This window comes from Papio anubis, chromosome 7, assembly GCF_008728515.1.
Source record: "Papio anubis isolate 15944 chromosome 7, Panubis1.0, whole genome shotgun sequence".
NCBI lineage: Eukaryota > Metazoa > Chordata > Mammalia > Primates > Cercopithecidae > Papio > Papio anubis.
The window spans coordinates 53,531,070-53,675,248 of record NC_044982.1 but is presented as its reverse complement, the minus strand read 5'-3'; the positions used below and the strand labels follow the sequence as shown (position 1 = coordinate 53,675,248).

General features: G+C 40.6%; 1 protein-coding gene and 1 pseudogene across 7 annotated transcripts; one reads left to right on the top strand and one right to left on the bottom strand.

Annotated features, from left to right (window-relative positions):
- Window positions 1-33,843: 33,843 nt before the first annotated feature.
- Window positions 33,844-129,184, bottom strand: FERMT2 (fermitin family member 2). 6 transcript variants are annotated; one of them, XM_031668096.1, is made up of 18 exons: window positions 128,962-129,184; window positions 128,450-128,615; window positions 97,959-98,192; window positions 71,360-71,494; window positions 58,871-58,903; window positions 58,316-58,541; window positions 58,108-58,210; window positions 55,375-55,482; window positions 52,044-52,178; window positions 51,014-51,063; window positions 49,678-49,802; window positions 41,017-41,123; window positions 40,663-40,884; window positions 37,833-37,856; window positions 37,279-37,299; window positions 36,609-36,733; window positions 36,153-36,294; window positions 33,844-35,109 (listed from the first exon to the last, which is right to left on the bottom strand). In XM_031668096.1, the coding sequence occupies exons 2-18, from the start codon at window positions 128,604-128,606 to the stop codon at window positions 34,936-34,938; spliced, it is 2,121 nt and encodes a 706-aa protein (XP_031523956.1). In that variant the 5' UTR covers window positions 128,607-128,615; window positions 128,962-129,184; the 3' UTR covers window positions 33,844-34,935. The 6 variants fall into 6 exon arrangements, with proteins under 6 accessions (XP_031523956.1, XP_031523959.1, XP_031523960.1 ...); XM_031668097.1 differs by lacking the exon at window positions 37,833-37,856 and having other exon boundaries at window positions 34,839-35,109; XM_031668098.1 differs by lacking the exon at window positions 58,871-58,903 and having other exon boundaries at window positions 34,839-35,109.
- Window positions 81,023-81,726, top strand: LOC101017739 (annotated as a pseudogene). Its single transcript, XR_649733.3, has one exon. The product of XR_649733.3 is annotated as a 60S ribosomal protein L9 pseudogene (transcript).
- Window positions 129,185-144,179: the final 14,995 nt, after the last annotated feature.

The following is a 144,179-nucleotide window of genomic DNA, read 5'->3' as shown; positions in this document are numbered from 1 at the left end:
AACTATGACATTCATTCTAAAAGTTTTATCCGATGTGATAGACCTATTACAATTCTCATACATTTACCCAGGCACTTTCTGCAGGCATAAAATATATTGACTTAATATTGTGCTTTTAAGGCTAAAAAATCATTTTTTAATACATGAAAAATGCACAGAAGTATTCCTTTCCACCTCTAGATGGTGCTGTGTATTGTGTTTTGTAAGCACAAGTTGCCTAGTTTTTAAATTGGATGGACTCAAAGATTAACCATCTTATTTTACAGATAAACTAAGATTCATTGAAATTTTGTTTCAAGATAAAAATTCTGGTTTGAGGCAGAGCCAGGGCTAAAGCCTGTTTTAGTTAAAGTGTTTAACGTACGAATCATTTTACAGAAAGTATTGTTATTCCAAAGTTATTGCAACGGTATTATACAATTGTGACAAGTTTAAATTTTTATTTTATTGATTTATGAAATTTTCCGCCAGGCGCGGTGGCTCACGCCTGTAATCCCAGCACTTTGGGAGGCCGAGGCAGGCAGATCACAAGGTTAGGAGATCGAGACCACGGTGAAACCCTGTCTTTACTAAAAATACAAAAAATTAGCCGGGCGTGGTGGCCCGCGCCTGTAGTCCCAGCTTCTAGGGAGGCTGAGGCAGGAGAATGGCGTGAACCCGGGAGACGGAGCTTGCAGTGAGCCGAGATCACACCACTGCACTCCAGCCTGGGTGACAGAGCGAGACTCCACCTCAAAAAAAAAAAAAAATTTTTTTTTCTTAGAAAGTTCTAAAAGAGGCCAGGCACGGTGGCTCACCCCTGTAATCCCAGCACTTTGGGAGGCTGAGGTGGGCGGATCAGGAGGTAAGGAGATCGAGACCATCCCGGCTAACACGGTGAAACCCCGTCTCTACTAAAAATACAAAAAAAATTAGCTGGGTGTGGGGTGGGCGCCTGTAGTCCCAGCTACTCGGGAGGCTGAGGCAGGAGAATGGCGTAAACCCAGAAGGCGGAGCTTGCAGTGAGCCGAGATCGCGCCACTGCACTCCAGCCTGGGCAACAGAGCAAGACACCGTCTCAAAAAAAAAAAGAAAGTTCTAAAAGAAAATGATTCTCCAAATTAAGATGAAAATAGATAGTAATGACAGATAATAGACTATCATTATGTGTACATCTAAATTACTATATCAAAGAACTCCCAATGGTTAAAGAACACAGATAACTTGCTGAAAAGAAAATATAAATTGGTAATAATTACATGAAAATATATTTAAACTCACTAAGAATTAACTAAAATAGCAACATGATATCCCCTTGTCCCTTTCAGATGAGCAAAAAAGTCCATAAAGTGATCATATTTCAGAGACGCTGAGTGAGTGGTAAGACAGGCATTTCACCCTCAGGCAGTAGGAGCATAAATTAGTACAATATTCTGAAAGTTAATCTGACAGATGTTATCAAGAACCTTAAATTGTTCAGACTCTGACCTAGTGGTCCAACTTCTAGTCTGCTTTCTGTAGGAAATAAACAGAAATATGGACAACTTATGTGCAAAGATATTGACTACATCATTACATATGGTACTTGTAAATAAGAAAATCATTACATAAATTAGGATATGGTTATGCTATCTCACAGCCATTTACAAACTTTTTGCAAATAATTCTAAATGACATTAATAATACTATCCTAAATTAGAGAGGAGACTAAAATCTATTAACATGGTATTAGCTTTATAAAAATATTATAGTATTTGGAGAAAAAGAATGAAAAACATTCAAATATTAACAAAGGTTATCTAAATATGAAGAGTATGAGTTATTCTTTTTTTTTTGAGACTGAGTCTGGCTCTGTCACCCAGGCTGGAGTGCAGTGGCCGGATCTCAGCTCACTGCAAGCTCCGCCTCCCAGGTTTACGCCATTCTCCTGCCTCAGCCTCCCGAGTAGCTGGGACCACAGGCGCCCGCCACTTCGCCCGGCTAGTTTTTTGTATTTTTTTGTAGAGATGGGGTTTCACTGTGTTAGCCAGGATGGTCTCGATCTCCTGACCTCGTGATCCGCCCGTCTCGGCCTCCCAAAGTGCTGGGATTACAGGCTTGAGCCACCGCGCCCGGCCTGAGTATGAGTTATTCTTTCAACTTTCTTCTATTTTTCAAGTTTTCTATGAAGTATAAATAGTACTTCTATAGACAGAAAAAATGTTATTTTCAAAATGAAATAAGTAGCCTTTGAAGTGATTTTGAAACCTGTCATTCTGAAACTTGACATTGATATCTGAGGCTGAGAGCGTTTCAGCTTTCCCATTCTCCTCCCTTAGACTGGCAGTGAGAATGAGGAGGAAATGCTACATGTAGCTTCATTTCCTAGAGTCAGAATCATTGTGTCTCACTGGCTTTCCCTTTTCACTCTTTGATTATGATTGAGAAAACTTTGAAACTCTAAAATCTAGAGTTTATTTTAGACAGCAGTGAATAATCATGTCTAAACAAATCTCCCTGAACATATATATATATTATCCACTTTTCTTCTTCAGGGTTTTCCCTCTCCCTCATTCATTGTATTCTATGGATTTTTTTTTTTTTTTTTTTTTTCTGAGACAGGGTCTTACTCTGTTGCCCAGGCTGGAGTGCAGTGGTGCAATCTCAGCTCACTGCAGCCTCAGTCTCCCCGGTTCAAGCGATCTTCTCACTTCAGCCTCCCCAGTAGCTGGGAATACAGGTGAGTGCTGCCGTGCCCAGCTAATTTTTGTAGAGACGGGGTTTTGCCATGTTGCCCATGCTGGTCTCAAACTCCTGGGCTCAAGCAACCCACCTGCCTTGGCCTCCCTAAGTGCATGAGTCACTGTGCCTGGCCTTGTTTTATGATTTTTTTATTGACTCCATTATTACAACTTAATTGTATGCATTATAACTCATCAAGCGTTCTAATGTCAAGCTCACACATTCAGATGTCTTGTGAGCTTCTCCTTAGTTTATCCTAAAACCAGTGACTAAAAAGGCTCTTGACTTAAAATAGACTGTTGCTAGCTCTCAATACTGAAAACATTCATTCATTTTTGGAGGAGAAAATATTGGTTCCTCTGAAACTTCCTTTTAAAATTCAGATTGTCTTCTTAATGATGAAAATCATAAAAGGCATATTCAGTGTAAGTAGTGAAAAAGTCTAGAATTACACAGCAAGAGACCTTCACATGTGTCCTGGAGATTGGTTAGAAAGACAGTTAGGAAGTAACAGTTTAGCATTTCCATCTGCCACTAACTACTTGTGTGATATTTGACAATTTTTTTTTTTAATTTTTGTTTTAATTTATTTTTCTTTCACCATCTGCATTTCCACAGTGGCAAATTATTTATGCTCAGTTTATTTGCCTATAAAATTAAGATGGGACTGGGCGCAGTGGCTCATGCCTGTAATCTCAGCACTTTCGGAGGCTGAGGCAGATGGATCACTTGAGGTCAGAAGTTTAAGAGCTGGCCAACATGGTGAAACCCTGTCTCCACTAAAAATACAAAAGTTGGCCGGGCACAGTGGCTCACGTCTGTAATCCCAGCACTTTGGGAGGCCGAGGTGGGTGGATCATGAGGTCAGGAGTTCAAGACCAGCCTGGCCAAGGGAGTGAAACTCCATCTCTACTAAACAAAACAAAACAAAACAAAACAAAAACCAAAAAATTAGCCAGGTACGGTGACAGGCACCTGTAATCCCAGCTACTCGGGAGGCTGAGGCAGGAGAATTGCTTGAACCCGAGCGACAGAGGTGGCAGTGAGCTGAGATCATGCCACTGCACTCCAGCCTGGGTGACAGACTGAGACTCCGTCTCAAAAACAAACATACAAAGAAAAAACAAAAATTAGCTGGGCATGGTGGTGTACGCCTGTAGCCCCAGCTACTCGGGAGGCTGAGGCAGGAGAATCACTTGAACCTGGGAGGCAGAGGTTGCAGTGAGCTGAGATCGTGCCATTGCACTCTGCACTCTAGCCTGGGTGACAGAGTGAGACTTCATCTCAAAAAATAATAATAAAATTAAATTAAGATGGTAGCCCAGGTGACCTGTGACTCATGGTCTGATGGAGGGGAGGAATATTTGGAATTGTGCTTGCAGTGGAAAATCTGGGTCACATGACTTCCATATGTTTAAGATCCCTTCTGGCCAGGCATGGTGGCTCACGCCTGTAATCCCAGCACTTTAGGAGGCCAAAGTGGAAGGACTGCTTAAGGCCAGGAGTTTGAAACCAACCTAGGCAACAGAGTGAAACCCCATCACTACAAAACATTTAAAAATTAGCCGGGTGTGGTAGCATTGCCTCCATAGCCACAGCTACTCAGGAGGCTGAGGTGGGAGGATTGCTTGAGCCCTGGAGATTGAGGCTGCAGTGAGCCATCATCATGCCACTGCACTCCAGCCTGGGTGAGAGAGTGAGACCCTGTCAAAAAAAAAAAAAAAAAAAAAAAAAAAATCTCTTCCGATTCTGAAATGCTTTTCTGCTGTGTCCCTTCATGACGATGTCTACAACAGGAACCGCCTGGGCCCTTGTCTTACAAGCTTGCACCCAGATCCCAGCAGTTTAGAAGCCACTGTTTGCTTCTGTTTTTTTAGTGATAGGATCTGAATGTTTGTGCCCCACCCCACCTATATTCACATGTTGAAAACTTAATCCCCAAGGTTTAGGAGGTGGGACATTTGGGAGGTGATTAGGTCATGAAAGTGCTGCCCTTTTAATGGGATTAGTGCCCTAATAAGAGAGACACAGAGAACTCATTTTATTCCTTCCACCATGAGGCCACAACTAGAAAATGCCATCTATGAACCAGAAAGCAGGCCCTCAGCAGACACGGAATCTGCCAGCACCTTGATCTTAGACTTCCCAGCCTTCAGAACTGTGAGAAATCAATGTTTGTTGTTTATCAGCCACCCAGTTGATGGTGTTTTGTGTTAGCAGCCAAAGACTAACACAGTTGCTCAGAGAAAACACTGCTTAAGTGTTAGATCTAGGGGCAGAGAAACTGCTGCTGAACCCCTAAAATAATGTCTTGTATCAGTCATAAACACCTCTGGATGGGTGCAGCAGTCATGTATTGGGAATTGTTAGCGAAACTCTAGTGTCCAAATTCCTGCATTGTCTCCCTATTCCTCCCTATCCGGGGCCTACCTTTTGAGATAGAGTACACAGATGGCTACCTACGTGATGTGATTTGAGGGGACACAAGACAGGGTTCTTCATCTAGATAGAAATACCTACCACACGGCCTGCTAGTCCAACATGACTATATTTAACTTTGGCTCTTGAAGGCTACTGCAGATTATAAAGACATTCTTCAAAAAGTGGAGAAAATCCAACCCAAGGAGAACAGGAATATTCATAGTGTAGAGAGGATGAAGTTCAAACAAAAACGCTGGTGAGGCTACCATGAGATTTTATAAAAACAGATTTAAGGCCAGGAGCGTTGGCTGACGCCTGTAATTCCAGCACTTTGGGAGGCTGAGGTGGGCAGATCACGAGGTCAGGGGATCGAGACCATCCTGGCTAACATGGTGAAACCTGTCTCTACTAAAAATACAAAAAATTAACCAGGTATGGTGGTGTGCGCCTCTAGTCCCAGCTACTCAGGAGGCTGAGGCAGGAGAATTGCTTGAACCTGGGAGGCGGAGGTTGCAGTGAGCCAAGATTGCGCCACTGCACTCCAGGCTGGGCGACAGAGCGAGACACTGTCTCAAAAACAAAAAACAAAACAAACAAAAATCAGATTTAAGAAATAGTAGACTGTGACAGTGCCTCAGACAGCAGCCAAGGGCATTTACTTTTAACACCATGAGCATCTATCTTTACGTCTCTGTTCATTCCAGTATTATCAACATACCGTGCTTTGATGGTAAATCACAAAGTCATCATTTAGTTTGCCTATTATGTTTGAGTAGCTGTTGAAGAATAGATTTCAAGTTAAAATTTCCTTCGTGGCTGTTTTTAAAATGATTTCTTTGGTCTGAGTTGTATTCCATTTTTGGCCATCAGTGTGTTTATAGGCAAACTTCTTATGTTTATCTCTGGGTGCTTTGTTTTGTAACTATATTTAAAGGCATTAATAGTGAAACAATTCACCTTTAAACAAGATATTGTAAACGTGTGTTAAATAAAGGGGAAATTTTCTATGCCTTAGCCTTGTAAATTGTAAACAATGAATAGGTTTTATTTTCTCTCAAAGTTCTTAGAGCTACTCACAGTTTATAAACACAGTGAAATGATAAACTTACCAGTTTATCATTTTAAATGTAGCTTAATTAGAGATGAAGACAAAAGCAGATTATGAGAAAACAGAATTCTGGGCATCTCAGGTAAATATTATAGTGTAACTTCTTTGGCCTAGGGAAATCTACAATTTACTTGACGTTTTGGTTGATTTTTCTGTGATTCCTCTTCTCCTATATTTTAAAAATATTCTTAGATGTTGTAGATATGTATCCATTTGTTCAACAAATTATCTGTTTGAACACAGACACCCACTGTGTTCTGAGAATTATGTTTGTGCTTGAAGCTACTAAGTGGAATGAGACAAAGTCCCTCTCAGTGTCAATAGGAGACAGAGATAACTACAGAGTCTTGTTACACACACAGAAATATGCTCGAGGTTCCAAGAGAACCTGGTTCTCTTGGAAGGAGCCCCTGGTTCTGTCTGGAAATGTCAGGGGAGACCTGCCCAAGGAGGGAACACTTACGGGAGGGAGTGCCACCTGTCCTCGTGATCTAGATGGGGAGAAAAGCAGCTCTGTGACAAGTGCTCGGCTTGAGGGAGCCCTGGTGCTCTCCACAGCCTAAGAGGTTCTGGGGAGGAGCTTAGAGGTTCTGGGGAGGTGCTCAAAGAAGGACCACTAAGAGTTAGAGGAAAAATACCAAGTAAGAGGCATGCAGAGCCGAGGGCCAGGGCACAAACGTGTTCACATAGCTTACTCAGAGAAAGACAAGCAGTTCAGAAAGCCTGGGAGGCAGAATCTGTCAGGGGAGCTGATGCAGGAGGGTGTGGTGGGATATACATTTGAGATTTGAACTCAGGTATTCAAACTCCATAGTCTGTGCATCTAAATGCTATACTATCCTGCCTTGAAAAGGCCTCAGGGGCCTTCTCTGGAGATCCAGTGCTTATGTCACATGGACACACTTACAACACACATTATCTTTTATGTATATACATATAAATACTTAATTTGCCAGTGATAGGGAACCACTGAAAGCAACTGAATTTTAGTAGTATTATTATTTTTGAGACAAGGTCTCACTCTGTCACCCAGGCTGCAGTGCACTGGCACGATCATGGCTGACTGCAAGTGTTGACCTCCTGGGCTCAAGTGAGCCTTCTGCTTCAGGCTTCCAAGTAACTGAGACCACAGTTGGACACCACCATAACCTGCTAATTTTTTTTCTTTTTTTTGAGATGGAGTTTTGCTCTTATCTCCCAGGCTGGAGTGCAATGGCATGATCTCTACTCACTGCAACCTCTGCCTCCCGAGTTCAAGCTATTCTCTTGCCTCAGCCTCTGGAGTAGCTGCGATTACAGGCGCCTGTCACCACGCCCAGCTAATTTTTGCAATTAGACGGTGTTTCACCGTGTTAGCCAGGCTGGTCTTGGACTCCTGACTTCAGGTGATCCGCTCACCTCAGCCTCCCAAAGTGCTAGGATTACAGGTGTGAGCCACCGTGCCCGGCCAATTTTTTTTTTTTTTTTTTTTTTTAGTAGAGATGGGGTGTGGGGCTGGCAGGGTGAAGTTCTCAGTGTGTTGGCCAGGCTGGTCTCGAACTCCTGGGCTCAAGTGATGCTCCTGCCTTGGCTTCCCAAAGTGCTGAGATTACAGGCGTGAGTCATTGCGCCCCGCCCTAGAGTCCTGATTTTAAGGGGCTGTAACAGAAATGAGGAAGAACAGCGTCAGGTGATGAAAGTAATCCAGACAGGCATATAATAAATGATTGTTGAATAAGTAAATACTTAATATGGGCAAGACATGGGGTAGTGCAAGGTTTTCTCTATTTGTAGATGAAAAAGTAATTTAAGAAGACTTCTCAATACTCCCATTGACTTGTGTGAAGTTGCTCCAGATTTTAAAGGGTGTTTGTCTTCTGTAGAGGCACATATTTTTTTTTAATTTTTCTTGTGGAAGAACTATTGTTGATCAAAAAAAAGAAAAAAGAAAGAAAAAAAGAAAAAGAAAAGAAAAGAAAAAAAGCAGTGAAAGGCCTAGGATTCCAAAATTTTCCTGATATTTTTAAACTGAATTGACAAATGCAATTGGAAAGTTAACACAGATTAAGTTGAGATTTTAAAGAGGGCTTCTGTAATGGCAGAAGCATCTTTCAACTCCAGCTGTTCTAACAGCAGCTTCCTGTCCATCTGTGAGTCATTATTTTAAAAAGTTGTATTTAAGTTAAATAATGTCACTACTTAGCATTTTTTGTAATTAGATATAGTGATTAGACTCTTAAAATTATGCTTGAGTTTTCAATTAAGAAAACCACGACAAAGTAATAAAATAACAAGTTTCAAAGATCTGAAAACATCTATTGAGTAAAAAATACTGAATTAGAAAATTGAATTATATGGCATTCCTATTAAAGACAAACAAAAGGCTTCTAAAATTTTACATATTTAAGTAATTAAGACAATCGGAAAATTATGAATCAGGCTCTCAATTCTGTAGTCCCTTACAGTATGAAACTCCATGATAAATCTGCTGGATTTATGAACTGAGGATGCTGATTTAGGAGGGCGTAAAACCCTGTAACATAATGCTACTTGCTGAGGGTTATATTTCTTTGCTTGTTTAATTCTTTGAGAAAGTAAAAAGAATAGAGTAAGGGGTTGATTGAGTTCATCTGGAAGAACCCATGGCCCCATGCCCAACACGAAGCCTTCTCTTCCTTAAATCTTGCCTACTCGTTTGTCTGTGAGCCCTCTCCCTTTCCCGACCCTTCTCACCTGTTGTGAATCCCTGTGCTCCGCACCTTGGCATTGAGGGTTTCGTTCTGTCATTTTAAATTGTCATAGTTGTTTCGTGTGTACATGGTAGAGGCTTGTCCCTAGAGTTTCCTTTTCTTGAAGGCAGGGAGCATGCTAGGTTTTATTGCCATTTTCCTACAAGGGCTTAACTCACTCTGATCCCTGAATACCCTGTTTCCAGTAGTCTGATCGTTAATTTTCTGTGTCAGCTTAGCTAAGTTATAGTGCCCAGTTGTTTGGTCAAACACCAGTCAAGATGTTGCTGTGAGGGTATGTTTTAGATGATTAACATTTAAATCAATAGGCAGGGCGTACAGCAGATGACCCTCTGCATTATGGGTGGGCCTCATTCAATTAGTTGAAAACCTTGCGAGCAAAGACTGAGGCTCCTTAAAGTATAAGGAATTCTCAAGACTGCCACACAGAAACCCTGCCCAAGCTTCCAGCCTGCTGCCCTGTGGAATTCAGCCTCTGGACTGCAACAGCCTCTCTTATCTGCATTTCTAGCCTGCTGGTCTGCTCTTCAGTTTTCAGACTTGCCAGCCCCCACAGTCACGTGAGTCAATTCCTTAAAGTCAATCTGTGTGTGTATGTGTGTGTGTGTGTGTGTGTCTCCCCTATTGGTTCTGTTTCTCTACAGAACCCTGGCTAAGAAGTATGAGAAATCTACAATAGCAGGGCACGGTGGCTCACACCTGTAATCCCAGCACTTTGGGAGGCTGAGACAGGCTTATCATGAGATTAGGAGATCGAGACCATCCTGGCTAACACGGTGAAACCCCGTCTCTACTAAAAAATACAAAAAAATTAGCCAGGTATGGTGGTGGGTGCCTTGTAGTCCCAGCTACTCAGGGGGCTGAGGCAGGAGAATGGCATGAACCTGGGAGGCAGAGCTTGCAGTGAACTGAGATCATGCCACTGCACTTCAGCCTGGGCAACAGAGCAAGACTCCGTCAAAAAAAAAAAAAAAAGAGAAATCTACAATAAAGGATAACAAGACTATAAGACATTTCAATGAGCTATATCATTTTTATAGTAACCTCTGAGGAAACTACTATCTGGTTATCAATTTGAAAAAGTGACAGATCTTAAAGGAGAAATAACTTAGCCAGTCAACCACTGTACTTATCTCCTAAGCAGACTATACTCAGCTGTCATTGATTTATTTTTTTACTTTTTATTGGGAAATACTTTTACATAAAAGTTGCAAGAATAATACAAAGAAAACCTGTATACTCTACCCAGCTTCACCTAGTTTACCCATTAACTTGATCATTGTGCACATACTCATGTATGCAACTTACAATATTTCTTTTTCTGAATTATTTGAAAGTCAGTTGCATATACTTCAACTCTTTTCCTCTAAATGCTTCAGTGTATATTTCTTAAGACTAGGGATAGTCTCTTGCTAATCCAATATAGTTAACAACTAAAGTAATTTTAACATTGACATAATCTGTATTCCAATAGTATCTATTAGTCTAATATTACCCTTTAAAGCATTTTCCCCCCTTTATTTGGTATGAGATCAAGTTACCATGTCTTTCTAATCTGGAACATTTCTACATCCTTCCCTTGCCTTGTATAACATAGGTGTCATCAATTTTTTTTTCTTTCTTTTCTTTTCTTTTTTTTTTTTTTTGAGATGGCGTTTTGCTCTTGTTGCCCAGGCTGAAGTGCAGTGGCACAATCTTGGCTCACTGCAACCTCCACCTCCTGGGTTCAAGTGATTCTCCTGCCTCAAGCCTCCCGAGTAGCTGGAATTACAGGCATGCACCACCACGGCCAGCTAATTCTTGTATTTTTAGTAGAGATGGGGGTTTCTCCATGTTGGCCAGGTTGGTCTCGAACTCTTGGCCTCAGGTGATCCACCTGCCTCGGCCTCCCAAAGTGCTGGGATTACAGGTGTGAGCCCCCCCCAACCCCCCCAACCCCCACCCCTGCCACTCCCTCCCCTGCGCCTGGCTCCATGTGCCATCAATTTTGATGCAAAATTTCTAGGGAAATTGTTCAGTTAAAGGCAGTTTTCACAAAACTCAGAGTCAAGGATAAATCAATGTCAGATGTAATTTCCCCACTAGAACTTCATTAGGATTCCACAGAATCCTCGGTATGAAACATATACCCTACAGAGGCCTGACTAAATGAATCTCGTGGCCCCATGGTTCTCTACTATGCTTTCCTCATCTAGGTTTTCCTCTTTGCCTTGGGCACAGTCAGTGGGTACGACAGACTTTTGTCTGAAGTTTAGTGACTAAAGAGCTCATTCTGAATTAGAGCTGGACTTGGGAATTAGAACCAGATCTGTTCTTCAGCTCATTAGTTCATAACATAAGACAAAACTAAGGGCTTCAGTTTTTCAAAAATTAATGAGAAGACATTGAAGTCACTGGCAACAGGCTTTTCCAAAATATGTTCTCTTAAGCCTTATCTAATGTATTTTATAAACAACTAAATATAATTAAGCTACATTTAGCCCATAGCAAGCTCTGGCTTTTTTTTTTTTTTTTTTTTTAACAGAGGGGAACATTTGATTAAATTACTATTCATCTGAAAACGTTTGATGGGGGAAAAATCCATTAGATGCGTAAAGACAGATAACATTGAATAGTTAATTGGAAACAAAGAATCACATGATGTAATACAGATAACTAAGGAAAGGGGTTGCGCATCTGAAATACATTTTTATGTGCTGGTTGAAATATATTTTATAGTCCAGTTGAAATTGCTGTCATGGAACTCTTTGGTCCAAAAATGGAAGTCATCTAGTGTATCACATTACATCTTCATTTTGGCTGACTCATTGTGTTGGCATGTTTTTGCTACAGATGAATGTAGAGATGGTTCACATCATACTTTAGAAAATATGTCTTTGGATAACAGAACAGAACATGATTAAGGAGAATTCTGAATTATTAGGCATTCAAAAAAAAAAAAAAAAAAAAAACTAAAAGCATTTTCTTTTGGCCTGTGAAAATAGCTTAGTGTTTTTGTTTTGTTTTGTTTTGTTTTTTTGAGACGGAGTCTTGCTCTGTCGCCCAGGCTGGAGTGCAGTGGCGTGATCTCCGCTCACTGCAAGCTCCGCCGCCTCCCGGGTTAACGCCATTCTCCTGCCTCAGCCTCCCTAGAAGCTGGGACTACAGGCGCCCGCCACCATGCCCAGCTAATTTTTTTGTATTTTCAGTAGAGACGGGGTTTCACCGTGTTCGCCAGGATGGTCTCGATCTCCTGACCTCGTGATCTGCTGGCCTCGGCCTCCCAAAGTGCTGGGATTACAGGCGTGAGCCACGGCGCCCGGCCGTATTTTTTTTTTTTTTTTTTAAAGAAAAAACAACAGGAAAAATATTAAAATTTGATGAGATGGGTACATATTTAGGTGATTACCAGTTAGCTAATTACCAGGCAGAAATCCCCAGGTAGCAGATGTTATTTTTGTGAAAAAGAAAGCTTTTCTGTGTTACTTAGAAAACTTAATGAATAAAACAATTGCCATTGAAAACCCTAAATATGATTCTCACTTAGAAACAAACTAATTGTGGGGCCTATAACCAGAGTCAGGAAGTTAGTAATAAAGTTAATGAAGACAAATGACCTAGTTACCTAATCCCATCAATGCCTCTTCCCTGGAAACCCAAATGGCCTGGGGCCAAAGAGAGATCTGCTAATACTACATGCAGAGAAGCATCTTTGATGAAATAGGGGTTTCCAAGCACTTTTCTAAAGTACTTTCCATTATTTACCATACGGGAGATTAGGTGTGATGTGAATGCAAAACAGTTGTTTTCATTAATGAGAGCCACCCATGAGTCCCTGGACACCTTGACAGAGGACAAAGGCATGCTTCTTTCTCATGGTTTGAAGGAAATAAATTGTTTCCATCTGAATGAATCTGTACTGGCCAAATGTAGAAAGCAGTTGCATGTCCAGGGATAAATTCTGGCCTTTGCCTTCCTACTTCAAGTGGTTTTCCACCCCTTAATTTACCTAAATGAAATTTAGAGAGGCTGCTCCACACTTCCTCCCGAGGAGACAGCTTCTCCAATGAGTCATGCACACAGACACCCTCCAGCCACCGGGGTGTGTTCTCTTTTAAGCACAGACAGGGTGGCGTCCAGCAATGCCCTCCCACGTCACCGACAGTGACGGCAGCCCCCTCCAATTTCTTGGAGTGGGTTGCAGACTCTGCCAGGTGCCACAGCCCTGAGAAACCAAGGAACATGTCTAAGGAGCCTACAGAGTGGGAAGGAAATGCGGGTCACTGAGGACTGTTGTGCGTCACCTAACAAGAGCAGCACGTGTGCCCGTATGTGGGGGCGAGGGCTGAAAGTGTGCTGGGTCAGGGGTGGGGTAGACAGGTGGTGACAGTAAATGGGTGTAGGGTTTAGACTGCCTGCAACAGGATTTCAAGCCTTAGGCATTGTTTTTTAAATCCCTGATTTAATTAATGTATGTATGTATTGAGACAGAATCTCTCTGTGTCGGCCAGACTGGAGTGCAATAGTGCAATTTCGGCTCACTGCAACCTCCACCTCTTGGGTTCAAGCGATTGTCTTCTCTCAGGCTCCCGAGTAGCTGGGATTACAGGCGCCTGCCACCACGCCCAGCTAATTTTTGTATTTTTAGCAGAGACAAGGTTGGCCATGTTGGCCAGGCTGGTCTCGAACTCCTGACCTCAGGTGATCCGTCTTCCTCAGCCTCCAAAGTGCTGGGATTACAGGTGTGAGTCATTGTGCCCAGCCTGAATAATTTTTTTTCTATTCTCCCAAGAGGGCTTGGATATAACCACTAAATTTTCTAGCTTTTAGAAGGTCATGAACCTATGGGCTCATAGGACAAATACTGTTGGATTTTATTTACCAGAATGCAATTAGATGATCAGATAAATTATTGGTTACTTTGACAGTAACTATGATTCCCATGGGACTATTGCTTTTGAAATGCCAACACTTTTAAGCCTTCCAAGGTTCCTGCTATGTGTTAAAGAAAAAACTAATGTGATACACTTGTTAAAATAGTAAGGCGGACTCTGTTCAGGACAATTGCAGTAAGAGCTTTGAAACAGAGAGACTGAGCTCAACTCTGAATATAATCAAGACAGCTGAGGTTTGATGGCCAGCAAGCAGAGTGAGGGAGTCAGTGGATAGAAATTATGAGACATCAAGGATAGGGGGCTTCTTGCTAAACTGATAACACAGGATTCTTGCTGAAGACAGGTCAAGGACTTACATGTCAAAGGTCCCGGGGGATGAGGAACTTGATCAGATATTGAGGGGTGGGGATTCTCTCTGTATGGACTCGGCAGGATTCTTGCTAAAACTGGATTTATGGAGACCCAGCAAGGGCAGTGAGGCAGGAGAATAGGGTCTGGGGCAGGGAACCTAAGGATTTCCTAGAGCTAAATCCAACAGAAAAACCCCAGCTTTCTAAGACCAAGTAAATAACTTTGTAACTCTACTTCAGCTATGACAGGAAACATCCTCTTCATTTGTATAGGAGGTACACCAACTAAATAACTTTGTAACCTCACTTCACCTTCTTCATTTGCATAGGGGGTACAACAAGTAAACAACTTTGTAACTTCACTTCCGCCTCTTCAATTACATACGCATACACCGAGTAACCAGTGGGAAACCTCTAGGGGGTATTTAAACCCCACAGAATTCTGTAACCCCCCCCTTGAGCCCCTTGCTCAGGAAGCTCCCATCCTGTGGAGTGTGCTTTTGTTTCATTAAATCTGTGCTTTTGTGGCTTCATTCTTTCCTTTGTGCGTTTTGTCCAATTCTTTTTTCAAACCAGCAGGAGGCTGGACACCCTCAACTGGTAACAACAGGGGCCAAGGTCCAGGCCTGTTGAGAAGAGGACTCAGAGGAGGCTGACCAAAGCTTGGCGAAGGAGAAGGCTGTTGTCATATGTACTAAATATGATTGTCCACTGCAGAAGTGGGGAGTGAAGGCCCTGGTGCAGTTCATCTGAGAGGCGGAAAAGCCTTTCTCAGGCTTGCGCTTGGGAGGTAATAAACACAGGGCTTCTATGCGAGGGCCGTGATGTCTCTTCTGAAAGGTAGATACCAGTGCTGCTGGGGCCAGCAGGGTCAACCATTGGGCCAGTTATTCTCAGGTGTCAGCCAGAGCTTCCGGGCCTTCTACCAGCCCAGCCAAACAATTTGCTGTTAAACTGGATCCAGAGAGACTTGGAAGTCTTGATTTATATTCTAGGGTCAAAATGGACTAATCAAATCCCCTTGTATTAGTTTTAGCTATTAAAAAGTTGAAAATGCATTTTAGGTTATAAACCTGACCTTGTGGGGTGAGATAATTATCTTAAAAGCTCATGTAGGGTTTTGTGTGTGTGTTAAAATATACAAAACATAAAATTTACAATTTTCACCCTGAGTGTACAATTCAGTGCCATTAATTGCAATCACATTTACCACTATCTCCAGAACTTTCCCGTCACCCCAAACTGAAACTCTATACCCCTTAAATAGTTACCCCTCATTCTCTCCTCCCCAGTTCCTGGTATTCACCATTCTAGGTTCTGACTCTGAGAATCTGATTACTCTAGGCACGTCATATAAGTGAAATAATATAATTTTTGTCCTTTTGTGACTAGCTTATTTCTTTTAGCCTAATGTCTTCAAGATTCATCCACATTGTAGCATATGTTAGAATTTCCTTTATTTTGTTTTACTTCATTTTTGAGATAGCGTCTCACTCTGTCACCCAGGCTGGAGTGTAGCGATGCAATCTTGGCTCACTGCAGCCTCCAACTCCTGGGCTCAAACAATCCTCCTACCTCAGCCTCCTGAGTAGCAGGGACTACAGGTGAGTGCCACCACACCTGGCTAACTTTTGTATTTTTTGTAGAGGCGGGGTTTCACCATATTGCCCAGGCTGGTCTCAAACTCCTGAGCTCAAGTGATCCCCCCATCTCAGCCTCCAAAGTGCTGAGATTACAGGTGTGAGCCACCATATCCAGCCTAGGGGTTCTCTGGATATTAATCCTTTATCACATATGATTTGCAAATATTTTCTTTTTTTACTTTTTTTTTTTTTTTCTCCATAGAGATGAGGTCTCACTATATTACCTAGGATGGTCTCAAACTCCTGGGCTCACCGATCCTCCCACCTCAGCCTCCCAAAGTGCTGGGATTACAGGTGTCAGCCACCATGCCCAGCGAATTTGTAAATATTTTCTTGCATTCTGTGGGTTGCCTTTTCACTCTGTTGATAGTTTCCTTTAGAAGGTTTAAATTTTGATGAAATTCAGTTTAGCTATTTTTCTCTTTTGTTGCCCATGCTATTGGTGCCATATCCAATAAATTATTGCCAAATCCAATAGCATGAAGTTTTACTCCTATATTTTCTCTCTTTTTTTTTTTTTTTCCAGATAGGATCTTGCTCTATCACTCAGGCTGGAGGGTAGTGGTGTGATCAGAGGTCATTGCAGCCTCAATCTCCGGGGCTCCAGCAATTCTACCGCCTTAAATGGCCCCCTGAGAGAATCATACAATATTAGAGGCCTGCTACTTAGGCACAAGATGGCTTTTGGGGATGCCGGACCCCCATTTACATGATCAACCAAATCATACGGTTACAAGCTATCTTAAAAACAATCACTAATAAAACCGGCAGAACCTTGACTATTCTGGCCCCGCAAGAAACTCAGATGAGAAATGCTATCTATCAGAATGGATTAGCTCTAGACTACTTGCTAGCAGCTGAAGGAGAGATCTGTAGGAAATTCAACCTTGCTAATTGCTGCCTACACATGGATGGTACTACAGGTGTGCACCACTGTGCCTGGCTAACTTTTTTCTTCTGTAGCGATGGTATCTTCCTACGTTGCCCAGACTGGTCTTGAATTCCTGGCCTCAAGAAATCCTCCTGCCTCAGCCTCTAAAAGTGCTGGGATTATAGGTGTGAGCCACTGTGCCTGGCCTATTCCTATGTTTTCTTCCAAGAGTTGTATAGTTTTCACTCTTACACTTGAGTCTTTGATCCATTTTGAGTTAATTTGCATATGAGGTGTAAGATAACGCTCCAGTTGTATTCTTTTGCATGTGAATATCCAGTTTTCCCACCACCATTTGTTGGAAAAGATTGTCCTTTTCTCCGTTGAATGGTCTTCATATCCTTGTTAATCATTCTGTTTTATTTAATATCCTTGTTAATCGTTCTGTTTTATTTGACATTGAGAAAAGAAAACTGTTCGAATTAAATCTAACCTTTTAGATTTATATTTCACTTTTTAATACATTTTCAAAATCCATGCATTTGCCACAGTTTTTCACCAGCCGTTTGCCCAAGAGTCAATGTGGGTCATGAACTTGTCTGCAGTAGGGGTGAGGAGACCTGGTCTAGGGAATGACTCTATTGGCTCCATGGCCTTTGGATGGTTTGAGGAAACTCAGGCCTCCCCAGTTTTCCTTGCTGGGCATCCTACAGATTGAGTTTTCCTTCTAAAGGAAACATTCCTTTAACTTAACAAACTTTTTGTTTGTTTGTTTTTGAGACAGTCTTGCTCTGTCTCCAGGCTGGAATGCAGTGGCGTGATCTCGGCTCACTGCCACCTCTGCCTCCCAGGTTCAAGCAGTTCTCCTGCCTCAGCCTCCTGAGTAGCTGGGACTACAGGCGCCCACCACCACACCCAGCTAATTTTTGTATTTTTAGTAGAGATGGTGTTTCACCATGTTGGCCAGGATGGTCTCGATCTCTTGACCTCATGATCCACCTGCCTTGGCCCCCTAAAGTGCTGGGATTACAAGTGTGAGCCACCGTGCCTGGCCCTGTCTTAAGAAACTTTTAAAATGCCAGTACACATGGGAGGAATAAAAAATATTAGTGACTCACATACCGGTATGAATTCATTTACATTGCTTTCCTCCCAGGCAGTTAGCTGAGAGGAGGAGAATTTTAACTTTAACTTTAGTGGAGGGTTGGGGAGAAGGAGAGGGAGAGGAAGAAACTTTGCTTTGGGGACAAGGTCACCTTCCAAGGAGGAATGTGGGTGCCTGGGTGTGGTGCTACCCTGGACAGCACGAGGCATTGAGTAGCTCGGATGGAACCAGGAGAGAGGACCAAGACCCAGAAGGGGAAGTAGGAGAGTCTAAAGATAAATTTTGCCTACTTCACAGCTGCGCCAGGGAGAGGCCCTGGGAGTGAGCATGAGTAATCCAGAGATGTGCATGCATGGGGCCCGGCCCTCTTTTGTTTATTCTAATGCTGTCCTGGCAGCAGCAGACACTTCCCCAGGCCTGGCAACATTTCTTTCAGATATTGTCTGGCCAGTCCATCTTTGGAGGAAAAATGAAAAGATGGTAGTGCTGAAAAACCTCTAACTAGAGAATTTTCTTCCTGTGACCCTCACCTCCATCTCCAACACATTCACACACACAATTATCTCCTTGTGGGATTTGTCATGATTTTATAATGATTCTAATTTGAATTGCTTGCACTTGTTTAAATACCAGATATTTAAAATGTAGAGTGTGTTATTGATGCTGGGATACCTCTGGTGAGTACTGGATGGCTTGTGGTTTGTTTTGAGACAGGTCTTGCTCTGTCACCCAGAGTGCACTGGGTGACACTGGAGTGCAGTGGCAGTCACAGCTCGCTGCAGCCTTGACCTCTCAGGCTCAACAGATTCTCCTACCTCAGCCTTCCAAATAGCTGGAACCTCAGGCACATGCCACCATGCCCAGCTAATTTATTTTTATTGATTGATTGATTGAGATAGTCTCACTCTGTTGCCCAGGCTGGAGTGCAGTGGCATGATCTCGGCTCCCTGCAACCTCTGCCTCCTGAATTCCCAGCACTTTGGGAGGCTCAAATGATTCTCCTCGCTCAGCCTCCAGGCACAAGCCACCACACCCAGCTAATTTTTGTATTTTTAGTAAAGACAGGGTTTCCCCATGTTGGCCAGGATGGTCTCGAACTCCTGACCTCAAGTGATCCACCCGCCTTGGCCTTTCAAACTTCTGGGATTGCAGGTGTGAGCCATAGCGCTTGGCCAATTTTTTATATTTTATATATTTTTAAATATTTTAATATTTTTATATTTTTTGTTGAGATGAGGTCTTGCCATGATGCCCAGGCTGGTCTGAAAGTCTGGACTCAAACCATTCTCCCTCTTCAGCCTCCCAGAGTGCTGGGATTACAGGTGTGAGCCACCACGCCTGGCTGGAGTACTGGATATGTTAATAGTTCCATTCATACATTTCAAGAATTCAGATGTTTTTTAAATTACTAAAGGCTGACTTTTTATCCTGTAAACTTCTAGCCCAAATCATCTCTACTACACAGTAGAGAAAAATACTTTTAGAATTTGGTTTAGTTATCCCTAAAGCACCTTTTATTCACAAAGGGAAAGATGTATCTGGATCACATTCAAAATGTGTCTCATTAATGCCTCCTTAATCTAATGAATTTGGCCATGGGGAAGTTAACCATTGCTGAATGTTAATCTCATAAAAAGTACCAAAAGCATAGTCTTTTTGTTCTCTGATAAGGATTTTCCCTTTTCTATTTCAGAATGAATTCTCTCTCTCCTTAGTCTTTGTACAGTTGCAAGAATTGACATGTGAAACTATACAAGATATCACAGGCTGGGCGAGGTGGCTCACGCCTGTAATCCCAGCACTTTGGGAGGCCGAGGTGGGTGGATTGCCTGAGGTCAGGAGTTCAGGACCAACCTGGCCAACATGGTGAAACCCTATCTCTACTAAAAAATACAAAAATTAGCTGGGCATGGTGGTGGGCACCTGTAATCCCAGCTACTCGGGAGGCTGATAGAGGAGAATTGCTTGAACCCGGGAGGCAGTGTCTGCTGTCAGCTGAAATCGTGCCATTGCACTCCAGCCTGGGCGACAGGGGAGACTGTCTCAAAAAAAAAAAAAAAAAATCACAAATCACTCTAGCAAATGATTTTCTCTATGACAAATCACACAACTCTCTTTAAGAAGTTAATGAGAGAGGCCGCCCTGTGTTATCACTAGGAAACTGGAGTTTCTACTTTCCATTATCTTTCATTCAGCATCTACTTTTTTTTTTTTTTGAGACAGAGCCTAACTCTGTTGCCCAGGATGGAGTGCAGTGGCATGATCTCGGCTCACTGCAACCTCTGCCTCCTGGATTCAAATAATTCTCCTGCCTCAGCCTCCCAAGTAGCTGGAATTACAGACGTGTGCCACCATGCCCAGCTAATTTTTGTATTATTAGTAGAGATGGGGTTTTACCATGTTGGCCAGGCTGATCTCGAACTCCTGACCTCAAGTGATCTGCCCGCCTTGGCCTCCCAAAGTACTGGGATTACAGGTGTGAGCCACCACACCTGGCCTAGGAATAAGATATTTCTAATAATAGTTTTTCTCTTAAAGATTCCAATAAATGGAAAGAAATACCATACCTGTGAATTGAAACACTCAATATTAAAATGTCAGTTCTCCCCAAAGTAAAATAGAGATTCAGTACAATCGCAAGCATAATCCCAGCAGTCTTTAATGTATTAATAGGAGCTGAAAAGATGATTTAAAAATCTATGCAGGCCATGCGTGTTTCATTATATACTGTATTTTCTTTGCATATATTTGAATGTTTTCATAATAAAAAGTTTTTAAAAGCATGAAATATAAAAACCAACTGATTGGATAGATCATAGTTGGCTGCCATCTCTATACTTTTCCTGGGCAATGTTCAATTATCCATATAAAGGGGACAGAACACATTGTACTATTACAAGCTTTGGAGCCATTTTGCAGCTATGTGGCTTTGAGAAAATTTCTTGACTTCTCCGTAGTCTGGTTCCCTCTTCAGGCTTGTAACATTCATGTGAGATCACACGCCTCTGGTGTAAAGTGCATTGCCAAGCCCCTGTGATGCACTACTTGTTCAATAAGTGTTCATTACCGCTCATGGAGGGAAAGTGGGGCAGAGATTACCTTTAGGAAAATGTATTCTTGGCCAGGTGCAGTGGCTCATGCTTGTAATCTCAGCACTTTGGAAGGGCGAGGCTGCCAGATCGCCTGAGGTCAGGAGTTAGAGACCAGCCTGGCCAACATGGTGAAACCCCGTCTCTACTAATAATACAAAAATCAGTCGGGCAGGGTGGCAGGCGCCTGTAATTCAAGGTACTCGGGAGAGTGAGGCAGGCAAATCGCTTGAACTCAGGAGGCGAGGTTGCAGTGAGCTGAGATCGCACCACTGCACTCCAGCCTGGGTGACAGAGTAACACTCTGTCTCAAAAACAAAACAAAACAAAACAACAACAACAAAAAAACCCAAAACAAAAAACTATTCTTATTTGGTTTTGGAAAAGTCCTTTTGTGTTTATTTTGAATGTGACTGACATTTGGGAACTGGCATGATAGGGACACACTGCAGGAGATTTGGGTAAGAATAAATGAGAGAGGACTCTGCCCTTGCAGTAGACTCTTCACCTTCACACTTAACTTGAGAATTAACTTCTGAACTTTGTCTCCACGACACTATCTCCACCTTCCTGACAAATAGCACATAAAGGGATAATGCAGACGACCCTGACTTTTTTTTTCTTGTTTGCCTTTTGAATTTGAGGGCACCTATCTCTGGATTGTTTTGATTGGGTCAATATTTAAATTGGCTCTATTTCCTGTCTTTACAACAGCTAGTAATAGAGAAGGCTAAGATTTTAGACCCAAAAATAGCAGAAAAAAGGAAAAAAAAAATATCTCCAGCTAATCAGCTAAGCATATAATCATATCAACCCCGGGCCTGGAATACCGTTCTGAGTTTCTTTTATTAGCAACTTTCACTTCCGTGTTCTCACATTGTTATGGGCTAATCTTTTCCTTTGGCTGGAGTTCTTTTCTTCTTTCAGGCAAGGAATTAGTTTTAAGCACCTTCTCTATGCCAGGCCCTGTGAGGCACTGGGGATGTGCGGACGAGGGCAGCCTCCCAGTTCTCAGCTTAGGAGACAGACGCTGAGGACATAATAAGAACCTTGTGGGGACACTTTAGAGAGGGTTGTCAGGGAAGGTCCCCTCAAGATGTCTTTGAGTGCAGAGCTGTGGGATGAGAAGGGCTCTGCTGGTCTCTCTTGCTTTGCATAGTATCGGTTACCGGTGTCATTTTTTTCTCTAGAGGACCTAGATGGAATTTACCAGAAAGAGCTGTCTTTGACGATTTATTTAGGGTCACGGGCTTTCCAAATCCCTTCACAGAAGTTGCTCTGAGCACCACAACATGTTTTGTTTTAGAAAAGCAGATTTAAGCACATCTGCCCTGGGTCTAAGGTCTCCGTGCACTCCTAGCCGTGTCACAAAAAGATTCCCACGCTTCAGCTCTCTTGCTGGTTATCTGTGATCTCGTTCCTTCCCTTTTGTCCTCCCCTGAGGATGTGCTCACGTGCTGCTGTCTGTTTCTGGCCCATCTCTCTCTCCTCATCCTAAATGTAAGGAGTGTCTTTAATGGACATTGGGCTTCCCACGGGTCTTCTCCATGACATCCTGTTTGGGAAGCTTCAGTGTGTTATACCCCTTTATCTTAGAGTTCTTTAAAACTTTTTTTTGTTGCTTTCTCATTTTTGTTCCTCCAGTGCTTTTTTAAAAATACAAGCATTTAGCTGGACGCGGTGACTCATGCCTGTAATCCCAGCACTTTGGGAGGTGGAGGCGGGTGGATCACCCGAGGTCAGGAGTTTGAGACCAGCCTGACCAACATGGTGAAACCCCATCTCTACTAAAAATATGAAAATTAACTGGGCATGGTGGCGCATGCCTGTAATCCCAGCTACTCGGGAGACTGAGGCAGGAGAATCACTTGAACCCGGGAGGCAAAGGTGCGCTGAGATCATGCCATTGCACTCCAGCCTTGGCAACAGAGTGAGACTCCGTCTCAAAACAAACAAACAATACAAGCATTTAAACTAATTTAGGTTACAACTGATGCTTCACATGCATGTATTTTTAAAAAGTTATTATTTATTTTAGAGATAGGGTCTCCCTCTGTCGCCCAGGCTGGAGTGCAGTGGTGTAATCATGGCTCACTGTGGCCTTGAGGTCCTGGACTCAAGTGATCCTCCTGCCTCTGCCTTCCAAGTAGCTGGGACTACAGGTGTGCACCACCATACCTGGCTAATTCTTTGTTTTTGTTTTTTTTTTTTTTTTTTTGAGACAGAGTCTTGCTCTGCCGCCCAGGCTGGAGTACAGTGGCCGGATCTCAGCTCACTGCAAGCTCCGCCTCCCGGGTTCACGCCATTCTCCTGCCTCAGCCCCCCGAGTAGCTGGGACTACAGGCGCCGCCACCTCGCCCGGCTAGTTTTTTGTATTTTTAGTAGAGACGGGGTTTCACCGTGTTAGCCAGGATGGTCTCGATCTCCTGACCTCGTGCAATCCGCCCATCTCGGCCTCCCAAAGTGCTGGGATTACAGGCTATGAGCCACTGCGCCTGGCCTTTTGCACATTTTTGTTTGTTTGTTTGTTTCTTCTGGATGATTTTATTTGAGACGGAGTCTTGCTCGTGTTCTGGTTTTCCCATCTGCACTTGGGAAGTGCAGTTGGCACGAGTCTCTCAGCTTCATCTGCATACCTCTGACTCCTGGGTTCAAGCTATTCTTCTGCCTCATGCCTCCTGAGTAACTGTGGACTACAGGCAATTGCTTTTTTTACCACCATGCCTTTTGGCTAGATTTTCATGTATTTTTAGTAGAGACAGGGTGACCAGGGTTTCACCATATTGGCCAGGGTCTGGATCTCAAACTCACTGACCTGGAACCTTGCTTCCCCGCCTTGTGCCTGTGCCTTCCTGCCTTCTCCCCTGGGCCAGGTCGCTGTGGCCCACGGCCTCTCTTTGCCTGCTGAACACTTATCCCTGCCATCATGCACCCAGCAGCTTTTCATAATCAGCTGGCCGTGTGATATGTATCAAACTGCTTGTGTGCTGTCTTCCAAGAGTCTTTTCATCCCTGGGCCCTCCCTCACTGAATATAGTATTCTCTTCCTTCTGGACACTAAAAGTACCCAATTTGTTAAAAGGATAATGGCCCTTTGCGCTCTACCTCTCCCTACTCAACTTAAGTAACCTGCTGTGGTCTTCAGCTCTCCAAGGGAAGTTTCTTCCCTTTCTCAAAAGAATATGTTGACCAAACAGCTTTACTTGCTTCCTTGGGGTCAGTGCAGGCTGAGGAACAGCTCTGAATTTGTAGATCTCTTGGAACAAAATGAACTCACTGGCCTCCGTGATTTGTGACCTCTTATATAGAGACATCACTCAATTATGTAATAAACATTTAGTTATTAAAACCCCCACCCCCTTTTTAAAGAATAGTTGCCTTAACAGATTGCAAAAGACTATGCCCCAGGCTTTTATGGAATACAGACAGCTTCTTAGCTTAATTTCTCAGGATATAAATTAAGAACAAGTTTTTTTTTTTTTTTTTTTGAGATGGAGTCTTGCTCTGTTGCCCAGACTGGAGTGCAGTGGCATGACCTCTGCTCACTGCAACTTCTGCCTCCCTGGTTCAAGCGATTCTCTTGCCTCAGCCTCCTGAGTAGCTGGGATTATAGGCACACGCTACCACGCCTGGCTAATTTTTGTATTTTTAGAAGAGATGGGGTTTCACCATGTTGGTCAGGCTGGTCTCAACCTCCTGACCTAATGATCCACCCACCTCGGCCGCCCAAAGTGCTGGGATTACAGGCGTGAGCCACCACAACCAGCATTGTTTTTTTTTTTTTCGAGATGAAGTTTTGCTCTTGTTGCCCAGGCTGGGGTGCAATGGCACAATCTCGGCTCACCGCAACTTCTGCCTCCCGGGTTCAGACGATTCTCCCACCTCAGACTCCCGAGTAGCTGGGATTACAGGCATGTACCACCACGCTTGGCTAATTTTGTATTTTTAGTAGAGATGGGGTTTCACCATGTTGGTCAGGCTGATCTTGAATTCCTGACCTCAGGTGACCCACCTTCCTTGTCCTCCCAAAGTGCTGGGATTACAGGCGTGAGCTACCATGCCCGGCCTTTTTTTTTTGGACAGAGTTTTGCTCTTTCTCCCAGGCTGGAATGAAGTGGCGAGACCTTGGGTCACTGCAGCCTCTGCCTCCTGGGTTCAAGAGATCCTCCTGCACTCAGCCTCCCAAGTAGCTGGGATTACAGGCGCCCACTACCATGCCTGGCTAACTTTTGTATTTTTAGTAGAGATGGGGTTTCACCATGTTGTCCAGGCTGGTCTCGAACTCCTGACCTCAAATGATCCACCCGCCTTGGCCTCCCAAAGTGCTGGGATTACAGGCGTGAGCCACCGCATCCGGCCTCAAGAGCAAGTTTTACAATCAAATCTTACAGGTTTAGAAATCGTTTTATATTTTGTTTTTTTTTTTGAGACGGAGTCTCCCGCTGTGTCACCCAGGCTGGAGTGCAGTGGCACGATCTCGGCTCACTGCAAGCTCCGCCTCCCAGGTTCAGGCCATTCTCCTGCCTCAGCCTCCGAGTAGCTGGGACTACAGGCGCCCGCCACCACGCCCGGCTAGTTTTTTGTATTTTTAGTAGAGACGGGGTTTCACCATGTTAGCCAGGATGGTCTCGATCTCCTGACCTCGTGATCCGCCCGCCTCGGCCTCCCAAAGTGCTGGGATTACAGGCTTGAGCCACCGCGCCCGGCCTAGAAATCGTTTTTAAGGATCAACATAATTTGCTCTCAAGCAGTTCTTGGAAGTAGAGGAGACATTTTTCATTCATGTTGTTTGCCTCAAGAACAAAAAACAAAAACCCTCTAGAAGTTCTACATTGCATGAATTTGTCTTAACCAGAGAAGATTAAAGAAAACATCTGTCCAGTTTCCTCTTTAAAGATCTTCATAGGAGGAATTCTGGGCATGTGAAAGAGGTCAAGGTCACAGTGTAGGCTCCATCTGTAGCACCGCAAGGTCTGGAATGGGGCCTTGCGAGGAACTTAGTTCCGGCTTCCTGCTAAGAATAAGCAGAAGACATTTACTTTTCATTATGTGGTTGCTTTCCGCAGAATCTATGAGAAAGTAGAAGGAAATGTCTAAAGTACTGCCAGATGGCGAGTACTTGGAGCCCAGAAGCTAGAGACTAAAGCCCAATCAGAAAGAAAAGTGACACATAGGACAAGACAGGCTCTTTTGAGAATACCTGAAACTAAAGTATGATAAACCTTCCATGAAGACATTTAGGCTGATCATACAAAGATATTCCTTGGGTATGAGGTTTAGAAACAAAAGTCATATCTAAGTGACAAGGAGAATCTCAACATTAGCCTCCTATTAGCTACCGATTTGTTCTTGGCAAGTAAGTTTCTTCCTTGTTGAGGCTGTGTTTGAAGAGTTAGGGCTCCCTTTCCCCATCTTTGGTACAGATCAATTGGTATTGCCACTGCTGGTAAAAATTATGGCTTTTCATTCAAAATAAACCCTCGTAGACAAAGCTCAGGTGTGTCTCCTTTAGTCTATGATCCTCCTCTGCCTTTTCCATTTTCACTGAAGCTGCCCTGAGCTAGTTTTACTGAATATATGTGTATATCTTTAAGTGTCCTAATGGTTTTACGTACCTGTAATGACTGCTTCTGCTGGTCCGCTCTATATGAACCACGACCTTTTTTTTTTTTTTTTTTTTTTTTTTGTTGAGGCGGAGTCTTTTTTTGAGACAGAGACTTGCCTTTTACTCTCTATAGCAGCTTCATAGTTCTCACAGTTCCACTGGTGTGCAGTGGCACAATCTTGGTTCACCGCAACCTCTGCCTCCCAGGTTCAAGCGATTCTCCTGCCTTAGCCTCCCAAATAGCTAGGATTACAGGCGCCTGCCACCACGCCCAGCTAATTTTTTTTTTCATTGTATTTTTAGTAGAGAAGAAGTTTCGCTATGTTGGCCAGGCAGGTCTTGAATTCTTGACCTCATGATCCACCTGCCTTGCCCCCGCCAGCGTGCTGGGATTACAGGCATGAGCCACCGCACCCGGCCAAACCAGGGGCATTTGAAAAGCAAAACAAAATAGATTCTAGGTGTTTTCAAGATTCTTTGCTATACGGCAGCAGTCTTTAACTTTCCTATACTGTTGTCTTCATGTTTATACATCTATAAAGCACTTTCAAATAGTGAAAGTGTAGGATGATTTCTTGCGAATCAACATCATTTTTAGAATTCCTATTTGATAAAGTTAGCATTTATGGAAGGCCTGGGTCTAGAGTACAGGAATGCCTTTAATATCCAGGCTGCAAGAGAAGGTGTCTGGTAAGCTCCTTGACTCCTCAGCCATGACTTGGGTCATTTAGTAACATTCGTGTTGACCTTTTCTTTTCTTTTCTTTTTTTTTTTTTTTTTTTAGACGGAGTCTCGCTCTGTTGCCCAGGCTGGAGTGCAGTGGCATGATCTCGACTCACTGCAAGCTCCGCCTCCCGGGTTCACGCCATTCTCCTGCCTCAGCCTCCTGTGTAGCTGGGACTACAGGCGCCCGCCACCATGCCCGGCTAATTTTTTTTTGTATTTTAGTGGAGACGGGGTTTCACCGTGTTAGTCAGGATGGTCTCGATCTCCTGACCTCATGATCCGCCCGTCTCGGCCTCCCAAAGTGCTGGGATTACGGGCGTGAGCCACCGCGCCCGGCCGACCTTTTCATACAATGCATGACAATGCTGTGATCCGTAACTGACCAGATCTTTGAGCTTAGAGTTGATTTTCTAATAGAGCTGATAGGTCTGTTCTTGTCTATTGTCTCTTATGGGATTTACAGGATAGTGGTACAGCCTGTGAGTATGAAACAGAGAACAAAGCCAACTGGACCACAAGGGGACCGAACCCCTGACCCTGGGCTCATTACTCCATTCTTAAACCACGGCAGCTAAATAGTCAATAGAGGTTCACTTGGCAGCAGAGGCCAGAGCCATGTGCTGATCTTATCCAGGCTCAGGAAAGCACATCAAAAGAGCAGAGTGGCAGCTGTCAAGAGCAAGACTCACGTCCATTAGGCTGCAGTGACTTTTAAAAGACACTAAGAATCTTTTAAAATTACAGAACCACCAAGAGTCTTTTAAAAATACAGTAGTTTTCTACATAATATAAAAAAATGTTTTTTTAAAGAAAAAATTTAAGAATCTTGGACATTAAAATAGTTTAATCATATTATGTATCTTCTGCATCTAGATGTTTTCGTTCAGCATCAGATTGAGATTCATCCGTGTTGTTTTGTGCATTGGCATTTTATTCATTGCTGTTTTGATTCCATCTTAGGACTGGATTATAATTTAGTCTATTGTTGAGACATTTGATTGTTCCTAGTTTCTTCCTGTTATAACTTGTGTGCTTTGCATATTCTTGTGCTTGTCTCCTGGTGTATATGGGCAGGAGTTTCCCCAGGGTGTTTGTAAACCTTGCAGTGGAATTTCATGGGGGTTGGATAAATAGAATTTTACCAGATGATGTCAAAGTGTTTCTGAAGTGCTCTGTTCCAATTTATACTCCCACCAACAATATGTATTCCAATGATTCCATACTTGATAGTCAGATTTAAAATATTTTACTAATATGGGTAGATCTGAAACTGTACTTTAATTGTACTTAAAATTTATTTCTCCCATATTTTCCAGAATACTAGTGAAGTTGAACAGGTTTTCATGTATTTATTGGCCATTTCAGGTTTCCTGTCTTGTGAAATAGCGAATGTTTTGTACATTTCTCGTTTGATTGATCTGTGTGCGGGTTCATTTTCTGGATACCAATTCTTTGTCAATTATGTGTTGCAAATATCCTCTCAATTGGACTTGCCTTTTACTCTCTACAGCAGCTTCATAGTTCTCATTAATGTAATCAGTTTGTACTATTTGTGCCTCAACACAAAATATCTTTCCCCAATGTCATATAAATGATCTGTCATCTTTTAAAAGTTGTGTGGTTTTGCCGTTCACATCCAAGACTTTGACCCATTTGGAATCGATTTGGACTTCTACATACAGGTATGAGGTTGTAGTCCAAATTCTTGCTTCGTAAAGATAAGCACCAGCACCATTCACTGGGAAGCCCTTTTGTTTTGTCCCAATCTGCATGGCCAGCTCTGAGAAACCAAGTGTCTGTATGTGCGCAGATATATTCTGGAGTTTCTGTTTGAATTCTCTAGTTGTTTTATTGATCTCTGTGCCAACGCTACACTTGCAATATATTTTACACTACTTGTTATCTAGTAAGGCGAGTCCCCTCACCTATTGTTTAGGAATGTTTTGGCTATCCTGGCCCCTTGCTCTTCTGTTTTCCCAGTGTTCCTTCTAATTGGATTTATAATATGGCCAGCAAGACATAAACAAGGTTGTTTAAATACACCGACCCGTAAACCTGACAGTAAATGTGTTCACTTGAATCTCACTTGTCATAAAGGTCACAAAATTGAGATCTGAGATGAGAATTTTATGCTCAGACCTCCTCTTTATCATGCAGTATCTGCAAACCGTATTAATACAGATACGATTTTAAACTTGTTTGGTTGGCTGTGCTGTTTTTAATCACAAATTTAATTAACATTGAACTTGGACCACTTCCCTGAGCAGTAAGACAGATAATGCCTGGCCAGTGAAGCCACATGAGGCTATAATTAGATTTCATGAAACAATGGTCTCAAATTATTTTAAGCGCTTGTAATTTTTACTAATATGCAGGCCCATGAACAAACATCAAAAGGGAAACCCAATTGAGTGTGTGTGTGTGTGTGTGTGTGTGTGTGTCTGCTGATAACTGTTTCTTTAGGGAATTTTAATGTACACATTCAGCCTGGGAAACTTTGTACTGTTTATTAAATGAAGCAGAGAAAACAAGAGAGGATCAACACAGCAGGAAATAAGGTCACCAGATAAGGCTTTTTGGCTACTGCTTCCTGTTCTGGGTAGCTCTGCAATTCACTCTGAGAATTTTACTCCCTTTACCCAGATTGCAAATTTCCCATTTCCTGTCACTTATCTCTGCCACCTCCCTCATTCTTGAGCTGCCAGACCAAAACAGTTCAAACAGATAAAGGCACAGTTAATTTGTTGAAGAGAACAGAGCTCTCTAGTAAACAACTTTTTCCTGGATCTTACTTTGTAGAGATGACTGGAAATATATCAGCAGAGTAAGAGTTGGATCAGCTTATTGTACTATGTTCATTAGGTCTACACCAATGTAGCAAGTCAACTCATCCTTGCCTTTCTTCCACCATTTATAGGACAAAAAGAGGTGACGATGCAATAGCTCCAAAAACATTTTGTGAGTGATGGATTTTTAACTCAGTGTCTATGTTTTTAGAATTAAGGAGAGAGAAGATGGCAGCTGTGCAGGGTTATCCATTCAGTATCAGTGATGTGGTATGTCACAAAGGGATGGATTTCAGAAAGCCTTATGCTCAGACTTTCTGAATTATTGAAGTGATGAGTGAAGACGTTAACATGTTTTAACTGATGAGTGTAAAACAGCTGTGTCATTGATCAAACTTAGTTATAAGGGAGGCTGTGCACAGTGGCTCATGCCTGTAATCCCAGTGCTTTGGGAGGCTGAAGAGGGAGGATCATCTGAGGTCAGGAGTTTGAGACCAGCCTGGCCAACAAGGCGAAACCCTGTCTCTACTAAAAATACAAAAATTAGCCAGGCGTGGTGGTGGGTGCCTGTAATCCCATGTACTCAGGAGGCTGAAGCAGGAGAACTGCTTGAACCCAGGAGGTGGAGGTTGCAGTGAGCTGAGATTGCACCACTGCACTCCAACCTGGGCGAGAGTGACACTCTGTTTCAAAAACAAGCCCAAAATGAAAAAACTTAGTTTTAAGGAATAGATATTATGATCTCACTACATCACTAACTGATCATTAAAAGCATCTTAAATAAGATTCAACATTTTTTTAAAAAGTAGAAATACAGTATACAGAATAACAGTATAGTCTGTGACATACTTGCTTTTTGTCCTCTGTAAGAGTAGAGGGTCAAGAATGGCAAGTGGCTTTTCCTTGATAAAGTTCATGTCTCTAGCTCCTTGATTTCGAAAGTTCAAGGCATGTAAAATATAATTTGTACTGAGTTGAGATTACTGATTAACTACATCACCATCAGGGGCTTCCAGCAGGTTTTTTTTTTTTTAGATTTTTTTTTTTAGATTTTTTTTTTTTTGCACTACTGCACTCCAGCAGCGCAATCTCAGTTCACTGCAACCTCCACCTCCTGGGTTCAAGCCATTCTCTTGCCTCAGCCTCCTGAGTAGTTGGGGCTAATTTTTGTATTTTTAGTAGAGACGGGGTTTCACCATGTTGGCCAGGATGGTCTCAATCTCTTGACCTCGGCCTCCCAAAGTGCTGGGATTACAGGCGTGAGCCACCGCGCCCAGCCAGGGGCTTCCAGCAGGTTTCTAACCTGCTGATTTAAGGTAAAAAGTTGGATGGGAGCTAGGTTGGGGTCCTGTCACCAGTGCTTTCATATCCACATGAGCTTGAGTCACATGGAGCAGAAAGCTGAACCTAGGTCTCTGAGTCCCAGCTGGTGTTCTCACAGACCTGTTCTTTCTAGAGGTCACTACTAATGGTGTTCTCAGAATTCATGTAAGGTTTGTTTTTACTACTACTAGATAGGGAGATGATTGGCCTTGGCAGTAATCATAGATGTCTGACTTTAAACAGGTCAGTTGGCCTCCTCTAGCCTCATCTATAAAATGATGAGGCTGGACTGTATGCATCCTTGAGAGAATATGAGTACTTAGCATGCTTCCTATTGCATAGTTGGTGTCCAAAAAAAAGAGGTAGTTTGCTCTGTATTAAACTATACTGAGGCTACACAAACTCTTAGTTCTAATAATAATTCCTTTGGTTATTTGGTTTGGTTAATAATTTTGTTATTTCCAAAATAACTATCATTATATTCAATAAACCCATGTGTAAGTGATCCTAAGTAGGAACCATAGCACTGAGATCCAGTCCTCAAGGATGTAATGATTTGGATACTCTAGTTCCACAGAAGAACCAAATTCAACCAAATCCTCAAACATGTAATAATTTGTTAGGGGCGACATGATATACTCAACCATAATAAGGATGATCACTCTTTAGTTCCACAGAAGGACCAAATTCAATGGCAGTTCAGAAGAGGAAGAGAGTTTTTTGGCTGCAAGGAAACTTGAAAGTGTTTGTAGAAGAAAGAACACTTGAGTTTTTTTGTTTTTTTTTGGGGGGGGATGGAGTCTCACTTTGTCACCCAGGCTGGAGTGCAGTGGTGAAATCTTGGCTCACTGTAACCTCCGCCTCCTGGGTTCAAGCGATACTCCTGCCTTAGCCTCCCAAGTAGCTGGGACTACAGGTGTGCACTACCATGCCCGACTAATTTTTCTATTTTTAGTAGAGACGGGGTTTCATCATGTTGGCCAGGATGGTCTCGATCTCTTGACCTCTTGATCCTCCTGCCTCAGCCTCCCAAAGTGTTGGGATTACAGGCATAAGCCACTGTGCCTGGCTTTTTTTTTTTTTTTTTTTTTGAGATGGAGTGTTGCTCTGTTGCCCAGACTGGAGTGCAGTGGCACAGTATCAACTCGCTGCAACCTCCACCTCCCAGGTTCAAGCAATTCTCCTGCCTCAGACTCCCCAGTAGCTGGGATTACAAGTGTGTGCTACCATGCCCAACTAATTTTTGTATTTCTAGTAGAGATGGGGTTTCACCATCTTGACCAGGATGGTCTTGAACTCCTGACCTCGTGACCCACCCACCTCAGGCTCCCAAAATGCTGGGATTACAGGTGTGAGCCACTGCGCCAGGCCCACTTGACCTTTTTCTAAAATGCTAGACAGATGAGGTGTAGACAGGTACAAACTGGACGAAGGTCCAGGACTAGACATTCCAGACTTGGTCCAGGACTAGACATTCCAGATAGGGAGATGGGATGAGTGCAAAGTGGAGAATGTGAGCTGCCCAGCTGGACTGCAATGCAGATTGTTGGGAGATAAGGATGAAAATGTGGGCTGGGAAACCATACAAAACCTCTGAGCACTTTACTTTGGCTTTTATCCTGTAGGCAATAAGAAGTCATTAGAGCTGAAATGCAGTCAGTGCTATGTTGGGGCTGGATTAATCTCAAAATCACTGGGAGGGCAGCAGGGCAAACTAGAGGTGGGGCAATCAGCACAGAGGCTATTCTCACTTGCGTGGAAGCCATGGGACTAGAAAGCACTTGAATAGGTGTGGTTTCAATGAATGTTTTGGGGCTTTCGGTAAGTGACATGCAAGTTGCTAAATATTCAAGTTGGTGACTTGCACAGTCACTTACTAAAGATGAGGAAAGGGAGTATATTTTAAAACGTTTAGTGGAAAGGTGCTCTTAAATTTTGGAGCAAGGCCTGTTATGGCTTTAGAGTGCAAAGAAAAGTCATGGAGAATGTGATCTCAGCCTTGTCTTAAGATGGTGCCACACTACAGCAGGCACAGGACAAAGAACTGAATTTGGATGATGGTGGCAGCAATGACAAGAGAAAAGATGCAAGGCTGTGTGAGGGGAAAATCAGGAATTGGTCTACATGCAAAGGGTAAAGGACTAAAAAGTCTTGAGTCTTGAATGATGACAGCAGTAATGACTGGCAGTAAATTCGTAAATGTATTTTTTTTTTGTAAAACAAGAATAATTTTGTTATTTAAAACAAACTCTGCCACAGCCAACTTCTATTTATAAGTACATTTCTAACATTTAGGTATTACACATTCATTTTTAAGTGTTAAGAAAATGAGGGCTTTTCAATTGAGGGGAAAGACTATCTTTGAGATAAAGTGTGTCTATCTGGCGATGATGTGGAATACTAACCAGTTGTTCTCACAAAATAACAACATGTAGGCAAAGCATTTCCAAAAGGCAGAAGTTCATTTCTACTAAATTGATACTATGTAAACATTAAAAACAAGTACAAAAATAACTATTAAATAAAAGTTTTGCTTTTATTTAAAATAAAATGCATTTATACAGTCTTTGAACCATGGATTATTGAACAATACTGGTAACCCACCTCTCCCTCGCACCCTTTTGGGCTATGTGAGCTAGGAATTTTCTGACTAGCACCAATACAGATTGTAACAGCGCAACAGACTAGAACATGGCCAGTCCAGGCATTAGAGTTAAGGACATTGTGGCAAATCATCATAATGAAGTCATTCTTAATTTAGTAGATATTAAAACTGCACATTAATTATATCTCTTAAAGGCATTTAATTAATGCAGAGATGCTACATTTAAGCCATTTGCTAGTTGTGAGTAGTTTTTAAAAAACTGTACAATTTTATAAAATTTGTGTTTGTACATTAGTTACACAAAATGCATACTTCATAGAACTTTACTTCATATTGTAATGCAAAGAGTTGCATATTTTAGGCAGACAGTGATTATGCTGGTGAATACTAAAAGTGTAATACAATATGGTGTAAAAATAAAAACACAAGACAATATACATAACATGCTTATTCAAGGACAAAAACAAATCAAGCACGACAGACTAATAGCATTTTCCTTCAAGGTCAAACACAATGACATTATTAAACATCAGGCCTCCTGCAAGCCTGATTTATTTGGGGGTGGGGGGAAGGAATTAAATGGCTACCAGAAGTAGGATATTTTAAAACATGATATCAAATTAAACATACATTAAAACACATGCATTAGACATGATAAATAGAGTTCATATAGGTTAAGGCCTGGATAGCTTTAAAATAGATGGCTTGTTTCTTACAGTTTGGCTAGCTTAAATCAGTGATGGTCTGTTCCTGATTTGTCCACTATTTCAGTTTTAAATTCATGGCCCTAAGGAATGTGTGCCAAATTCAAGTTTATTATATCCTGATAGATTAATAGTCGTGCTTGTTTAGTGCACATATTAACTGGTCTGGTAAGGCAAAGAAGTTTTCATGATAAAATGATAAATTTCAAGCTTACTTTATTAAGCAGCATATAACAAACAGCTTTTAAAGTTAAATATTGTTATGGCCGTGGAGTTTCATTAAACAGTATTTCTATTCACACCCAACCACTGGTAAGTTTGTAGAACATCTCTTCATCTAAACTCTCATTTTGGTCTTTTGCACGTGTTGAGAGAAATATGTAGCCACCAATGAATTCATGAACCACTTTGCAATCTACTTCAGTACAAATGAAGGACAATCGTACTTCATCTGCAAACTCTACGGTGACCTGGAACAAAAACAAGAATCATCAGTGCTGTCCCAAATGCCAGGTGGCGGGGTCCACACAAAACGACTCACACAACTACTGCGCTACTTAAAGCCTATCCCATCACAAAACACTTGTTGATCCTCAAATAATTAGTCTGTTTAAAACCTAAACTAGTAATGCCTTTAAGTCCCAAAGAAGAAGTTAAGTTTATTGCCCTTCCCCTACCCTTTTTTAAGTTTTCATGTTCTGAAAAGGAAGACTAGGAATGCAAGGGTTTTAGGTCATTCAGTTCTCAAATGGTCTCTGGCGATTCAATTAACGAGAATGCCTCTCTTCAAGTCCTGGAGGAAAGCCTCCTTCCTGTGTTTTAATATTTGCTTCAGATATTTAAACTTTAGGTATCACGTTTGAGTATTTCAGAAATATAAGATTCTTTGAAGCAACATGAATTGATACAATAAATCCAATATGATCCTAAACCAAATGACTTATTAGTAAAAGACTGTTCAATTTAAATGATATTCGTGTACTCCAAGACCAGGGGCAACATGACGTACAGTGGTAAATGTGCCAGGTTTTTAAGCCTAAAGCATCTGAGTTTGAAATGACTCTGTAGTTACTTTGTGCGTGGTCACAGACAATGGTGGCCCTCAAGCCTCTATATTGCAGTGTCTTCATTTGTAACGTACGGTAATCCAACTACCTTAAAAGGCTGTAATGAGGCTTTGAGACGGGGTACTAATGTAAGCCTCCAGTATCATGTCTGGCACAGGGTAGGCATTCAACAAATAGTAGTTGCTATTTCGGAGTAGAAGGGCTTTATCCATTACAGAAAGACAAAAAGGGCAACATTCTAAGCAAATTATATGCTTAGAATTTTAGTAACTGGGTTAATTATGAAATAGGCAAATTTAAGTGAGAAATGAATAGTCAACTATGGTCTGTCTGTACTTTAAGAGGTGGTGGTACAAACAATCATCAGAATTTATAGGCCTTTTTATTTCTAATGTGCTAATTTGTATCAGAAGAACTATATTCAAGTAACATTGTGACGAGTTTACCATTTTGATTTCCCAGTTGACATTCCACTGTTTCATGTTGCTGAAGCGCCATGTTTTAATTGCATCTCCGGTGCTGGCATCCATCCGAATCAGTCTGTTGTATGCAATTCCAATAAGTTCTTCTTTTTTGCCCCCTTGGAACCTATAATATTTAAGAAAAGAACAGTTACAACATGTCGTGGGGGAACATGTTGGACTGCTTTTCTTCAAGGTAAGTGTTCTCTAACCCTAAAAGAGTGCTATTCCCTTAGTAGTAAAACAAACACAATTATCTTGAATTTTTAATGTAGAAATTAAAAGCTTACAAAATACATTCTAACAGTCTTTGAATTCTACTGTAATATGAGTTAATGGGTCTACATAGGTATGCTTTAAATGTTTAATATCTAATTACATGACATAGATGAAGCAAAAATGCAGATTAAGGTTTACACATAGATGCTTAGAACCACTGACCTTGCAATGAAGTGTGTGATGCCAAATTCAGGTAATGACTGCCAAGCTTGAATAAATCTCATCTTGGCTTCAATTAGACTCATCTGAGCTACATTCTGATGGGCCTCCAAGATTCTCGCTGTTATCTAAACATGATTAAACATCACCTTTACCATTGAACATTATTCTCTCATGGGACAATCGAGACAAAAGATCAAAAGATTGAATTACGTACCCCGTACCCCAAAATCACATTGTAAGAGTTGAAATCAAAATATCTGAAGCTACATTTGGAAATTTTAATAATGTATTATATAATGATTTTTCAAAATAAGTCTTCATTTCAGTTTTCATATATCAACAAAAAGTACTATTAGGAGTACACAGTTGCCACACTTGAGACATATTTCAAATGCATACAGATAACGGTACTACTATTATAGAACAGCACATTCGAATCCACATATAGATGAGTTTTAATTAAATTTAGCACTATGTCTATAATCAGAATGAATACCTGGAATACAAGTTTCTAGCAGGATTATCTGTTAGCAGCTTTAAGGTACTTGAAATCACCGTAATCATTTTTATTTTAAATTTCACTACGGGAGTAAATTTCATGAGGGAAGGTTGTGGCTATGAATTTTTTTTTATTCTTCTTTTTCTTTTTTGGTAAATATGGAGAACTTACCAAATCTCTTACATAGCCTGGCTGTAGATGGCAATGCGAGGAAAGAAAAAGGAAGCAGAAAGAAAAAAAAAGGCAATCAGAAAAAATGGCAATGAAGCAAAGAAAAAGTTGCGGTCACCTGCAAACCAAAATTCCAGCCAAAAGTCATGCAAAAAACTACTTTAGGTAGAAACCAAGCAAAGTAAATGCAAGAATGAAAAATGAAAATGAGGAAGCAGCAATTACTTTCCATTTAGAACACTGAGAAACACTCCACATTATTTTAGAATGTTAAATGTTACTAAAGAACCTAAGGGTAGAAATTTGTAGGGAGAAAATAAAAAGAACAAATATTTCTTTCCCCCTACATCATATACCCAGTTCTCACTGGTTAGGATAAAGCCAATTATTTTAGTAGCAAAATAAAAGTATTCAAAAGCCTTTAAAGTTTTCTCAGATTTAGTCAGATAATGATCCATGCACTGCTTTTCAGAAATAAGAATTTGAAGGCATAAAATAAGTGCAGTGCCCATCTGTTTCTTTTCTTACACAAGAAAAACAAACCCCTCAGTTACCATGTGTTTTTTGCATCCTTTTTCCTGGAAGGGAAAATAAAGAGATGCCGTATACTACATGAGGAATTTCGGCTTTATGGCATTAGTCATTTCCATTTAGATTAACATAAATCAACATATAGAATAATTCTTCAAAATTTAAAAAGCCAGTTTGAGAGTCATATTTGTTTAAAAATACCCATAGAGTATTTAGTTAATATATGTATAATTGAAGGGAATTAAAGTAGGTTAAATACAACAGGTTATTTTGATGGACCCAAAAGAAAACTACCAGTCGATATGCCCTGGAAGGGAAGAATGTCCTTGTGGCCTGCACATCTTCCTACAGACTCCAGAATGCAACTGGATATAGCTTAATAATTACTGAGCACTACGTCCAGAGTGACTAGTGTGGTGCCTGACACACAGTAGCAACTAAGCTTCTGAGGATCACTACTTACTAGGCGCCAGGGCAGTAATATCTGGAAACAATTTTCTTTTTTTCCTGAGACAGAGTTTCACTCTTATTGCCCAGGCTGGAGTGTGATGGCTCACTGCAACCTCTGCCTCCCAGGTACAGGCGATTCTCCTGCCTCAGCCTCCCCAGTAGCTGGCATTATAGGCATGCACACCACCATGCCTGGCTAATTTTTGTATTTTTAGTAAAGATGGGGTTTCACCATGTTGGCCAGGCTGGTCTCAAACTCTTGACCTCAAGTGATCCGCCTGCCTCGGCCTCTCAAAAAGTGCTGGGATTACAGGCGTGAGCCACTGTGCCTGGCCAACAATTTGTAAGTCTATTCCAGCAAAGTGTGGTGGCTCACGCCTGTAATCCCAGTGCTTTGGGAGGCCAAGGCAGGCGGATCACTTGAGCTCAAGAGTTTGAGACCAGCCTAAGCAACACAGCGAGAGCTCGTCTCTACAAAAAACACAAAAATTAGCCTGGAGTGGCAGTGTGTGCCTGTGGTTCTAGTTACTAGGGAGGCTGAGGTAGGAGGATTGCTTGAGCCTGGGAGATGGAGGCTGCAGTGAGCTTGAGCTATGATGGTGCCACCGCACTCCAGCCTGGGAGACAGAGCAAGACTCTGCCTCAAAAATAACAAAATACACACCAAAAACCTAACCTATCACTCTGGTGAGAGAAAGTAGGGTTAAAAATGTGCATTTGATTAGATGGCAACATGAAAGGCAAGGCCAGAAGGATCTTTAACCATGGACCACACACAAACTGTCCTCCTGTCAGTTAAAAGATGAATCCTCATCTTTGTTCTCAGGAGAATTTTCAGTTGATAGTTTCTAGTCAAGAACTATCATTTAAAAGGCTTCTGAGAAAACAAATAGTTGACAGTGAAAACAATGTGTGGCAGTTCTCGTTTAAGCTCGTCTATCTCCCTGATACCTTACTGTGAAATGATAAAACTCGTCAGGTTTGAAATTACTTATTGCCTTTGAAGGCAAATATATTCACTTTTAGAAACAAGATTCTGTATAAATAATTTTAAAATGAAATAACTACGAATATGAAAAATGAAATTAGCACTTGCTTTACTTTCCCTTTTTAACTTACAATCTACATTCCACACAGTTCCCCAGGGCAGCATTTCCTCCATTCCTTACTACTCCCACATCATATGACCGTGGGATAAACAATTTCTAGGCTTACACAACCTCTGAGACTTAAAGACAAATACTCTGTGATTAAAACCTCTGAACATTCAGGTAGAAATAATTTCAGACCCATATAATCAATATTATATTTAAAGTTAAGGAATTAGTAAGTGTTCTGGGCATTTCATTGAGCCTTTTCAGTATGTTTTAAAATTACTCCTTAACAAAGATTAAAGTACAATTAGATAAAAACAAAATATTTATTTTAAAGGTCTTCATCCCCCCCCACCCCCAAATTGAAGCCTTTTCCTTTTATGGCATGATGTTCGGTGCAGAGAATACCAGGGCCTATCCCAAGTGAAATTCCCCTGTAAAGGACTTTTATGTTGTACCAAAGAACCGTTTTCCTAAGTAGCAACCCTTTTATGGTATTAATTTCCAAAGAAAAGAATTCTAAACAGAGTGGACAAAAGCAAATTTCAATGAAAATTTACCAAACTGTGTGACTATGTATAAAATTTTGGTTAGGTTCTGACTGATAATGTTAAGAAAAGACACGGCTAAAAATGTACTCTTGTAAAGTTTCATTCTAAAGTTGGAAAAGCCCATTTCAACAATAGTTGGTATTATGAATTTTGTTGGGAAATGCTGGCTGCACTTTACGTCACATTTACTTAATTATATAAGGAATAAAATTAAATAAATTAAGGAACACAAAGCATTGAGACCATATTCAATTCCTTAAAATGTCTGAAAGAACATCATCATGTTAACAGAATGATTTCTGCAAGTTGTTTAGAGTAAGTTCTCAACTATCCTGCCTCCTTATTAAAATGATAAAGATTTGTTTTAAATGACCAATTTAAACTTGACTAAAGGTTACTTTATTTCCTACAGGTTGAGTATCCATTATCCAAAATTTTTGGGACCAGAAGTGTTTTGGGTTTCAGATATTTTTGGATTTTGGAATATTTGCATTACACTTACCGGCTGAGGATCCCAAATCTGAAATCCAAAATGTGCCAATGAGCATTTGAGAGTCATGTTGGCACTCAAAAAGTTTCAGATTTTGTAGGATTTCAGAAGTTCCGATTAGGGATACTCTTATCTGTATTTTATATTCTAACCATCTGACATAATATTAAGACTAAAAAGTTTTGTTTAAGAGGGGAAAAACAAGGTCATGTATAAAATTATAAGAACCGACCAGCAGAAAACAGATGAAGTAAAATGAAGCAAGTACCTGCTTGTTCTTATACTTTTTTAGATAGCGGGGAGACACCAAACATTCAGGATTTATATCAGTCGTGATCTGCTCTGGTATTAACTGAGGATCTGGGTTTAAATGCTGCATCTTCAGAAAGGAAAGAATATTTTGAACTTCTAAGTTGTAAGAACTGTCCGCCATGGTCTTGCCTTTGGAGGCTAATCTGCAGGCTGCCATCCAATGTGCATACTGTTTTTCCTGGAGAAAAGAAATAGTGATGTGTGCAATGTATCACGAGACAGGTCTTTCAAGTATAAAATATAAGGATGACTGGTCAACTCATTTAGAAATCCAAGAAAATTGAAGTGTATTTTTAACTGAAAGACTTACATTGTCACAACGAAGCCAGATTTCATTCATGCCCTCTGCAACTGGAATCAGGAGTTTAATGTTAAATTTTTGGCCCGAAATGTTTACATCTGGGGTAACTTCACATCCTGTAACAAAAAATTTTTAATTATCAAAATGGCTAAATTTACTTTTAAGAAATCTCAAGTCAATATAAGCAGCTCTCATTTTGTGGCATCTTAACATGTTGGATTTTGCCATAGTATTTTATGAAGGCATCTGCTGCAGAAGATAATATATACATTTACTTGGGAAGCTGGAATGAAAATAAGCCGGGCATGGTGGCTCACGCCTGTAATCCCAGCCCTTTGGGAGGCCAAGGTGGGTGGATCACCTGAGGTCAGGAGTTTGAGACCAGCTGACCAAATGGTGAAACCATGTCTCCACTGAGTACAAAAAATGACTGAGGTCAGGAGATGGAGACCATCCTGGCTAACACACGATGAAACACCATCTTTACTAAAACTACAAAAAACTTAGCGGGCACCTGTAGTCCCAGCTACTTGGGAGGCTGAGGCAGAATGGCGTGAACCTGGGAGGGGGAGCCTGCAGTGAGCGGAGATGCGCCACTGCACTCCAGCCTGGGCGACAGAGCGAGACTGCGTCTCAAACAAAACAATACAAAAACAAACAAAAAATTAGCCAGGCATGACGGTGGACACCTGTAATCTCAGCTACTTGGGAGGCTGAAGCAGGAGAATCGCTTGAACCCGGCAGGTGGAGGTTGCAGTGAGCTGAGATCGTGCCGTTGCACTCCAGCCTGGGCAACAAAAGCAAAACTGTGTCTCTTAAACAAACAAACAAACAAACAAAAACTCTATTCAGAATTTCACTTTGTAGGAGGCTTTACGGAAGGCAGTGCAGATTTACTGAACTAGGTGTTAGATGATGGCATAACAGCTGGCATAAACAAGTAGTAACAGTATAATAAATACAGCAACGTAGAGCTCTGCAGAGAGACGTGGGTTCCAGGCTTTTCTTTGTCACTTATTAATAATTACGGGCCATTTAACTTACTTAAGTCTACATTTCCTGACCTTGAACTCTACCTCACAGGGATGATTTAAGGATAAATAACACACATGTCGAAGCTTCCTAAAGCTTATTCCAATTGTCTGAGAATGACATGAACAAAGCACAGTGTCATACGATCATGCAATAGGCTCGATGAGGAAAATTTTAAACTGTTAGTAGGGCTTGCCTTTTCAATTGCTCTTGGCACAGAACATAAGATCATACACACTCCATATCCAGAAGAACAAATGTTAAAATTGTCATTTTCCCCCTCTACATAAATACTTTAGTATTAAATAAAAACACTTTAAATAAAGGAGAGGCCCTCTTTATTCTCCTCCCTAGCAACTCGTACCATGAATTTGGTAGATTCCCCTCTGCCCTTTGTTTTCTTTTTAAAATATTTACTACACACAAATGTCTTCTTTTATATCTCCTTTTATACAGGCTTTAGAACGATGAGAATGTGTGTGACAAACTGTTAAACATGCAAAGTTGAAACAGTTGTTTGAAAGTACACAATCTTTTGCACAAGTATCATTAATTCAAGAGGATTTACAGTATACAATTCCATAATAATTAGGCCTCTTTTAAGAAAACTAAACAGGGAGAGACAAAGTGGGTAGTAACTCAGGCACTAGTGTAGGCTCAGAGGCCTACACTGGGCCACATCTCAAACACCCATTCCATGCCACCTCAGCTACCTACTTCCACAGCAACCACTGGACTTCCTCAGTTACCCAATTAGTGTACTTCTGAAAGGTGAAATGCAAACAGCCGATTCTGATCACAATCTCTAATCCTAACTCTCATCAAACTCCTTCAGGAACCCTATCCTGCAACCCCTCCACTTTCTCCCCAACAGCAACAGAAGGAAGCAACAGCTCCCTCCTTCCCAATCCAGCCTGGACCACATTCACTGGACATCAACTCCAACGGCCGAGACTCACTGTATTCACATTATACATTCTCCTAGTAAAATCTGCCCCCTAGGTAAATAAATCCCTCTATCTTTTCCTTGCCTATACTCAGGCTGCTTAGCACTGCAAGATGGGAAGGAGCAAGTAAAAAAGGTTTCACTAGAGATTCATGGATACCAACCTCAACTGGGCCCTTTATGCTTGCATCCTTCTGTGCTTATACAGACATTTTCAACAATGCCTACTTCAAATCTTCTCAGACATCCTACAATGTCACTTAGTCTCAAGGGACAACTCCACCTCTTATGTCTCCAAGAAAATGAAAGCCACCAGAAGTTAAGTCCATCCATTTCCTGCCACCCTAGAAGATAAACTGAGCTGTCCTTGCTTCCACACAGTGCGAGAGGCATCCCTCATCCTCCAGCTTTCCTATCCAAGTGGGCTGAGTTCATTACCATCCCAGGAACCCTGCTCCACCACCGAGATCCTCTCTCTCAGACACCAGATTTCCTTCTTCCTACTGCCACATTTCCATCAGCATTTAATTTCCTCGAATCTCTCCCATCTTATACCACAACATACCTCCCTTTTCTGTTACCTCTTTCCCCCTTCCTTGTCATAGATAAGGTTCATTAAAAAGCTTTGTCTCCTCTGTCTCTCTCTCTTTTTTTTAATAGAGACAGGGTTTCACCATGTTGCCCAGGCTGTTCTCAAACTCCTGGTCTCAAGCAATCCACCACCGGCCTTGGTCTCCCAAAATGTTGAGATTACCAGCATGAGCCACCGTGCCATCTCTTATCTACTTCTCAATGATTGTACTTTGGCTCCATATTCAATAAACCACTGAAGTCTACTCAGTTTGTTCTTATCAAGGTCACGAACCACATGGCTAGATACTATGCTGGCCTAACTACCTTACTTTACTACAGTATTGGACACTGTTGACTACTCTGTCCTTTTAAAATGACTTTTATGTTAGCTTTCATCATACCTCATTGCCACAGTCTTCCTATGCATTTTTTTTTGTTTCCTTTGCAAGGTCCCGTTCTTCTAACCTGCCCTGTCTCTTAAACATGGGTGATCTGCAGGGTTCTGTTCTTCATCTTGTCTTCTCACATTTACAGACCACCATTCCAGTGGCTGCACTTAGCATTACTGCTAACTGCTATCCTATCAGCATCTGGAGCATGTGCATCTTTCCCCAACCCAATGTCTACAGGCTACCTCCAAACAGATATCCCATAGGCACCTTAAATTCAAAATATCCCCACATTAAACTCATGTTTTCCCCCAAACCCAGCTCGCTCTTCTACATTCTTATCTCAGTATCACACTATCCACTCAATGCACAAGTCAGAAAAATGACCCCACTTCGACCTCCTCCCAAATAAATCACCCAGACTATTGACCAAACTTCCTCAGTATCTATTCAGTCTGCCCCTTTTCTCATCTCATGTTGATTCTCTTAATTTGGATTACTATCATCTCTCTAAAATGACTCCTCTGCACCGTAACTGGTATAAATATGGATCTTGTCATTTTTGTGTTAATATTCTTTCAGTGACATGTCACTGCTGCCAGTTCAAAAAACAATCTCCTTACCATTTTTATCATCTAATGTCTGCCAGTTTCTTCTGCGACTATCTCTCATGTTAGCAGGAATCACATTCAATAGCTATTAAGGAAGTACTCATCCTTTCCCTTAAATTCTATATTCCAGCAGCACAAAACTCTCTGCAGTTGCTGGTGCTTTTCTTTAGGCTTTTTTTTTTTTTTTTTTTGAGATGGGGTCTGGCTATGTTGCCCAGGTTGGTCTTTAACTCTTGGGCTCAAGTGATGCTCCCATCTCAGCCTCCTGAGTAGCTGGAATTACAGGCATGTACCACTGTGCCTGGCTCTCTATCCCCAATGAAGTCTCTCCATCCTCACTGAAGGTTAAGCTATAGAGCACCCTTACCCCTTGCTCCTTTCCTTACTTTCCAAAGTACTATTTATTACGCCAATTGCAATTTTATCTCCCCAACATGCTCTAAACCACCTTGAGGATTGGGACTGTAAGTGGTTCTCCCTTGTATCTCTAGTACCCAGTAGTTTGTGGCACAGAAGTTCACTTAGTATTAGCTGAAACGAATTTTTAGAACTTTGCATTTTAGATCTCTATGAAGCCTTGGCATCCAGTCTAACACTCTCATTTCTCAGAAGAAGATATTATAGGCCCAGATATGCTATCTTTCCAAAATCACAGATCTAAACCAGGTGTAGTGGTGTACACCTCCAGTGTCAGCTACTCGGGAGGCTGAGGTGGAAGGATCACTTGAGCCCAAGAGTTGGAGATAAGCATGTACAACACAGTTTCAAAAAATGAAACAACAAAAATCACAGGGCTTGTTTAGTGGAAGAGCAGCATCTAGGCCATTTGATTATTGGTCAAGGTGTTATCAGTGTGGTGGTGCCCGTGATGAGTGTGATGATCAGTGTGATGAGTCCTTTCAGAGGACTTGGGAACAGCGGGATGAAAACTGAGAACAACTTATAAACTTATTATTTCCATGCCAGGACTTGACCTCTCAGTTATACAGAAAGAAGGTTAAGATGTAACAGGGACAGTGAGAACAGGGGCCAGAAGACAGATCTAGTCTCAAAGTCAACAGTGATCATTTATGCTGGTCCTGGGCCGCTGAAGAGGGAAGCAGGACAAGGCTGCGGTGGATCCTGAGGGCAGCAAAGAATGACTGACACCCAAAAGTGAAATGCCCGTGACTGAGGGAGGAAGGCAGTGAGCCTAATTAAGAGTTTCAGGTAAATTACAGAATTCCAACATGGGGGAACAGCAATTCTCTACCCAGGACTGAGTTTTTCTATTTTTTTTTTTTTAATTTGTGTAACTTTAAAAGCAACAATTTAAGTGACTACTAGGCAGAGCTCACGTACTAGGGTACAGATTTCAACACTGTGTTGAAATACAGTAAATCTATCCTAATGTACGATATACAGTCATACACTGCATAAAAGCATTTCAGTAAACAACAAACTGCATATATGACAGCGACAGTGCCTTCATAAGACTATAATGGAACTGAAAAATTCCTACTGCCTAGTGACACTGTAGCTGTCATAGTATCATAGCTCACATCTGTGTAAAAACTATTCTGCTGCCAGTCACAGAAAAACACAGCATGTACAATTACAAATAGTACATAATACCTGATAATGATAAATGTGTTACTGGTTTATGTATTTACTATGCTATTCTTTTTATCATTATTTTACAATGTACTTCTACTTAAATAAAAAAGTTAACTGTAAAACAGCCTCAGACAGGTCTTCAGGGGGATTCCAGAAGAAGGCATTGTTACCAGAGGAAATGATAGCTCCATGCTTGTTACTCCCCCTGAAGACCTTCCAGTGAGACAGGATGCAGAGGTGAAAGACAGTGATAATGATGAACCGGATCTCGTGGAGGTCTAGGCTAATGTGTGTGCCTGTGATTTAAGCTAACAAAAGGTTAAAAAAAAATTAAAAATCTAAATATAAGGCCGGGCGCAGTGGCTCAAGCCTGTAATCCCAGCACTTTGGGAGGCCGAGACGGGCGGATCACGAGGTCAGGAGATCGAGACCATCCTGGCTGACATGGTGAAACCCCGTCTCTACTAAAAAATACAAAAACTTAGCCGGGCGAGGTGGCGGGCGCCTGTAGTCCCAGCTACTCGGGAGGCTGAGGCAGGAGAATGGCGTAAACCCAGGAGGTGGAGCTTGCAGTGAGCTGAGATCCGGCCACTGCACTCCAGCCTCGGCGACAGAGCGAGACTCCGTCTCAAAAAAAAAAAAAAAAAAAATCTAAATATAAAAAAAGCATATAGAATAAGAATATAAAGAAAATATTTTTGTGTAGCTGTACAATGTTTAAGCTAAGTGTCATGAGAAAAGGGTCACGATGTTAAAAGTTGTTTCTAAAGTTACAGTAAGCAAAGGTTTGAAGAAAGAAAATTACTGAAGTTTTAAAATAAATTTCATGCAGCCTAAGAATACAGTATTTATAAAGTCTACAGTAATGTATAGTAATGTCCTAGGCCTTCACATTCACTCACCACCCACTCACACCCAGAGCAGCTTCCAGTCCTGCAAGCTCCATTCATGGAAACTGCTTTATACAAGTGTACCTTTTTTTTTTTTTTTTGAGACAGAATTTCACTCTTGTTGCCTAGGCTGGAGTGCAATGGCGTGATCTCGGCTCACTGCAACCTCTGCCTCCCAGGTTCAAGCGATTCTCCTGCCTCAGCCTCCCAAGTAGCTGGGATTACTGGCACGTGCCACCATGCCCGGCTAATTTTGTATTTTTAGTAGAGACGGGTTGGTCAGGTTGGTCTCCAACTTCCGACCTCAGGTGATCGCCAGCCTCGGCCTCCCAAAGTGCTGGGATTACAGGCATGAGCCACCATGCTCACCCAAGTTGTACCTTTTCTAGATTTAAATATGTTCAGATAACAAATACTACTGTGTTACCGTTGTCTACAGTATTCAGCACAGTAAAATGCTATACAGGTTGTAGCCTAGGAACAATCAGCTAAACCATACGCCTAGGGTGCAGTCGGCTATACCCTACAGCCTAGGTGTGCAGTCAGCTATACCATCTTGGTTTGTGTAAGTACACATACTCCATAATACTCACACAATGACAAGATTGCCTGGTGACACATTTCTCAGAATGTATCGCTACTGTTAAATGATACACGACGGTACCAAGTACAATTTAGAAATATGAATCAGGAAAAACACCTTTGTGTTTTAAGTGTTAAATGAAATTGTTTTGGTAGTCATTTTTGTGAAATCAGTCTGAAGCCCTTTTCCTTGGTGCTGTTGTCCACATCTGAGTACTTCGAGTTAGGCATATACTGCCTTACCTACAAAAATATGTGTACGTACAATGTACCCAAAGAAGAGATGGGCTGGGCCACTAGAAATAACTCTGGACTGGCTTGCCAAGGGTGGTGCAACCTTTGCTATTATCAAGCTGGTGGGAAACCAGGAGGCTATGGCTGCAGGCGTTAGCTCCAGTGCCGAGAAACACCTCCTTCCTTTCATTTTCTGTGTCTTAACTCTATTCCGAATTCAAGTCTCCCATGAATGCATCTGACTAGGATCTCAGTCTCACTGGAAATGAGTCTAGAAAGTGTATTTTAGTTTTTTAGTCTTTGCTCTAAGGGAAGATACAGTAAGAGGACTATGGAACAGACAGTGAGGAGCCAGCCGATTGACTGCATCATCCAAAAGGCATGCCAGGTGCCAAGGGTGTGTGCTCACGGGAGAGTGGTCCTCAGGGGATATAGCTTTCTGGAGGAAGTGGTATCTAAACTGAAAGCGAACCAGGTGATTTTATTGAAAAGTATTACCCCAAGTGAGAGGCTCATTAACGCTCTGCAAAGAAATCACAGCAGCAGAATGCCATCTATCTGCAGAAGAACCAGACTAATCTGGAGAGGAAATTCGCCTACCATCTGAGCCAGGCCATCATCAGATGAAAAAAGTGAAGGAGAAGTACAAAGAACCAACAGAAGAAATCAATGAAATAGGAAATTAAGCTGTAGCTCATAGACCTTACTGAAGAAAAGGAAAAACAAAATCCAAAACAAAGCCAATAGCTTAGCCTTCATCCAGGCTTAGCCCAGGCTGTAGGAAGCAGGCCTGCCACAAATGCCCTGAGGGAAAGGAAATGAGCAACCCAAATACCAGCCCCTAGTTCTGAGATAGCTTTGGATTTGAAAAGACAGGACAAGAGGAAACCAAGGAGACTCAAGGTGTCAGCTAGAAGCCTCCGAGGAATATCCTGGAGTGGCCTCAGAAGCCAGGCTGAGAGCAAAGAAAAAACTGTGTGAGGAAGAGGTGTTGGGGAAGGGGAAGAGGAAGGGAAGGACTTGCCCAAACCCTGAAAGTGTCAGCGACCCTACTGGCGAGCCAGGAAAATTCAGAGGCTGAGGACCCTGAGTGGGACCAGCCTGTCATCAGGGAGGGTGAGGAAGAGCAGGATGTTGAAGATGAAAGCCCAAGGATGACTACAACATGGCTGAAAATAAGGCAGAATCCAAAACAGACAAGGAGGCAGTCCCTGCAGAATAAGGAAACTCTAAATGTCCTTAATGCTGAAGCTGGAAAGACAACATACGCTTACTTGACAAGCTAGAAATGCAGAATCAGCTGGGTGTGGTGGCTCACACATGTAATCGCAGCACTCTGGGAGGCTAAGGTGGGCAGATCAATTGAAGCCAGGTGTTCGAGACCAGTCTGGCCAACATGATGAAACCTTGTAGCTGGGTGTGGTGGTGTACACCTGTAATCCCAGCTACTGGGGAGGCTGAGGCACGAAAATCGCTTGAACCCAGGAGGCAGAAGTAACAGTGAGCCAAGATCATGCCACTGCACTCCAGCCTGGGCAACAGAGCAAGACTCCCTCTCAAAAAACAAAAAGAAAAGTTGAGTCATACATTTCAGGTCAGGTCTGCACAAACAGATTACAACAAAATATTTATTGGAATTGAATACTTCAAAACTGTGAAAAGTACTATGTAAAAAAGACATATCTAAACATTTTTAAAGTACCCAAAGGAGTAAAGGAAATTGATTTTTAAAAAACCTGTTTATCCCAGCAAGTGGCTCATTGACTATTAGGCCAATGGGGATGCCATCATCAACAGCCGTGACAGGCTCTCCTTACCCCTGAGGTTCATCTGATGAGCTGGCGTGCCACTGGATTCTTCTTTGCTCTTATAACAAGAAATGGATGTGTCTTTGAAGGTGCACCAATATTGCTTGTAACCTTTCAAAGTCAGCTTTTTTGGCCTATGTATCAAACAGAATTAACAACAAAATCACTTTGAAGTAACTTTATTGACTCTATATTAGCAAAGTTTCACAATATTAAGTCTGGGGTCAAGTTTTACACGTGCTGACATCGATCCCCCTTCGTCAGTGTCTTAGAGTCAGTGCTGCTGTTACTGGATGTGAGCCTCCCTTCTCAATCTACTCTAGAAGATCACACAAACAGCATGCCTGTGTTCCAGTATTCTGCAGCCGTAGTCATCACATCTATCACTGACCAGGAGGTCACATGGGAAGGGCAGGAAAAGAAAGGTGAAGTAAATGTCAGTAATTGGAAGATTCCTAAATCCTGTAATTACCTGCAGGTTTATGGGTGTCTGCAGAGTTGCCTTGGGGCCTCTACAAAGATGCAAGTTTACCTGGCAGGACTGAAAGTGGGGGAAGTGCTGCTTTCTCCAGGGTAAATTCCAATGGTGACATTAACTTGCCACTCCAATGTCAAACACAGAAGGAAGATGACAGAGCAGTCATGAGGGTGTGTAAGGTGCAGGTAGATGAGAAATGTGTCAAGGGGGAAGCAGAAAGGGTAGGGTAGTGGCATCTGAAATCATGCCCTTATCTCAGGAATGTTCCATATTTTGAACTGTTGTTATGTTCAGCTACGGTAAATGTTTTATTCTAGAGTAGTTTTATCTTATATAGTAGAAAACAGTATTTTCCACGTCACCTCCTTTCCTTTTTCTCCTCTCTGCCTTAATGCCGAGCTCTCTTGGTTCTGGGCAATGCAGCTGGATAGAGTGTTTACAAATCTTGATCAGATATACTAGAACTTCATATACAATGTTCCATGAACAAATGAACAGAGTTCAATAGAATCTTGCACTCTGAACGAGGAAATAATCGCTGGCAGTAACACAGTTCGTTATGTACTGCTTCCAACTGAGGCCCAGAGGGGCTGTGCCACTGTATTACTGTTTCAGCATCTGTATGATGCAATCTGGGTTTCACAATCTTTTTTTAAAAGAAAAATGTTTATCTGATAAAAGAATGAGCATTGTGATTTTAATTTCGTAAAAGTGGTTATTTTCTCTCATGGTAATTTGGTGTTCACCTAACTGGTAAATCCGTTTACAGTAGATGTGTTAGTCAAACTTACAGTTAGTTTCAATGTGACCATGACTATAAAACTGACAGTCATTAATATTTGGAATCCCTCCTCTTTTTGTACTTACTTGAAAACTTTAATATAGTCAGCAAGTTCAGGAATGGAAGTAATGTCACCCTAGGAGAGAGTTAAATCCTTTTTAATTTTTTTTAAATATTTCAAATTCTTTCTAACATTTGGTATCTGATATCAAGAACTAGCTTACTTAATAAACAGAACGACATAAAATACAGATGATAAAGATTTTAACACAATCACATTACATGGTCTTATGGACCATATTCTTGGTACAAAGGCATTTTCAAATAGCATAAAAGGTTAACAAAATTTTCATCAAAATGGCAATTGATACAACTCATAAGAATATGTTATCTTTAATATCGCTGAAACTGTAGCTGCATCTAAATCTGCACACTGTAAAAGGCCCAAAGTGTTTCTTCAGCAGTAACTAATCCCTATACTTAAAAACCAAACCCAGCATTTCACAATTTTCCCGAGACCTATTTTTTTCTTTTTGTAATATTTCAAATGTGCACATCACTAAGTGGATTTTTACCATGACTTGAGATTATTTTCCTCTGCAGAAATGTCTTCTCACCACTTGTAGAAGAATTTGCAGAGTATCAGAGTATTAGATATATTCTAACTGTGTTGAATGCACTAGAGACAAATACATTATTACTTTAGAAACAAACAAACTTCCCAGCGGTGGCAGGAGCACTGCTTAAGGCCAGGACTTTGAGATCAGACTAGACAACACAGTCAGACCCCATCTCTAAAAAAATTAAAAATTTAGCCAGGTGTGGTGGTGCATGCTTGTAGTCTCAGATACTCAGGAGGCTGAGGCAGGAAATGGCTTGAGCCCTGGAGTTTGAGGATGCAGTGACCACTGCACTCCAGCCTGAGCAACAGAGCAAGACCCTGTCTCAAAACAAAACCACCACTTTGCTCAAAGTTCCTGAAAAATTAACATCTGATTTCTCTCTCTAAAGCATTAAATATTTCTCTCCACCACCCCCCAAATACTTTGAACCTAAATCCACAAAATGGAATGCAATTCAAGCTAAATTAATAGGTAAAAAAAAGATTCATCCTACCAAAATTGTTGACGTTTTACCCCCTTCCAAAGTAATCTCCAGGTCTGAAAGGGCAGCATCAACTTCATCAACTTCTTTGTCACTGTTGTTCAAATGATTCTCTGACGTCATGATTGACAGCTTATTGATATGATACTGAAACCAGAATTATTTTATTAAAATAACTGCTATAACTGTAAAACTCTAAGATGAAATTACTATCTGAATCTATATTTAATGTTTTTCAGTACCTAATTGGAAAAGACAGAAGCGTCTGGGAATAGAATGAAAGGAAATAAAGGGCATGGCACCTGAAATCAATATCCTAAACCTGCTAATAAATATTTATCCAAAAGACGTAGGGTCTTTGGACACATACCAATGAATTCATCGTTTGGGGGCCCTTAGACTTAAGAGAGTTAACTGTCCTCAACTCTATTTCACATTAACAGAGATTTGACTTTTTTTTTTTTCATTGTAATCTTCCCTGTGTCTATAACAGGGCCTGTTATCAAGAAATATTGAATAGACATATAGAATATGCATAAGGTCTTTTGTAGAAACGGATGAACACTGAATGCTGTACATTGCTCCTATTACCCAGGAGAAAGTCATCATTACTATGTCAAAAGCTAAAGCTCCACCTTTTCCCCTTGATTCAATGCTCTGTATTCTCATATGTAAGAATGTTTGTACATGAGTACGCACATGGATACCCACATATACGTGGGTGGGGAGGGGTGAAGAGAGAGCAGTCAGTAGTGGTGACTACTCGTATGTAGGCAGGAAAATTTTGGGATACAGAATAGTTATTGATTTTAAATATACTTCAGTAAGTGACTTAGAACCAATATTCATAATCTAATAGATTTTTATGTTAAACCTTAAGTCTTCTACAAAGGTCAGCAGAACCTTTAAATCTTAATCAGTTACCTTTCAAAGCAACAAATGGTGCTCCAAATGTCTGAAGTATTCATTTAATACATTCATTTCATGGGAGCATTTAGTGAACTAATCTGAGGCCACTTACCAATGTTCTTCTGTGTTTTAAGGTTTAGTGACTGGTAATGAATAGTCTCTGGCTACTTCAATTGTGCTGAAATGAGATCTTACAATGGTAGAAATGTCCATGTTCATAAATTACGGAAAATGAGGTAGAGGTTGAGGTCCTCAGGTCCCAAATGTCAGAGTATATTAAGAACCAGGTGAAGAACTGGTCAAAAATACAGATCCTTAGGTTTACTCCAGAGATCCTGATTCAGGAAGTCTGGGGTCCAGCCTGGAATCTGCATTTTTACTCACTGCTCTGGGTAATTCTGATGCAAAATGTCCTTATGAGTCATACTGGAGAAATCCTGGCTGTGAATGGCACTTAAAAAATCCAGCTTTGCTTTCAAAAGTGCAAGGGATATCTTAAATTTCTTAATACATACTCTGACCTAAATGCTTTAAAAACAATGTGACTAATTCATCTACTTTACTTTTTATCCCCACCTTCTTGTTTTTATTATTTTGCTTCTTTTTACTATCATAAATTTACTTTACACAATGATCCAGATGTCCCAAGGAGAGTATACTTCAGAGTACAGGCTCTGTCTGAAAGAAAAAATACTAGGCATCTCCTCCTCACCATACTTTCAGTTTCCTTATTCTGATACTAGATGGTTTCATACAACCTTAGGGTCAGTCTCTGAGAAAGCCTCTAACAACTCAAGGTATCTGTATGCCAAAATACTCTCATTAAATCTAGATTCTAAAATGGTCTTGGAGGGCTATGGTTTTGAGCCCATTCCACTTCCATGAACTGAAACCTATGGTCTTCTGAGGTGTTCTTTCTGTACTGACACAGAATGTCCACGATACATTCGGTGAGGTGGGCTGCAGAATCATGTCATCCTTGTGAGAACACAACTGTGTGTACTCTCATTTTACAAACACGTTTTGAGCACCGACTATGTGCCACGCATATAACAGGCATCTGTTGGTTTTAAAAACAACCATAAACACGACTATTTAATACAAAAATAAAGCAACAGTATAAAATCTGTGGTCTTTCACACATATTTTACAGGTATTATTATTCTATCATTGGCAAAACCTCCACTAGAAAATCATGAGCCTGTATCAAAGTGAGAAGGATGCAGGAAGAAAGCCATAACCAGGTAAGGGAACTCCCAACAAACTGCTCCAGAATTTAATTCAAGAAATTCGCCAGAGAGTCAGAATTATCTGGAAACACAATACAGGATCCTAATTGGCTCATTAAGCAAGTCCCTAGAAAATAACTGAAAATATCTGTCACCTGGGATTTTCCTTGTCTACGCTTCTTTGCCACTCTTTTCATTACGTAAACTAAGGTGAAAATTAGCTGTTCTTGCTTTATTTATTTATTTTTTTGGCTAATCTCACTCCCCATTCTTGCTTTCTAATGGCAACTTTTTGAGTCACAACTGAAAACTTTTCTGGATGCATAAAAGAAGGCATCCAGAAGACTGAGAGCATTTTTGTGTTCTAAGGAAAAACAAAATCCTTTCTACAGTGAAAAGTTCTTCAGCTGAATGTCAACTCTGCTTCCTGTACTTCTGTTATTTATAGAACACCAACTTCATCAGGACTTTAGGCTGAACCTAGAATCCCGTCATAATCAGGAATACTTGCCAAAGCATTACTCGGGTATCTGAAATTTAAGAAAGATGAATTAATTTGGTCACCAGACCTCAGTATCTGTAAGAATGTGGACGTGTGGATGCCACCTTAAAGTTATTAATGAAGTGGATAATTTTTAAATAAGCTCCCCTATAATTCTGAAGGAGGTGGCATGTAACAACCACATATGAAAAAACTGGTTTAATCTAAGGAGGCTTGTCAGTTATCTACTTAAGAATTATCACTGTAGAAAAAGGTTTGGTTCCACTAGTCTCTCTAAATCTTATCACCTAAAAGTATTGCTGTGCTACAGCCCATTTTATCATGTGTTGTATCATCCCCAGCTATTTATGAAATTATGTAGGTAAGCTTCAGATTAGATTTCAGAAATCTGATTTTTAATAAATATTTTCTTTCCAAGGAAAAACTGAGGAGCTTTGAGCAGATATATATTTGGGGGTGAGAGGATAATTTTTTTCCTACAAAATAGAGAAAAGTACTTAAGTATACCACTAAACTCTTGGAAAAGATAAAAAAATCAAACTAAAATGTATTTGTTTTGCTTTCCTAAGTGTCTGCTCACTTTCTTAATGGCAAAAATTCTGTCTTGTGAAATGTTACTGGAATTACTATTCCACTTTACTGTTTAAAAATACCTCCCTACCCTTTACCCGAATAGGTCCCATTTCCTAGACCTTTCAACTACCTGCAGGGCTGCAAACATCATCATTTCTTCTTCTGTGCATTCAATTTCTTCCAGGAGAATGGCCCATTTGGCCTGCTCGTAAAGCTGATTGATTCTGATTGCATCATACTGCAGCAAGAGAAATAGTTATTTTGTAATATATAACCTTTACCATGGAAAAATTTCAAACTCTGAATATTCAATTGACAAGAAAAATTTAATACTTTTTTTTCCTGGGATTTTAATTTACAACCAAGAATTTTTATTTACAATCAAGTATTATTAGAAGGACACCTATAGGGTCAGTCATGCATATATATGCCCACATCTAATTTTCTGTTAAAAATGACATTAAAGGCCAGGCACAGTGGCTCATGCCTGTAATCCCAGCACTTTGGGAGGCCGAGGCAGGGGGATCACGAGATCAGGAGATCAAGACCATCCTGGTTAACACGGTGAAACCCTGTCTCTACTAAAACTACAAAAAAAATTAGCTGGGTGTGGTGGCGGGTGCCTATAGTCCCAGCTACTCGGGAGACTGAGGCAGGAGAATGGCGTGAACCTGGGAGGGGGAGCTGGCAGTGAGCCGAAATCGCACCACTGCACTCTAGCCTGGGTGACAGAGCAAGACTCTGTCTCACACACACACAAAAAAGACATTAAAATATGACAGAGAATAATTGATTTTCCTGTATTAAAAGTAGATCCTGTATGTTATTTTTCAGGGAAATAACCACTAGACATTATAGCCTTTAACATAAGAAATCTAATTTGATGACATTAAAGTAAGGCAGAACTACCAATTATTTTTCAGTGTCGTTACTGCAACTTGCCATACTAAAATGTAATCAGAAAGCAAATTATTTTGGGGAACATTTTGTTCACTGTGGAGAAGCATACCCAGATAAAGTGGCAAGTCCGTGGAAACAGCAGTTATTTTAAGTATGCAAAATACAGGGCAAATATACTTGTGGAAAATGTTTACTTATATGTTATTCAATTATCCATTTAATTATATAAATAAAAGTCAACAGTAATGCCTTAAGAATACTATACATTTGAGTATTCCTTATCCAGAATGCTTGAGACCTTCTGTTTTGAATTTAGAATTTGTATAGATGTTGGAATATTCCATTATACCAGTTGAGTGTGCCTAACATAGAAATCCAAAATGAGCATATCCTTTCAGCATCATGTCAGCCCTCACAAGTTTTAGCCTGTGGAACACTCTACATTTTCAAATTAGGAATGCTCAACATGTGTTTTAGAATGTTGACAAAATACATCTCCACTCCCCTCACAAATGTTAACTATTCCCAAAGTAGCTTTGGCTTTACTAAAAGTAGATAAGATGTGGCCTGAAAATGAATTAAGATTATTTTCTATAATTTTATTATAGAGATTTTACTGTTGTATAAAGAATTACTTAAGCATATAATAAAAGATGATAAACATAACATTAAAATCTAGACTACAGTCTAAACATGAAAAGGATGAGAGGGTAGCCAAGATAGGTTTTTTCCCCCAGGCTGAAAGAGAAGTAGAAGATTCAAACCTCTGTGCCAAGTGTTTTCCACGGGGGAAAAAAGCTCCAGATATTTATAGCAAAGTTAAATCTTACCAGAAAAGTGAAGTACTATGGTAGCAGAGATAATACCAATCATAGTAAAGACAAATAACAGTGTTTGCCTGTTACAGAGGAAAAATATGTAGACCTAAGAAAAATTTGGCTGGGCATGGTGGCTCAGGCCGGTAGTCCCAGCACTTTGGGAGGCTGAGGCAGGAGGATGACTTCAGCCCAGGAGTTTTGAGACCGGCTTGGATGAAAAAGTGAGACTCTGTCTCTACAGAAAATAAAGTTAGCCAGGTATGGCTGGGTGAGCCTGCAGTCCCAGCTACTTGGGAGGCTGACGTGGGAGAATGGCTTGAGTCCAGGACTTTGAGGTTGCAGTGAGCCATGATCATGCCACTGCATCCAGCCTAGGGGACAGAATGAGACCCTGTCTCAAGAAAAAACCTTTTTTTGGAAGCAACATCTTTTGGCACGTAATTAGTAATCTAAAAGTAATTGAAAAGGTAATCTTTCTGAAACTTTTCTTTTACTTAAATAGAGTTGAAGAGAGGTCTTAAATTTTAAAAATGAACTTTGCCAATTCTTTTTTTGTTTGTTTGTTTGAGATGCAGTCTTGCCCTGTTGCCTAGGTGGGAGTGCAGTGGCACAATCTTGGCTCACTGCAAGCTCCACCTTCCAGGTTCAAGCGATTCTCCTTCCTCAGCCTCCCGGGTAGCTGGCATTACCAGCGCGCGCCACCATGTCTGGCTAATTTTTGTATTTTTAGTAGAGACGGGTGGGCTCTCAAAGTGCTAAGATTACAGGTGTGAGCCACCGCACCCGGCCTAAACTTTGTCAATTCTATAGTACCAAACGAGTACCTTTAAAATACAAATCATGCCACATTAAGAGCTTAGAGATTAAAAAAAACAAAACCAAAAACAAAAAAAAACAAAACCAAATCAACCAAAAGTTTCATTATCTTAATAACAACAATAAAAAAGGTTTAGTTATGCTGCCAACCTACTAAAATAGACGTACTTAAAATACAAATACCTTTGCCTAAAGGTTTGGGTTTTTAATAATTATTCAAGATTTCCTATATACAAATAATTCCTTATTCCACCAACTTCCAAAAACAAACATCCATATGAACAAAACAAATAAATGGGGGAAAAAAGATCCCTTTAAACCCTCGGTACCTTTGGATTCAAATCAAAAAAGCTGTAATACTTGAATCGGAGCAGTAAGGCCTCATTTTCCTTCACATCTTGTTCCATGAGAGATCTTGAGGAATCAAGCCATCTGGACAAATTAAGAATAGTGGAAGAAAACAACATAGAATTAAGACAACATTTCTACCTCTAGTTGGATAAAGAAATTCAATTTTATCTATATCTTAAAACTTACCCTTGGTTGATTTTTGCTTTATCAAGAAGAGCTTGAGGTTTGAACATTTTTGCCAAGATTTCTGGTGACGTGATTGGTTGACTGACAGCAAGTATACCAGGATTGCCTTCTGACAAAGCACTGTCACCAAACCAAGCAGAAGTTGGTGACAAAGGGCTTCCATCATGAGCATCGTAAGTGGGGGTCATTGTTTTACTATACAGTCCTGGGCTTGAATATATACTTCCTAATAAGTAACATGAAAAACAGGTAGTAAGTATGCAGTACAGAATCTTAGTTTTCAATAATAACACATACTATGACAAAAAGCACATTGTGAAACAAAAGTTTTATTCTGAAAGGAAAGCTTAGTATATTATTTTACCTGTTATGAGAACATGTGTAATTAATTCTCCTTTTATAACATTAAAATACGTATTAACAAAGCCTTAAGAATATAATTAAGTTGGCAGAAATTTTGGGGGAAAAAAATCAGTTCAAGAGAATTAGAAAATAAGGATATAGCTGAAGCAGACAGACCAACATTTTTTGTCTTTAAATTGTGGCAAGGCTCACCTTTCAGAGGGCCAATGTAAAGAACATCAGTGCCTACAGGAAAGGAAAGAAAGGAATTCAGAAGGTAAAGGAAAGGCAACAACAGAGGACAGAAACAAAAGAATGAAAAGAAAATGAGAAAAAGAAAAAACAGATTTTCCCTAATTGTGAATCATAAACTGAAATACACATTTCAAGTGGATTTCAGAGTACACATTTCAAGTGGATTTAAGAGAACCTTAGAAGCTACAACCTAAGTAAACCAGGTTTTTTTTTGTTCAACTTAAAAGAATGAAGTTGTGCTCTAGTCAAGCACATAGTGACAAACATGTCTACAACTTTTACCACCATTTGAAATCCATATAATTTTAAGGTAACACAATAGAACTGAATTCATTCATATAGATTAAAAATAATTTGATGGTAATGTCTTCTCAGTGAATAAACAGGTTTCAACAGATTTACGAATAAAGTATTTTTTTTAAGTTCTAGGATACAACAAATAAAGTATTAATGCAAAAGAGTAGATAAAAGTTTGCCCTAGAAAGAGTCTAACAGAGATATATTTAATAGTCAAATCCCAAAAGGAAGGGATTATTTATCTTCTGATTTCTTAGTATTAGGGCTAGGCATATAGTAGAGGCTACATAAATAACTATTTGTTACATTAGTCAACTGATGGTATGTGCTTAAACTACAAAAATTAAGGAGATGAATTTAAGGCACTTAAAAATGTTCAGAATGACATTAAGTACAAGCAGCTCCCCCAAGTCCTAGCTCTGTTAAATTATAATTCGTCCTGTAGTCATAATTTTTCAAAAGAAAATGTGTAATAGGTATAACACTGTTCAACAATGTACAGAAAATGGCTTTTCCATTCCCTAAATTTAGGGTTAAGCTTAGGAATCCATCTCCTTTACTACTATATATTTTTTTTTTTTTTTTTTTTTGAGACGGAGTCTCCCTCTGTTGCCCAGGCTGTAGTGCAGTGGCGCAATCTTGGCTCACTGCAAGCTCCGCCTCCCGGGTTCACACCATTCTCCTGCCTCAGCCTCCTGAGTAGCTGGGACTACAGGCGCCCGCCACCACGCCCGGCTACTTTTTTGTATTTTTAGTAGAGATGGGGTTTCACTATGGTCTTGATCTCCTGACCTTGTGATCCGCCTGCCTCGGCTTCGCAAAGTGCTGGGATTACAGGGGTGAGCCACTGCGCCTGGCCCTTTCTTACTATTTTATAACTCTTCTCCCCATGCAATGATAGAAACACTACCTGTGAAGAAGTGGTGCTAATGCTAGAGATTTTTGTAGCTGTCATGACCTAGTCTAGGAAGCAAAGGCAAAGTTAAAAAAAAAAAAGTGTTTACTGAAAATATGTAATCTCTTGCTAGACACAGGATATTTGATTTGATGTCCCTGACATGTGTTCTTCCAATGTTAGTACTAAAAACACTTGTAAAATCCAGGCCGGGTGTGGTGGCTCACGCCTGTAATCTTGGAGCACCTTGGGAGGCCGAGGCGGGTGAATCACTTGAGGTCAGGAGTTCGAGACCAGCCTGGCCAACATGGTGAAAATAGGAAAATTAGCCAGGAGTGGTGGTGCATGCTATTCGGGAGGCGAGGGCTGCAGTGAGCCAAGATTGAGCCAATGCATTCCAGCCTAGGCAACAAAGAAAGACTCTATCTCAAAAAACAACAACAAAAAACCCTCTAAAATCCGAACACTGTTAATCCTAAAACACAAAGCAAAGCTGTGAACTCTTTATCAGCATTTAAAGAACACCAGGGGCCGGGCGCGGTGGCTCAAGCCTGTAATCCCAGCACTTTGGGAGGCCGAGACGGGCGGATCATGAGGTCAGGAGATCGAGACCATCCTGGCTAACACCGTGAAACCCCGTCTCTACTAAAAATACAAAAAACTAGCCGGGCGAGGTGGCGGGCGCCTGTAGTCCCAGCTACTTGGGAGGCTGAGGCAGGAGAATGGCGTAAACCCGGGAGGCGGAGCTTGCAGTGAGCTGAGATCCGGCCACTGCACTCCAGCCCGGGCTACCGAGCAAGACTCCGTCTCAAAAAAAAAAAAAAAAAAACAACACCAGGATCGTTAGTCCTGGGGCTTTAAAAGCTAGATCCTTAAACTAGACAGGTATTTTTCAAAATTAAAATTGTGTGACACCTTTTGAAAGGATTAATTGGGCACCCCACACTTATAAATGGGTTCAACACATTACTCCAACTCAGTTGGGCAAAGGGTATTTCTGCTACAGAGTGTGCGCATGTAGATAAAGTGTGAAAAAACATTAACTTCTAGGCAAAGTCTTGTTTATTTCAAAGATCTGTTAAATAAATCTGTTACAAAGAATGTCAGAATACTGAAAATGTGCACCTGGTGTGCTTATAATTCCTATCCAAAACTGAGTCAAGTTAGAATGGACAATTTGCTTTATAAAGTTTCTAATATAGAAAAGATACTCCCCCTAAATCACTGATAATGGTTTGGATCTGTTTCCCTGCCCAAATCGCACCCCAGTGTTGGAGGAGAGGCCTGGTGGGAGGTGACTGGCTCACAGCGGTGGAGTTCTCATAATGGTTTTGCACCATCCCCCCTTGGTACTGTATAGTGAGTGACTTCTCATGAGATCTGGTTGTTTAAAAGTACGTGGCACCTCCCCCCTCCCACCCCTACCTCCTGCTCCAGCCACGTGAAGTGCTGGCTCCTCCTCTGCCTTCCACTGTAATTGTAAGTTTCCTGAGGCCTCCCCAGGAACTGATGCCACTATGCTTCCTGGACAGCCTGCAGAACTGTGAGCCAATTAAACCTCTTTTCTTCTAAGTTACCAAGTCTCAGGTATTTCCTTATAGCAATTCGAGAAGGAACAAATACAGTCACACATTTAATAGAATCAGCCACCCACCCAAATCTCCCTTTCAACTTCCTACAGTTTGTATCTTCTTCAATTCATACTTAATCACTTCATTGTTCTTATTTGTTCTGTAGGCACTATGTGATAATAACTCACTTAGTGTTCACAACAACTCTATTATTCTCACATTCTCACTTCAGAGGAAGAAACTGAGGCAAAGCACGGTTAAATAACTTGTTCAAGGTCAAGAGCAAGTAGGGTGCAGCCAAGCTATAAATCAGCCGGTCTGGGCAGGCGTGGTGGCTCAAGCCTGTAATCCCAGCACTTTGGGAGGCCGAGATGGGCGGATTGCCTGATGTCAGGAGTTCGAGACCAGCCTGGCCAACGTGGTGAAGCCCCGCCTCTACTAAAAAAAAAAAAAAAAAATTAGCCAGGCGCGGTGGCGGCATGCCTGTAATACCAGCTACTTGGGAGGCTGAGGCAGGAGAATCGCTTGAACTCGGTAGGCGGAGGTTGCAATAAGAGATTGCACCATTGCACTCCAGCCTGGGTGACAAGAGTGAAACTCTGTCTCAAAACAAACCAACCAACCAACCAACCAACCCAGCCAGTCTGCCCGTAGGGCTACACACTGCCTCCATGTACTATAACGTATGTAAGCCATTCCCAATTCTGTTACTATTAAGGTGGCTCACGCCTGTAAATCCCAGCACTTTGGGAGGTTGAGGCGGGCGGATCACCTGAGGTCAGGAGTTCAAGACCAGCCTGGCCAACAAGGTCTCTACTAAAAATATAAAAAATAAGCTGGGTGTGGTGGTGCATACCTATAGTCACAGCAACTTGGGAGGCTGAGGCAGGAGAATCGCTTGAACCCAGGAGACGGAGGTTGCAGTGAGCTGAGATCACGCCACTGCACTCCAGCCTGGGTTACAGGGCGAGACTTTGTCTCAAAAAAAAAAAAAAAAATTCTGTTACTAATGTCATTATTGCAAACCAATGCTTCAATAAACATTTGTGTAGTTATTTCCCAATTCTAGCAGCACTGCTGGGTCAGAGGGTATGGGTATTTTAAATTCCTCAGTCACGGTTCAGAGAGAATCCCAACTAAGTTGTTTTCCTGAATGCCTGGTTTAAAATACATCTGAGGCAGAAAACTAGTAAAGACTCAGATAAAGTAGCAGATTTAGCAACAAAATATGAGCTTACTAAACAACATGGAAAGAGAACTTAAAAACTATGAGGAGGAGAAATAAAGAGTTCAAAAAGCACTACAGTCTGAGTCCACCTACTGTAGATATTTAAAACCCGATATATCAAACTCCTAAATATTGCTATATTTTAACACAGTAAAATTTACCTGATTATAAATTACATATTTTTAAAAAGAGTACTAAAGCAATAAATTTTACAAAGTTTTCACCAAAATACCTATCTTATACCATATTTTATTAAAAGGATTTTTATGGTATTACTTTTATATTTTGAGAAAATTTTCCCAAGCAAGAGTAAACCTAGAACTATAAAGTAAATGGCTAACAGATATAAGACCACATAAAAATGTAAAACAATATGGTTTTTTTTTTAAAAAAAAAGGCCACAAACAAAATGCCAGTATATAAAGGGAAGTAACACATTAAAATTTTAATATCGGTAAAAACAAAAATATAAATTAAACAAAAAATCTATCATTTGAAAATAGAATAGAAATGGCTAATAAACATATAAATTACTAAACTATCCTAGTATTTATCAGGGAAATGCAAAATAACTGAGACACTACTTATTGTCAAAGTGGCAAAAATACAGATTTACAACATTTCAATATTGAGCAGAATGTAGGAAACGAGGCATTTTCATATACTGCTGATGGAAGTACAAACCACAGAAACTTTCTGGAGAGAGAGAGAGAGAGAATGTGTGTGATATAGTATATAGATATATATGTATCTACACATACAGGTATTTTTTTAGAGATAGGGTCTCGCTCTGTTGCCCAGGCTGAAATGCAGTGGTGTGAGCACCCAGGTTGAACTCCTGGGCTCAGGAGATCCTCCTGTCTCAGCCTCCTAAGTAGCTAGGACTACAGGTGCACACCACAATGCCCAGCTCTGGGATACATGTGACAGAAAAATTAGATACCACCTAGGTAGAAAAACAGATAAATACAGTTTTTTATATAGGTAAAACTCTGAAGTCATTTATAAGAACTACGGAGACTTCTCTGCTTTGACAAAAATCACCAAAACATTGAGCACCAAAAATCAAATTGCAGAGCATTAAATACATATTAGGATCTCATTTATGTTATTAAAATAAGACTAGATATGCAAATCTTACACCCGCATGTGCGTATAAACACACAGAAAGGGTATTGTTGAGTTGGACTCCAAACTTACAATCTCGTTATATGTAGTAATCAAGAAATGGCTCCCTCTTGAGAAGGAGTAGCCAGGGAATAAGTTTAAAAGGAACTCACCTTAAGTTTAATAAATTTTTTATATTACTTGAGTTTATGATAAAAGAGACTGTATTAATGTATAAATTTTGTAATTAAAAAATAGGTCCAGCCAGGTGTGGTAGCTCACGCCTGTAATCCCAGCACTTTGGGAGGCCGAGGCGGGCGGATCACGAGGTCAGGAGATCAAGACCATCTTGGCTAACAAGGTGAAACCCCGTCTCTACTAAAATCACAAAAATTAGCCGGGTGTGGTGGCGGGCGCCTGTAGTCCCAGCCACTCCGGAGGCTGAGGCAGGAGAATGGCATGAACCCAGGAGGTGGAGCTTGCAGTGAGCCATGATTGCACCACTGCACTCCAGCCTGGGCAACAGAGCAAGACTCCATCTCAAAAAAAAAAAAAAAAAAAAAAAAAGAAGAGGTCCATCAGCATGTATCATTGAGTGAGAAAACACAATGTGTGTATAACACAGTCCCACTTTTGTTAGGAAAAAAATACGTAATTATGTAATATTTGAATATTTACTATAACCATGTGATACTTTTGTACTTAAAAGAATAGTTTTTAAAAAAATGTTTTGAGGCTAGGTGCAGTGGTCACACCTGTAATCCCAGCATTTTTTTTTTTTTTGAGATGGAGTCTCGTTCTGTCGCCCAGGCTGGAGTGCAATGGTGCGATCTTGGCTCACTGCAAGCTCCGCCTCCCGGGTTCAACTGACTCTCCTGTCTCATCCTCCTGAATAGCTATCCCAGCACTTTTGAGAAACCAAGGCAGGAGGATTGCTTGAGACCAGCCTGGGAAACATGGCAAAACCCCATCTCTACAAAAAATACAAAAATTAGCTGGCCATGCTGGCATGCGCCTGTAGTCCCAGCTACTTGGGAGGCAGAGGGAGGAGGATCACTTGACCCCAGAAGTCTGAGACCAGCCTGGGCAACATAGCAAGACCCTGTCCCTTAAAAAGAAAGAAAGAAAAAATTTAGCAAACATTCCTATTATAATTCGTAAAATAAACATTATGGCCAGGCATAGTAGCTCACGCCCATAATCTAGCACTTTGGGAGGCTGAGGTGAAAGGATCACTCGAGGCCAGGAGTTGATGAGCAGCCTGGGCAACACAGGGTCTCTTAAAAAAAAAAATGAATTGGAGAGATGGTGTTACTTAATGGTTAGAGGCATGAGCATTGGAGCCTGGATGTGAATTCTAGCTCTATTCCTTATTAGCTTTGTGACCTTGGAAAATTACTTAACCCTTGTAGAATTATTTCCTCATAAGTAAAATGAAGACATCACCAAAACTGCTGGTATTTTGTTTTGTGGCGATCAAGTGAAAGATTATGTATTCAATAATACTTATAACTTATTTACTTTTTTTTTTTATTTTGAGATGGAGTTTTGCTCTTGCTGCCCAGACTGGAGTGACATGGCACGATCTTGGCTCACTGCAACCTCCACCTTCTGGGTTCAAGACAGCCTCCCGAGTAGCTGGGATTACAGGCATGCGCCACCACATCCGGCTAAGTTTTTGTGTTTTTAGTAGAGACGGGGTTTCTCCATGTTGGTCAGGCCCGTCTTGAACTAATGACCTCAGGTGATCTGCCCGCCTCGGCCTCCCAAAGTGCTGGGATTATAGGCATGGCTACCGCATCCAGCCCCTATAACTTATTTACTATTTTGAAATTGTTGACCATGGAGGAGGGAAAACCTGACATTATATATGTTTATTTCTATGTGCCTAAATTTTCTCCTAGAATATAAATTCATATATTTATTCTGTTTATATCAACAGTATACACTACTCTCCAACCATTAAAAATCAGAGACAGCCAAGAGGAAAAACAAACCATAAGGCTAATTTGTGATTTTGGTTTGCAACCCACTTTACTACCAAACAAAAGTATTTTTAAAATATGGACTAGTATTCATATTAGCTGTGACTTCTAAAAGAAAAAGTATTAGTGGGTTGTTCAATCTAAATTACTATGTCTTAATCAAGGCAGCCCAGCTTAAGAATTCATTGAAAATACTGATGCTAACTCAATCATGATTATTCATTAGCTTAAGTTATATACTAATCAGCTTTCCTACATTTTGTCATTATCACCAAGCTGAAGAGAACAGAAGCAAAAATGAGTAAGTTCTGGAACTATTACAAAATTATCCAGTGCTTCCAATTCTACCGGTAGCTTCTTGTCGTTTTGTTTTGTAAGATCTAAGCTGATAATTTTATTTTTCACAGTCACAGGGTTTGCTTCTAGCCATTTCTGTATGATGTAAAAATTTTAAGATTTCCTGCTTCCTGGACCAGCATACTCTCAAGAATTTCTATGCATACTGGTGTTCACCCATGGTTTCTGGGCAACAAAACCTCCTCAGCTTTCCAAATTCTAACTCTAAGACTTATAGAAACATTCAGCATTATCACTTCTATTGATATGGGATGATTCAGATTGCCACTACTCATGTAGAGTACAGTATTAAAGATCTGTTAGAGAATTTAAATTTTAACTTTTTTTTTCTTTAAGGTAAACAAGGCTACAAAAATTAAATAAGGCCGGGTGCGGTGGCTCAAGCCTGTAATCCCAGCACTTTGGGAGGCCGAGACGGGCGGATCACGAGGTCAGGAGATCGAGACCATCCTGGCTAACACGGTGAAACCCCGTCTCTACCAGAAAAATACAAAAAACTAGCCGGGCGAGGTGGCGGGCGCTTGTAGTCCCAGCTACTCGGGAGGCTGAGGCAGGAGAATGGCGTAAACCCGGAGGCGGAGCTTGCAGTGAGCCGAGATCCGGCCACTGCACTCCAGCCCGGGCGACAGAGCAAGACTCTGTCTCAAAAAAAAAAAAAAAAAAAAAATTAAATAAAAGCTAGATTGTGGCATCCGCAGCCACTGACATATTTGCTAAAATTATGGGTCTGTATGTACTCATGAGGGATAGAAGGGGGAAGGAGACGGGTGTGTGCATAGTGCAATGGTGTAAGCTCTAGCTTGGAAGCGGGATGAGCCTGGGCTTACAGCTCAGCTCTACCAGTTACCAGGGATCAGCTTCCAGACATGTGATTTAGCCACTCTGGGTTTCTCTTCTCAGGCTACCGATTTTTCAGAATTACTCAATTAATATATTTAACTGTGTGGATTAAATATATTACATGTAGTGTTTTGGACAAGAAGTTGCTCAATAAATGTGGTTGTCAGTAATAGCAATGTTTTAATAAAAATATTTTTTTTTTTTCTGAAAAGGATCTCTTACAAATAAAGAGGCCACAAATGTCCCTTAGGACATTCAAAGCTGTCCAAAGGTCAAGCAACTGAAAGGAAAGAACTGAGGAATGGTACACAGAGCAGAAATAAAAGCAGCTGCAGTCTGGGTGAAAAGGGAACTGGGTGAAAAAGAACAAGGGAGCCTAAGATTGGGGAGGGTAAGAATTGGTAAGGATGCTCTTCTTGGGCACAAGCTAGCCAAAAATTGGGCAGCACAGGAACAGCCCAATGATGCAATGACAAAGGTTAGTACAGTCATGAGTCTACTAACAACAGGGATAAGTTCTGCGAAATGCGTCATTAAGGGATTTCACTGTTGTATGAACATCACAGAGTGTACTCATACAGGCCCAGATGGTATAGCCTACTACACACCCAGGCTATATGGAAGGCACAGTCTATTGCTCACAGGCTACAAACCTGTACAGCATGTTACTGTACTGAATGCTGCAGGCAACTGTAACACAATGGTAAGTATCTGTATCTGTGTATCTACACATCTCTAAACATAGAAGAGGTAGAGTGAAAATACAGGGCCAGGTGCGGTGGCTCACGCCTGTAATCCCAACACTTTGGGAGGCCAAGGCGGGTAGATCACTTGAGGCCAGGAGTTCGAGACCAGTCTGGCCAACATGGTGAAACCCCTCTACTAAAAATACAAAAGTTAGCCGAGTGTGGTGGTGTGCACCTATAGTCTCAGCTACTTAGGAGGCAGAGGCAGGAGAATTGCCTGTATTTCAGCTGCAGAGAGCCAAGATAGTTCCACTGCACTCCAGCCTGGGTGACAGAGTAAGACTGCGTCTCAAAAAAAAAAAAAAAAAAACAAAAAAAAAAAACAACAAAACAAACACCGGGCGCAGTGGCTCACACCTGTAATCCCAGCACTTTGGGAGGCCGAGGTGGGTGGATTGATCACAAGGTCAGGAGTTCGAGACCATCCTGACCAACATGGTGAAACCTCATCTCTACTAAAAACACAAAAAATTAGCCAGGTGTGGTGGTGCACGCCTGTAATCCCAGCTACTCAGGAGGCTGAGGCAGGAGAATCGCTTGAACCTGGGAGGCGGAGGTTGCAGTGAGCCAAGATCACCGCCACTGCACTCCAGCCTGGGCGACAGAGAGAGACTCCGTCTAAAAAAAAAAAAAAGACAGTATTATAATCTTATGGGACTACCGTCATACATGTGATCTGTTATTGACCAAAACATCACTATGTAGCACATGACTATATATATTTCTTACTATGTCACAATATCACATGGACATAATCTTTTATTCTCTTTTTTTTTTGAGACAGATTCTTGCTCTGTAGCCCAGGCTGGAGTGCAGTGGCGCAATCTCGGCTCACTGCAACCTCTGCCTCCCGGGTTCAAGCGATTCTCCTGCCTCAGCCTCCAGAGTAGCTGGGATTATAGGTACCCGCCACCATGCCTGGCTAATTTTGTATATTTAGTAGAGATGGGGTTTCACCATGTTGGCCAGGCTGGTCTTGAACTCCTGAACTCACGTGATCCACCCACCTCAGCCTTCCAAAAGTGCTGGGATTACAGGCGTAAGCCACTGCGACCGGCCCCTTTTATTCTCTTTTACCTCTTCCTCAACCCACAGACTTCCACCAGTATCAGCAACCCTTCCCCACATTCCCTCCTGTACAAATTACTGACTGGAAGTAAATTTGATACTCTTTCTACAATAATGATTTGATAATTTTGTAAAATATTCAGAAACCAATGGTTCTACAATGCCCTAGCCTGAATTTCATCGTCTGCTGTTAAATATGTTCCAATGTTATCCTGAAGGAGCTGGGAGGTCTCTCCCCCATAAACTGGCTCAACTCATTTATTCTTATCTTGTGTTTTTGCAAGGATGTTCTTTGTTAGGATCATTCTTTCTGCTTGGACTCCCTTTTCCCATCAAAAACCTGACCACTGGAACTTAAAAGCTGAATTCACAAACTTTGTTTGGAACTGTTTTCTGAATTTCGAAAACATTATCTTCTATAAAAGTCATTTAATATTTACATATTACCTCCTTAAGTATAGTAACTGTTTTTCCACTAACCTATAAACTACTTAAGAGTAAGGATTGTCTTATTTCTTTGTATCTTTCAAAATGCAATCAGTACATAAATACAGAAAAGTTACAAGATTTGTGACCTTAGAAGACTTTTTACTGTGCCATAATTTCTTATCCTTATCCTCAAAATGTGGGTATTAACAGAATCTACTGCAAAGAGCTGTAGTGAAAATTAGATGGGTTTCCATGGGTAAAGTGGGCACTGCACAGTAAGTGCTCTGTAAGTGTTGCTTTCATTACTAGTATCATCATCATCATCTCAGAATTTAAAAAACCAGAATGAACTAAATTAGTAAGATTAATTTAGATATTTGTTAAAGGGACCCATCCTAAGTAATGGATTTATAAATTGTGGCTGATGGAAACATGGGAAACTGCAATGTTCAGTCCAGGTATATGCCCACAATTAAAGAACAATATAACCTAATTAATTAGCCACCTAGCTTCCCAACAGATATTACCTGCATGCCTGCTGAATGCCATATGCTGAGTTAGATTCTGGTGACAAAAAGGTGAGACAGCCCCTTCATGCAGTGAGCTCACATTAGCAGGGAAGAACACAGGATAACAATACCAAACCCAGAAGTCTGCTGACTTATGACAGAAGGATTCCTAATTCAGATTGGAAAAGTAATGAAAGGGAATCTAAGAAAGCTCCTCACAGGAGCAAAACCTTTAAGGAAAAAAGGTAGGAAGGCCAGAAAACCAGAATATGCGAAGCAGAGAGAAGGCTGTTGTGTGTGTGTGTGTTTTTTTGAGACGGAGTTGTCACCCAGGTTGGCTCACTTTAACTTCCGCCTCCTGGGTTCAAGCAATTCTCCTGCCTCAGCCTCCCAAGTAGCTGAGATTACAGGTGTCCACCATCACGCCCAGCTAATTTCTGTATTTTTACTCAAGATGGGGCTTCACCACATTGGCCAGGCTGGTCTCAAATACCTGACCTCAGGTGATCTGCCCGCCCTGGCCTCCCAAAGTGCTGGGATTACAGGTGTGAGCCACAGTGCCCAGCCTGCTTTTTTTTTTTTTTTTTTTTTTTTGAGATGGGAGTTTTGCTCTTCCTGCTCAGGCTGGAGTGCGGTGGCATGATCTCAGCTCACTGCAACCCCCACCTCTCAGGTTTAGGTGATTCTCCTGCATCACCCTCCTGAGTAGATGGGACTACGGGTGTGTGCTACCACATCCGGCTAATTTTTTTTGGTATTTTTAGCAGAGATGGGGTTTCACCGTGTTAGCCAGGATGGTCTCGCTCTCTGACCTCGTGCTCCGCCTGCCTCGGCTTCCCAAAGTGCTGGGATTACAGGCGTGAATCACCACGCCCGACCTTCAGTAAGGTTTTAAGGAATAATGCATTAATTAAATAGTGGTGGTTTTCATGATCTAAATACTAAAAAGTTTCCAATTTCTGCCTGAGTCCAATTCTGATACTATTCCTTTTTGACTCTCTGAACAAGAGAAGTGGGCTTGCTCTTTATTGATTCAACTATTAACACTGGACATGACGATTTGCACATGAGAGAAACCGACACTGGATAGCGATTTCAGGACAGAGAAAAATGCTGAAGGAGAGTTTTTGTTTCTTTTGAGACGGAGTCTCGCTCGGTCGCCCAGGCTGGAGTGCGGTGGCATGATCTTGGCTCACTGCAACTCTGACTCCCAGGTTCAAGCAATTCTTCTGCCTTAGCCTCCGAAGTAGCTGGGACTACAGGCACGCACCACCATGCCTGGCTAATTGAAGTTTTTGTTTTTTTAACTTGACCACTCTTCTTGACCTACATGATCCATTTACCTACCACCAGAAAGACAAAGGTACACAGTCCACAGTTCTTACTTTGAGCCCATTGCTTGGTAAAAGTCTTACCTGATCCAGGAGTGATAAGAGGCCCCTCTAATTCAAGTGCCTCATCTTCAGACTGGTCATCTAGCTTCTTCTTTTTTTTCTTTGTTGGATCTCTGGGTTTCTTTAAGAGAGAAAGTTCTTCGGGGTGTCTGATATCTGTTAAAAAAATAGATTGTTTTACTAGAACAAAGGAAAATTTAAACACTTTACACTTAGCAAATCTACTGTTTCAAGATAAGAATTTGTAACTTCCTTCTGTATGTCTGAGTTGTGTCAGACATTGATGTCATGCAAAATACTGATTATGACACGTAAACTACCCAAAGCATTCTTAATTCCTAACTATATAATAAATGTAATGACCTCAAAGTGGAGATAACAATCACTAGGGTACAGAAAGAAAATATTAGAAGCCCTTATTTATATACTTATTTTTTATCTAAAACTGGAAGAAAAATTGAGATTTATATGTCCTTCACTCATAACGTACACATGATAAATGAAGTAAATGTCATGATACTTTTAAATCATTACCAAATCCCAATATTTTTTTTTGAGATGAGTTTCACTCTCATTGCACAGGCTGGAGTGCAATGGAGTGATCTCGGCTCACGGCAACCTCTGCCTCCCAGGTTCAAGTGATTCTCCTGCCTCAGCCTCCCGAGTAGCTGGGATTACAGGCACGTGGCACCATGCCTGGCTAATTTTGTATTTTTAGTAGAGATGGGGATTCTCCGTGTTGATCAGGCTGGTCTCGAACTCCTGACCTCAGGTGATCCACCTGCCTCGGCCTCTCAAGTGCTGGGATTACAGGCATGAGCCAACGTGCCCGGCCCCAAATCCCAAATTTTAATTGATTCAAATATTCTGCCCTGTATCAAATGGCTGCAAGTTTCTGATCTATTTTCATTTGAGGAGTCTGATAACAAGCAAAATGGTTAAATGAAAATAACAAAAGAAATTAAAAATGACCCAAGTAAACACACACACACGCATATATTACATATTGCACACCATGTTCACAAATTGCAAGACTCAATTTTGTTAAGAAGTCAATTCTCCTCAAATTAAGCTAAAGATTTAATGAGATGCCAGTCAAAATTCCAATTTGCTTTTCTGTAGAAATTGACAGATTGTAAAATTTATATGAAAATGAGAACAATCCTAGAATAGTCAAAGACATTCTTAAAAAGAACAAAATTGGACGACTTGCACTAACTGATTTTAAGACATCATAAAGCTGTATCAATCAAGATACTGCACTTACTGGCTTTATGATAAGACGTACAGATGAATGAAACAGAAGTGGGCCCCCAAAACAGGCCTACATATGGGTGATCAGAATTTTTTGACAAAGATACCAAGGCAATTCAAGGCGAAGGAAAAACCTTTTCAACAAAGTGCTGAACAATGATTCATATGTGTATTTTTAAAGACCATTAACCCTTATAACAATATGCGAAAATTAATTCTAAATGACCACTGATCTAAACACAACAGCCAAAATAATGAAACTAGAAGCATAAGACGACAAAGATTTCTTAGATAGGACACACACAAAAAAGGAACCACAGCCCTTTATTTAAAAACAAAAAAACCCAACCTACCTACTCTTTAAAAGACACTGTTGAGAAAACAAAAAGACAAGCATATAATGGGACAACATATTTGCAGCACATATATGTGACAAAAGACTTGTATTCTGAATATATAGAGAGCCCAAACAACTCAAGAAGACAAATTAACTAAGGATCTGGACAATCACTTCATCAAAGAAATATGACGAAGCAGCACATGAAAAGATACTTGACATTATCAGCCATCAGGGAAATACAAATTAAAACCACAGTGAGATAGCGGTATCCACACATCAGAGAGGCCAGCATTAAAAAGACATACTACCCAGTGTCAGTGAGGATGTGAAGAGGAACTTGAACTCTCGTAAGCAGCTGGTGGGACTATTAAATGAGACAATTTTTTGAAAACAGCTCAGCAATTCTGTATAAACATACATGTACCACAGAACTCAAGACATTCTACCCCTAATTATTTACCCAAGAAGATGAAAAGCACATTTGTAATAACTTGATTCATAAAAGCCAAAACTGAAAATAACCCAGATGGATAAACAAAAATGTGATATTTGCAAACCAATGGTATACTACTTAGACAATGGAACACAACTCATCAATCAGTAAAAAGAAACAAACTGTTGACACATGCAATAAAATGAATGACTCTCAAATTTATTATATTAAGTGGAAGACAAATTAGAAAAGAGTATATGTGATTCCATTCATAAAATTCCAGAAAATGCCAACAAATCCGTAGTGACAGAGAGCAGATCAATTTGCTGGGAGCTGAAGTTTGACAGGTGACAGAAACATTCTGAATGTTGATTGTGGTGGTTTCAGAGGTATAAGTATCTGTCACAACTCAAATTTTACACTTTAAACAGATACAGTTTATTGTATCTATTATACCACAACAAAGTTAATTAAAAAACAGTGTGAAACGATGAAGAACCCAAAAATTAACAGTAAAAAAGAAAAGCCGCAGAAAGGAGAAGCAATAGGTCTACAGTCATGCGTCACTTAAGGATGGGGATGTGTTCTGAGAAATGTGTCCTTAGGCAATTTCATTTTATTTTTTGTAGAGATGGGGTCTTGTCATGATGCCAAGGCTCCATGAGTTTGGTCTCCAAACTCCTTGGCCTCCCAGAGTAATGGGATCTATTATAGATGTGAGCCACTGCACCTTTTTTTTTTTTTTTTTAAGATGGAGTCTTGCCCTGTGGCCCAGGCTGGAGTGCAGTGGTGCGATCTGGGCTCACTGCAAGTTCCGCCTCCTGGGTTCACACCATTCTCCGGCCTCAGCCTCCCCAGTAGCTGGGACTACAGGCACCCGCCACCACGCCCAGCTAATTTTTTGTATTTTTAGTAGAGGTGGGGTTTCACTGTTATTAGTCAGGATGGTCTCGATCTCCTGACCTCGTGATCTGCCTGCCTTGGCCTCCCAAAGTGCTGGGATTACAGGCGTGAGGCACCGCGCCCAGTCGCTGCATTTATTTTTAAAATTTATTTTAAAAATAAAGTAATTGCACTATGATGTTACAAAAGCTACATCATCACAAGGAGACAGAAAATTTTCAACTCCATTATAATCTTAAGGAGCTATCATTGGATATGTGGTTCATCATTGGCCAAAATGTTGCTATGCAGCCCATGACTGAGTATCACAATGTCTGCAGCACTACACTATATGCCAGAGTATGAAGAAAACAGACAACACAATTCATATCACTACAAAACTTGTAAAGCTGTAGACTGCTAATTACTGGATCAAAAGTTTACATGTGGCAGTTTACAGCTTTAGGAGCCCATGACATCCACTAGATTCAATCCAGTATTATAAATTCAGAAAGCTTTTTGTTTGTAGGGGACCTGAAACTAGGATCCTACCATGCTGCCACAGAGTTGATGAGGCACAATTTAAGGTGGAAGCACATAGCCAAACTACCTAGATTCAAATCCTAGTCCCACTATTTATTAGCTGTATGACTCTGGGCAAGCTACTCAGCCTGTCAGTGTCTGAGTTTCCTCATCTCAAATGAGAATAGTGCCTCAGGAGGTAGTTGTATAAATTAAATGATACATAACAAATGCTTTGTAAGTATTTGTGTCTTAATGTTTTTCCTCTAATTATAAAACGGCTAACAAGAGAGGCCGGGCAAGGTGTCTCACGCCTGTAATCCCAGCACTTTGGGAGGCCAAAGTGGGAGAACTGCTTGAGCTCAGGAGTTCAAGACCAGCCTGGGCAACATAGGAAGACCTTTTCTCTACAAAAAAAAATGTTTTTTTAAAATTAACCAGGCATAGTGGTACACACCTAGAGTCCCAGCTACTCGGGAGGCTGAGGTGGGAAGACTGTCTGAGCTTGGGTGTCCAGGCTGCAGTGAGCCGTGACTGGGCCACTGCTCTCCAGCCTGGATGACAGAGCAAGACCATCTCCAAAACAAATAACACACACACACACACACACACACACACACACACACCATGGTAGAAATTTGGAAGTTACCCCCCCGCCCCGCAAAAAAATATAAATAACTGAATCATTTAAAATGTGTTCTTTCAGTACCATAAGACAGGGCAAAAAATAAAATGTGCTTATAAAAGATGAAATATGATTAGTAAATGATCGTTTTAACAACTGCGTAATATTCTATGTAAATCATAATTTAATCATTCTTCTAATATTGAGCCCATTATAAATAATATTTAATAATTTTACAAACATCTATGTCCATCTTTGTCCATATTTTATTTCAGAATTCACTGGAGTAGAATTACTGGATTAAAGGTTATAATATAATTTTAAGGCAAAGATGGAACAAGATGGATATATGTTCTTGTTTTATGTATTTGATTAGTAGTAACGTACATCTTTTCATGTGTTTTTAACTAGATTTATCATATATTGTTCTGTATTCTACAGGCTATTTTCTGTATAGATTTCTCTCAAACCTCAAAGTGTAATTTGCACGTAAAAAACTATTCTGTCTGTTTTTTTGATCACAGAGTAGTTTACAATAACAAGCCCAAATAAATTATTTTAATAAGTATATGGGTTTTGGTCTGGTTTTCTGTTAGAAACACTCGGTCAGGCACGACAGCTCACGCCTGTAAACCCAGCACTTTGGGAGGCTGAGACGGGTAGAGCACCTAAGGTCAAGAATTTGAAACCAGCCTGGTACAGCACTTTACAGCTGAAACCCCGTTACTCTACTAAAAATACAAATATTAGCTTCGTTCTGGTATAGGTAGCGTCATGCCTGTTAATCCCAGCTTATCCTCGGGAGGCTGAGGCTAGGGGAATCACATTGATTACCCAATGATGGCGGATGGTTGCAGTGTAGGTTCAGAAACTCAGAAGTGATTTCAAGTGTATCTTTTGAACCTAAGATTTATCTAATACAGCTGCATCATGATTTCCTAGAGTTATTTTTAAAGGAATAAGATTTAACACGGGAAGAGATCTAATGGTTTATGAATTCTACTTTTAATTCACAATGATTCCTCAGCTTTAAATGCCAATGGGGTCATATGGGGATAAAATAAAGGCATTAGAAAATTCCAAGCCTCTGAATAAGCAGTTGTCTATACTGCTTCAACATTAAGTGGAGGTAGGGTGGTGGTGGGGTAATCTATCTCTCCACCCATTCATTTCTCCAAAGTAAATGAAGTACTAGTATGTGATGAAATATCTAAAAAGTATTGAAGTATAAATAACAAATCCTTATATAACAAATCTCATGCCTTAGATATGATATGCTTCTATCAAAGTCACCACAGGCACTATTTAGTGGGAGACAGTAAAGCAAGCATTACATTTCGAAAAGTTCTCCTAAATGTTTCCGGCATATCCCCGAGGTTTGAGAGTCACCGTACTCCATGATTCAAATGCATTTTTGTTCCTAGGTCATTTTCTGTCTGGCTCACAAACCAGGTAGTATTAAATGTATAATAATATGCATATTTACATTAGTAAAAGATTATTAAGTAGCTTTTACATCAGTCTTAAGTAGATAAAGCAGTTCTTAACTAGATGGACCCATGAGAATTGCTTGTAAAATCAATAATAACAATATTAAAAATACATGCTGGGGCCATATCCCCAGATTTTTGCAGTAGCTCAGGGCTCCAGCAGCTTGTTTTATAGAAGTTCTGTAGGCAATTCTGATTCCAGCTTTTTTTCTTTTTTTTTTGGTTGAGACGGAGTCTTGCTCTGTCGCCCAGGCTAGAGAGTGCAGTGGCGCGATCTCCGCTCACTGCAACCTCCGCCTCCCGGGTTCAAGCAATTCCCCTGCCTCAGCCTTCTGAGTAGCTGGGATTGCGGGTGCCTGCCACCACACCTGGCTAAGTTTTTGTATTTTTAGTAGAGATGGGGTTTCACAGTATTAGCCAGGATGGTCTCGATCTCCTGACCTAATGATCAGCCAGCCTCGGCCTCCCAAAGTGCTGGGATTACAGGTGTAAGCCACTGCACCCAGCCTCGAGCTTCTTGATAATCACTAGCTTAGGGAAGGGAGAGAATGAAGGGTAGGAAGAATGACTTCTTATTTTTCTAATGGTAGGTAGTTCCATATTGGAAGTGGGTAGCCATTGGCTGCATATGAAGTGTGAATAAGTGGTTTTCATTTCATTACAACAATAACGAAGTAAACCTAACTCTCCACATTAAGATACTGATTATTTCACTGACATGAGAATTTAGGACTTACTGATTTACTGTATGCCTTGTCTCAAGAAGTAATGAATAGATTCAGAAATCTGTATAAGATTTCTAAATGTGTAAGAGTGGGGCTGGAGAAGAGAATAAATAATTAAACAGAATTTATATCAAAATAAAACATACCCAGAGGACTGTGAGACATGAAAACTTTAAAATGGCCATACCAAAATACTATACTAATTTATGCTCAATTTTACATTTCAACAAGGATAAGCTAGCATTTATGAAGCACTACACAAAGCAGTGCTCTAGAACCTCTATAACAGAATATAGAGAAATGAATTGACAGGGGCTCACTGTCACGCAGGCTGGAATGAAGTAGTGTTAGTGTGATCACAGCTCACTGCAGCCTCGACTTCCTGGGCTCAGGCAATCTTCTGGCCTCAGCCTCCCAAAATACTGGGAATGCAGGCCTGAGCCACTACACCCAGCCACAGCAATGAAATTTAATGTTTATTATAATTAGCATGTTACCAAACAGAAGACAAATCTAGTCTAATCTATACAGGCTATATAAATACTATACATATAAAAAAGCATGAGGGTGAGGAATTGAGAAACTGAGATAAAGAAGGGTTCTCAGGGAAGATAAAGCTTTCTGGTTAAAAAAGCATATTGAATATGTGCATTTATTTTCACTCCTTTTTAAAAACACGTAAACAATAAAGAAAACATAAACCTATAAGGGCCCCCAAAATGGAAGAAAATATTGGATAATAAATCTCAGAAAAGTTTTGGGAGGCAGAAGTCAGATGGAACAGTAACTTTGTAAACTGGATAAATATAAAACCAAGGTGTTTGTAGAAGGAGGTACCAATGGGAAACACCCTGATTCACTGTTCTAATCTTCAAACCGAGGCACAGAAAACAGACAGACTACCTGAAAAAATTTAGTCCGCCCCAACATCCCTTTCCTGTTCCATTACTGAATTAAACTCAGGTAACCTACTCCACAGACACACACCCTTTAGGATCCTTTACAAGCAGAACCTGAGTAGCCCTAGGGAAAAGATCTTTTAGATACTGATGTTTGAAAAAGCTTGCTCAATTTGTCGAAATACCTTACAGAGGGATGATGAGCTAAAATCCATACAATATAGAGCTTCCTATAAGGCAATGATAATGCCCCAGGCGGGCGTGGCTCCTGCCTGTAATCTCAGCACTTTGGGAGGCTGAGGTGGGCAGATCATGAGGTCAGGAGATGGAGACAATCCTGGCTAACATGGTGAAACCCCGTTTCTACTAAAGATACAAAAAAAAAAAAAAAAAAAATTTAGCTGGGTGTGGTGCCGGGCGCCTGTAGTCCCAGCTACTCAGGAGGCTGAGGCAGGAGAACGGCATGAACCCGGGAGGCGGAGCTTGCAGTGAGCCGAGATTGCGCCACTGCACTCCAGCCTGGGTGACAGAGCGAGACTCCGTCTGAAAAAAAAGTGCCCCAGCATTAAACATATGAACAGACAGCCAATGATTACTAGACACTTGAGAAAGGCTTCTGCGGTGGGCAGAATACTAAAGGTTTAAGATCCCTACCCATGGTTACACAAGCACCAATCTAGGTACTGCTGTGAGGAGTTTTTGCAAATGAATTAAGATTACTTATCAACTCATTTTAGGCAGATTATCCTGGGTTATCTGGGTGAACCCAATGTAATGACATGAGGCCTCAGGAACAGAAGAGGCAGGCAGAAGAGAGCTGAGACAGGAGTGGTCAGATAAATTCGGAGAGAAGACCTTGACTTGCTGTTACTGGCTTTGAAGATAGAGGAAGGGGGGCACAAGCAATGTGGAGAGCCTTTAGGAGTTGAGAATGACCCCTGGCAGACAAGCCAGAGGGAACCTTAGTCTTACAATCACACAGAACCAAATTCTACCACGCAAAATTCATTATCAGAGCCTCCAGGAAGGAATGCAGCCTTGCTGACACCTTAACTTCAGCCACTCAAGAGTCTACAGAGGACATGAGTGAGCCACTGTGTATACATACACCTTTAACCTACAGCGACTGTGAGATAAATTCGTGCTGTTTCGGGCTGCTAACTTATGGTAATTTGTTATGGCAGCAATGCAACACTAACAAACCTTCCAACAGGAAAGACAAGAGACCAAACAAAAAGAAAAATAACTTATGAGAAACAGACACGACGCAGACTACAGAGAACAAAACACAACATGCTTAATGAAGAGGCTGAGAAAAAGACAATGACATCTAGAAGAGATAAGCAGGATAATATAAAAAACAATGAGAGGTGGTGTTCACACCTGTAATCCCAGCACTTTGGGAGGCCGAGGTGGGTGGATCACCTGAGGTCAGGAGTTCAAGACCAGCCTGGCCAACCTGGTGAAACCCTGTCTCTACTAAAAATACAAAAAATTAGCTGAGCGTGGTGGAGTGCGCCTGTAGTCCCAGTTATTCGGGAGGCTGAGGCAGGAGAACTGCTTGAACCCAGGAGGCGGAGGTTGCAGTGAACCCAGATCACACCACTGCACTCCAGCCTGGGCAACAACAGCAAAACTCTGTCTCAAAAAAAAAAAAAAAAAAAAGAGATTGAGAAAGAGACTTTAGATATTAACAATGGAGGGGGAAGGGTCCTTTCCATTTATTTTCACTATTCTGTTGAAGTACAACTTATATAAAGTCCACAAATCTTAAATATATTTAAGAATACCTGTGTAACAAACATCCAGATAGAAATACAAAACACTGAAAACTGGCCAGGCGCAGTGGCTCATGCTTGTAATCCCAGCACTTTAGGAGGCCGAGGCGGGTGGATTACCCAAAGTCAGGAGTTCAAGACCAGCCTAGGCAACATGGTGAAACCCTGTCTCTATTAAAAATACAAAAACTAGCCAGGCATGGTTGTGAGTGCCTGTAATCCCAGCTACTTGGGAAGCTGAGGCAGGAGAATCACTTGAACCCGGGAGATGGAGGTTGCAGTGAGCTGAGGTCACACCACTGTACTCTAGCCTGGGTGGCAGAGTAAGACTCTGTCTCAAAACAACAACAACAACAACAACAACAAAAAACAAAAAAAACAAAAAACAAAAACCCAAAACACTGAAAATTAAAATGTGATAGTCACCAAAAAAAAAAAAAAAGGTCAAGCAAGTGGATCCATCCAAGAACAATGTCTGACTAACAGTAACAGAGAGAACAGAGAAAACAAAGAGGAGGAAATTATCAAGGAAATAATATTATGAAACAACTCCCCATAAATACAAGCAATATCCCCTAGTCAGAAGTCTCCAGCACAATGAATGAAAATAAAACCCTAACCAGGCAGGGCACGTTGTTACAAAATTTCAAAATGGCAGGGAAAAGAACAGATCCCAAAAGTTTCCAGTGAGAAACGGCAGTCTACAAAAAAGATTAAAAATAAAACTCAAGCTTTTTTTGCTGCGTCTACTGCAAGAATGAAGACCATTCTCAGCAATCAGACTGTCGACATTACAGAAAATGTTGACATTACTCTGAAGGGACGCACAGTTATCGTGAAGGGCCCCAGAGGAACCCTGGGGAGGGACTTCAATCACATCAATGTAGAACTCAGTCTTCTTGGAAAGAAAAAAAAGAGGCTTCGGGTTGACAAATGGTGGGGTAACAGAAAGGAACTGGCTACCGTTCGGACTATTTGTAGTCAGGTACAGAACATGATCAAGGGTGTTACACTGGGCTTCTGTTACAAGATGAGGTCTGTGTCTGCTCACTTCCCCATCAACGTCGTTATCCAGGAGAATGGGTCTCTTGTTGAAATCCGAAATTTCTTGGGTGAAAAATACATCCGCAGGGTTTGGATGAGACCAGGTATTGCTTGTTCGGTATCTCAAGCCCAGAAAGATGAATTAATCTTTGAAGGAAATGACATTAAGCTTGTTTCAAATTCAGCGGCTTTGATTCAGCAAGTCACAACAGTTAAAAACAAGGATATCAGGAAATTTTTGGATGGTATCTATGTCTCTGAAAAAGGAACTGTTCAGTAGGCTGATGAATAAGATCTAAGAGTTATCCAGCTACAGAAAGAAGATATCAGATGACTCCTAAGACCTACTTGTGATATTTAAATGATGCAATAAAAGACCTGTTGATTTGGAAAAAATAAAAAATAAAACAAACAAACAAACTCAAGAACATTATTAGGAGGCCAGGCATGGTGGTCATGCCTGTAATCTCAGCACTTTGGGAGATGAAGGTGGGAGGGCTGCTTGAGGTCAGGAGCTCAAGACAAGTCTAGGCAACATAGTGATACCGTCTTTACAAAAAATTAAAAGATTAGGCAGGCATGGTGGTACACGCCTGTAGTCCCAGCTACTTGAGAAGCTGAAGCAGGAAGATTGCTTGAGCCCAGGAGTTAGAGATTAGAGTGAGCTGTGATTGTGCCACTGCAGTCCAGCCTGGGCAACAGAGCAAGACCCTGTCTCTTAAGGGAAAAAAAAAAAAAAAGAAAAAAAAAAAAGAAAACTATCAAGACTATTAATAGCAACATTGGAAGCCAAAACATAATTTAACAATGACTTCCAAATTCTGAGGGAAAAGTAATTTTTGATCCAACAATTCTATTAAAGGGCAGAATAAAGACAAACACAGTATCTCAAAAATTTACATCCCATTCACCTTTTTCTTACTATCCTGATGGAGAATTCCACCAACATGAGAGAGCAAATTAACACTGAGGAAAACTCAAAAGATAAAATACAAGAGAGAAGAGAAGATAATGCTGAAGGTAAGTCCTAGGGCTGTGACTTTCCACCTTGGCCAAGAAAATATCCACCCCAGAGTGCAAGAGGATGTCTAGGAAGAAAAAAAGAAAAGTGGGGAGATTGACTATAATCTGAAAATGTATTTGATCATGTTGAAAATTGAGGAGAATAACAAAGTAAACAAATCAGCAACCGATACATGTTGCAAAAGCAGCAAATAGTAAAAAGACATAGGACACTTTGGGAAGCAAAGATGGGAAAACTGCTTGAGACCCCAGGAGTTAGAAACCAGCCTGGCGCCTGAAATCCCAGCACTTTGGGAGGCCGAGGTGGGTGGATCACCTGCAGTCAGGAGTCTGAGACCAGCCTGGCCAACATAGTGAAACCCCATCTCTACTAAAAATACAAAAACTAAGCTGGGCACAGTGGCTCATGCCTGTAATCTCAGCACTTTGGGAGGCCAAGGTGGGCAGATCACCTAAGGTCAGGAGTTCAAGACCAGCCTGGCCAACGTGGTGAAACCCCTCATCCACTAAAAATAAAAACATTAGCTGGGCATGGTGGCATGCACCTATAACCCCAGCTACTAAAGAGGCTGAGACAGGAGAATTGCTTGAACCTGGGAGGTGGAGGTTGCAGTGAGCCAAGATCACGCCATCACACTCCAGCCTGGGTGACAGATAAAGACTCTGTCAAAGGAAAAAAAACACAAAAAAACAAAAATTAGCCAGGCGCGGTGGCATGTGCCTGTAATCCCAGCTACTCGGCAGGCTGAGGAATAAGAATCTCTTGAACCCAGGAGGTGGAGGTTGCAGTGAGCCGAGACTGCACCACTGCACTCTAGCCTAGGTGACAGAGCAGGACTCTTCCAAAAAAAATAAATAAATAAATAAAAGAAAAGAAAAGAAAAGAAAAGAAACCAGCCTGGGAAATATGGTGAGACCCCATCTCTAAAAGGAGGGAAAAAAAAAAAGGCATACGAGATAGGAAAGGTAAAAATACACATTTTGGCTTGGAAAGTAAGAATGTCTGCTTTGTTAATGTCAACAATGACAGTGATTCAGCCAAAAATTATAACAGTTATAATAAAGAAGAAAGGGTTGAAGCCAGGTGAGGTGGCTCATGCCTGCAATCCCCAGCACTTTGGGAGGCCAGGGCAGGTGGATCACTTGAGATCAGGTGTTCAAGACCAGCCTGACCAACATGGTGAAACCTCGCCTCTACTAAAAATACAAAATTAGTGGAGTGCGCTTGTAATCCCAGCTACTCAGGAGGTTGAGGCAGGAGAATCGCTTGAACCAGGAAGGTGGAAGTTTCAGTGAGCCGAGATTGCGCTACTGCACTCCAGCCTGGGGGACAGAGCGAGACTTAATCTCAAAAAAAAAAAAAAAAAAGGGGGGATTGAGTAGAAAAACATCAACAGATATCTAAAATTGATAAGAAGTAACAGTATAAGCACATATTTAGAATTATGAAAATAAAAGCCAGAAACAGTAAAATAGTAGAAAGTGGTAGGGAATGCAACCAGGCACTGGGGAGAAATCAGGCAGGAAAGTAGTTTCATGGTACAAGCCTTTTTTACTTTAATTCTGCATTTATTGCTTTGATTAAAAAATAATTTTAAAAAATCTTTCTGCTTACTGAATAAAGAATGCATTGGAAAGAGCAAGAATGGATAAACGAGACTGCTTAGGAGGCTCCTGGAGCAGGAAGAGGTGGTGGCTGGAATACCGGAGGAGTGGAGGGTGGAGATGGAGAGAAGTGGAAAGACTGAAGACATACCCTCGAGGCAAAACAAACATTTGGAGGTGATAATGAGATGTGTAGGTGAGGAAGAGGGCAATGCTAAGGATGACTCCCATGTGTCTGGTATGTGTACCTGGGATGGAGAAGCCTTTTACTACTATGGTGATTGCTTGGGGGAAGGCGGACAAGAGGGAGGAGGGAGCACAGAGATTTGGAAAGGAATACCATGAGTTCAGCCTTGAGTGTGTTTCAGTTTAAAATTTTGGTTAAAGAAATGGTTTTGTTATTATACGTAATGCTTCAATGAGCATATGATGGCTTTCTAAGAAAGATGCAAGGCTAGAAGAATATCTAGGAAGAATTAAGAATGGAGGATTTCAAGTAAGTTGGGGTAACAGGAACTTGATTTACTCTCCTGTTTTATTTAAACAATAAGAAATAAAGGAAAAGAAAAACACTTTCAGACATTAAGCAACAAGATATACAAAAGAAAGACTAAAAGGATGAACTGAGTGCACCAGCTTACTGCCTATGGGCAGGGGAGGGGCGCATGGGCCCTGGTCTTGCAGAGTTGAGAGATCTGGAATGGCATTCAGGTATGACAAGGTGGCTAGAATGTGTGGGGCAGGGGACAGGAGAGAAGGGAGCTCCACGGAGAATGCTCTGGAGGTCTGCAGAGGTGTTTCCTGGAGTCCAGCTGAATCCTATTTGTGCATTTGTTAAGAGGAAGCTACCAGAGACTGCAGAAAGAACCAAGGCTAAAAGAGTTAATGTTCCCATCAAGGAGAGCAGAAAGACCTCTACACAGAGTACTGAGAACCACCCTCAGAAGACTATGATCTCAGTAATGAGGCTAAATTAGTCCTAAGGCTAATGTTGCCTCTGGTCTACCCTAATAAAGCTTCAAAGCAAAAGAATCCAACTAATTCCAAGTAATTTGGTGACCAGAAAAAAAAGTCAAGACTACTCAATACAAAAAAATCCAGCCACTATGACGCATAATGACACACAGCCAGGAGTAAAGAGTGGGGGCAGGGAAGCACAAATAACTCAGATGATAGATAAAAAATACTGAAATAGCTATATAAAGATATTCCATGTTTAAGAAACTAGAAGAAAACAAACATAATAAAGAAAAAAATGAAAAATCTATATAAAAATGAAGCCAAAATCAAACTTCTAGTGATGAAAAATACATCTCAAATGAAAAAGGCACTGGATGGGATTAACAGCAGATTAGCAGCAGAAAGATCAATAGACTCGAAGATATGAATAAACCTTAAAAACATGATTTCAGGACACATCATAATCAAATTGCTGATAACCAGGGTAAAGATAAAATCTTTCAAGGCAGACACAAAACATAGAGGAACAATAATAGACTTCTCTGAAATTATGCAAACCAGAAGACAACTGAGGGACATCAATTACTGGGGGGTGAGGGGAAGTTTAGAATTCTCCCAGCTGCAGTATCTTTCAAAAATGAAGGCAAAATCAAAACTTTTTTTTTTTTTTTGGAGACAGGGTCTAACTCGGTTGCCCAATTTGGGGTGCAGTGACACAATCTCAACTCACTACAACATTTGCCTTCCAGGCTCAAGCGACCCTCCCTGCTTAACCTCCCGAGCAGCTGGAACTACAGGTGCATGCCACCATGCCCAGCTAATTTCTTGGTATTTTTTGGAGATGGGGTTTCGCCATGTTGCCCAGGCTGGTCTCGAACTCCTGGGCTCAAGTGATCTTTGGCCTCCCAAAGTGCTGGGACTACATGTAGGCATGAGCCACTGTGCCTGGACCAAATCAAAACTTTTATAAACAAAAGGTCAAAACTTCATCACCAGTAGACTTCCACTATAAAAAGAGAGGCATATGAAGTTCTTCAGGTAGAAGAAAAAGGAGACCACATGGAAAGGATACTTATAAAGAGCACTGAAAAACGGGAAATATGTGGTATGAAAGACCATTTTGCTCATTTTTAAATACTTTACTGCTTTAGGGGAAAATAACATTGTAGGGTTTAGCATATATAGGAGTAAAATACATGACACAAAAAGGACACGAAGGAAGAAATGAAACTAAACTGCTGTAAGGTTATTATACTATGTGTGAAGTAGTATATTATTTGAAGGTAGACTGTGAATAAGTTAAAGTCATATACTGTAAACCCTAGAGCAACCACTAAAATGGCAAAATGAAGGTCGTAATAGCTAGTAATTCACAAGTGGAGATCAATGTAATCAAAACACCTCCCCCCCAAAAAAAACCCCACCAAAAACCCCTTAATCTACCAGAAAGGAAGGAAACAGAAAAGAAATGGGACAACAGAGATCACAAATTAGTCTTCACCAACATGAAAACTTTTGCTCTCAGAAAACACTGTTAATGAAATGGTAAGCCACAGATTGTGAGAAAGTATTTGCAAAACATATCCAAAAAATTTCCATATCTGGGATATGCAAAGAATGCTTACAACACAATCAGATGGCAGCCTAATTTAAAAGACAGGCAGGCGAAGGATTCAAAGAGACACCTCACCATTATATGGGTGGCAACTAAGCACATGAATAGATGCTCAACAACATTAGTCACTAGGGTAATGTGAATTAAAGCCACAAGGAGACAGGCTCTGACACCTGCTAGAATACCCCAAACTGAAAAATGTTTCAAGGAACAGAGCAACTGAAACTCTCAAGTACTGCCAGGCAGAATGCAAAATAGTACAGTCACTTTGGAAAAGAATTTGGCTATTTATTACAAGGTGAAACATCCACTTATCATATGATCCAGAAACCTACTCATAGCTTTTACTGCTCTTGAGTAAATACCTATGTTCACAAAGACCTGTAAGTGAATGGTCACAGAAGCTTTTTAAAAAATTAAAAGCCCCAGCCCTTCCACTGGTGAATGGATAAACAAATTATGGTATATCCATACAACAAAGTACTATTCAGTAACAAAATGGCGTTGATAACACACAGTAATATGGATGAAGGTCAGAAGCATTATGCTGAGTAGAAAAAGCCATACAGAAAAGACCAAATACTGTAGGATTCCATTTATATGACATTTTAGAAAAGGCAAGACTATAGTGGTAGAAGGCAGATAAGTGGTTGGCAGAGGTCAGAAGGGTAAAGAGGATTGCCAGCAGAGGGGCATGAGGGGACTATCCTATATCTTGCTGGTGGTCCATTAGTCAAAATGCACTGAATTTTGCCATTACGATTATTTTACCTTAAATTATACCTTAACAAAACTGATCAAAAGGATAAATAAAATTAAAGGACACAGCTTATAAGATGTCCCTTGGGTCCTCTCCTTTTTTTTTTTTTTTTTTTTTGAGACAGAGTCTCGCGCTGTCGCCCAGGCTGGAGTGCTGTGGCCGGATCTCAGCTCACTGCAAGCTCCGCCTCCCGGGTTCACGCCATTCTCCGGCCTCAGCCTCCCGAGTAGCTGGGACTACAGGCGCTGCCACCTCGCCCGGCTATTTTTTGTATTTCTTAGTAGAGACGGGGTTTCACCGTGTTAGCCAGGATGGTCTCGATCTCCTGACCTCGTGATCCGCCCATCTCGGCCTCCCAAAGTGCTGGGATTACAGGCTTGAGCCACCGCGCCCGGCCTGGGTCCTCTCCTTAATAAAAATTTCATTTTTTATTTCTTTAAACTCCTGGCTCTATTGCTCAGTTCGACTGACTATATACTAAAAAGGGCATTTGGCAGGTCTGCTGATCGGCTAACTGACTTGCCATTTCTCAGCCCTCTTGCTTGCGGTTAGTATAAGGAAACTGGAAAAGTTAAGTGATATTCATGTTTTCCCAGTCTCCCTTGCAGCTAAGGGCAGTCATATGACCTAAGGTGGGCCAGTAGCATGTGAGGGGGGCTTCTGGGATGTTTTGCTTTGCTGTTAGGACACAGGTGTGGAAGAGAGAGAGGTGGATACTCCACCTCCTGAATGTAGCTATAGGTTGAGCACCCCTAACCTGACTAAAATGCTCCAATGAGCATTTCCGTTGAATGTCACACTGGCAGTCATAAAGTTTCGAATTTTGGAGCATTTCAAATTTCAGATGAGGGCTACTCAATCCATGTATGCCTGGAGCTCTAGGAAGCATCTTACAATCATGAGGCCAACCTGACATGCTGAGGGGTGAGGAACTGAGGGATGGAAAGAGTTTGTCCTTGAAGACACAATTGAACAATGAATCCAGTTCCAGCAACCACTTCATTTTCTCAAGTAACTTCTTCTGTGAAAAAGAAGGCTCTTAATAGTTTAACGCACTGTTAAATCTAGATTTCTGGCCGGGCATGATGGCTAATGCCTGTAATCCCAGCACTTTGGGAGACTGAGGCAGATGGATCACTTGAGGTCAGGAGTCCAGGACCAGCCTGGCCAACATGGCGAAATTCCACCTCTGCTAAAAATACAAAAATTAGCCGGGTGTGGTGGTGGGCACCTGTAATCCCAGCTACTCAGGAGGCTGTGGCAGAACTGCTTGAACCTGGGAGGTGGAGGCTACAGTACAAAAAAGCAGCTTAAGTGACTCGTTCCATCTTTATTTAAAAATCCCCTCATGCCTGTAATCCCAGCACTTTGGGAGGCCAAGGTGGGCAGATCGTGAGGGCAAGGGATCGAGACCATCCTGGCAAACACGGTGAAACCCTGTCTCTACTAAAAATACAAAAATTAGCTGGGTGTGGTGGCGCATGCCTGTAGTCCTAGCTACCTGGGAGGCTGAGGCAGGAGAACCACTTAAGCCCAGGAGGCAGTGATTGCAGTGAGCCGAGATTGCACTACTGTACTCCAGCCTGGCAACACAGAAAGACTCCATCTCAAAAAAAAATAAAGGGCCAGGTGCGGGGGCTCACGCCTGTAATCCCAACACTTTGCGAGGCTGAGGCGGGCGGATCACGAGGTCAGGAGATTGAGACCATCCTGGCTAACACAGTGAAACCCCGTCTCTATTAAAGATACAAAAAATTAGCCGGGCATGGTGGTGGGAGTCTGCAGTCCCAGCTACTTGGGAGGCTGAGGCAGTAGAATGGTGTGAACTCGGGAGGCAGAGCTTGCAGTGAGCCGAGATCGCGCCACTGCACTCCAGCCTGGGTGACAGAGCAAGACTCTGTCTAAAAAAAACCACCAACAACAAAAATCCAATCTTTATTGTTACCACTAAGACAAACCTTTTGTACAGAGTTCTTACGTACAGCTTATTTACCTAAACCACTTTAATAATTACAAAAAATTTTAAAGCCCATTTGAGCTTCAGTCAGTCTGAATTCTATTCCACTAGCATTTTGTGCTTCTCTATCCCTATCAGATAGATTCTTCTTCACAAGGCTAGAACAGAAAGAGAAAAAATAGGAAAGAATTAGCATGTATCTAATGCAGAAAGACCCAAATGACATGTCCTATTGATAATATAGAATGGTCACAAGCTCTAAACACAAAATATGTTCTTTTATAGTAGTTCTCTGTCGATTGTCAGATTTTGGGAGAAAAAGTTTCATTTCCTCTCAATAAGGCTCTTCATTTGTGAAGCCTGCGTGCCAGAATACATGACATTAAAAAAAAGACTTTCTTTGCCAACAGTCTTTCTGTCCAAAAGAAAAGGAAAATGCAACAAAAACTTCATTTAATTATTACACAGAAGCACTGATCTGAAAGTACGTTTTTGGAAGAAAAAAATTATTATACAGAAGCATTTTCTCAAGAGTTAAATTATAAAAGATAATTTTTACCAAATTAAAAGCTTGGAAATGTCAGTGTTCAGCAAAAGTAGGTATTTCCCTTTAAATGGTGTTCTGTTGGTCTTGCATCACTGTCCTTTTTCAGTGGTTGGCACACCTTTCACATTTACTTGGTGATCTTAGGTAACAATGTATTTTGGTAGCAATGGAAATGTCCTCATCTTTCTTAGTTTTAATTCTACTGCTCATACAGTAAGTAAGCAAAAGTCACAAAAGTAGACACAAGAGAGTTAAATTAAGTCACAATGACCACTACTTAGTGACTTCATTTTAATTTGGGGGAAATATTTAATAACGGGTTGAAAATTAAGTAATCTAAAATAATTAATAGAAAGAAACCCTAATTATTCCTGGGAAGAGGTATACACTGTCACTTCAGTGTTTCAGTTTCAGTGGTGAAAAAAAAAATAAACCGCTAGAGTAATGTTTCCCATAATGTAATTCGGGAGTTGGCAAACTTTTTCCATAAAGATAGTAAATATTTTAGGGTATGCAGCTCTACTCAACACTGCTGCTGTAATGCAAAAGCAACCACAGACAATACCTAAGCCAATGAATGTAGCTGTATTCCAACACAACTTTATTTATGAACACGGGAATTTGAATTTTTATAATTCTCACAGCATAAAAAATATTATTTTAATTTTTCTTAACCATTAAAAAAATGTAAAAGCCTAATGATAATTAGTTCCTGAGCTACACAAAAGCAGGCTGCAGGCCAGAGTTTGCCAACACAATTTAATCACTTGGCAAATCAACTACCCTTCCCTCTTTCCTAACACACATGGGAAAATTTTATAGACTTCCAAGGAATATTTTATAGCAATAACAGTGTTAAATTATGTATTAAATATGCATTTATTAAATATATATTACATTATTATCTAAGGCCAATTAGCTGTTTTCTTATTTATTTCTGTAGCCAAACCTCAACTGCATAACTATTTGACTGGATCCTTACGCCCTAGTTTTTCTCCCGGTTTCCTCCAAATGGGGACCCCATCTTAGGAACCCTGCTCTGTGATACTGACCCCAACCCTACCCCCAATTCTTCATGATGTTAAGCAGACTGCAGCATAGAGCCTGCTATCAGATAACCCTCTTCCCTGTTGTGCTGCCAGCATGTGAAGACATCTATATATTCACACATGTCAAGTACTTGGACTCTCACCGAACACTGTGATCATCTAAATTTTATGTATCTCCTAGATTTCTGAAATCTGTGTCCTTGGTATCTGCTCTGTCATGTAAACATGACTAGTCTGTAAAGCACAATCCCTTTTGTTTTGGACAATTTCATAATCAAGTGCCTTAGTTCTTGGAGTATTCTCTAATATATCCACAAATAAAATTACCACTCATTAAGACCCTCTCTTTTCTGCAGAAAAGACTTTAGTCTTATAACTTATCAAAATCTTATGTAAATTTCTACCCATTAATACTGATAGTGCACAGACCCTTAACAGCTGTTAAGACTGTTCAGAGGAAATATAATGTAACTACCCAATGGAGCAGAAATTCCCTGAACATCCTGTAACAGATCACTACTTTTTTTTTGAGACAGAGTCTTACTTTGTTGCCCAGGCTGGAGAGCAGTGGTGTGATCTTGGCTCACTGCGACCTCCACCTCCCGGGTTCAAGTGATTCTCTTGCCTCGGCCTCTCAAGTAGCTGGGACCACACGTGCCACCACGCCCGGCTACTTTTTGTATTTTTAGTAGAGACGGGGTTTCACCATGTTGGCCAAGCTGGTCTTGAACTCCTGGCCTCAAGTGATCTGCTTTCCTCGGCCTCCCAAAGTGCTGGGATTATAGGTGTGAGCCACCATGCCAGGTCATAGATCCTTACTTTCCATTCAATCCCAGTGATAGGATTAACTGATCCTTATTTCTTTATTCCATCATTTTTTCCTCTTATTCATTCAATTAATGTTCTCTAAGGCCATGCCCTATGCTGAGAATACAAAGATGGAAAGGCATGTTTCTGACTTTAGAAGTTTACATTCTAGAGAAAAACAAAAACATAAAAAGCTAAAAGTGGTTTTGATCCTTGAATGAAAAATAGCTTTCTTGTTTATACAAATATTACATATTAAATTGTTAAAAACAGCAACAACAAGAAAACAATTGGGGATAAAAAGCACATACTTGATATATCACCCTGAGATAACCTCTGTCAACATTCTAGTGAAATACTTCCAAGTATATCTCTAGGTGAATATTTAAACATAAATGGGATAAAGTAGATATGCTTACTATATAGTATCTTTTTGTAATCTAAATTTAAAACATTGCAAACGCAAAATTCTAACACTATGAGATCCCCCAGGAGTAAATGGGCCAATATACTCAATGCATGGATGAGTGCTCTCACTGGATATGGCTTCTCTGTCCTTAGAAGCTGGATGTTGCGGCCATGTATGCCACTAGAATGAAGTATTTGCCATCCTGGCTTGAGTCACGAGTTCCTGACTCAAAGTTCTAGGAGACATTTCTGATGTGCATGTAACCTAGACCTGACCAACTGCCTGCACTCTATCTATGAGGAGGGTTGGGAAACAACTATCTGGACTTCATGGTTTCTCTAGGAGGGAGGTGGGCTTTGTCTCACACAACTCATAAGGTATGACATTTCCAAAACACAGAACCAGAAGTTCAGATGCCATGCAGCCAAAAACAGTAGTAGTAGTAGGAGGAGGAGGAGGAGGAATAATAATGGAAGACCAACCACCCACTACAGATATATTTAGGAAGGTGGAGCAATATTAGTGTAACAACCTGAAAATCTTCTCAACATCTAACTTCATTCTATACAGCAGAGAGTGGAATGAAGAATGAACGCATAAAACATTTTATAGGAAAAAATCTATGAGATTTGATGACAGCATGAGGCCAGTGAAGATAGGCATAATGAAGTAAGGTATAAGGAGCTCTAGATTCTTGTCACAGAGAGTGACAAGAACCACTTAGGTGACAAGAACCACTTAGGTGGGTTCTTGTCACCCTCTGTGTGATCTTGGTCAAGTCACTCCCTAAGCTCCATTTGGTTACATGCATTCTTGAGTTAAAGGCACTAACAATTAAAACAAAAAACAGGCTAGGTGTGGTGGGGCTCCTGACTGTAATCCTACCGCTTTGGGAGGCAGAGGCAGGTGGGCTGCTTGAGCACAGAAGTTAAAGACCAGCCTGGGTAACATAGCAAGACCCTGTCTCTACAAAAAAATATGAAAATTAGCCAGGCATGGTGGTGCATGCCTGTGGTCCCAGCAACTTGGGAGGCTGAGGCAGGAGGATTGCTTGAGCCCAGGAGGTCAAGGATGCAATGAGCTGTGTTCACACCACTGCACTCCAGCCTGGGTGACAGAGCAAGACACTATCTCAAAAAGCAAAAAACAAAACAAAACAAAACAAAACAAAACAAAACAGGAAAAGATCTCCCCCCAAACAACAACCAATATTAAACTCAATGTCAAATGTTAAAAGCATTTCCATTTAAGTCAGGAACAACACAACAATAGTCATCATTACTGCTATTATGCAATACTGTGCTAGAGGTTTAATCGAATACCATAAGATAAATAAGATGTATAAAAATGGGAAAGGAAGAGAGAAAAGTTATTATTTAGAAGAGATATGATTGTTTACATAGAAAATTCAAGAGAAGGCCAGGCGTGGTGGCTCATGCCTGCAACCCCAGCACTTTGGGAGGCCAAGGCAGGCGGATTCCCCGTGGTCAAAAGTTCCAGATCAGCCTGGCCAACACGGCAAAACCCCGTCTCTACTAAAAATACAAAAATTAGCCAAGTATGGTAGTGCGCAACTGTAGTCCCAGCTACTTGGGAGGCTGAGGCAGAAGAACTAGTAGAACCTAGGAGCTGGAGGTTGCAGTGAGCCGAGATATTACCATTGCACTCCAGACTGGGTGATGGAGGGAGACTCTGTCTCAAAATAAATAAATAAATAACAAAAAATAAATAAAAAGTAAAAAATAAGCAAATCCAAGGGAATCAATAAATTATCAGAATTTATCAGAGTTCAGCAAGGTATCAGATATTAGATTATAAGAAAAAAATATACAGCATTCCTAATAGCAGTATCCAATTAGAAAAAGTATAAAGCCCCTAGAAGAAACCTTTTTTTAAAAAGTACAATATCTTTCCAGATAAAATGTTATTTAAGGACAAAAAACGTAACTTCAACAAAAGGAGGTTTTATTCATGAATGGAAAGACCTACATAAAATTAATGCATGCATTTCCAATCAATTACTATGGAATTTTCCCTGGAAATTAACAAACTATTTCAAATTTCATATAGAAACATATAATTCCAAAATCAACTCACGTAATTCTGAAAAACAGCAAAGAAGGGGTACTTGCCCTACCAGATACAGAGATTTATTATGAAGCTACAGAAATTCAAACAGTGTACTATCCATGTAAGGACATATAAATGGATCGATGGAAAAGAATAGAGCATACAAAAACAGATCCACACAACATGGAATTTTGGTTTATGACAGAGCTGACATTATGCTTATGTGGAGAAATAACAGACAATTCAATAAACAGTGTTGGCTAGCATTTTCTCCTAAAATACGCTATACTACATCTCTATTTCACAAAACACACAAAAGTAAATTCTAAGTAGATAAAAGTGGTAAACGTGAAAAACAAAACTCTAAGAGTACTAGCAGAAAATACAGATACCTGTAATTCAAAATAGGAACAGCTTTTTTAAATACCCCAAAAACACAAACCAGCGTTAACTTCTACATGACCAAAAAAGACAAAAATAAAAAGTAAATAAAATTAATCATGAACAAAGGTTTAAGATATTAAACAGACCAGGAGAAATTATTTGCAGCACATATTAGAATTTATAAAGAACTACAAATCAATGGTGAAAGATAAAAGAAGAATGGATGAACAGACACATGTCCACTTGAAAGCCTGCATACAGATGTTTACAGCAGCTTTATTCAAAACAAAGCAACCAAGATATCCTTCGGTAAGTGAGGGGATAAATAAGCTGCGACACATCCAAAAGATGGAATATTGTTTAGCACTAAAAAGAAATGAGCTGGCCTGGCGTGGTGGTTCATGCTTGTAATCCCAGCACTTTGGGAGGTGGAGGTGGGTGGATCGCCTGCGGTCAGAAGTTCGAGACCAGCCTGGCCAACACGGTGAAATCCCATCTCTACTAAAAATACAAAAATTAGCCCGGCTTGCTGGCAGACGCCTATAATCCCAGCTACTTGGGAGGCTGAGGCAGAAGAACTGCTTGAAGACGGGAGGCAGAGGTTGCAGTGAGCCAAGATCGTGCCACTGCATTCCAGCCTGGGCAACAGAGCGAGATTCTGTCTCAAAAAAAGAAAAAAAGAAGCAGCAGCAGCAGCAGAAACAAAAAGAAATAAGCTATTGAGCCACAAAAAAACACGGAGGAAAGTTAAATGCCTATTACGAAGTGAAAGAAACCAATATGAAAAGGCTACATACTGTATGAGTCCAAGCATATGATATTCCGGAAAGGGCAAAATTAGGTAAAAGGATCAGTGGTGGCGATGAGGAGAGAGGGATGAATAGGCAGAGCACGGGAAGATTTTTTGGACAGTCAAACTATTCTGTATAATACTACAATAGTAGATACATATGAGTACGTATTTTTCCAAGCCCAAAGCATGTACAACACCAGAAGCGAACCCTAACATAAACTACTGTCACTGAGTGATAATGATACGTCAATGTAGGTGCACCAGTTATAATAAATGTACCACTCTGGTACAGATTTTGAGAGTGGGGAAGGTTGTGCATGTGTGAGGATAGAGGGTATGTGGGAACTCTCTGTACTTTTGCTCAACTTTGCCGTGAACCTACAACTCCTGCAAAAACTAAAGTTTATTAATTTCTCAAAAATGGACAAATGACATAAACAATTAAAAAAAGGAACTTAGATGTCCAATAACGATTTAAAAACATACTTAGCTTTGTAAACTAAAACAAAATACTGTCTTTTTCTCTTGGAAACAAAAACAATAAAACAGACCATAATCAAGGGTTAGTGAGGATTTGAGGTAATGGGTTTTCATACATTGCTGGTTGGAATATAAACTGGTATAACCAACTGGAAGACAATTTGATAGTACTTTGAAATGAATTATGTATATATTTAAAACACAGCAATTTTACTTCTACTTCTAGGTGGATACTCGAGAGAAATTCTTGCACACACATACAAAACTGAGTAAGAAAATACCTACATGGTAATGGCAATAACACATACCATTTATGGATATATATACACAGAGATACGTGTCTGTGTGTGTGTGTCTGTGTATTTTACTAGATACACATTGAACTTATGATAGTAGTTGCTTTGTAAAGGGAAGTTAGGAGAATGAGACTCAAGAATTTTACCAGTATTACTTTGACTTCAAGTCCTATTTGTCATTTGGCAAAATGACAAAATATCAACAATCATTAATTCTTGATAACGGGAATTTGGTATTCTTTGTACTTTTCTCTATTTTAATAATAATAATAATAAACCTGTTTCACATATAAAAAATTTCAAAGGCATTAGATCAAAAAGGCAATGTGAATCTACCTGTATCTCCCCTCCTATATCCCAAATCCCCTGAAATGACAGCAAAAGATCTTTAAAAATTGTAGGAGAGGGAAGATGAACATTTGTAACGTTGCTAGGAGACAGGAAACTACATAAAAGGGTAAAAAAATGAGTGATTCTTGAAAGACAGAAAAAAAGTTGGTATTAGTTTAAGGGAAGCCACAGCCCAAACTAATACAACAAATGGGTGAGGATTCAGACTCCTCCAAGCTCCAAGCCTACAGGCATAAGCAGCAGTCAGGGCTCTGGGTTAAGAGGCAGGCAGTCCTGGCACCTCCATATTGTCCCCAGGCCAGTGCTTGAGACATTGTACAGGAGCAGCATTTGCCCACAGGCTCTAGCAGTGGGTGTGGGTGCTGACACCAGCAAGGAAGATTGGGTACGCTGGCGCTAGCCCAACTAAAATATTTTCAAATGTTTTCGGCAACATTTAAAACATTTGAAAATGTTACAGCATTTGCCCTAAGAGTGAAGCAACCTAACTGATCATTAACAGGGAAATGTGGTTATAAATTATACTTGATCTTAGCCAAAAAGGCCAAGAGGTGATTGGATGTAAATTAATAGTACGTCTATACTCTGAATTACAGCTTAAAAGAATGTATAACACATAGAAAAATCTCTAAGACATTACTGAGTTTAAAAAATACACATAAAATGCTCCTATTTATTAAAAAACAATCCGGTATGTATGGATAAATAAATGCATAGAAAATCACCAAACTGTCAAGAATGATTACTTAGGGGAAAGGGGAGCTTACTATGTATGTCTATATTCACTGATTCTTTTACAACAGAATATATTTATAAATTACTAGTATAATTTAAAAATTTAACATGAATAAAAAACTGTAGTTCTTTATTGGAATTAAAATACGAAGTCACTAAATGTATCTTTAACCAAGAACTTCTCAAATAGGAAAAAATACAATAGAGTTCTGCACTAGTGGTAGTGACAGCAGTTCACATTTTCTCAGATGGTTGAATACTTCCTGTCATATGACATAACTGGGTCAGCCAAAGTAACCCACATCTCATTTCAGAATGCATAAATAGAAATACTACAGGGATGTTCAAATTGTAGACTGGTGAAGGAAGACAACACTCATAGTCATTTCCTTAGGAGCTGTGTCAGGCCTTCAATGGAGGAAGTGACACAACCTGCCTGAATCACTAAAATCAAATAGTGCCTTATGTGAAGGAAACATTGCAAAGTCATGTATGTTCCCCTGAAAACAGTGCCTGTTTCCTTACCCTCCCCACAAAAACAAAGTATTAAATAACAAATATCAGATATAATTCTAGTAAGGAAAGAATCTCTACTAGGTTCTTCCTGTTCCACCTTCACCCAGCATTTATCTTAATAGAAAAACTTGAATGAAGTAGAAATTTCACACACATACATGTATACATAGACAGTTCAGCCCTACACCCCATTCCTTGGGATAAGCTATGTCAGTCATTGGTCATATGTACGTCACATAATTCGTATTTTAAGAATTTATGTAATACTTACTAAAAGTCTTACAAATGTCAGAAACAGCTTTGAAGACTCTATCAGAGAAATTCACTTTCACCTTCACATACTTCATGTTGGGAAGCTGCAGGCGGAGCAGTTTGTGCTGAGGGGTGAACTGAAGCTTAGCATCTGCCTGAATACCATACTTATCTAAGGTCCAATGTGTCTTCAGAAGCCAAGTTCTCTTCTTTTCCCACCAGAGAGCATGGTCAGACCAATCTTTTTTTACATCTATAAAAAACAAACAATAAAGAAACAAATCACTTAAAAACCACCAAGGTTACTTTGAGAAATTAAAAGCAGAAAACTAGATAATTGGGTATTTAACAGAAATAATTAACTACTAAGTTACTGTTATGTGACAGGTACAAAAGAAACACTAACAGCTGAGAAAACATGCTCTGTCCTGAAAAGCCAGTACACAAGGTGGCTGACGCAGAATATATAGGGCATCTAAGAATGTTCGAGTCAAGTACAAAATGGGACACATGGATGACGGAGAAAGTACTCTCTTGTTCTCAGAAAACAAACAGAACCCTGAGGGCTAGAATAGGAAGGATTAATAAAGACAAGGAGTTGGTGGGCTTGGAACTTGTCCTACAGGAATGGACAATACTATTCTGATGAGAAACTGAACAGACTGTGGTTTATGTAGTTGCAGAAGTATGTCAAGGTGAATAAGGGGTGGTGAAAAGATGGGGAACCAAAGTGAACAGAAACCAATATCCTAGGTGAAGAGGAGGAACAGGGAAAACACCCATGAGAAACACTATAACTTAAGAGAAAGCTCCAAAAATAAAAAAACTACATTCTGGCCACATACACTCTCCCAAATAGATCCCCGAAAATGGATCTAAAGTCACACTGTCCAACATTTTTCTCTGAGCACGTTCTGGTACAAGTATAACAGGAAACATTAATATCTGCTCAACTATTTAACAGCCTTATGCAACTAAATGAAACCAAATAAAGAAAAGAATGTAATTTACACAAGATTTAGTTACCCCCAGATAAGGCAGGTCATAACAATAAGCTTGTAGCAGTAAAATCCAACTTCAGCTAGTTATTTATTTACTTCTGACTAGGATAGGAAGTTGGTTTTTAAAGCCGCAATCAAAGTAAAGGCTTTTGGGATCAATTGTATGTTAAACTTACTAAGTGCCAACAAAAGGGAAAGTGATGTTTCAGAAAACAAAACAAAACACACACAAAAAGAACAGGCCCAGCATGGTGGCTCGTGCCTGTAATTCCAGAACTTTGGGAGGCCGAGGCTGGAGGATCGCTTGAGCCCATGAGTTCGAGACCAGTCAGGGCAACATGGTGAAGTCCCATCTCTACAAAAAAAATTTTTTTAAATTAGCCAGGTATAGTGGCATGTGCCTGCAGTCCCACCTACTTAGGATGCTGAGGTAGGAGGATCACTTGAGCCCAGAAGGTCAAGGTTGCAGTGAGTTGTGATGTGACACTACAATCCAGTCTGGGCAAGGGAGGGAGACTCTGTCTCAAGGAAAACAACAACTTCCAGGGGAAGGAAAAACATGTGAATGCTGGGCACAGTGGCTCACGCCTATAATCCCAGAACTTTGGGAGGCTGAGGTGGGCAGATTGCCTAAGCCCAGGAATTCAAGACCAGCCTGGACAATGTGGTGAAACCCCATCTCTAGAAAAAATTAGCTGGGCATGGTGGCATGTGCCTGTAGTCCCAGCTACTCAGGTGGCTGAGGTGGGAAGATTGCCTGAACCTAGGAGGTAGATCGAGGCTGCAGTGAGCTGTGATTGCACCACTGTACTCCAGCCTGGGTGGCAGAGTGAGACCCTACCTCAAGAAAAACAAAAAAAGTGAGTAACTTTTTGCAAATAAAAATTAAAAACCATCATGCTTCTGAGATAAAGCTCATTTTAATATAGTCATACCTTTAAAAAGAGTTCAACTTAAAGACAATTAAAAGTATGTATTAATCTAGAACCTGAAACACACACACACACATAACTAGTCTATCCCCAAATAAAAACCAAATTCCCACACTGATTATATGGCCGAAACACCTTCTACAATGGTGAAATTTACTTGATACAACTGAAGTTCTCATTATGGAAGAAACATGCCACAGCTAGAAAAAGACTCAATTCTCCAGACATTAAAAACTTATTTTAATCAGTAAGTACTTTAATGGGAGAAGTACGGCTACAGCTCCTTGTGATCGTATTACCGTTTTGAAATTTTAACATCTGTGGTTTTCGCAAAGTCCTGCCAATCATGTTATTTGAAGTTTGGCAAAAGAAATGCATGTAACTGCTATTTTATGACCACTCGCTTAATTGTGATACTTAATTGTATATAGTACCCTACACCCTACTTTCTAGCACAGAATCTGCCAACTAACTTTTGGAAACAGAAAATTCTGATCTACCTCATGGAAGACAACCAAGGTCACATATTACTTTTCTTTCCAGAAATAGAAAACTAAGGGCAGAAAAAGGTAACCTGCAAAGAACGCTGGTAACCCAGCAGAGTTACCGCTGAGCTGAACTGAATGATCGGCAGGTGGTATATACCAGTTGAGCCTCCCTAATCTGAAACTCTGAAATCCAAAATGCTCAGAAACTAGGTGGGCGGGGGGGGAAGTTTTAGACTTTGGAACATTTCAGACTTCAGATTTTTGGATTAGGAATGCTCAACTGGTAAGTACAATACAGATATTTCAAAATTCAAGATCAGAAACACTCTGGTCTCAAGCTTTCAGATAAGGAATATTCAACCTGTAATACTTCCTTTCCCACATCTAGTGTCAATGTCAACCACTAAGGAAGCTACTTCATATACTCCCAGTGGGGAGGAAAGGAGGAAAAGAGCTGTAAGAGTAATAGGAGTCCACCAGCACATGTCATTTGGGTCCCTCCAGAAGGCATCCCTGACCTAAGAACTTGGGTGCAAGCAGCTTATTTGTGGGAAGGAAATCCCAGGAAGCACACTTGAGGGGATCAGTGAAAGTGAGACGGGGAGAAAAGCCGACTGGAGGTTCCTCACTGCTGTGAGCACCTGGAGTCCAGTCCTTCAGGGCATGCCTCAGAACTCTCCCACAGGAGAAAGATCAGGTATCTCTCCACTTCCTTGTTAAGGGTTACTCCTGTGGCCATGACATTAAAAACTCTTAACGTTTCTTGGCTGCCAGCATGGGGCTGGCTGCCCTGCACTTAGGCAGAGCAAGCTCAATCCCTGCACCTAAGGAAAAGAGCTTGTCAGCATGTTGGGGATCTGGCCACCAGGAGTGCAGGTGAACTGCGTGAAAGAGGGGGGCCTCCATAGCACCTGTATACAGCCTGAAAGGAATGTTTATTAAATTAAAAAAAAAAAAACAGCTGTTTTATTGTAGAAGCAGAGCAGAAGCAAAGCTGCAAAGACATAATAAAAGGCTCAAATATTGTGGCCCAGGAGTAGGTGCTAAAACATAGGAGGCAAAGACACCAACGTGATAAGGAGCTTTTGGGGACAAAATTTACATATGGATACTAATAAAGAGGTCATGTGCCAACAACCACAAAATATAAAGAGTTTTTATAATGTGAGGTATGAAAAGGACTACTGGTCAAGAACTCGACTTTCCAAGTCAAAACTACATAAATATGAAGCTGGAGGTTAGCAAACTATGAATGGCCCAAGGACCCAATCCTGCCTTCTGCCTTTTTATGGCTCACTAGCTAAGAACAGCTTTTGTACAGTCATGAGTCACTTAACAAGGGGGATAAGATCTTAGAAATGTGATGTTAGGCAAGTTCACTGTTGTATGAACATCAAAGAGTATATTCACAAACCTAGACAGTATAGCCTACTACACACCTAGGCTATATGGTATAGCCTCTTGATCCTAGGATACAAATCTGTACATATGTTACTGTACTGAATGCTATAGGCAACTGTAACACAGTGATAAATATTTGTGTAGCTAAGTATAGAAAAGGTATAGTAAAAATAAGGTATTATCTTATGGTACCAGAGATGTATAAACAGTCTGCTGTAGTTGACTGAAATATTGTTACATGGCTCCTGACTATTTTTAACTGGTGGTGGTGGTGGTGGTGGTGAGAGGGGAAATCCAAAGAACAGTATTTTACATAATTTTATATAAAGTTGAAATTTCAATGCCCATAAACAGTTTTATGAAACACAGCCACACTACTGTGTTCACACACTGTCTATGACTACTTCTGCACTACAACATTAGACTAGAGTTATTGGGACAAAGACTGCATGGCCCACAAAGACCAAAAGCCCAAAAGACCTACTATCTATATTTAAAAAAAGAAAACTTTGCAGGCCCCTGCTGTAAGTAGGGTTAACAGTGTAATAAAACGTCAATTTTCCATCAATTAGGCTTCCAACTGTGGCCTCAGAAACATGTATCTCCCCTGATACCCATTCTTCCCTTTAAAACCTGACCCTCCCCCATCAATTCCACCTTGGCTTCTCATCAAAGGAGCTACCCACCTGCACCTAGCAAGAGAAAGGGACAGGATCCAAAGATTACGTACTGGACATCCTATGAGTGGTCTGTTTACCCACAGAAAAAAATAAGCTCTCTTACTGACTGGCAATGCTGGTAAAACTAGTCTTTTTCACCCAGAGAAACTAGTGGATGAATAACAATATAGGGAAAAAAAAATTAGACAAAATAAAAGCAGAAATAGGAGACCAGAAAAAAATCAGAAGTATCAATACCACTCATGGCAAGAGATAAAAACAGAAAAGTAGGTGTTCTGACAGCAAAGTAGAAGACAGTGTTAGAAGACAGATAAGCTGGACTGTGGGGGCTTGTGACTTATGTTCACATACCGGGCTTTCGGTAGCATTCCTAAAGACTCAACACACTACCAACCTAGACAGCATTACTTGCAGAGTAATCACTACTACAGAATAAGAACATCAAATAGTGTTATAAAAATATTTGTGGATTCAACAAATATCTGTTGAACATATACTGTGTGCAAGAAGGCACTACTTTAGTGCTAGAGATATAATGATGAACAAAACAAAGTTCCAGCATCACTGAGGGAGACCAAGGTGGCTAGAGGAGAGGAAACGGAGATCAGTAGGAGGTGGCATCAGAGAGCCAGGCAGGAGCCTTGTAGGTCACACTACATGGTTTAGGTGTTATTATGTATGAGATAAGCCCCTAGAGCAGTAGTTTTCTGCCTGATTGGCATTAGAATCATCTGAGCAGCTTTTTAAAACTACTGATGCCTGGCCCCACCCTAAACTAGGGCTATTTTGGTTTGTGAACAGCTGTCTGTTATTTTTTTATGGGCAGATGAAGGCTGGTACTTCCTACTCCACCATCTTGGTGACATCTCTCAAACCAAATATATCAGAATCTCTGTGGGTCTAGGAAATGGTTTTAAGTAGGAGTCATCTGTTTCAAAATCATTACTGATAATTTTGAAGAAATGTGGTGATGGGGGTATGCAAGACTTCACTCTTGCAAGAGTGTGCGCAAGAAGTTAATGTGAGAGTGGAAATGACAACCATTTCAGTTATAATGGATGGGAGGTGAGGAAGCACAAATAAGAAATACAGGCAACTTTTTCTGGATATTTTACTGTAGCAAGGAGAATAATAGCAATAGAATAATAGCTGGTAGAATCACAGAATAATAGCTAGTAGATAGATAAAAAGGAAATGGCAGACCCAAGGAGCATTTTTAGCTTCGTTTTTAAAAAGGGAAAGCTATTACAGCATTATTTTAAAAGCAGCTGAAATGATTTCATATTTCAGATCATTTATAATTCTAATTATCATTCATTAATTTGCCCTTCAGCAGAATATCACTTCAAAACTCTCTAAAGACCTGACTGAGCCCTCTCGAACAGGCAAAGCAATATTTTCCCAACTTCCAGAAAATCAGCTCTTTCTTTGGTGCTGGCTTTATATTACACTACCTATCTTATTTTGAAAATAACAGTATCTCCACATCAAGTCACACAATTGGCTCTACTCAGAATATCACAAGAACATACCTATTCTATTCATCAGTAGCAAAAACAAATTTTATACACTGATGAAAATCCTGGGAAAAATGATGGTACACCAACTGAGAAGCATTTGCCCAGGCAAGCATAAAAGCTAACTGCACACCAAAAAGCACTTAAAGGCCGGGAGCGGTGGCTCACTCCTGTAATCCCAGTATGTTGGGAGGCCAAGGTGGGAAAATTACTTGAGGTCAGAAGTTGGAGTTTGAGACCAGCCTGGCCAATATGGTGAAACCCCATCTGTACTAAAAATACAAAAATTAGCTGGGCCTGTTGGTGCACACCTGCAATTCCAGCTACTTGGGAAGGCTGAGGCAGGAGAATGGCTCACACTCGGGAGGCAGAGGTTGCAGTGAGCCAAGGTTGTGCCATTGCACTCCAGCCTGGGCAACACAGCAAGACTCTGTCTCAAAAAAAAAAAAAAAAAGCACTTAATGGCACAAATTGTGTATACAGGTGTGTGTGTGTGTGTGTGTGTGTGTGTGTGAAGTAGTATATCTCGATGCAGTAAGTCTTCTTTTGTTTGAGATGGAGTTTTGCTCTGTTGCCCAGGCTGGAGAGCAGTGGTGTGATCTCAGCTCACTGCAACCTCCACTTCCCGGGTTCAAGTGATTCTCCCGCCTCAGCCTCTGGAGTAGCTGGGACTACAGAGAGGTACCACCATACCCAGTCTAGCAAATTTTTGTATTTTTAGTAGAGGTGGGGTTTCACTATGTTGGCCAGGCTGGTCTTGAATTCCTGACCTCAAGTGATCCACTCGCCTTGGCCTCCCAAAGTGCTGTACAGGCGTGAGCCACCGCACCCGGCACGGATGCAGTAACTCTTGAAAGCACTTCGTTATCAAGTGTATTACAGCACAGCTTATCTCTAAAGTGGCCAGTTAAATCATAACAGACTATGCAACTCTAACTTGAAAAACCCACTGTGTGCAGAACAGATTTCAGACATCAACACACATTTAAGTTTTCCTCTAGCTGAAGACTGAATAGAAGCATGAACACATTATGATGACTTTAAAAGGAAAATGGTTATCAACAAATACTTATAAATAACTGCAAGCAAATGAACATACTACTGGATCACTAAAGTAGCGGTTTAGTTTCCTGTGTGACATCAAAATCCATAAGGAAATAACGTTGAAATTCCCTGAATTTGCATAAACTAAAGCTTTGGAAAACTTTCCATACATGAACTCCCTTACACGTTCTAAACTAGACTCTGGACTATGTTCTAAATAAACATTTCTGCTGTCCAGAATGGCAGGCTTGGTATTTCAAACATTAGATGACTGAATGCGTGTGCGCGCGTGCACACACACACACACACACACACAATCAGCCTGGCACTTGGCCAGAAGTTAGCAAACATCATCGGAGTAGATTGATTCATCTGCATTATAAAACCATTCAAGGCGTAGACCACGCTCAAAAACTTGCTCTGACAGTCCATTTCCCCAAGGTCATGATTTTCAGTTATCCTCCAGGTATAGGTCAACTTTTATTCAGTAAATCTTATATTTCAAATTTCGATTTTAAACTTTCAGAAGTAACCCATCACAAATATAAGCTTTCGCAGAAAGGCTCGGGGGTAGGGAGTTGGGTAAAAAGTTACACTATTATGAAGCCATCACTTGTTTTCCTTCTCTGGGAAAGAAAAGGGATTTTATGATTTACTCATAAATTTGGCTTGTTTAGTAATTCTTTTAAGTCAAGAACTACTTATAGTTTACTATACCTAGCAAAATTCTTACTTCTATAATAAATTTTAGTAAAATATGTTAATTCTTCAAAACACTTCGCCAGCATTCTGGAAAGAATTATTTCTGTGTCCCTCCCTTATTTAACAGATCCCATCACCACTGTATCACGTGCACATAACAGTATCTGACAGACACTCAAACTCCTATCATTAACACTGCAAACTGCTACAACATTGACTGAATCAACAAAAATATCCTCCCTCAACTGTAACAGAATGCTCCTCAAATTCAGGAAGTGGTCATACACTTGCTTTACAAATATAACATCTGTGTATTCTAAGGAACAGAAGGCTTGGGTTTCTCATCATTAGAGGCTGAGAAATATTGCTTAGTCTACCAAACAGCTTTTGGTATCACAGTGCTCTCCCACTCCATGAGTCACCAAAAAAAAAAAAAAAAAAAAAAAAAGAAAGAAAAAAATACATATTTCTTTTTCTTTTTTTTTTTTTTTGGAGACGGAGTCTCGCTCTGTCGCCCAGGCTGGAGTGCAGTGGCCGAATCTCAGCTCACTGCAAGCTCCGCCTCCCGGGTTTACGCCATTCTCCTGCCTCAGCCTCCCGAGTAGCTGGGACTACAGGCGCCCGCCACCGCGCCCGGCTAGTTTTTTTGTATTTTTTAGTAGAGACGGGGTTTCACCGTGTTAGCCAGGATGGTCTCGATCTCCTGACCTCGTGATCCGCCTGTCTCGGCCTCCCAAAGTGCTGGGATTACAGGCTTGAGCCACCCCGCCTGGCCAAAAAATACATATTTCAAAGCTTTTTGCTAGAGAATATTATGCCCCACTTTATGCAATTCCAGCTCGCTTACACTCTAGAAAATATGAGCACAGAGAAGGGAGACATTATTGAAAACATCCTATTTAATGTCTTCCTAATAAGATTACGAATTCCTACTTGACTGTTTTGATACAGGCTACTAAGATGCAATTATTGGCCAGGCTCACGCCTGTAATCCCAACACTTTGGGAGGCTGAGGTGGGTGAGTGGCTTGAGCCCAAGCATTCAAGGCCAGCCTGGGCAACATAGCAAAACCTCATCTCTACCAGAAAAAAAAAAAAAAAAAAAAAAAAAAATCCGGGCATGGTGGCCTGTGCCTGGGGTCCTAGCTACCTGGAGGCTGAGGTGGGATGATCCCTTGACGCTGGGTGGTCAAGGATGCACAGAAAGTTGATCAAATCTCATTCCTGTTGTTTCTGCACGAGAGTTGGAACCTATGCCTTACCACACATCCATGTACATGCCCAGGATTTGACTTGGGCTTTCAAACTTTGCACAGTAGCTGTTACTAACTTTTTGAGATAATATTCACATTCCTGGAGACTCAGTTCTGCCTCATCTAAATTATCAGAGACCAAACAAGGACCAGCCCAATACCTCCTGGACTTTATTTAATGCCATAATGTTGTCAGACTAAAGAGAAAAATGAAAGTTGATCAAATAACTTATTTTTTCTTACCTTAAGTAACCACATCTTAAAAGTAAGTAAGCAACTTAGAGTTTGGAATGAAGAGGAGGTTAAGATGTTACTTTTGGGGGGCATAAATTTCTAGTTGCATATTTAAAGTATTAGTTCAGGAAAGAAATGCAAAATTTGTTTAATATTCTCATATGTCCATAAACTAGAAGCAAAGCTTACATTAGATAATCTTTGCTAAGGCAACATGTCATTGTGACTTATAAGTACAGGTAACGTTTTTGGGCACGTGACTTATTTCTGATAAATATATATTTTTGTATTCTGCTAATACTGTAATACTCTGTGCTGTTTCCTTTTGTTTTAGGACCCTCTTGAGACTCAAATGAGATACAACTATTACCATAATAAAGAGCTGACTGGAGGTAAAGAACACTACAATCCCAGTGTGCTAGTGACAAAGCCACTAAAGAAGCTGGTTCTGACCTGCTGTAAGCAAGCCATGCAGACTAAGCAGACCAGAAAACGTCCTTCTCCTGCTTTTCAGGTTACTTGCTCATACCATTTACCTACATCACTTAGTCGTTCATCTATTAAACTTACAAGACTTTTCCCTCTTTCATTTCACAGCCAGGCAGACTGAAACAATTACTTTACGTTTGCCCAAGACACCCTTGGAGAAACCTACTATGTTTTTTTCTGTCTACCACTGTATCTCAAACTTCTCACATTTCTGAGAATCCTTCTCCTTTGCAGTAGACAACCATGGATTCTACTGCAGAAAACTCAGAAGCCACAGATTCAAACTCTTTCACCTTCACGCCAACCCAATCTATAAGCCTTCTTACATTTGGACTCAGATGGGCCTCCTGTCTTTGTGTTAACATGAAAAGGTGCCTCTTCCTGTCTATCTAAAGCTAATCCCACCTCCTATGCTCCGCTGCCCTTCCTGTCTTCTAGGAACCATGTGCTTCTCTCCTTACATTGGTTCTCCAGGGGTCTCATCCATTCTCATGGCTTTAAAAGACATTTACTTTCATCATTGGTGTCAGCAGCCCAACCTTCTGCTCAGACCGCCAGCCTATACACCCTACTGCCTATCTCACATCTCTTCTTGATGTCCCTCAGATAACTCAATTTGTCTAAAATGTAACCCAATTTTTTCTTATCCCTACTGTTATTATACTAATTAGCACCAACTGTCAACCCAGTTGCTCAAGCTAGGAATCTGAAAGTCATTGATACTCTTTCCCTCTTTCCTTACATTTGACAGTAAACTGTCAGATCCACTTCCAAAAACCTCCACTCCAGTCTCGACTGGCACCACCCTACTTCAGGCTGCCATCATCTCTTGCACTGACTACTGCCACAGCCTCCTAACTGGTCTCCTGCATTCCACTCAGCACTTTCCACACAACAGCCAGAGTCATCTGTTCAGCACTTTCATGCCATTCCCCTGCTGAAAATCCTTTGCAACTGCTTCTAACTGGATAAAATCCAAATGCCTTATCAGGTCTACAAAGCTCCACACAATACGGCCTATCTACTCCTCCAAATGTATCCTGTGCTACTCTTCCTTTGCTCCAGCCACACTGGCCTTTTTTAGTTCTAAGAATCATGTAACTAAGTTCTTTCCTGCCTCAGTGCCCTTGCACATGCTACTCCACTCCTGGAATGTCTAACTCTCTCTCATCTTCCAGATTTTAGCATTAATTCCAAATTCTCAGAGAAGCCTTTTTGAGCTACCCTAGCCCTCCAATGTTCTATGTCCCTCCATACTGTTCTATTTCTGTATCCTGTGACATCACTGATCAAAACTGATATTTATTTTGTTTGTTGTTGGACAGGTGGGGGAGGAGAGTGCCAGCTTTCTTTCCTAATAGATTATAAACTGTCTAAGAAGACAAAGGCAATGCCTATTTTGATCACCATTATATTTTCAGCACCTAGCACAGTGCTGGGCAGGCAAGAAATATTTGACAAATTGAATGAATCCTCATTTTGAAAATTTTAAAGATCTCTCATTACTCAAAACAAGTTCAACAAGAAGCTTATTTTTAAGCCATCAATAAAAGTAAATACAAGTTTTACTAATTTAGCTGTATGTCTGAAAAATCCATTTTATCTTCAACTTCAGAAAACATACTTCAATCCTAACCAGAAGAGTGGCAGAGATTCCCCTAGAAAAAGGAAATAAAACTGAACAGACATTCTGTTCTCTTTCACCATCTTCTAAAAAGAATGAATTTCTTTGCTCAAGACAATCCCTATTGTACAAAATGATTATATTCCAAAAGGCCACTCGTAAGTCTGAGAATTCAGATTCATCATAGAAAAACACTATAAATAGTTAGGTTCCAAATCATATGATAAGTTACCCAACCAAAAATAATGTGACCTATACGACTAGCAATACTCTACCACACCAATTGTATCATAAAGCCTTTTGCAGAATGTATGGTCAGTGTTTCAACTTGAGAAGTAAGAAAAACTGCAAGCAATGGCACCTGCAGAGTGTGTGTTGGATGGGGGAAGAAAGGAAATGCTGCTGCCCAACTGTGAGGGAGACAATGGCTTCCTGAGGAATATAAAATTGCAGGGTACCTGGCTACTCCCTAGTCATCTTTTCCAGAATGCCAAGAATTAATTAACCTGTTTCCCAGATACAATTTGTTGTCTTAAGCCAGGGTTTCTTTTCTCTACTAAACGAATGACAATAAAGAGTTTTTAACTTGCTTTCCTTTCCAATGTCTCAAATAAATAGACAACTCCAACTCTTCTGATGTTTCTACCGAGATTATATTGCCAATAATGTGTAAAGACAGGGCCTACAAGTAAAATTAATGCTTAAGTTTGTAAAAACAACATCTGTAATATTATCCCTAATATTGACTGAAATGTAAAGGACACTAGGCATTAATCTCAGTATTCTATCACATACTCTCCTTACTCTCGACCCCTTTAGGTCTTTCTCCTCCCAAATTTCTCTTTCAATTTTAGAGTTGAGGACGATGGGGCATCCTGCTTTAGGATGTGCCCTCCTGTTCTGATTTCTTTAGTCACTCAGACCTTCAAAAAAGGGAAAGATGAGGCAAATGGATGAAGAGTGTGGCTCTTCAGGTGTATAATCAATGCACTAATTAATAAATATTTTCCAAGTAACTATCATGACAGGCACTAAGTTGGGCAATGGAATATAAAAATTAGTAAGAATTACCATCCCAGTGGCACTTACACTCCAAGTGAGAGACACAGACAAATGAGCTAAAAAGATAAACAAAATGTCACAGAGGCAACCAACGTTACATGTGAAAGATTAATTAGCTTAGCCTGGCATTTTCACCTGGGTCTTAAAAGATGTGAGAGTTCAAACGTGCTGAGAGAAACCGTCCTGTAGGCAACGGAGGCTCTCAGATTGTTTCATTAACATGACTTTGATTTGATTATGAGGCACAAATTAAGAGTCTGGCAGCAAATTTACCGCAATATTCTATGGAGCAGTGCCTGACATACGGCAGACGGTGAAGAGGAGGCAAATGTGAGGGAGTTGTCTAAGCTAGAATCATGGGTCTCAAGGATACTGATCTCAGATGAGACAGGACAGCTGGAAGGTGAAGAGGGGAAGCCAGAAAGCTCCTAACTTGATAATTAAATGGATGATAATAATAGCAGTAAGATTTGTTAAAAGGGATAGGCACGGTGGCTCACGCCTGTAATCCCAGCACTTTGGGAGGCCAAAGCTGGCGGATCACGAGGTCAGGAGATAGAGACCATCCTGGCTAACATGGCAAAACCCTGTCTCTACTAAAAATACAAAAAATTTGCTGGGTGTAGTGGCGGGCGCCTGTAGTCTCAGCTACTTGGGAGGCTGAGGCAGGAGAATCGCTTCAACCTGGGAGGCAGAGGTTGCAGTGAGCCCAGATTGCACCACTCCAGCCCAGGCGACAGAGCAAGACTCCGTCTCAAAAAAAAAAAAAAAAAAACCAGAAAAAGAAAAAAATAAATGTTAAAAGATAAATACCATTATAATCTCTTTGTTTTATAGATGAGAAAATGAAAGGAGAGAGAAGTTCCATAACTTGGCCAAAGTTCATAAAGTTAACATAGGTAGGAATTAGGATTTGACTCCAGATCAGTGTGATTTCAGAGGTGGCACTCTTAAATAACACTCCATTAGCCAAGATAAAGTTAGGCAGAAGAGAAGCAAGTCTGGGTATGTTGCATATGAGGACAAAAGACTAATGTCAGGACTCATTTACATTTCACAGTAAAATCCTGATGATTATCCTGCTCGTCTCTTATAGGAAATAGGTATTTAGGAGAAAGAAGATAGAACATCCACAAGGAGGCAAAGAGATTATTAAATAAAGGAATATTTTTATTACGCATGTCTTTCACTGATTTAATAATGGCAACCACAGACAATAAAACTCAAAAAGGTTATGGTTAGTAGCCATATAACTACTTGAAGAATGCATATACTAATATGCAAAATTAAACTGATTTTGAAACAACCAAAGAACACAAATGGCTATGAATGCAAAGAAGCAATTAAGAATAATAATAATAATAATGTACTCACTTTTGGTTTTATACTAGAAATTAAGACTTCTACTGTCCAAAAATAATTGGAATAACTTCTGAGTCATTCCTCTCTTCCTTAAGACTGTTCATTGGTAATTAGATTATTCTAGAAAGACCAGAATCGAATTCCTAAATTACTCTTTAATCTACTTCTAGAGGGACAATCCTCCCTTCCAGAACTACTCTGTATTCTAGAGGAACAGAATTCTCAACAGTGCAATCTACAACACTATCATCCAGGACCTAACTTAAGTTTTTATAATGAGTTTCCACAACCATGAAAAACAGGAAAAGAAAGCTTTAAAAAAAGCCCCAACTCTAACTTACCCAACATATACTTTTGAACTCTGCTGAATCTTATTCTCTCGTATGGAGTTATTATTAATCAACAAAATGTAAAACAACAAACAAAAAAACACTGGCAATGAAGCATGTAAATATTTCCTCCCTACATTTCTGCCCCATCCCATCTAGCAAAGTAAGGAAAGACCTACACCAAGATCACACAACAGTCATTATAGTAATCTAATCTTTATATCTTTGAAATTAGATACTATTTATCTCTACAAATTGTATTTTACTTTTTCTTCTCCCTCAGCTTTTCTTTCCATCCAAGGAATATGGAGTCTATCCCTTAAGTAGCTGCTAATGTGTCCCTTCCTTTCCTTCTACATCGCCTTAGTTCAGGTCCCCAACATCTCTACCCTGAACTACTATAACCCCATTTTCTACAACACTATCCAGAGTTATCTCTTAAAATGCAAACTTGATCAGTTTATTTGTCCACTTAAAAATTTTCCAAGTCTGAGCCAGGTGTGGTAGCACCTGCCTATAATCCCCAGCACTTAGGGAGGCCGAGGTGGGCGGATCACCTGAGGTCGGGAGTTCGAGACTACCCTGACCAACATGGAGAAACCCCGTCTCTACTAAAAATACAAAATTAGCCGAGCGTGGTGGTGCGTGCCTGTAATCCCAGCTACTTGGGAGGCTGAGGCAGGAGAATCGCTTGAACCCAGGAGGCGGAGGTTGCGGTGAGCCAAGATCGTGCCACTGCACTCCAGCCCGGGCAACAAGAGTGAAACTCCATCTCAGAAAAAAAAACAAAAAAACAAAAACCTTTCCAAGTCTGTTTACTGAATGAAGTATCTTATAATCCGTTAACAGGTTCCACAAATCTGTGCCCCACATTGCCTTTTTCTAGGGCTCTTACCACACCCAGATGCAGCTTTTGTTCTGGCCTGGTTTGTGGAACAAGCTGGTGTTTCAGATCTCCTTGATTGGCACCTTTTCCTTTCCCCCTTTATCAAACTGGCAAAATCAGACACCAGTACCAGCTAAAATATTACCACCTCTGAATCTTCAATGACCCACCTGTCAAAGCAGCAAAGTATACCTTAGCACTTTGAATGATATAATTCATTGTAATTTATTTTATGTAACTAATTTCCCCACTAGATTAAGAGTCTTTGATTTTATCCCGTGTCTCAAAAGCAGAGACCAGAGCCAATAAACATTTATAAACTACTTGTAATATACAAATATTTGTAATATACAGACAGCATGTAAAGCATTCTTAATAATCTACTGAAAAACTGTAATTGTTCCAAGACAAAAGTTCATGTCAAACATTAAAAACTCTGTTGATTATAAATGTACATATGGAAATGGAAAAAATAGCAAAACTAATGTTTATTTAGTGTACTGTAATTAAAACATTAAAAACATTGAGAAGTGTTACATTTCTTTGTGAAAATTTAAGAATAGCTTAAATAGTGCTTGTCTTCTCCTCATATAACTTATGAAGTGGAGCAAGCATCTTTTATGCCTTTGCAAGCTATCACACTCCTTTCTGAGTCTGGATCAACTTATAACATTTTATCCTTTGCTCTTTCAGTATCATGAAGTATCTCTGACAGCTCCTTCAGTATGCAAAGTTTTTGCTAGTGTCAATACCTCTGGGACATCTTCACCCTTTTTATCATACCACTTGTATCATGTATGTAAGTTTACCTTCACCAAATTCCTTTGGCTGTGTATCTATAGTCTTTCAACTTGTGAAAGCATCCACATTTCCAGGGTGAGCGATTTCTTCTTTAACTCCATTTATATTTGATTCAACTATCACTTCTAGCATTTCATGATCACTTTTGTTAATTCACTGCAGTTTTATCTTTGTTGGTCAACTCTTTCAATTACCCATTTTTGTAAAACATCATGAGTTTCTCATGGGGGACAAAGAGGCAACACTACACACTACTGTTCTGTGTGTGAACCGTATGCACAGTGGCCAATGACAGATAGACTTTGACATGACTTGTCACTGATCATGATGGGCTTCTGTTATTTACATAGTGTTTGTGGACTGAAAAGATAGCCAGCAAAGGTTTTGTACTTTATGCAGTTACATTTTAGTTAATATATAAAACTAAAAGATAAAGTATGGTAGCAACTGAAATGTGAACCATGTTGTCAGACAACTAGTGTTATTGAAAAATTGCAACTGTCCAAAGTGCAACTGTCTGGTATGTCATATTTCAAAAAGAAAGTTTTTAATCTGCTACCAGAAGCTGTAAACTGCTTCAAAGTTTACATATCATCTAAACTGCAAACACATTTCAATTGAAGTACCCCATTCCATTTTAGGTTAAGAAAATTATTTTACATTAAGGCTCCAATGGCTAACTGAGGCAGTGTCCAATTACGGGAAACATTTAGAAACTGCTATGGACTAAATGTTTGTGTCCCCCCAAATTCATATGTTGAAACCCTAATCCCCAATATGATGGTATCTGAAGATGGGGCCTTGAGGAGGTAAATCAAGCCATGGAGGTGGAGTGCTTCTGGTGGAACTGGTATCCTTAGAAGAGGAGACAGGAGACAGGAGACAGCTGGTTTCCCATCTCTCCTCCTTTCCCTCCCCCATGTGAGGAAACCAGGAATAGAGTCCTCACCAGAAACCAATCATGCTGACACTCTGATCTTAGATTTGGCAACCTCCAGAACTGTGAGAAATAAGTGCTTATTGTTTAGGCCACCCAGGATATGATATTTGTTATGGCAGCTCAAGCAGACTAAGAAACTAAACCTCTAATGAAAAATGACAAACTGCAATTCTTCTACATAGCTAGTTGAAAACTGGGGAATTTATTCTTCAAAATAAAGAGATCAACTAAGTTTACAGATAGCCTTTTGAAATTACAAATCTGAAATAATGTCTATCAATTTCAATTTATTTTCTGATACTACAAGACATACTAACTCAAAGCAGTTAAGAAGCTTTTTCAGATCACATAAGCCATGCAAGCAGTTACAGAGTGCACAAACAGAAAGCATGCCAATTATTCATTTCCAGAGGGTGGGTAACTTTCTATCCAATCCTGAAGGCTGGCTTATTGCTAATTTGGTTCAACCTGGCTTCATTTCTAGAAGACAGGACTCGGAGTCCATGCAATGAAAATGTCTGACAAATTCTAAGAGTAACATCAGGGCAAAACTCACCAGTGAGTATTGGACTTATGGAAGTATTAGTTGCGTTTGTCTCTTAAATGTGATCAATGACACTAGCTATCCTAAAGTTCAAAAGAAAAGCAATTTAGTAAGAATATTTAATTGGCTTTTACACTGTAAGTTTATCTCAGAAAATACTAACAAATTCTAATACAAAACTTCAGTGTATACTGGAAAAATTATTTCTTGAAATCCAAGAGGATTATCATTGCTTATACCTTACATGCAAGTTATTTTATATGAAACTGATGAATTTCCAGTTTGTAAAAATCTGATGTCTCCCCCTATTTAAAGTCTCTTACAGGCATCTCACAGCTCTGGGGATAATGCTAAATCTTTTAAACCTGGTTCAGAAAGCACTTTAGCATTATTTCTTCTTAAGCCTCATGTCAAGCCACTGGTTCCCTAGGATTGCTCCCCCATCATCACTAGACTTCTTTCAGTTCAACTGGCCAACCTCCCTTCCCCAACTTCCCATGCTGGGAATTCTCATCCTCTCCCCAGCCTGTTGTTCTGTCATCCTATCCCTTAACCACATTTCCCCATTTTTCACCTAGGTAATTCCTACTCTCAGGTCTCAGCTTAAAAGTCATTTCCCTCCACAAATACTATCCTATATGCTTGGTGCCGGTTCTCCAGTACAGAATCCTGTAAGTATTTCAATCACCATACTACTCACTACATTATAGTAATTACTATTTAAGGATTGTCTTTAGGTCAAGAGCGGTGGCTCATGCCTGTAATCCAACACTTTATGAGGCTGAGGTGGGCGGATCACCTGAGGTCAGGAGTTGGAGACCAGCCTGGTCAACATGGTGAAACCCCAACTCTACTAAAAAAAGAAATACAAAAAAATTAGCCAGGCATGGTGGTACACGCCTGTAATCCCAGCTACTCGGGAGGCTGAGGCACGAGAATTGCTTGAACCCTGGAGATGGAGGGTGCAGTGAGCTTAGATCGTGCCACTGCACTCTAACCTGGGCAACAAAGCAAGACTCTGTTTTTTTTAAAAAAAAAAATAACAATAATAATAAAAATAAAGACTGTCTTTACCTTAAGACTGCAAGTAGAATGAGGGTAAGGAATGAGTTAATTTTGTTCATACTAGTTTGTAGTAGAGTCTCTGGCATTCAGTAGGCTCTCATTTAAAAATATTAACTGGGTAAGTTAAGGAATAATAGAGTATCATTTCACAGTTAACTATGTCTTTCTTCTCTATAAGCTTTTCTTCTATTTCTCTAAGCTAGTCTAAAATACACCATGAACACTGCAATCCCCAACCTGGAATGCCTTTCTTCCTAACTATCCACTCTATCTCCCCTTAAATAAGGCCGGTTATTACTTATGACTCTAAATCTCTGTCTTCCTGTATTCAAGGGCTACTTATTTGGCACTTCTCAATCAGATCATCGACTTAAAGTAATTTTCTTTTTTCACTTTGTTACTAGCAAGCTGCTCATATTGAGAGCCAAGACTATGCCTCGCTATATAATAGTTGGCTATCCATAAATGTTTGCTGCTGCTACTACAGTCCAGTTTATGTTTCTCACATTCTTACACACGTCTCATGCTATATACCTCTATAACCTACCAAAAACAGAGCATGAGTATATAGATTTATCTCTATGCAGGAATGTTTACATATCAATGTCCTCTCTCACCTAAGGCCCTTCTTTGCTATTTTAAGTTCTTTAAGGAATTACTGCCTAAACTCATTGAGGATCCTCAACAAATTTACTGGTCAAACTCCAAAAGGATCCTCAATAAAACAATTATTAGTCTAACTACTACTTACTATGTGCCGAGAACTGCTCTAAGTGCTTTACACATGTATATGCATTTAATCCTTACAACAACCCTAAGTGGTAAGATTACAACCCCATTTTGCTTATAAGGAAACTAAGTCACAAAGATGTTAAATAACTTGGCACAGTGTCACAAAGCTTGTAAGTAGTGAAGCTAGTATTTAAATCCAGACAGTCGGACTTCAAGGAATGTATTCAGACACTTCACAACCATTAAACAGAATTTACAAAGGCAAGAAAAACTGTTAAAATGGTTTCAACAAGAGATTAAATAAGAAGGGGTTTATGGTTAACTACTACATAAATAAAATGAAAACAAGTAGAATACTGAAAACCACAGTTGAAATTTATATTTTAAGTTTACATAGTATTTGAAGGATAACTGGAGATTACATTTTATTGAGCTCTTAGTACAGTCATTCTACTAATTATCAGGAATTGTTAATCCTTTAAATACCATATTTAGTCAATACATTAGCCCCCCCCCAACAAATAAACTACAGCTAAGTGAGATTAAATAATCAGAAGTTAAAATAACTTGCCCAAGGTCATATGTAACTAATAAGTTGGCCACATCTTACAGTAAGTTCTTAGCCACTAACAAAGTTCACTTATTTATTTATTTATTTTTGAGACAGAGTCTCACTCTGTCGCCCAGGCTGGAGTGCAGTGGTGCGATCTCCGCTCACTGCAACCTCTACCTCCCAGGTTCAAGCGATTCTCTTGCCTCAGCCTCCCGAGTAGCTGAGACTATAGGCATGAACCACCATGCCCGGCTAATTTTTGTATTTTTAGTAGAGACAGGGTTTTGCCATGTTGGTTGGGCTGGTCTTAAACTCTGGCCTCAAGTGATCTACCCACCTCGGCCGCCCTAAGTGCTATAAAATTCACCTTTTAAAGAAGGTATTTGTCTAACCAGAATATTGAATTTATGGAAACACTCCCTATCTTAGCATAGTGAGTCTGTAATTTCGTGTATGTGGAAGAATAACATCTGCTTCTAGATGATCTTCATACTTAATTCTTTATAGTATTACTAATAATGACGCAAAGTGGCACAATAAACTTAAAATCAATTTCTAACATGGTAGAGAATAAGTCAGAACTATTTGGCTTCCGGCTAGGCATGGTGGCTCACGCCTGTAGTCCCAGCATTTAGGGAGGCAGAGGTGGGTGTTCAAGATCAGCCTGGCCAACACGGTGAAACCCCATCTCTACTAAAAAAAAATAATAATACAACAATTAGCAGGGTGTGGTGGTGTGTGCCTGTAATCCCAGCTACTCGGGAGGCTGAGGCACTAGAATCGCTTGAACCTGGGAAGTGAAGGTTGCAGTGAGCTGAGATTGCACCACCGCACTCCAGCCTGGATGACAGAGTGAGACTCTAGTCTCAAAAAAAAAAAAAAAAAAAAAAAAAAAAAGAGCTATATGGCTTCCTTTTAAAAGATACATTCTCAATCTTTTATAAAATGCTGTTATTTATCTGGCTCAGTATAAGGAGAAAATCTACAAACAGTAAAAGAGCTGGGACTGTAATCGTCATCATCATAGCTACATTTACAAAAGCTAAACACTTCATGTGTATTAACATAATCCTTATAATAATCCAAATATACTATTATCCCCATTTTCCAGATGAGGAACCGGAGACACAGACAGGTCACACAGCCCAAGGTCACACAGCTAGTATATGGTCAAGTCAGGATTCTGACAGGGAGGGCTGCCTCTCAGTCTATGCTCTGTAACAAGGGCATTCCATCTTGGCAACAGAAGTCACTGCCACCTTGCATAAGACTTTATAAGAGTTTTAAAATTATACAGGAATCACTTGCTTTTTTCAAGTTATTTTTAATTTCAAAGGTTATAAAATTCTTAGATCTGAACCCAGGAACTACATTAAGGAACACTAAGCTGGGAAGCACTTATCCAGTAGACAACTTCATCTACAATCAATAATGCTAGCACTTTACTGGTGTTTTATTCATAACCCTGAGTGTTCCATTAAGAAAAAGATATCAAAAACATCATTACACTGATGCTTTGAAATTACAATTGATTTTTAAAATACCTAATGTATTTTTTAGTTACAACATGATGTAAAAAATAAGACAGTTAAATATCTGAGAAAAGACTCCCTTCCGATTCTAAAGTAGATGTCACCTTCTCTGGGCTGGAGGTTATCAGTCCAAAAACCTTGATATGTGTAGAAAGGTCACCCCAAGGACCTTTCTGACTGCACTGACACTGGCTGGTCCTTATGTATCTAAATGACAGATAACTGAGTCTGAAACCTGAATCATGGAAGGAAATCAAAACGTAAACTTCAAATTGTAATCATTGACTGCTTATCTCTTTTTCTCAAATACACGAATTCACTTCCAAGCAGAATTAATGAAGTTGAGAGAAAATACCATAAGACATCACTTTCAATTAACGTTCAAAACGTTCTACTGTGTAACCCTAGGTGAGTTACTATGAACAATTATTTGTAATATTCTCAAAGGGAAATAGACCAGGATTTGTATACTGACCCTTTAATCCACAAGAGTATGGCTGTAGATATCTTATATTTAAAGACATTTAGATATCTTTAGATACTGTTTATGTATCTTTTAGTTTAGAGTTATCACATTTGAAGAACCATTTTCAAAGAATCCTAACACATTACACATTCCAAAGACACAGGAACAAACTTAAAGGATAGTTTACTCTGTGTTATCTATACTGAGATTCTAGAAATTGAAAAACCGACTTAGCCAGTAGGTTAGTCATTAGGGAAATGCAAATTAAAATCACAATGAGATAGCACTACTTACTTATTAGAATGGCTAAAATTAAAACAAACCACACTAAATTCTGACAGTAACAAGGGCAGGGGAGACCTGAGAGCAACTGGAACTCTCATACAATACTGACAGGAAGGTAAAGTGAAGGTATTTGTCTAACCAGAATATTAAATTTATGGAATATTAAATTTAAAGGTAAAGTGACATGGCCACTATGGAAAAGTTTGGCAGTTTCTTCTAACATTAAGCATATCCTTACTATACTACCCAGCAATCCCACGCCTAGGTAGTTACCCCAGAAAAATGAAAATATGCATTCAAACAGATGTTTATAGCAGCCTTATTCATAATCTCCCCAAACTGGAAGTAACTCAAATGCCCTTCAATTGCTAAATGGATAAAATGTGAAATACATCCATTCAATGGACTGCTACTCAGCAATAAAAAACTATTGATACAAACACATGAACGAAGCTAACGTGTATTATGCTAAGTGAAAGAAAACAGATTCAAAGAGCTAGACAGATACTGAATGGTTCCATTTACAGGCCATTCTAGAAAAGGCAAATTATCGGTGGTTTTTAGGATCTGGGTTTGAGGAGATGAGATGATTACAAAGAACACAAGGGAACTTTTGGGAGTACTGTAAAAGTTTTCTATCTTGACTGTGGTACTTTTACATGTCAAAACTCAGAATATTATACTAAGAAGGATAAATTTTACTATATGTCAATCAGACCTCAATAAGCCTGACATTAAGAAAAAAAATTAACAGGAAAAACAATTATATAATAATTACGCAAGTAATCTGTTAAAGAATGAATTATAACAAATTATATTTGTAACAAATATAATTACATTTTGTAACGTCATATTCATATACATATACATATTTGTAACGCCATATTCATAACGAATATGAATTTGTAACCACAAATCCAAGTGCAGAAGTCACACTTCTTAATTACGAAATAAAAGAATTATTTAAAAATATAGTTTCAGATGTATCTGTTTACCTCTTACTGGGCATATATCCCATTTTTAAATGTTCCATGGCATAAGCATTAATTTTTCAGTAAAATAATTATTTAAATAGAAATACTGCATACATCAGCTTTTTTCTGAAACTACTTTCATTAGTTTCTAAACAGGCCCAATGTTTTCATGTGCCTTTGCTATAAATGAACTAAAAACACTGCTCTTATAGAATATATGAAATAGAGAATTAATATACTACTGACGCTTTCGTGGTTTTAAATTTTTCAAATCCCTGGAATACCATCATCCACTTATTGGTCCACTGCATTTCAGAAATCTTACAAAAATGGTACTTAAACAGTTCTCTGTTACACTGCAGAGGCAGGTGTGTGTTTGGAAGTTGGCAGGAAAGCAAAACGATAGCTGTTTTTTCTTGTTGTTTAGAGGGTGGGAACAGAAAGCAATCGCGAACTAAGCTTTTTTTGAGGAGTGCAATTCCCCACTAGCAAAGCTGGAACTTACTAAATATACTAGATTATATTTTAACCTACTTTCCTTTTTTTCCTTCCTACTTTCATATACTCAGAGACTCAATGCCACAGAGAAAGTGGCCACTCTCATTTGTATAACACAAATAGTTTATATAAAGTATATATATGTAGTATCAATATATATATATTATCTCACGTAATTCTCACCAAAACCTATGAGAAAACTTTTTTCAATTTGTATTTTATAGAAGTCAAAACCCACTCAGGTTGGATTCATTGTCCAAGGGTCATACAAACCAGTAAAGTAGCAGACAGAGCCAGAAGTTAAATCCAGATCTTCCAACACACTAGGCAACCTGTTATTTTTTAATAATCTGTGCCTCCATTAGCAACCACTACAGTCTGAGAAGAGCTGACATTATGGGAAATCTACATCCAATGATGTCTAAAACTATTATTAACAGTTTATTTAATAGTAAGCTAAGAAGTAAACTAAATTTTAAAAATAAACTATGTGAAAAAGAAATTACAAAAATATCACTCTTGGCCAGGCGTGGTGGCTGATGCCTGTAATTCCAGCACTTTGGGAGGCCGAGGTGGGTGGATCATCTGAGGTCAGGAGTTCAAGACCAGCCTTGCCAACACAGTGAAATCCCATCTCTACTAAAAATACAAAAATTAGCGTGGTGGCAGATGTCTGTAATCCCAGCTACTTGGAAAGCTAAGGCAGGAGAATCACTTGAACTTGGGAGGCGGAGGTTGCAGTGGGCTGAAATCGTGCCATTGCACTCCAGCCTGGGTGACAGAGCAAAACTCTTCTCTCAAAAGAAAAAAAAAATCACTCTGAAGTGAAATTTGCACTGATACTAAGAACCTTATTTTAAAAAGGTTAAACAATGTCTTTAAAGACCAAGGCTGAGGAACTGTTCTACAGGGTGGCCATAAAGTTTACAAACAGACACTATCATTTTACGTCTATCTTAATGTAATATCAATAAGGCATTTATTATATACTCCCCTGTAGTTCCACACTTGGTGGCTGTTCTGTATATCAAAGGAGATTAAGAAGCCCTTTCAACTAAATGTGAAATGAGATTCTAGATGGAAAAAAACAAAGGCCATTATTGGGACAACTGGCAAAATTTGAAAATGGATGCGTATCAGATGACAGTATTGAATCAATGTTAAATTTCCTGAATGTGATCACTATACTGTAATTATGCAAGAGAAGTGCCTTGTTCTTAGGTGATACATATTTAAGTATTTAGGAATCAAAGGTTATAACTCTGAAACTACATTCAGCTGCTCCCCAACATGTATATGTCTGTATAAAGAATTCAAATGGCAAAATACTAACTGGTGTCTAGATGAAGATTACAGTGTTCACTGAATTACTCTTGAACTTAGATGTTTGAAATTTTTAAAAATTAAGAGCCAAAGATAACAGGTAAAATTTTAAATATTTTCTTTCCATTCTCTTCAATAGCGATTAGACATTTCCAACAAGGCCTTTTATAAGTAATCGAATAAACATATTTTTAGCATCTCTATAAATAAGTTAACTCTAGTTGGAAACAAACAGTACTTTTTTTACTTTAAAAAACTGGGTATAAAACATAGCAGCAAAACAAAAACAAAAGGCAGCAAATAGCACATACTCTAAGGAATAGCTCATACTTTATTAGCTGCCACAGGATTATAGTAAGACTTGAGTACTATCCTCCACTTTTAAAGAGCTTAAAATTTGCTAAGAAACAGATACAATTTAATTCACTTCCTATGGATCATGAACAGTGTTTTAAACACTGAGTAAACTTACTATCACATTTAACCAAAACTTAATTCACTTGTAAGATTTTAACATTGTTTCCTCCGCCCCAAAGATTTAAAAAATTATCTTATAATCTTAATATATTTCACTATGAATGCAATGAGGTTGCATCATGTAGGCATTAATTTCCATGAATTCAGTTGTGAGCCCTCAAGGGGAAACACTGAGGATTTCAACTGCATAGGCACCATTCCACCAAATAAGCACACACCTTCCCCAGGGAGCATTAAACCAGGATATAAGGGAGCTGTCTAGTTACATATACCTCTTTCCCAGTGTGCATCTTGCCAAGCTCTAATCCTAGTGTTTAAGGTATTTTTTTTGTGTAATGAAGCCCGTAATGTAAGCCAGCTTCTTCATCTGGTGCTCAACTAATGAAACTCATTTTTGGAGTTCCTAGAGGAAAAACTAGCTATTTTCCACTTCTGTGAGATGCAACGATCACTTTAAGGGAGTTTTAGTGGTAACTTTATTAAAATATATTTCTTTTTTTGGTCACATGTGCTAACTTCACAATCTAACTTGATCCTAACATGCAACTCCAACATAAATGAACTTTCTTCATTATTATATAGCAAGAACATGACACACTTTTAAAGCAAGGACTTCTTTCTAAAGGCCACATTCAGAAACATAATCCTCAAATTTTCTTTTTCTTTTTTTTTTGGAGACAGAGTCTTGCTCTGTTGCCCAGGCATGGAGTGCAGGGGTGCAATCATGGCTCACTGCAGCCACAAACTCCCAGGCTCAGGCAATCCTCCTGGCTCAGCCTCCACAGTAGCTGGGACTACAGGTGCACACCATCATGCCTGGCTAATTTTTGTATTTTCTGTTTTTCTGTAGAGATGGGATTTCACCATGTTGCCTGGCTGGTCTCAAACTCCTAGCTTAAGCAAACTCCTGGGCCTCGGCCTCCCAAAGTGCTAGGATTACAGGCGTAAGTTATTGTGCCCAGCCAATCCTCAATTTTTCTTTCTTTTTTTTTTTTTGGCAGGTTGGGGGCGGGTGGGACAGAGTCTCACTCTTGTAGCCCAGGCTGGAGTGCAGTGGCATGATCTCAGCTCATTGCAACCTCTGCCACCCGGGTTCAAGTGATTCTCCTGGCTCAGCCTGAGTAGCTGGGATTACAGGCACCTGCTACCACGCCTGGCTAATTTTTTGTAATTTTAGTAGAGACGGGGTTTCACCATATTGGCCAGGCTGGTCTCGAACTTCGACCTCAGGTGATCCACCCACCTCAGCCTCCCAAAGTGCTAGTATTTCAGGCGTGAGCCACCACTCCAGGCCTAATTCTCAATTTTTCTAAAGCAACTTCATATGTTTCTTTTTAGTTGCTCCTGAGTCCTCCAATTTGCATTTTTTTCCCCTGTAGATTATGTGACTTGATCTAACCCAACTGCTACATTCTCCCTACTCATAGAATCAGAGCTAGAGGAAACTTAGAGATCACCTATTTTTTCCTCTCTGCTCACAGAGCTGGTGGCTGGAGATTTCCATTCAGTGAACTCCAAATTATAATAAATTCCTTATTCTCCATTTAAAATGAATTTTTACAGAAAGGTGGAAATTTAATTGTATACGTAAGTTTTAAAAAGACATTTTAAAAAGTGATACTAAAACTCAGTGAACAGATCTACTTGCTATTTCGAGTCCGCCAGGCTGGCGTGCAGTGGTGTTAGCTCAGCTCATTACAACCTCCGCCTCCTGGGTTCAAACGATTCTCCTGTCTCAGCCTCCTGAGTAGCTGGGACTACAGGTGCCCATCACCACGCCTGGCTAATTTTTGTATTTTTAGTAGAGAGAGAGTTTCACCATATTGGCCAAGTTGGTCTCGAGTTCCTAACTTTCTGATCCGCCCGCCTCGGCCTCCCTAAGTGCTGGGATTACAGGCGTGAGCCACCATACCCGGCCTAAACTGGATTTTAAAAAAATAAAAGGGTGTTTTTCACTTTCTGGATGAAGTATAAACACTGAGGGGATCAATTATGAAGTATCAGCCTAGACTGAGTCGCAAATGCAAAAACTTTGTCACATTAGGATATAATTCCCTAAAGCCCACTTCATGGCATATGCTTTTGCTTTCTTTTAAAAGATTAATAGCGAATGACAAATGTGTTTTATATTAAGATTTAAAAGAGACCACGGCCGGGCATGGTGGCTCACGTCTGTAATCCCAATACTTTGGGAGGCCAAGGCAGGCGGATCATGAGGTCAGGAGATCAAGACCATCCTGGTTAACACAGTGAAACTCCGTCTCTACTAAAAATACAAAAATTAGCCGGGCATGGTGGCGGGCGCCTGTAATACCAGTTACTCAGGAGGCTGAGGCAGGAGAATGGCATGAACCCGGAAGGCGGAGCTTGCAGTGAGCCAGGATCGTGAGCCTGCAATCCAGTCTGGGAGACAGAGTGAGACTCCCATCTCAAAAGGTTAAAAAATAAAAAATAAATAAATAAATGAGATCTTTCAGATATTTGAATTAAAGTCAAAATTCTAAAAATTGTGTTTTAATGGCCTTAAGTGTCCACGTTATTTATAATAAAAGTCTAAATACAAACATATTGCTGATATATACTAAGGAAGCATTATTTACATTTATGTCTTGCTTAATTAAAATGCCTCACTCTGGGATGAACACTAGCTTCAAGATGAACCTGACATGCAAGGGCCAAACCATAAAATTGTATCATGACTTTTTTTTGTTACAGACCTCTTTGAGAAATTAAAGTGAAGAAGCCTCTTCCTAGAAACTTCCACATGTGCATACACACAATTTTAATACAATGTTGAGGGAATAGGTCATCCTGAGATCTATTGACTTCAGGGAAATAATTGCCACTACTGAAAGTTATCTGGGAAAATCACCTTAATATAATGCTTTTGGTATTCATATACCCTCCAAGAGATTAAAAAGGATATCGGAGAGTCTGGAGTTTGAAAATATAAGTGAATGCTCTGGTGCCTTCTGTTCATAACTGCTTCAAGGCCACAGTAGCCTGAGTCTGCTAATTGTCCATCATTGCTCTGCAAACCTGAGACAACAGACTCTGTACCATCTCATCCCTACCACCATCTCCACCTTTTATCTAGACTCTGCAAGCTGCTTTGATCCTCTCTAGCCACTGTTGGCAAGTCAGTCATCCAGTCTGCCCTTTAATACCTTCAGTGACCTAAGTCAGGGCTTCAGAAGGCAGGTCATTCCAGTTTTAGGCAACTCTGAAAAATTACAAAGTTCTTTTCTAATTTGACTAGACTGATTTCTGGATGTTTTAAACGTTGCCCTAACGAATCTCTCCTCTATTTACTTGCTGACAGGCAACAAAATAGCTTACCATTCAAAGTATCTAATCCTAAAAACCAGGGGCATCACTTAGCTCTACATTTACCAAACAGGAAAGTCAGAGGCACTTTCTATTTGGAATTCAAAATACAAGAGGAATCAGTATTAGTTCAGTTCAAAAAAGATGTAAGGTTTCCATATGCACAGCATTTCCTATCTTGTTAGGCTTCTTTTCTCTGCATAAAAAATTAAAAATGCATCAGCATTAAAGGATTAAGATTATAGTCACTTAACATCATTTCTGTCTGCATATTCTCTGTATTTCTATTTATTACTGTAATTCTATAATAAACAGTCCTAAGCAATGCAAAATAAATATAGAAACCATTATTTATTCATTAGCTACAGCCTGGCTTTCGAGAACTACAAGTTGTCTCAGTCACCTTCAACAGCTCCTTTTCTTGCAATATAAAAAAATCTCCTATTGAAACCAATGTATTAATAAGGTCCATTTACCATAAATTAGAAAAGCTATAATACAAATGCTTGTTTTCTTTGAAAACAAAATATAATATCCAAATATTTGCTATTTTCATTCTTAAATAATCTCATACCAGTGCTGGACAAAAAAGGTTCATAAATATTTTGCAAACAGTGACTGATTTATTCAAATCAGATAAAAATACAGTTAACTGCCAGTGAAATGGTTAATCAATACAGCAAAATCTAATTTTCACTGGGCTACCTACCTGGGAGGATTTTCTTTCCTGAGCTGTATCTCAGGGAGTCAAACAATACACAGTCTTAAGGAAGAGACTACCTTGTAAGGAGCTTCTCTTTGGTCCTTCAATAATAAAACTTCCTGAAGGGGTACAAAGCAGGTCCACCCAAATGAATTCTGCCTTATTTTGCAAACTGCATCAGAGTGCTATTTCAGTATCTTTACATACAATAATCCTTAGATTTCCTGACAAATAAGCACTTCTCTACTTTCCCAGTGTAGCTTGAAAATGAATGCTGTATCAAAAAAAAAAAAAGACGAAAAAAACCCCCAGAAAGTCCCCAACCCCCCTTCATTAAAACAAAAAATTCTAGACTGAAAAGACAATGCCACACATATATTACCTTATCACAACTGCATTATGTACAAAAGGCACTTTAAAGTTCAGGAAGATAGTTTTCCGAGCATTTCTCTTATGATCAAACCATCTATTTAGCTGATTCTTCCAAATGAAAATGCTTTAATTCATCACAAACCAAATGTGTACTGCACACTCTTCATACTGTAAGATACCTTATTATTTCAAATCGGGTATCAGTCCAGTATATATTTGTACTCAAGCAAATACTGTCAACCTCAAATTAGCTTAACAAAGTCTGCTTTTTAACACAAAGTTCTTTCATTGGCTTGTTATTAATATAAAACCCAACGCTCGAAATGGCTTACATCGAGCATGGACTACGGATACCAAGTTTGTCAAGTACTGCCCCACCCCTTGTAAGAGTGGATGACTGGAACATTTTAATGCACTCCACCACGTAGAACAGCCACAGAAACTTCACACTGGCGCCAGTAGTTGCACATTTTCCAGCACAAATTTTTCTTAAATGGATTTTGCATCATTCTCTATACCAAACGTCACTAACATTCAGGTATGCTGAAGAAATAACCACTGACACTAATATCACCCTCCCCAACACACTTTTCTCATTCTTCTATCGTTCTGTCACTAAATGTTAAGAATTAACGAGTTCCCTGGCACACATCCCCCGTCCCCCGTAACTACGCAATTAAGGTTATAATTGGGAGGTTCGAATCACTACATATGAAAATTCAGAGTCACAAAACAAAGTAAGACGCAAAGGGCAACAAGTCTATCTGCTTAAATACTTAAAGATTTTACATTTCTAAAAAGCATTTGCGAGATGCCAAGATTTCTCAAATGGGCCCCTCCCCCGCCGTGAGCCTCTTTCCTCCCCCCACCAATTCTGGGAAATCGTTAGTTGGACGCGGCTGGGATGCTACTCACCGAGTTTCTCTACTAGCTTAAGCATCACCCCTCCAATGTGCACCTCGCCAGTGACTCTCAGGGTGACATCGCGGTTCAGGTCCGTCACATGGACACTCAGTTCCCACGTCCCGTCCGCGTAGCAGCCATCTGGCATCCTTATCCCGTCCAGAGCCATGGCTCCTTCCTGCGAGCGTGGAGGAAATGGCTCTCGTAAGCGTCACTCCCCCAAAGGAAGGCGAATCCCACCGAATTCGCAGCGCCGGCCACGGGCTGGGTGGTGGTGGAGGACTCGAGGCTTTCCGCGCGAACTCGGGAGGGCGGTGACGGCGGCCGGGGCTGCGGGAGGACCCTGCGCCCCGCTCGCCCCGCAGCGCTCCTCGGCCCCGGCGCCGCCCGCCCCACACCGTCCTCGCCTAGCGGACCGCGGCGGGCTTCACCTGCCGGCCGGCCCCGAGACACGGCGCGGGCTAACTCCCTGTTCCCCTCCCCGCCGCGCCCCCTCGGGTCCCGGCAGGGTCCCGCTGCCTCACCGCGCGCTCCTCGCGCTCCGGGCCCGGGGCTCGCGCGGCAACAGGCGAGGGGCTGGAGGCTCGCGGGGCGGCGGTGTCCGCGTCCTGCTCCTCGAAGGGCGAAGCGCTGCCTGCGGCCGGAGCGGCTAATGGAGTCCCGTCGTCGCGGCCCCTCGCCTGGCTCCCCGCGCTCCACCCTCTCCCCGCCCCCTCTGTCCGAGCCCGACTGGGCTGGGCGCGCTGGCTCCCTCCTTCGCCGCCCGCAGAGCCGCCCCGAGCGGGTCCGGCCGGCCTCGCCCCTGCCCCCGCCCTCCCGGCGCCGCGCTCTGGGGAGGGGGCTGCGGGTCCGGGGCGGGGCGGGGCGGCGCGGGGGTGGCTGGGGGCGCGGCGGGGCGGCAATCTCGGCCCCGCGGAGCGCTGCCCTTTTATGGAAATGAAGGACCCGGCTCAGGGATTGAATCCAACATCCGGGCTTTAGGCGGCGGGCCCTGAGGAGGGGGAGCGGGGGAGCGAGGGCTGCCTTTCCCGGGGCGCTGGTGGCCGGCAGGGCGTCCAGCGCTCAGGCTGGACTGAGGCCCCCGCGGCTTGTGTCCGCGCTGGCAGCCGTGGGAGGGGGCTTCTCTGTGAGTAACGGCCCCAGGAAATTCCCAGGGCAAGATCGTTTTCGGAGAACAAAGTCCTCCCGCCCCCTCTCCACGCCTGGAGCGAGACAAAAAGCCTCAGGGCGGTGAGAGGTGCCGCACCCCGGGAGCTGGAGAGAGGAGTCCGGGATGGAGAAACTTTAAAAAGTAAATGCCCAAACCAGCTCCCTGAATGTCCAACAAAAGAATGAGAAAACCCAGAGGGAGGTGAACCACAAAAATTGCTTTGCAAGCAATGTCCGGCACCATCAGCAACTCCTACTGGACTCCCAGGAGTTTGCAAGCGTTCTTAACCCCTTCGGACGCTCCAGCCAGATGCCAGTCAAAGAGATGATGCTCTTGCTTGAGGGGAAAGGAAAGACACAACTTAGTGCCACCAGTTTTACTCGGAAACCGTTTCCCCAGCTTCTCCAGCTCTTTGTACTTATTTGCGTGTTTTTACACGCAATTTAGAACTAACAAGTCTATTAAAGCTGTTAGATGGAGATACATGCTCCACCCCACCCTCAGCCGCACCTTGGATTTTAATACTGCTGGAACGGTGCCTACAGGTACCAGGAAGAGCCAAACAACTTCACCTGTTGAAGACTGACTAGTGATGGGGAACGGTCCTCCTGCTTCCCGCTTTTGTTTCCACTTCCCCCATTAACTGTTGTACTCTGTGGAGGGGACTTCTTTCGGAAACAGCAAACCAGGGGAAAACTGCCTTGCTAGCAAATTCACGGACTCAAAAAATAAATGTCAAGAAGGCTCAGATTAAAATACCTTTTAATGATAAAAGACTCCAGTTCGCAGTCTCATCGTCTTGTCGAACTGTCTCAAACGCTTGGAAAAGGAACTCACTAGGCAGATAACCTTTTGTTCGTTAAACATTACGGGGAAACAAGATGAGAGGCCTCAAGAAAGGGGTGGAACTGAGAAAGGAGTGAAAGCAGCAAAATCTAGTCAGATGCCAAAGGCTTGGCAGAAAAAAAAAAAACCAGGGAAAACCACTACAGTGTTTTTAGCTAGTTATCGTGGAGAAATTGATGCCTTGAGTCTCTTATCTGTCTACTCTCCAATATTTCTACTCATGGACATTCCAAATAGTTCACTTGGAAGCAATATGAATGTCCGGAGATGAGGGAGTTTATGTAAATTATGGTGTTGAAAATATACAGTAAAATGTTTTTAATAAAATAAGCAATTGCTTGTTAGGGCACAAAACTGGAGAACTGGATATGCAGCTATAAAATTACGAGCTTAATTATGTTAAATGTTCAGAGAAAAAGACTGTAAGGAAATACAACAAAATGTTAAGAAGTTCTCTGAGTCTTGAGATCATGGGAGTTTTTTCTTTCTTCTATTCTTTATTTTCTACAAACTCGAAAACTTTACACCACTATCTAGAATTGCATCCAGCATTTCAGTTTCTCTTTACATGCCATTGCATTCGTGATGATAGACACTGGATAGAGCAGCTACTGACTGAACTATGGGCAGGATTTTTCAGAGGTTTCCTTTGGTGTTTTTAAAATATTTCCAGATAAAACTTGAGTTCTTTAAGAGCAGAGACTTCAAATTATTTTCATTGTCCACAAATTCACAATAGCTTGGCACAGAGAAAATGGAAAACATGCTGGTGTCAAACCAACACAAATGTCAAAGAAACAGTGGGTCTGTTCCGTGGAGAAATCTCAGGGGCCAGGTACAGTGGCTCATGCCTATAATCCCAGCACTTTGGGAGGCTGAGGCAGGAGGATTGCTTGAGCCCAGGAGGTGGAGGCTGCAGTGAGCTGTGTTCACACCACTGACCTCCAGCCTGGATGACAGAGTGAAACTCTGTTTCACTGTATCTCAGAAAAACAAAAAACAAATCTCAATGGGAAAATCTCCACTTTAAAAATGTACTTATTTATTTCCCCCACCTTATCCCCCAAAAGATTTATGGCAATGTATAAGGATGCATAAACTGTGAGATAGGATACGTTATAAGTGGCACAAAACAAGAAAAAAAAGGTGGGTGGGGGTTGGGAGACTTAGAGGGGTGGAGTAGAGATTTATTTATTTATTTTAGAGTAGAGGTTTAAAATGGAGCTGGGAATGAAGCTAAGAATTGTATCTTATGACCTTTGCACATGCTCCAGTAAGCTACAAAAAAATTATGGCTTCCTAAACATGCCATTCTAGAACCTAAAATATCTATGCCCTTTCTGAATATTCCCTTTCCTTCAGACAAAATTGTTGAAGCTGACTGTCATGGTTTAGAAACTCTTTTAATACAGATGGTCCCTGACTTATGATCTTTTGAGTTTATGATGGTGTGAAAGTGATATGCATTCAGTAGAAACCGTACTTTGAATACCCCTAGGACCATTCTGTTTTTCACATTCAGTACAGTATTCAATAAATTACATGAGATAGTGAACACTTTACTATAACATGGCCTTCATGTTGGATCATTTTGCCCAACTGGAAGCTAACATAAATGTTCTGGGTACATTTAAGATAGGCTAAGTTAAGCTGTGATGTTCGGTAGGTTAGGTATATGAAATGCATTTTTAACTTACGATATTTTCAATGTACAGAATGTAACCTCATCATAAGTTGCAGAGTGTCTGTACTCGGTTTCCACATTCTAGTTATTTTCCCGCTTTCCAGTAAGAGTTACTTTCTGAACAACCCCCAGCACAGCACCGACTGCTCTAACTACCATGCTTTCCTGAATCCACTTCTACACATGTTCTCTACATTTAGTGACAGAGAGTGGGGCGGGGAATTTTAATATTGTGAATAACTGCCCTGTTTCTTAACATTTGAAATTGCTTAAGTATAGCTTCATAAGACACTTTACTAGCTTTAGAAAGTCAGCAGTATTTGAGCAATTAATGCACAGGAAGGCAAGGACCTTCGGTTAAGTACCAGTGGAAGAATAATTAGATTAGGATGGGTGCAGCTGGTCCCTTCAGGCCTTCTTTTTGACTATTTCAAGCTGTCGTTTGCTTTGAAGATTAAAGAGGAGTCAGCCTCACCTCTCTGAAACTGGGATTTTTTTTTCCAGTTTATCAAGTGAGGCTTTCAAGTGCATTTCTTAAATATTTACTTCTACCTAAGATTTAGAATGTATTCAAATATAGAATCTTATCTGAAATCCCCTGCTAGAATCACTAGGACAATGCAATGCTTGTGGTACTTACATCATACTGAAAAGTAGCTGAGTACGCCAGTGTTTGGAAGAACAGCTCAAGCATTGAAAGCAGCAATATCCAAATAAGGTACCAAGCACTGGACTTAGATTTAGACCAAGCGATGCCTCACAGATCTGCCGTCAAATGCAGCCCTCGGGCTTGGTAATGCTCAGGTTGACTTTAGCTTTTTCTTTGTGCCTACTTAACACTGTGCTTTATATTTCTCAAAGGTCAATTCAAAATATAACCACTGGGTTTAAAAGAAGGAGAGAGGATGGGGGTAGGAGAAAATAAGAGAGGGTTTATATGAGTGTGAATGTGTAAGGGGGGACTTGAAAATGTGACATGAGGCCAGCAAGATGAAATGTAATGAATTATTCTTGTCAAATACCAGGTGGGTAGAATTCTTTCTTTGTCTTGGGGATTGCCAAAAATGGCACACACCAATAACGTTACTAAAGAGGTAGAAATTCAGGGGTATGGAGTGTGATCTAAATGGGAAGGGAGGTTGCAAAAGCCACGTTTTTTATAGAAATGGGCAGTCACTGTAATTAGCAAGAAAAGGACTGGCAAACTGAGAAACAAGGAAGATTTGCCAGGAATATGGCTGTTTTCACAGACCAAAGAAGGGCTCTGAGATAACAGTGAAATCTTTAAGGGGAAAGAAATGTACTGCTTACATTAATTGCTCTAGTTACAGAAAGTTTTATGTAGAAAACCATGCTCAGGGATACCTTCCCCCCGCCCCGACTTAAGTTTGAACACCAGGACACCTTGTCAAATATTCCTCACCTCAACAAAAATATCAAATGTTCACACATCCAAAGACAGTAACTATGTGTCTAGCACAGTGTAGGACACTGAGACAGTCATGTAAATGTATAACACGTGTCACACATTCTTAGGGAACATCTATCTAATCCAGGAGGCTTATATTTAACACATCAGAAAGGACACTCACACACAATATATACCAAAATTAACTAAAAATAGAGCATAGGCTTAAATGTAAGGTCTAAAACTATAAAATTCCTAGAAGAAAACATAGGACTAAACCTTTATGACCTTGGATTAAGCAATGGCTTCCTAGATGAGACATCAAGGCATAAGCACCAAAGGAAAATATAGTTAAATTGGATTTTATCAAAGTTTAAAATAGTTATGTTTTAAAGGACAGCAACCAAAATGTGAAAAAGCAACTTATAGAATGGGAAGAATATTTGCAAATCATATATATTTTCAGTGACTTGTATAAAAAGTAAATAAAGAGCTATTACAATTCAATAATAACCCCAGACAAATAACCTAACTAAAAATGGGCAAAGAATATGAATAGACAGTTGTCCAAAGAAGACACACAAATGGCCACACAGAATATTCTCAACATCATTTATCAGCAGGGAAATATAAATTAAGGTACAATGAGATAACACTTCACATCCTACTAGAAGGACTATAATAAAAAGATGATAACAACAAGTGTTGGTTAGGATGTGGAAAAATTGCAACCTTTATAGGTTGCTGATGGAAAAGCAAATGGTAAGTTGCTTTGAAAAACAGTTCAGCAGTTCCTCAAAAAGTCAAACATAGAGTTACCATGTATATGGTTACCACATATATATAGTTATAGTATATATAGTTAGCATATATATAGTTACCATGGTCTGAATGTTTGTGTCCTCCTGAAATTCATATGTTGAAATCTAAACCCCCAATGTGATGATATTAAGAGATGGGGAAGGCCTGGCACAGTGGCTCATGCCTATAACCTCAGCACTTTGGGAGGCCTAGGTGGGAGGATCACTTGAGCCCAGGCATTTGAGACCAGCCTGGGAAAAATGGTGAGATCATGTCTTTGCAAAAATAAAAGTAAAAAAAATTATCTGGGCATCGAGGTGGACACCTGTAGTCCCAGCTACTCAGGAGGCTGAGGTGGGAGGATTGCTGGAGCCCAGGATTTTTTTTTTCTTTTTTTTTCTTTTCAAGACAAGGTCTCACTCTGTCACCTGGACTGGAGTGCAGTGGCATGATCTTGGCTCACTGCAGCCTCCACCTCCTGGGCTCAAGTGATTCTCCCACCTCAGCCTCCCAAGTAGCTGAGACTACAGGCACATGCCACCATGTCTGGATAATTTTTGTATTTTTAGTAAAGAAGGGGCTTCACCGTGTTGCCCGGCTGGTCTTGAACTCCTGACCTCAAGTGACCTGCCTTCCTCAGCCTCTCAGAGTGCTGGGATTGCAGGCATGAGCCATTGCGCCTAGCCAAGCCCAGGAGTTTGAGGCTGCATTGAGCAGTGATCATGCCACTGCACTCCAGCCTAAGTGACAGAGTAAGGCCCTAAAAACGAATTAAAAAAATTTTTTTTTGTTCTTTTTATTTGTCTCTAAAAATAAACTTTAACAATTTTTTAATTAAAAATAAAGAGGTGGAGACTTGATTAGATCATTAATCCCCTTAATAAGGGAGTAGCACACTTACAAAAGAGGCCTAAAGGAGCTTGTTCGCCCCTTCCACCATGTAAGGACACAGCGAGAAGGTGCCAGCTATGAACTAGAAAGCAGCCCTCACCAGACACAAATCTGCTGGCCTCTTGATCTTGGACTTTCCAGCCTCTAGAAGTGTGGGAAGCAGATTTCTATTGTTTATAAGCTACCCAGTTTGTGGTACTGTGTTGTAGCAGCACAAATAAATTAAGACATCACATAACCCACCAGTTCTACTGTTAGGTATATACCCAAGAGAAGTGAAAACATATGATCACATAAAAACTTGAACATACATGAATATTCATAATGTCTAAAGGATGAAAACAGCCCAAACGTCTTTCAAGTAATGAATGGATAAACAAAATGTGGTATATTTATACAATGAAATATACATTGTCTGGCCGGGCATGGTGGCTCACACTTGTAATCCCAGCACTTTGGGAGGCCCAGGTGGGCAGATCACCTGAGGTCAGGAGTTGGAGACCAGCCTGACCAACATGGTGAAACCCCGTCTCTACTGAAAATACAAAAATTAGATGGGTGTGGCAGCACATATCTGTAATCCCAGCTACTCGGGAGGCTGAGACAGGAGAATCCCTTGAACCCAGGAGGTGGAGGTTGCAGTGAGCTGAGATCGCGCCACTGCACTCCAGCCTGGGCAACAAGAGTTAAACTTTGTCTGGAAAAGAAAAAAAGAAAATAAAGAAAGAAAGAAAGATTGTTCAGCCTAAGAACAATCAGTACCAATACATGCCACAAAATGGATAAACTTGAAATCATGCCAAGTGAATGATACCAGACACAAAGTTAGGTATTGTATGATTCCACTTATGTGAAATATCCAGAATAGGCAAAACAATAGAGATAGAAAGTAGATTAGTGTTCTTGGGAACTGGGGGCAGTGGGGAGGGTGGTGAGGAAAGAATGGGAAGTACTACTAATAGGTGCAATGTTTATTTTGAGGGTGATAAAAATGATCTGAAATTAGATAGTGGTGATGTTTGCACAACTCTATGAATATACTATAAACCAGGGGTCCCCAACTCCTGGGCCACAGACCGGTAGCAGTATGTGGCCTGTTAGGAACTGGGCCGCATAGCAGGAGGGGAATGGCGGGTGAATGAACATTACTGCCTGAGCTCCACCTCCTGTCAGATCAGCAGCAGCATTAGATTCTTATAGGTGCGCACACCCTATTGTGAACAGCACATGCAAGGGATCTAGATTGCACGCTTGTTATGAGAATCTAATGCCTGATGATCTGAGATGGAACAGTTTCATCCCTTAATCATCCCCCCACCCCACCCTACTGCACCTCAGTCTGTGGAAAAATTGTCATCATCTACGAAACGGTCCCTGATGCCAAAATGGTTGGGGACTGCTGCTATAAACTACTGACATATATCCTTGAAAATGTTGAATTTTATGGTATGTGAATTATATAATAATAAAGTAATAAAGAAATCAGAAGGGAGAAAAGGGAGCAAAAATAAAAGGGTACATTGTGAAGTACAGATCCATTTTGAGGACTGTGATAGTCTAGACTCTGTAAGAAGCTGATTAACGAAGTCATGATACGTTTTCTGGAGACGATAAAGCTAAGCAAAGGAGTAGATGGAGTAGGCCTATCAGAAGTGAGTATGGAATGCTCACCAGCCAGGAGAAGAAAGGAATAAATGCCAAGGAGATGCTCGGGATTGGTGAGCACAGAGTGAAACCAGACCAGGAAGGACAGAAGTTTAGACTCTGAGGTTTAAAAAAAAAAAAAAGAGGAGCCATTTAAAAATTGGTTTGTGGGCCAAGCACAATGGCTCATGCAATCCTAGCACTTTGGGAGGCTGAGGCAGGTGGATCACGAGGTCAGGAGTTCGAGACCAACCTGGCCAACATGGTGAAACCCCGTCTCTACGAAATATACAAAAATTAGCCTGGCGTGGTGGTGTGCACCTGTAATCCCAGCCACTGGGGAGGCTGAGGCAGGAAAATCCCTTGAACCCGGGAGGCGGAGGTTGCAGTGAGCCAAGATCATGCCACTGCACTCCAGCCTGGGTAACAGAGCAAGACTCTATCTCAAAAAAAAAAAAAAAAAAAAGTTGATGTGTGGTAGTAATATTATGAAAGCAATGTTCAAGTAAGATTAATCTGGTAAAAACATGCATGATGGTTTGAAAGAGCTAGGGACTAGAATCTGAAAGGTTGGTTTGGAACCTGTTTACAACTTTAGATGTAAGGAAAAAACCTTTGGTTGGTAAGAAAAATAATAGGGGGTAGAAGATGCAGGGGATTTCAAAAATAGTATTAACAAAAAGTTTCTGAGCATTTTTGATGTTCCAAGCACTGTCAAGTTACTTTAAATGTTCCTTATGATAACCCTTAGTTTTTATTACTATCCTTATTTAATGTGAGTTCACTGATGGACAGATTGGTTATCTGGTTATACAACTTCTCCTAAGCCACACAGTTGGTATGTGGAAGATCTGGGACTAAAACCTAGGTCTAAAAACAGATGATCATAAATGCTTCAAAGTGTTTACGCTGAGGTGACTGGAATAACAGGGGTACTCCTGGACAGGGAAATGGAAGTTTAAAGGAGATGATTTCAGGGAGCCAGGTAAAGATGAAGAGCTTTTAAAAAGAAATATTGAACTTGGGGTGAAAGCATCACATTCAGTGGAAATGTTTAGAGGACAATTAGATAAGAAGGCTGGCAGTCTTGTGAGAGGATCAGATCACACAGAGAAGTCATTAACATAGAGGTGAGCCCTAATGGATGGCTCAGAGTCCCCAAATGAGGCTGCCCCGTGGGTCACTGTTCCCCACAGGCAAAAGTAGGAAGAAGAGTTATCTAAGGTAATAGAGAAGAAAGGATCAAAGCTGAGAAAGGAATTGGATTAGTTAGGCAAGCCAAAAAAAAAAAAAAAAAAAAAAAAGAAGAAAGAAAGAAACTATTTCAAGAAAGAAAGGTTGGTCAACAGTATCAAATGACACAGAAACGTTCAGGAAAATAGTGACTGGCAAAAATTACTCTTAACCTTGCAGAGGACAATTCTAGAGCTGATGGAAAACAGATTTCCAAGAGTTAAAGAAGAAAAAGGGAGGTTTGCCAGGCAAAGGAAAGCAAGAAATAAGATGGTAATTTGGAGGTGCACCAGAAACAAAGACACTTCTCAAAGCAAAGGAGACCTAAGCATGAGTAAAGACTATGAAAAATGTAAGGGGGATTTAGATTGATTCATGATTATCAGGAAGAACAAAGAAAGAAAAAAAGAAAATATAAGGGGAAACATTTGTTTAAAAGATTCCTCATCGGGATAATTCCAAAGATTCAGGAGGAAATAGGAAAAGCCCTTACCAGGCTAGAAGAAATACACATCAGTTTTCAAGAATAGAATTGGGTTGTTGGAAGGCTGTAACCATCTTATAAAAGTGGAAAGGCACAAGAGGCTAGAGTAAGTCGGTCACAAATGTATTTAAACAAATACTGTCAATATTAGTCAACGAGAGGGTGGGGCTGCTTGAGTTATTGTGCTGATCGGATGGAAGCCCTTCCCAGGTCAGATCTGGGCCAGGATGTAAGAAAGGAAGGATGTGATTGAGATTAGTTTCAGTACAACTGGGGCGGAGAGAGTCAGAGGCCGTAGAGAAATCAGCGGTGACAGCACAGAGGTGCATTTGCCAGCTAGAGGTGCTGCTGCCACTTGTGAGAGTCACTGGAAATCCACAGGCCAAGAAGCCAGTCCTCACAGCTGCCTTCATCCTACAATGCTTGATCAGTGTTTCCTTATTAATAAACATGCTAGGCTTCTCCCTGATTTTTAGCGTTATTTATTGTCTAGCTGGTTCCTCCTAGTTTTGGGTGGCAGGTAAACTGCTGACTCTCAAACCCATTCTGAGAAATGTTCCCTACCGTTTGTCCTTTGTAACACAATGTTCTCTTTAAATGCATAAACCCTCTATTCTTTCCCAGGAGTTGCAATTCCACTAAAAGAGCCAAACCAGAAAGTCATCTAAAATTTCAACTGCCCTAGGGCCAACTCAGTCCACCTTGGAAGGACAGAAGTGCATTTTATCTACTAGCTCTTAAGAGGGTGCTCTCAGGTGACAGAGAACAGAATAGCAGCTGAACATTGCCATCTGGTGCCTGGGAGGTGTCACTGTGTAAACCTTTCCTCTCTCTTGAACTAGATTCAACAAATAATTCATTAAGAATTTAGGCCCAGTGCAGTGGCTCTCAAGCCTGTAATCCCAGCACTTTAGGAGGCCAGGCGGGGGACGAGGGGCTGTGGCGGATCACTGGCATCCAGGAGTTTGAGATCAGCCTGGCCAACATGGTAAGACTCCGTCTCCATCCAAAATACAGAAAATTAGCTGGGCATGGTGGTGTTCTGCTGTAGTCCCAGCTACCTGAGAGGCCGAGGTGGGAGGATGACTTGAGCCCAGGAGGTGAAAGCTGCAGTGAGCTGTGATCGTGTCACTGTACTCTAGCCTGGGCAACAGAGTGAGACTCTGTATCAAAAAAAAAAAAAAAAAAAAAAAAAAGGAAAAGAAAGAAGAAAATGAAAGAAAGAATTTAGGCTGGGTGTGGTGGCTCATGTGTCTATCCCAGTACTATGGTTTGGGAGGCCAAGGTGCAAGGATCACTTGAGGCCAGGAGTTCAGACCAGCCTGGGCCACAGAGTGAGATACTATCTCTAAAATAAAGCAAAATAAATACAAGAATTTAGTAAGCAAATGAAAATGTGTCCCTACACCTATTAAAAGATAAACTCTTGACCAGGGGTGGTGGCTCAGGCCTGTAATCCCTTGGAGGGATTACTTGGAGCCCTTGGAGAAGCCAAGTCAAGTGGATTGCTTGAGCCCAGGAGTTCAAAACCAGCCTAGGCAACATGAGGAGACCCCCCCTCGCTATAAAAAAATTTTAAAACTTAGCTGGGCATAGTAGCATGCACCCATTGTCCTAGCTACTTGGGATGCTGCAGTGGGAGGATCACCTGAATCTGAGTCTGGGAGGTCGAGGCTGCAGTGAGCCATAATCGCACCACTGTACTCCAGCCTGGGTGACAGAGTGAGACCCTGTCTCAAAAAAAAAGATAACTCTTCATTTTTAAGTTCCGTATCATTTCCATCACCATATAAACAGATTCTACTATCTCCCATTTAAATACATAAAGAAACGAATCTCTTGATCACATATCTCCCTATATTGTTACTTCTGTGGTTCCCGTAAACACAAAACCACTCAAATGAATGGCCTATATATATTTTTACTTTCTCAATTTTTGATTACTTTAAAACTCACCCCCAAATTTGCATCTGAAGAAAACATGTCACCTCAAAATATGCTTCTTTTTTTTCACATCTGCATGAATCAAAACTGGCTCTTTGACATAAAAATTATTTTTGAGTTGAAGGCAATTAAGATGCAGCAGAGGAAAAGCTCTCTCTATCCAACCTCCTTTTCTGCCTAAAGACAGGGTATAAATTCTCCTTTGCTGGAGACCACTCGAGACTCTTACCAACCAAACATGGCACCAGAGGGATCTACAAACAAACTTTATTCTGTTAATTTCTTCCAATATATTTACCTTTCCTTAGAAGTCTAAAATTGCTTTTCTTTGTCCATTCTCTACAAATGTATTGTTCTTTGTTGAAGATGCTGTATATGCTGTATAAACCATCGATTTGAGTTACTTTTCATTGAAATTTCTCCCAGATGATGTGTGCTGTATGCATTAATCAAATTGTTAGCTTTCCTTTTGTTAATCTGTCTTTTGTTATAGGTATCCCAGCTAAGAACTACGAGGGGTTGAGGGAAAATTATTTTTCCTCCCCAATACCTCTTTCCATCACTCCACTGAGTCAGTTTTTTAATATCACCAATAATCTTCATGTTGCAAAAGAAATCGTGCCCTTTCTATCCTTTTCTTCGAATTCTCTCAGCCCCTTGCCCACTCTCTCTTTCTAAACACACACTCCTCTTGGAGTCTGGACATTGCCATCTCTGAGCTTTTCCTCTACCTCTCTGTCCTCGTTTTTCAGACTTCCTTGCTGGCTCCTCCTCTAGCTGATCTCTGAAATCGTCTTGCTGTAGTACTCTGTCCAGGACCTCTTTTCTTCTCTATGTACATTCTCTCTCCAGCTGATCTCCTCATACCTTGAGGCTTAAAATACTATATCTGTGTTGATGATTTCCAAACCTCTAGCCCAGACCTGTCCTTGAAGCTCCAGACCTGTAGATCCATGTGTAGTAGTAGGCACTTCAAACTAAAATGTGCAGTGTGAGACTCTGGACTTTTCCTCCAATATCTACTTCTGCCCCAGTATTTTTCATCTCATCAGATAATATCACCATTCAACCCATTTGCTCAACTTACAAACTGGGAGTCAACCTTGATTTTCCACTTTCCTTTGCTGCCCGTCTGCAATGACTAGTTTAACACTACATCCTGTTGGTCTGTCTCTAAAACAGACCCCAAATTGATCCACTTTTCTCCACCTCCACCACCCCACCCTAATCTTAGCTACTGTCTTCTCACTTATATTATTTATTCAGTAACCTCCTAATTGGCCTCTCTGATCTTTCCCCCTCCAATCCATTTCTCTACACAGCAGCCAGAGTGATCCTTTAAATCTGTAACTCACAACGTTTACTCTTCTCTTAATAACATCAGTAGCTTTCCATCACACTTAGAATAAAATCCAAACTCCTTTATCACGGCTTGAAAGGCCTCACAGGATCTGGCCAGTCTACCTTGCTGACCTCTTGCTCACCATATCCAGTCATTCAGGACTCCTTACTTTTCCATCTTAGCATATACCATTCCCTTAGCCCCGAGGCTTTTCCCTGCCTCTTCCTGTGGCTCCATGTTTCTCAGCCCCAGTATCATCCCTCAGCAAGGCTTTTCCTGGCCAGGTAGTCTGTAGTAGCCTTTACCACACTGCATCCCCACTGCCCCATTACTTTCTATTTCCCCATTTGCTTGTTTTCTCCTATAAAACTTATCAAGAATTGAAAATGATCACATTTGTTTGTTAGCTTATGATATTGTCTGGCTCTGTGTCCCCACCCAAATCTCATCTCAAATTGTAATCCCCATGTGTCAAGGGAGGGAAGTGATTGGATCAAGGGGGCGGTCTTCCCCTACTGTTCTCGTGATGAGGAATGAGTTTTCATGAGATCTGATGGTATTATAAGTGTCTGGCATTCCCCTGCTTGTACTCACTCTCCTGCCACCATGTGAAGAAGGATGTGTTTGCTTCCCCTTCTGCCATGATTGTAAGTTTCCTGAGGCTTCTCAGCCAAGTGGAACTATGAGTTAATTGAAGCTCTTTTCTTTATAAATTACCCAGTCTCAAGTATTTCTTTATAGCAGTGTGAAAACGGACTAATACAGCATATTTGTCTTCATCTCAGTCAGCCTTCCTTTCTACCATTATAAGAGCTCCTTGAAGGAAGAGACTTTCCAGTTCCATGCACTGGCACCGTTCCAGCTCCATGGGCACAATTCATGTCATGATCATGTAAATAGAGGTCCCTAAGGCTACCAGCGTTGGTCTACTTTGTTCACAGCCATATCTCCCAAGCACTTAGCATAGTACCTGGCACATGGCTGGTGCTCAAAAAAATTTGATGGATGAGTGAAAGAATGAAAGGGTGCCTATCTTGGATTCTATACCACTAAGAAAATTAAACTCTTAAAGACTATTAGAACCAAGAGCATCAGCGGGACATATAAATATTGATGTGCTTCTCAGCCCCACATGCTTATTTTGTAGTGTGCTCTGATCTTTGAGCTGTAACCAAATATATCAATGTGCATAGACCCTGTCCTCATCTTCCTCATAGACACTGTCCTTCAATCTTGTCTACTATCTTTGATTAGTCAGCCCTGGCCCTTTGCAACCTAGCCTCACTGCTCATTCTCCTATGACTTCATCTCCTATTTCCTATTGAAATTGAAGCCACCAGGGAATAACTCCCTTGATTTACTCTACCAAACCTTCTGGCCTGTCAAAATCCACACAAGGTGGTCTCTCCTCCTTTCCTGCTATTAGGCAGAAGAGGTGTTCATGTTCTTATCAAAGATTAATCCATCTGTGCCCACATCCCATTTCCTCCTATTCTCAATAGATTCTCCCGTGTTTTCTTCTGCGTCTTTAAACTCTCTCCTTGACCCAGAGGCTTCTTATCTGCACTTAAATGCGCTCAAGTCTTTCCCATCATTTGAGAGGCTAGAGAAGAACTCAGAAAGCCCTCCTTAGACTTTACTGTCTCCTTTCCTGTTGTTCTTCCCTTCATAGTCAAACTTCTCCAAAAAATTTTAAGCATTGTTTATACTCACTGTCTCCATTTCCTCTTACTGTCTTACTATATTTAATTTTTTTATTTTTAATTTTTGTGAGTACAGAGTAGGTGTATATATTTATGGAGTACATGAGATATTTTGATACAGGCATGCAGTGCGTAATGATAACATAGAAAATGAGGTATCCATCTCCTCAAGCATTTATCCCTTGTGTTACAAACAATCCAATTATACTCTTTTAGCTATTTTTAAAATGTACAATTATTGTTGACTTTAGTCATGCTGTTGTGCTGTCAAATAGTAGGTCTCATTCATTCATCCTTTTTTTTTTTCTTCTGAGATGGGGTCTCACTCTGTTGCCCAGGCTGGAGGGCAGTGGAACAATTCCAGCTCACTGCAACCTCAGCCTCCTGGGCTCAAGCCATGCTGCCACCCATGCTTCACCTAAGTAGCTGGGACCACAGGTGCACACCATCATGCCTGGATAATTTTTTGTAGAAATGCAGTTTAACCACGTTGCCCAGGTTTGTCTTGAACCCCTCGGCTCAAGTAATCTGCCCATCTTGGCCTCCCAAAGTGCTGAGATTTTAGGTGTGAGCCACCGCTCCTGGACTTCTCCTTTCTTTCTATTTTTTTGT

What these genes read in the sequence shown, in the direction of transcription:
- FERMT2 (XM_031668096.1), bottom strand. Translation starts at nt 128,606, where the DNA reads ATGGCTCTGGACGGGATAAGGATGCCAGATGGCTGCTACGCGGACGGG. An exon ending in AAAAGTATAAGAACAAGCAG is followed by an intron (nt 37,857 to 40,662) that starts GTACTTGCTTCA and finishes TTTCCCTTCCAG; the next exon opens with GAAAAAGGATGCAAAAAACA. An exon ending in AAGGATGCAAAAAACACATG is followed by an intron (nt 37,300 to 37,832) that starts GTAACTGAGGGG and finishes TGCCATCTACAG; the next exon opens with CCAGGCTATGTAAGAGATTT.